We start from the raw sequence: 144,179 nt of genomic DNA, 5'->3' as shown, positions 1-144,179 counted from the left end.
CAAATTTTCATCTTTGTAATATATGTTTCTTTTCCTTTTTTTTTTTTTTTTTGAGACACAGTTTCACTCTGTTGCCCAAGCTGAAGTGCAGTGGCGTGATCTCGGCTCACTGCAACCTCCGTCCCCTGGGTTTAAGTGATTCTCATGACTCAGCCTCCCGAGTAAGTAGCTGGGATTACAGGCGCCCTCCACCACTCCCAGCTAATTTTTGTATTTTTAGTAGAGACGGAGTTTTGCCATGTTGGCCAGGCTGGTCTCGATCTCCTGATCTCAAATGATCTGCCTGCCTGGGCCTCCCAAAGTGCTGGGATTACAGGTGTGAGCCACTGTGCCTGGTCTGCAATATTTGTTTCTTAGGGAATAAACTCTTATCTAAATAACTGTGAAAAGCAGATAATGAGTATGTTAGCAATAACTGAAACAAGATTCTTTTCATTGAAAGAAAATACTTTTACGTTCTAATTTTTTACCAGACTTTTAACACTTTTTCTGGATAAATAGAATCAATTTCTAATTATAAGCCTGAGGTTGGTGTGGTGGCTCACACCTGTAATCCCAGTACTTTGGAAGACCAAGGTGGGAGGATTGCTTGAGACCAGGAGTTCTAGACCAGCCTGGGCAATATGGTGAGACCCATTTCTATAAAAAGTAAAATAAACTAAAAAAGTAGCTGGACATGGTCATGCATGCCTATAATCCTTAGCTACTCGGGAGGCAGAGATGGGAGGACTGCTTGAGCCCAGGCGTTCAAGGTTATAGCAAGACTCTGGCTCAAAAAGAGAGACAGAGAGAGAGAGAGAGAGAGAGAGAGAGATAGAGATGGGGGAGAGAGAGAGAGAGATGGGGGAGAGAGAGAGAGAGGGAGAGAGAGAGATGCATGCATGCTTATTATAAGATATTCAGAAAATATAGTTCAAAATAATATAAAAAGAATACAAATATCACCCATAATCCTTACAGCCAGAGTTAAAAGTTGTTAACCTTCTGGTGTGATACTACCCAAACGTTTGAAAATACATATATAAATGCATATGTATGCATTCAAAAACAAAATTATATAGAATTGTGTGTGTTGCTTTTGAAAATTATTTAAGGCCGGGCGCGGTGGCTCAAGCCTGTAATCCCAGCACTTTGGGAGGCCGAGACGGGCGGATCACGAGGTCAGGAGATCGAGACCATCCTGGCTAACACGGTGAAACCCCGTCTCTACTAAAAAATACAAAAAAAAAAACTAGCCGGGCGAGGTGGCGGGCACCTGTAGTCCCAGCTACTCGGGAGGCTGAGGCAGGAGAATGGCGTGAACCCGGGAGGCGGAGCTTGCAGTGAGCTGAGATCCGGCCACTGCACTCCAGCCCGGGCGACAGCGCGAGACTCCGTCTCAAAAAAAAAAAAAAAAAAAAAAGAAAATTATTTAATTATATAAGTGATGAATACAGTCCCACTATAAACTGCTTCCTAGCCGGTACTTCCCGCCCTGTGCCCTCCTCCTGAGTGCCCGTTTCCAGATTGCCGAATGCTGTCTGACTTTTCTGTGCATTCACAGTGTGAAAGAAGATGGTATGTCCGGCTTCCTATTAAACCTTCCAGTAGAGGGAACTGTTTGACTGTTTTCTCTTTTGATGTGTAAGTTCTATTTCTTTTTTCTTTATGAAAGTCTAAGCATCTTGTATGTAATTTCCACAATGCAGAATGGTGTATCAGATTATAAAGTTAGCTCTGCTGAGCAGTTTCTAACCTAAATAACATTTTTACATCTTACATTCCCTCTTCCACTTTTTAACTGGTTTGTTTTTGTTTTCTTTGACCTTGAGATGACATGGTTTTTAAAGGATATTATATAGTCACAGGGAAAAAAATCATGACTGATGGCAGAAATATAATTTTCTTTTTCCTTTGAGAAAAGGTAAATCAGATAAAAGGAAATAAGAGGTGAAGACGAAACTTAATTTATCTGGCAGTAATTCAATTTAAAATTCTAAACAGATTAAAACCATACTGAAACAAACAAAACGAGCATTTTTTTCTGAGATGGAGTTTTGCTTTTGTTGCCCAGGCTGGAGTGCAGTGGCACCATCTCAGCTCACCACAACCTCCACTTCCCAGGTTCGAATGATTCTCCTGCCTCCGCCTCCCAAGTAGCTGGGATTACAGGTGCCCACCACCACATCTGGCTAATTTTTGTATTTTTAGTAGAGACGGGGTTTCACCATGTTGGCCAGGCTGGTCTCGAACTCCTGACCTCAGGTGATCCACCTACCTTGAACCCCCCTGAAGTGCTATGATTACAGGCGTGAGCCACCGCGCCCAGCCGACAATTTTTTTAAAGTTTCTTTGAATGGAGATGCTCTGTATTTAGATGCTCTGAAAATATTTGTTTTTCCAACATAATAAATTATGTGAATATAAGTATTTTCAACAATATTTTATGTAAATTTTATATATGTATATATAATCTTTTTTTTTTTAATTCCACAGCAGTTCTTAATTAGAGAGCTCAGCAAAACCGGGTCTATTGTGATAATGCAGTGGTGGGTTTGTTCTCACAGCTGTTAGCAATTTGCATATTAACTAAAATACCCTGAAATGGTGTAGTTAGGCAATGAAATATCCTAGTTAGGAGAACTTTCCAAATAACTGACACTCATTTAAATGCCAACACTTTTAATTTTTAACCACTGGAAGGAAATCTCTCTCCTGAGATTCAGCTTCTAAAGTAGGGGATATTGAAACCTATGTTTTGGCATTGTTGACTGTGTTGTATTTTAATCCCTATGGGGATCGTGTGTGTGCTCTTCAATCAGTTTTTCTCTCCCTAGCTGGCCAGCTGTGTTTGCACAGTGCCTGTATGTATCACTTACTTAATGAATATTTGATGAATACATGAATGACGATGACCAGACTGCTGCTCTCCAACTGTCGTTTTGCATGTAGCACCAGGCCCTGCCCACTTGGCCATTCAGGCCTCATATTCTCCCAGCTCCCCTCCCCTCCTGAGTCCCCCACCTCTTAGTTTGTCAAATATAATCTGCTATGTAGAAAACCAAAATAGCCAAGTGTATTTATTAAAATTGTATTAAGAGTTAATGAAGAGTGGAGCTCAAAATGGGGGCCTAAGAAACCTGGCCTTAGGAGCCTCTGTCAGCCATGGCTGTTTCTAAAATAGATTCATCCTTCTGAAGCAGACAGCCTGAGACCGGTCATTGCTTTTTGAAAAGTGTGTGTAACTTACAATATCCTTACAAGGATATTGTAAGCAAGGCATTAGGCTGGGTGTGATGGCTCACACCTGTAATCCCACCACTTTGAGAGCCCAAGGTAGGAGGGTCATTTGAGCCCAGGAGTTCAAGGCCAGCCTGGGCAACATGACGAGACCCTGTCTCTACAAAAAATACAAAATATTCACAAAGTGTGGTGGTGGACAACTGTAGTCCCAGCTACCTGGGAGGCTGAGGTGGGAGAATCACCTGAGCCTGATGCCACTTCCAAGCATCTCCTGAATATGACCCTGTCTCATCATTGTCATTGTCGCCTGGTCCAAGCCACCATCATCTCTTATCAGAATTGTCTCCTGGCCCTGGCTCCCCTCTGGTCTCCCGTGGGGGACCTCAAAGGCTAGAGGTGCCTGGAAAGGAGAGGGCGACGGAGCCTGCAAACCTGGTCCCTGCAGGGCAGTCACTGGGCAGACACAGGGTGAGGGCAGGTGGAGAGAGACCCAGGGCCGCCAGCAGACACTAGGGGCTGGGCCCTGCATTGCACGCCTGAATGTGGTCACTTGCTTCATAATGTGGGATTTTTCAATGGATAAAGTGTCATCCTCAGTCAGACTGTCATTGCTTTAATTTCTTATAAAACTTGTGCTATGCATTTGAAGTGCACAAGACCATTTCCCACTTAATACTGGGAAGATTGGGCTGGGTGGGGTGGCTCACGCCTGTAATCCCAGCACTTTGGGAGGCCGAGGTGGGCAGACTGCTTGAGGCCAGGAGTTTGAGACCATCCTTGCTAACACGGTGAAACCACATCTCTACTAAAAATACGAAAAATTAGCCGGGCGAGGTGGCTCAAGCCTGTAGTCCCAGCTACTCGGGAGGCTGAGGCAGGAGAATGGCGGGAACCCAGGGGGCGGGGAGTGCAGTGAGCCAAGATCGCACCACTGCACTCCAGCCTGGGCGACAGAGCGAGGCTCCGTCTCCAAAAAAAAAAAAAAAAAAAAACCACTGGGAAGATTGTTACTTAACAGGACACACCCGGCATTCCTATGTGTGGTGGGAAGGGAGAAGCTGTGAATCAACTGAGGTCAGGGGTTTGAGACCAGCCTGGCCAACATGGTGAAACCCAGTCTCTACTAAAGATACTAAAATTAGCCTGGTATGGTGGTAGGCACCTGTAATCCCAGCTACTTGGGAGGCTGAGGCAGGAGAATTGTTTGAACCTGGGAAGTGGACGTTACAGTGAGCCAAGACAGTGCCACTGCACTCCAGCCTGGGCAACAGAGCGAAACTCTGTCTCAAAAACAAATAAAGTCAGTGCCAGTGGCACATGTCACACAATATAAATGTGCACACACACACTGCCTCAGAGTTTAAATGTAAGAGGAGGTCAAGTGCGGTAGAGCACGCCTATAATCCCGGGACCGTGGGAGGCCGAGGTGGGCAGATCGCTTGAGCCCAGGAGTTTGAGACCAGCCTGGGCAACATAGCAAGACCCCATCTCTACAAAAAATACAAAAATCAGTCAGGGGTGGTGGTGCACTGGTAGTCCCAGATACTCAGGAGGCTGAGGTGGGAGGATCGCTTGAGCCCAGGAGGTCCTAGCTGCAGTGAGCTGAGATTGCGCCACTGCACTCCAGACTGGGCAAAACAGTGAGACCCTCTCAAAAAAACAAAAAAAATAAAAAATCAGTAAATAAATTTAAGATGATACACTGAGTTTCCAGTAGGTAGGCATCTTTGAAGGCTGTTTTGTTCTGTGCTGAATGACCAGCGTTTGAAACTAAATTCAACATGCTGAGTGGCCATTCTTCACAGAGCTTTTATTTGGGGAAAAAATAATTAGTGGTTCCTGAATAGAGGCCAGCACTGCGGTTTCTTCCAGCACCCCAGGGAACTTTCACTCCCACCCCAGGATGGTTTCCCACTTCCCTTCAACTGCAAAGTGACTCCTCCTGGTGCAGCTGTGGCCAGGATCTCCCTAGCCAGACCACCCTTCCCACTGTCAGGACTTTTTAAAAAATAGATAAATTCAGGCAGATGAGTTTCAATAGAGAGAAACTCACTCTTACTTTTCAGTATCTCCCTTTTCAGTATTTGGCATTTTTAACATTTTTTGGTCTTGAGAGAAGTGTGGAGAGAGCCATTATTCAGCACATGTTGACTCAGCACCTACGACATGACAGACATGGTTCTAGGCACGGCAGGCCCCTGCCCTCCCGGGAGCTTACATTTTAGACAGGTGATAAACAAGGATGGGGAAAGTGTGCTCTGGTGGCCGTAGCTAATAACAGTGGATAGTATAATTGAAAATTGCTAAGAGTAGGTTGGGCGTGGTGGCTCACGCCTATAATCCCAGCACTTTGGGAGGCCGAGGCAGGTGGATCACCTGAGGTCAGGAGTTTGAGACTAGCCTGGCCAACATGGTAAAACCCCACCTCTACTAAAAATAGAGAAAAATTAGCCAGGCATGGTGAGGGGCACCTGTAATCCCAACTACTCGGGAGGCTGAGGCAGGAGAATCGCTTGATCCCAAGAGGCGGAGATTGCAGTGAGCCAAGAATGCACCACTGTACTCCAACCTGGGCGACAAGAGTGAGACTCTGTCTCAAAAAACAAAACCAAAAAAAGCCAAAAAGAAAGAAAATTGCTAAGAGTAGTGTTGAAGTATTCTCACCACACAAAAATGGTAAGTATGTGAGGCTGTGCATATGTTATTAGCTTGATTTCATAATTCAACAATGAATACATATTTTAAAACATGTTATGTACCATAAATATATATAATATTTATTTATCAAAAAAAAGGACTCTGCCTACCATGTTGAAAAGTAACCTGGAAGAAGCAGATTCGTTTGGGATAGTCACCATCGCCAGATTGTTTTTCTTTTTTTGGTCACTTTCTTGCTCAACAATCTCTGATGCTTCCTTCAGTTTGTCCATCAGCCTTTGTGTCTGCACCCAGCCTCCCCTCCAAGCTCCACTGGGATCAGCTGTTTGCCTAAGCTCCCCCGGCAGGCCTGGCTCTCCTGGCTTCCACCCTCCCTTCCAGCCCCAGCCCTTGCTCCTGTTTCTGCACCCTGGGAATCTCTCTCACCTCTCGGGCGTGATGGCTGCTTCCTGAAGTTTCTGGAGACATGCAGCGGCGCACACGCTGGCCTTCTGGACTCGCTGGTATCGGTTGCCTGCCCTGTGACCACGCCTCCTTGGATGCCGCTTCAAGGGTCTCTGAGCTGCGTATGGACTATTTCCCCATCCACGTCATCTCCCAGGGGGACAGTCACCTCCAGGATTTAATTCAGCTGCTTTCCATGGACATGACAGGCTCTCAGAAAAAGTTCTTCTGTTGACGAAATGGAAGAGAAACCATTAAGTAGACGCATTCATGCACAGCTTCTAACTAGATCTACCAGACCTCGTCCCCTACTCTTCGAAAAGATAAATAAACATGAATGCTTGTCATTCTGTCTACCAGACATCAGTTTTTTGTTTTTGGGGTTTTTGTTTTTGTTTTTGTTTTTTGAGACAGAGCTGTGCTCGGTCACCTAGACTGGAGTGCATTGGTGTTATCTCGGCTCACTGCAGCCTCCACCTCCCGGGTGCAGGTGATTGTCCTGCCTCGGCCTCCCAAGTAGCTGGGATTATAGGCACCCACTACCACACCTGGCTAATTTTTTGTATTTTTAGTAGAGATAGGGTTTCGCCGTGTTGGCCAGGCTGGTCTCGAACTCCTGGCCTCAAGTGATCCGCCCGTCTCGGCCTCCCAAAGTGCTGGGATTACAGGCGTGAGCCACCGTGCCCAGACTCACTCAAATCTCTATCATGATAAACAACATCGCTGGCTGTCAGACAAGCTCGTGACTTTGCACAGCCATCCCAAGGCCGTGGCAAGGACTCGGATGTGGTCAAGACAGTGGAGATCCTAGGCCGGGCGCGGTGGCTCAAGCCTGTAATCCCAGCACTTTGGGAGGCCGAGGCGGGCAGATCACAAGGTCAGGAGATCGAGACCACGGTGAAACCCTGTCTCTACTAAAAAAAAATACAAAAAATTAGCCGGGCGCGGTGGCGGGCGCCTGTAGTCCCAGCTACTCAGGAGGCTGAGGCAGGAGAATGGCGTGAACCCGGGAGGCGGAGCTTGCAGTGAGCCGAGATCGCGCCACTGCACTCCAGCCTGGGCGACAGAGCGAGACTCCGTCTCAAAAAAAAAAAAAAACAAAAAAGACAGTGGAGATCCAGAGAAGCTCTTCTTTTCCAAGAGGCAGTGAATGTGAACAGACATGTTTAAGAACCGTTCCCCCAGGGGTTGCTTTTTCAGTGACTGCGCCCTCAAATGCCACAGAGGAGAAACCGCAAAAGGCACAGGTGTCTTGGCAGAGTCAACAGCCTGCTCTGGGAACCCGGGGCTTTGCTTGAGGGAGGGCAGCCACGGGGGCCATCTGTTGTGAACGCCACTCACTAGACACTGCTCTGAACTTGAACACACAAGCTGAATACAACCAAAGCACCAACCAACAAGGTTGGGTATTTTTTTGTTTAATTTTTTTTTATTATTTGTATTTATTTTTTTTAAGAAGTTAAAAATGATCATTTGGAAGCCTGCTGGAGCCAAGAGGACAAAGAATGATGTCAGATGCCAAGGTCAACAGAGCAGTGCCGTGATCAGTCCGACACCCTGAGTCAGGCACAGCTGAAGCTTCTGCAGGCGACACATGAAATCCCTGAGACTGTGTCAGTTTAACCCATATTCAAGGCCATGCCCGTGCGAAATCTTGAAGAGACAAAGCAGCCCCGGCGGCTGCAGTGTCCACATCTGCCTGTCATCCTCCTGGTTCCCAGAACCTTCCGTCTTCTTTACCTTCTGAGTCTCAGGAAAACACGTGATACCAACAGTGGATGTAAGTCGAGTTATGGCTTAGTTCAGGCGGATCTGGAGCTGGGAATTGGGAGTAAAACACAAAGCCTTGGGCTTGGGAGTTCAGGGAAAGGTCTCACGACAAAGGACTTAGACTTGGCACCAGGTGGAGGATGTGTCACGTTGGGCACGGGACAGAGACGTGTGCACCTCAGCTGCTCCCAGGGATTCTCCCTCTGTCTCTACTTGGGTCCTTCGTCCTCTTTCCGAGTCAGTGCTGGCCTTGGGCCTCCCACCTCGGCGGTGCTTCCTGCTGCCTGCATGGTGGGTGGCTGGAGAAGAGAATGAGAGCCCACACTCACCCAGATATGCCCGGGGGAGGGGGGGTGCCAGTGCCATGGGCACCCGATTAGGATAAATAACTGAAAATGGTTCGCCAACCTTGCAGCAGCTTGCGCTGGAAGAAGCAAAGCCCGGGACGGCGCCTTTGCTCTGCCCTGAGAGAATGTGCTTGACCCAGCACTCGGGAGCGTGTGGACAAGGCTGTGCTCCCGGAGCGCAGACCGGGATCCACCCGCACTGCTCCAGCGCCAGCGGCCAGAGACCACCAGCAAGTGCACACAGAGGGGTCTTCAGCCTGGGGGCGAATACATGCAACACGCATGGGTGAAGCATGGCTGACTCCAAACTCCAGAAGCTACCGTCACACTCCTCCAGTGTGCTGTGCTGTAACTGTGTGTGTGCGCGCATGCGTGCACACATGTATGTATGGTACAGCATGGTATAGCCTTGTATACAGTCAGTTGACTCCTTGGTTGCAAATGACAGTTGATCTCCAAATGACTTAAGATAACACAAGAAAAACTGACCAATAACACTACAGGGATGCAATTTAGCTTCAGACACAACTGGATCTGCGGTTCTAATGATGCCCTCAGGGCCTGGACCCTCTCCAGTGGTTAGTGCTCCTGCCCTTTCCATGATGAAGAGACCCAATATAATCAACCTGCCACCAGGTAGCTGGCTGGTCACCCCCGAGGATGGTGCCATATCGAAGGCTCACTATTGGTCTCTGCTGCTGGCAAGTGGGGCACTCAGCAGCGACCATAGCCAGGTCAGTCTTGGTGCATGGAAGTCCACGTTGCTAGCCCATGTTTAACCTCCATCCCTGCCACCATGGCCCCTTTCTTCATGGGCCCATTGGGCGATGACAGGTGTGGTTGGGGAAAGAGGCTGAGTGGTGTCCACAGAACGGGTCATCCTATCCACTTGATTATTATTGAGATGAAGTATTGCTCTTACCACCCAGGCTGGAGTGCAATGGCAACGTTGGCTCACTGCCAAGTTTGCTAAGGGATCACCACCTCCCAGGTTCAAACAATTCTCCTGCCTCAGCCTCCCAAGTAGCTGGGATTACAGGCATGCACCACCACACCTGGCTAATTTTTGTATTTTTACTCGAGTCAGGTTTTCACCATGTTGGTCAGGCTGGTCTCGAACTCCTGATCTCAGGTGACCCACTTGCCTCGGCCTCCCAAAGTGCTGGGATGCCAGGCGTAAGCCACCACGCCTGGCCCACTTGATTATTAAAATCCTCCTCTGCTGGCTGGGTGCGGTGGCTCACGCCTGTAATCCCAGCACTTTGGGAGGCCAAGGTGGGTGGATCACAAGGTCAAGAGATTGAGACCATCCTGGCTAATGTGGTGAAACCCCGTCTCTATTTAAAAATGGAAAAAGTTAGACGGGCGTGGTGGTGGGTGTCTGTAGTCCCTGCTACTCAGGAGGCTGAGGTAGGAGAATGGTGTGAACCCAGCAGGTGGAGCTTGCAGGGAACCGAGATGGTGCCGCTGTGCTCCAGCCTGGGTGACAGAGCGAGACTCCGTCTCAAAAAAAAAAAAAATTCCTCCTCCGCTGAGGTCACCCGGTGGTGAGCACTCACATGGGATACAAATATCTTCACAGTTTTTGATCACTCAGAGAGGTCTATCCGCGTACCTCTTCCCCAGATTTCTTTGTCACCAATTTTCCAATCACGCTTCTTCCAAGTCCCTGACCATCCAGCCAAACCACTGTCTACAGCCCGTGAATCAGTACATAATCACACATCTGGCCATTTCCCCTTCCATGCAACATGCACAGCCAGGGGCACGGCTTGGAGTTCTGCCCACTGGGAAGATTTCCCTTCACCGCTGTCCTTCAGGGATGTCCTAGAAAGGGGCTGGAGGGCTGCAGCTGTCCATTTTCACACGGTGCCTGCATATCGTGCAGAACCGTCTGTGAACCAGGCCCTTGTCTTCTCTTCCTCTGTCAGCTGATCACAGGGAACTCCCCACGAGGCCTCGGTGCAGGCTGGGGAGAGGAGAGAAGGCAGGTGGCAGGAGTGGAGACCATGGGCATTTGAGCCACTTCCTCCTGTAACTTACTTGTGCCTTCAGGACCTGCTCGAGCCCAGTCATGTACATACCACTTCCATTTGATGATGGATGCTGCTCTGCATGACCCACTTTATGGCTAGATGGGTCAGAAAGCACCCAGTTCATGACAGGCAGTTCAGGTCCCATGGTGACCTGATGACCGATAATCAAATGTTCAGTTTCCACCAAACTCCAGTAACAGGTCAACAGCTGTCTCTCCAAAGGGGAGTAGTTATCTGCATAAGATGTCAGAGCCTTGCTCCAAAATCCTAGAAGCCTTTGCTGTGATTCACCTATGGGGGCCTGCCAAAGGCTCCAAACAGCATCCCTATCTGCCACGGATGCCTCAAGCACCATTGGACCTGCTGGGTCACGTGGCTCAAGTGTCAGAGCAGCTTGCACAGCAGCCTGGACCTGTTGCAGAACCTTCTGTTCTGGACCCAACTCAAAATGGCAGCCTTTCGGGTCACTCGATAAATGGACTGGAGTAACACACCCAAATGAGGAATGCATTGCCTCCAAAGTCTAAATAGGCCCACTAGGCGTTGTGCCTCTTTCTTGGTTGTAGGAGGGGCCAAATGCAGCAACTTATCCTTCAACTTTGAAGGAATAACTTGACAAGTCCCATACTACTAGACCCCTAGAAATCTGACTGAGGCAGAAGGTCTCTGAATTTTAGTTGGATTTATTTCCTGTCCCCTGGCATGCAAATGCCTCACCAGTAAGTCCAGTGTGTTTGCTACTCCTTGCTCACTGGATCCAATCAGCATAATGTCATCAGAGTGACGCACCAGTGTGATATCTTGCAGAAGCGAAAAGCGATCAAGTTCTCTCCAAATAAGATTATGACACAAAGCCAGAGAGTTGATACATCCCTGAGGTAGGACAGGAAAGGTATATTGCTGGCCTTGCCAGCTGAAAGCAAATTGCTTCTGGTGGGCTAATGGACAGGAATGGAGACAAAGGCATTTGCCAAGTCAAGGGCTGCATACCAGGTACCAGGAGATGGGTTAATTTGTTCAATCAATTAAACCGTATCTGGTATGGCAGCTGCAATTGGAGTCACCACTTGGTTAGGCTTCAGATAATCCACTGTCATCCTCCACGATCCACCTGTCTTCTGCACAGGCCACGTGGGAGAGTTGAGCCGGAATGTGGTGGGAATCACCACCTCTGCATCTTTCAGGTCCTTGATGGCGGCACTAATCTCCGCAGTCCCTCCAGGGATTTGATGTCGTTTTTGAGTGACTAGTTTTCTAGGTAGAGGCAGCTCTAATGGCTTCCGTTTGGCCTTCCCCACCATAGTAGCCCTCGCCCTACTAGTCAGGGAGCCAGTGTGGGGGTTCTGCCAGCCGCTGAGTATGTCTGTGCCAATTCTGCATTCTGGCATTGGGGAAGAGACCACAGGATGAGGCTGGGGACCCACTGGACCCACTGTAAGTCGGCCCTGAGCTAAAACTCCATTAATTACCGACCTCCATAACCTCTACTTTAACTGGAGCACCACGATGACATTTTGGGTCCACTGGATCCACCGTCGGCTCAGAGCCATGCCAGTAGTCCCTGAAATGTCTGATCATTTCTCTTTCCTCAATGCACAGTTACCCTGGTGAAAGCCGGAGGTCTCCTTGGGGAAGGATGGGGGAAAGATTCGCTGTATAAATTGTAGGTGATGTAGTGGGGTTCTTCCTCAAGGGGACCCAGCCTCCCCTTCATTCAAAGGGTTCTGGGTCTTTAAACTGGCTCAAATCTCGGAATTGATTGAGAGGCCATGATTCTCTGTTTTTATAATTCAAATTAGTCCTTTGTCCATTCGACCTAGAAGGTTTCTGTTTGTATAAATTAAGTAGGAATGCGTAGGCTTCCTATCAGTTTCACTTCTAGGAACACCGTGATTAACCAATACCAGAGCTCTATACAAGTGAGACTATTCTGACTGCCGCTTTGCCTCTGCTGCCCATTATGGCAGCTACGCCCACCTTGCCTCTGATGACTGGGTGCTGCCACCTGGCCCTTGCCACCTCAGGATCCAATTATTCTCATTGTATTTAAATTTTGTAGTTGAGTGACCACAGTTCCCACCGCTAGACCTGATATACAGAGAAGAGCAATTACAGGGCTCTTCAAAGATGCAGGTGCTGCCTTCACAAATCTATTTTGCAAGGCATTGGTCAAGGGTATTGTATGTTCTGGATCCTCCCAGCTGGAATGAGTAGGTCTAAAGTGACTAATCCACTCCACCACTCCACTCTCCCTCAGCCTTTGGATCCTTCCTCTACATTAACCCAAGGGAGATCAGGCACTTCCAGCTCGTTCACAGTGCGCCATCTTTTCATCCATATTTCAGCCAAGCAAGTAAATAAACTATTAGAACATTTTTAACTCCTTGAGCTGCAACATTAAAAGCAGAGTCCCTACTTAGTAGGCCCAAATCAATAAATTCAGCCGGATCTAGCTCTATGTTCCTTCGACCATTATCCCATGCCCTTAATATCCATTCCCACGTCTGTTCTCCAGATTTCTGTTGATACAAATTAGAGAACTCAAACGGTTCTTTTCGAGCCTGTAGTGCACCTCCTCATGGGCCACACTCAGCCTCAGCTCCATGGGCCCACCGGGACTTTACAGGTCTAGAAGCGAACAGGGGTGTTGGGGGTGGCTTCCAAGGAGAATCAACATGATCCTGCCTGGCGACTGCCTCAGGGGAGCCGTCACTGCTGCCTCAGGGTTGGGCAGGGGATGTTGCCGCTATGTACACATTTCTACATATATAAAGGGGAGTTTGTTAAGTATTAACTCACATGATCACAAGGTCCCACAATAGCTGTCTGCAAGCTGAGGAGCAAGGAGAGTCCCCAAACTGAAGAACTTGGAGTGCAATGTTCGAGGGGAGGAAGCACCCAGCACAGGAGAACGATGTAGGCTGGGAGGCTGGGCCAGTGTCTCATTTTCACGTTTTTCTGCCTGCTGGAAGCTGATTAGATTGTGCCCACCAGATTAAGGGTGGATCTGCCTCTCCCAGCCCACTGACTCAAATGCCAATCTCTTTTGGCAACACCCACACAGACACACCCAGGATCAATACTTTGTCTCCTTCAATCCAGTCAAGTTGACACTCAGTATTAACCATATACCTCCCTAAAGGCCCTATCTCCAAATCCAGTCACAATGAGAGGTTAGGGCTTCAAGACATGAATTCTGGGAAGATACAATTCAGTTCACAACAATAAGTCTCTTCAATAAGTCAATGATATTTCATGAAGGTGACGGGAAGACTAAAAGATGCCTAAGAGACGGAACACCCAAATGCGATGTGTGATCCTTATTTGGATCCCAGTTTTAACAAACCAGTTATAAAAGATATTTTGGGAACAACTGAAGAAATTTTAACATAGATTGGGTGTTAGATGGTATTAAGGAACTTTTGTTCTTGTTAGATCTTATAATAGTATTGTGGTTATGTAGAATTTTTTGTATTTTTTTAGAGCCACACACTGAAGTATTTAGGAGTATATATGTGATGTATGGAATTTATTTTCACAGTAGTTTATAAAAACAGATACAGCAAATATGGGAAAGTAATAATTCATGAATCTAGTTGATGGGTGTATATTTGTAAAATATTCTCTATACTAAAATTATTCATATGTTAAGAAAATTAAGGCCAGGCACCGTGGGTCACACCTGTAATCCTGGAACTTTGGGAGGCAGAGGCAGGTGAACTGCTTAAGCCCAGGAGTTCCACCAGCCTGGGAAACATAGTGAGACCTCATCTCTATAAAAAATAAATAGAATTAGCTGGGTGTGGTGGCGTGCACCTATGCCTCCTTTTCTCTCCTCCTCTTTTCACAAGGATACCAGTCATATTGGATGAAGCACCCACCTTATTCCAGTGTGACCTCATCTTAACTACATCCACAGTGACCCTATTTCTAAGTAAGTTTCCATTCTAAGGTACTGGGAAGGACGTGAATTTTGGGGGGAGGCACTCTTTCACCCAGTACACATGGTCTTAAGAGCTTTGCACAGCTTACACTGATACCTTAGGCCAGGCATTTCCCAGCAGGCAATTCTCTGGTTGTCTTGCAGAGTTTCTGAAGGGCTAAATTGTCCTTGGAAATGTTGAAATAAGATTTAAACAGAATGGCTCAATATCAGACCACAGATGCAAATTCCAGGTTTGTATCAGATCTACCAAGAAGATATTCCCTGGACTATTACTTTTTTCCTTCTTCTTCATATCAGTGTTTCAAGTCAAGAAAGTCTAGAGGGTTTTATAACTTTTCAAATACAAAGCATTTTTGGTTTTAGAATGTATTTGCTGAACTGTCTGGAAAGAAGTCAGAATTGAGCCATCCTTGGGACCAGCTAAGATAGAACAGATCAGACATTGCACATGCATTTGGTTTTAAGACTGAGAAAAAAATGTATCCATTTATGAAACTGAGTAGTTAATGGTTTGCTTTCTTTTTTTTTTTTCCTTTTTTTAAAGATGAGTCTTGCCATGTTGCCCAGACTGGTCTCAAACTCCTGGGCTCAAACAATCCTCCTGTCTCAGCCTCCCAACGTGTTGGAATTACCGGCGTGAGTCACTGTGCCTGGCCAGGTCATGCTGTTCTTAAGAAACACTTAAGTTGTCTTCAGTTTTGGAAAGCTTCATTTTATCAGAGAGTTCTCAGCTGTCAATACTCTTTTATTAGCAGTAGTTTTGATACAAGTTCATTAATTGAATTTGGGGAAAAAAAGGTTGGAATGCAGAAACAAACCAGTTAGTTAAAGGAATATGCAGATTTTCTAGCTTTTTTTTTTTCTTTAGTTTTATCACTGACACTAAAATCAACAAAATATTAGAGAGGAAAACCAAAGGGAACTTCTGGTTTCTGGCCTTGCATGTAAGAAGCCTGGAAATCATCCTAACAACGGAAAAGCTGAATAAATGGAAAAAGCAACAACTCCTCTTAGATCCATCGAACAAGTGAGGTCGCAGGGCAAACTGCTGCCCCCAGAATTGGAGAGACAGATGGGCGGATGCAAAGAACCACAACTCGCCAGAGCAGAAGCCCCCACAGGAACCGGGCCTGGAACAGGAAGGCCTGCAGTTAAAGAGGTCTGAGGATTAAAAGTACAGAGGGGCCCAGTCATAGGGAGGGCCCCACACTTTTATAAGTTTTACCCCCACAAGCTTGATCAGCTTCCTACAGTAAATATTGGAGAAAAACCCTCTCATGCTTCTAGCAGAGAGAAGGGAAAAGAAACCATTTTGAAACACACCAGAGCATTCTGTTCTTAACAAGGTCTGTTCTCAGGAGAAACTAATTAACCAGAACCTAACCCTATCTCCAACAAAAAAAAAAAAAAAAAAAGAAAAGACAATTTAAGGTCCAGTTTTCAACAAAAAAATCACAAAGCATACAAAGAAATAAGAAAATGTGGCCCATCCAAATGAAAAAATGAGCCAGTAGAAATTGCTATAGACTGAATGTTTGTGTCCCCCAAAATTTATATCTTGAAATCTAATGCCCAGTGTGGTGGAATTTGGAGGTGAAATCTTGGGGGGTGACTAGGTCATGAGGATGGAGCCCTCATGAATGGGATTAGTGCCCTTAAAAGGGACCCCAGGGAGCCCCCTCATTCCTTTTATCCAGCGAGAACAATAGAAGGTAGAAGACAGCTGTTTATGAACCAGGAGGCAAAGCTCTCACCAGACAGTGAATCTTCCAGTGCTTTGATCTTGGACTTCCTGTCTCTAGAAATGAAAAACAAATTTCTGTTGTTTATAAGCCACTTAATTTATAGTATTTTGTTACAACATCTCAAACAGACTAAGACACGGTCTCTGAGAAGAACCCAATGGCACATCCACTAGACAAAGACTTTAAAACAACAGTTTCAAAGATGCTTAAAGAACTAACATAAGATATGGAGAAAGTTGAGAAACAATGTATGAAGAAAATGGAAATATCAGTAACAAGATAGAAAACCTAAAGAGAAACCAAAAAGAAATTCTGGAGCTGAAAAGTACAATAAGTGAAATGAAAAATTAACTAGATGGATTCAAAGGCAAATTTGAGCAGGCAGAAGAATCTTTTTTTTTTTTTTTTTTTTGAGACCGTTTCACTCAGTTGCTCAGGCTGGAGTGAAGTGGTGCAATCTCGGCTCACTGCAACCTCCGCCTTCTGGGTTCAAGTGATTCTTGTGCCTCAGCCTCTTGAGTAGCTGGGATTACAGGTATGTGCCACCACACCTGGCTAATTTTTTGTGTTATGAGTAAAGGTAGGGTTTCGTCATGTTGGCCAGGCTGGTCTTGAACTCCTGACCTCAAGTGACCCATCCACCTTGGCCTCCCAAAGTGCTGGGATTACAGGCATGAGCCACTACACCTGGCCTGAATCAGTGATCTTAAAGATAGCTATAGACAAAAAAAAACTAAAGAAAAGTAGGCTGGGCGTGGTGGCTCATGCCTGTAATTCCAGCACTTTTGGAGGCTGAGGTGCACAAATTGCTTGAGTCCAGGAGTTCAAGACCATCCAGGACAACACAGTGAAAAAATGGCAAAAACTCATCTCTGTTCAAAAAAAATAATAAAAAAGAGGCTGGACACTGTGGCTCGTGTGCATGCCTGTAATCTCAGCACTTTGGGAGGCTGAGGCAGGTGGATCACTTGAGCCTAGGGATGACATAGTGAAACTCCATCTCTACAAAATACAAAAAATTAGCTGGATGTGCAGCACGCACCTGTAGTCACAGCTACTTGGGAGGCTGAGGTGGGAGGATTTCTTGGTAGACGATGCAGTGAGCCAAGATTATACCACTGCACTCCAGCCTGGGTGACAGAGTGAAACTCTCTCTCAAAATAATAATAATAATTATAATACAGAAAAGTAAACAGAAACTAAACGAACAGGTGAGACACAATCAAGTGGACCAGCATATGCATTGTGAGAGTCCTAGAAGGAGAAGAAAGAAAAGGGCAGGGAGAATATTTGAAGAACTAATGGCAAAAAATTTCCCAAATTTGATGAAAGTCAAATTTGAACACCCAAGAAGCTCAAAAAACTCCAAATAAGACTAATGCAAGTAGATCTATAATTAATCTCATTATAATCAAATTGTCAAAAGCCAAAGACAGGTCAGGTGCAATGATTCACAGTTACAATCCAGGCACTTTTGGAGGCCAAGGCAGGAGGACTGCTTGAGCTCAGGAGTTTGAGACCAACCTGGACAACACAGTAAGACCTTGTCTTGACTAAAAAAAAAAAAATTATCTGGATGTGGTGGTGTGTGCCTGTAGTTCCAGCTACTTGGGAGGCTGGAGGTGGGAACAGAATTGCTTGAGCCAAGGAGATTGAGGCTGCAGTGAGCTATACTCCTACCACTGCACTCCGGCCTGGGCAACAGAGTGAGACCATCTCAAAAAAAAAAAAAAAAAAAAAAAACTGAGATATTTGAAATCAGCAAGAGAAAAATGACTCATCACACACAGGAGATCATCCAAAAGATGATCTGCAGATTTTTCATTAGGTACTTACGAGGCTAGAAGGCAGTGACTGATGTATTTAAAGTGCTAAAAGAAAACAACCTTCAACCAAGTATTCTGTATCTAGGTAAACTGTCCTTCAAAAATGAGGAGAAATTAAAACACTCCCAGATAAACAAAAGCTGAGAGAGGCTCATTACCACTAGACTTCGTCTGCAAGAAATGTTAACGGGAGTACAGCAGGTTGAAAGGAAAAATAGACAGTAACTCAAAGCCAACAGAAGAAATCAAGATCACAGTAAAAGTTAATACATGGGCATTTGTAGAAGCTTTGGTTTGTAACTACACTTTTTGTTTTCTACATAATTTAAGAGACTAATGCATTCGAAAATGATTATTTGTTTATGCTGTACATATTATACACAATTTCTGAACATGTTTTTGTGACATCAACAACTGAAAGAGATGAGGACAGAGCTATAAAGGAAGTTTCTTCTTTTAATACGTTATTAAAGCTAAGGAGGTATACTCTCAAGTTACAGTGGTAACTTTAGGTTGTTAAATTAGTTAAACCCACACTTATCCCCATGGTAACCACAAAGAATAGAGCTATAGGATATACACAAAAGGAAATGAGGAGGGAATTTAAACATTCCACTATAAAAAATCAACTAATTACAAAAGAAGACAGTAATGTAGAATGTGAAGAACAAAAAGGTTATAGGGCATATAGAAAAAAAAACCCACAATTGACAGAAATAAATCCATCTTTAACAAGACTTACTTTAAATATAAACGGAATAAACTCTTCAATCAAAAGTCAGAGATTGGCAGAATACATGAAAAAAAAAATCTTGATCCAACCATATGCTATCTAGAAGAGACTCTTATTTATTTCTTTTTTAAGAGACAGCGGCCACCCAAGCTGGAATGCAGGGGTGTGACCATAGCTTACTGCCACCTCAAACTGCTGGGCTCAAGAGATCCTTCTGAATGGGCGTGATGGCTCATGCCTGTAATCCCAGTGCTTTGGGAGGCTGAGGTGGGTGGATCACAAGGTCAGGAGATAGAGACCAGGCTGGCCAACACGGTGAAACCCCGTCTCTACTAAAAATATAAAAATTAGCCGGGCATGGTGGCAGGCACCTGTAGTCCCAGCTACTTGGGAGGCTGAGGCAGGAGAATCACTTGAACCCAGGAGGCAGAAGTTGCAGTGAGCTGAGATTATGCCACTGTACTCCAGCCTGGTGACAGTGAGACTCTGTCTCAAAAAAAAAAAAGAGAGAGAGATCTTCTTGCCTCAGCCTCCTGAGTAGCTGGGACTCCAGGCATGCACCACTATGCCTGGCTAATTTTAAAAAATCCTTCGTAGACCACAGTGTCTCATTATGTTTCCCCAGCTGGTCTCGAACACCTGGCCCCAAGCAATCCTCCCACCTCAGTTTCCCAAAGTACTGGGATTATAGATGTGAGCCACAGTGCCTAGCACTAAGAGACTCATTTTAGGTCCAAAGACACAAATAGGTTGAAAGTGAAGGATGGAAAAAGATATTCCTCATGAACAGTAACCAAAAGAATGCAGGAGTGGCTATACTAACAGAAAAATAGACTTTAAGTAAAAAACTGTCACAAGAGACAAAGAAGGACCTTATATATTAATAAAAGTTTCACTACAACAAGAAGATATAACAATTATAAACATTTATGTACCTAATAACAGACAATATATATAAAGCAAAAATGCACAGAATTGAAGGGATAAATAGGCAGTTCTACAAAAATAGTTGGAGATTTCAGTACTCTGTTTTCATAATGGATTGAACAATCCAAAAGGAGATAAGGAAAAAGAGGATTTGAAAAACATAATAAGCCAACTAGATATAACAAACATATACAGGACACTCTATCCAATAACAACAGCATACACGTTATTCCCAAGTATGCCTGAAGCATTTTCCAAGATAGACCATACATTAGACCACAAAGTAAGTCTCAAAAGATTTTTTTTTTTTTTCCGAGGCAAGGTCTCACTCTGTCGCCCTGGCAGAAGTGCAATGGCATGATCTCAGCTCACTGCAACCTCTGCCTCCCAGGTTCAAGTGATTCTCCCGCTTCAGCCTCCCGAGTAGCTGGGATTATGGGCACTCACCATCATGCCTGGCTAATTTTTTTATTTTTGTAGAGATGGGGTTTAACCACATTGGCCAGGCTGGTCTTGAACTCCTGACCTCAGGTGACCTGCTCACCTTGACCTCCCAAAGTGCTGGGATTACAGGCATGAGCCACCGCACCCGGCCTCAGTAGATTTTGATAGATATCATAAAAGCGTCTTATTTGATCATAATGGTGTAAAATTTGTAATCAGAAAAGATAATAAAAAATTAAAAAGAACTAGAAAAAAATAAGTAATAACAGAAAGAAAACTGGAAAATATACAAATCAATAAAAACTAAACAATACTTTTTTTTTTTTTTGAGATCTCACTTCGTCACTTAGGCTGGAGTGCAGTGGTGAGACCTCAGCTCAATGCAGTTTCAGCCTCCTGGGCTCAAGTGATCCTCCCACCTCAGCCTCCCAAAGTGCTAAGATTACAAGTATGAGCCACCACACTCAGCTTAAACAATGCACTTCTGAACAACCAATAGGATCAAAGGAGAAATCACATACCCAAAATAACGGGACACAGAGAAGCAATGCTGAGGGGGAAACTTATAGCTATAAACAATTATGTCAAACAATAAGAAATATCTCAAATCAATAACCTATCTTTAAAATTTAAGAAACTAGGAAAAGAACAAACTAAAATTCCAAGCTAACAAAAGGGAGGAAATAAGAAGATTAGAGCTGAGACAAACAAAACTGAAACATTAAAAAAAAAAAACAGAGAAAATCAATGAAATCAAAAGTTGGTTCTTCAAAAATATCAACAAAAAATTGACAAACCTTCAACTAGATTAAGAAAAAAGGGAGAAGACTTAAATTACTAAATTGCTAAAATCAGAAAGGAAAATGGGAAAATTACTACCAATTGTACTAAAATAAAAATGACTAGGCTGGGCACAGTGGCTCACACCTGTAATCCCAGCACTTTGGGAGGCCGCGGTGGGTGGATCACGCGGTCAGGAGTTCAAGACCAGCCTAGCCAACACGGTAAAACCCTGTCTCTACTAAAATTACAAAAATTAGCTGGGTTGGTGGCACGTGCCTGTAATCCCAGCTACTCGGGAGGCTGAGGCAGGATAATTGCTTGAACCAGGACCTGGGAGGCGGAGGTTACAGTGAGCCAAGATTGCACCATTGCACTCCAGCCTGGGCTACAGGACAAGACTCCATCTCAAAAAAAAAAAAAAAAAAAAAAGAAAAAGAAAAGAGAGTACTATGAACAATTGTATGACAAGAGATTGGATAATCCAAATGAGATTAACAAATTCTTAGAAACACAAAACCTACCAAGACTAAATCCTGAAGAAATAGAAAATCTGATTAAATGTATAACTAGTAAGGAAACTGAATCACTAATGAAAATCTTCTGACGAGGAAGAGCCCTGGACCTGATGACTTCCCTGGTGAATAATTCTACCAAACACCCAAAGAAAAATTAACAACAATCCTTCTCAAATGTTTCAAAGAAATTTAAGAGAAGCTAACACTTTCTAACTCATTCTATAAGGCCAGCATTACTGATACCAATCCAGATAGATACTATTAGGAAACAAAACAAAACAAAACAAAAGAAAACAGACCAATATTCCTTATGAATACTGACTCAAAAATCCTTGACAAAATACTAGCAAAATGAATTCAGCAGCACATTATAAGGATTATACACCAAAACCAAGTGGGATTTTTTTTTTAACCCTGGATTGCAAGGATGGTTCAACATATAAACTAATGTAATACATCATATTAAAAGAATGAAGAAAAAAAAGTGATGCAGAAAAAGCGTTTGACAAAATTCAACACATTTCACAATAAAAACACTCAACACACTAGAAATAGAAGAAATTACTTCAATATAATAAAAGCCATAATGACACACCCACGATGAACATTATTCTCATGGAAGACTGAAAGCTTTTCCTCTAAAAATGGGAACAAGGCAAGGATGCCCACTCTTGCCACTTCTATTTAACACAGTACTGGAAGCTCTGACCAGAGCAAGAAAAAGAAATAAAAGGCATACAAATTGGAAAAAAAGATGTAAAATGATCTCTGTTCATAGACCATATGGTGTTATATGTAGAAAACCCTAAAGATTTAACAAAAAAGTTAAAATTAATAAAAAAATTCACCAAACTAGAAAGATACAAAGTCAATAAATAAACACAGTTGCATTTCTATTAAATAACAATACATACGCCGAGCGCAGTGGCTCACACCTATAATCCCAGCACTTTGGGAAGCTCAGGAGGGAAGATTCCTTGAGGCCAGGAGTTTGAAACCAGCCTGGTCAAGAGCAAGACCCCATCTCTACAAAAGAAAAAAATTGTTTTTTAAATTAGCCAGGCATGGTGGCACATGCCTGTAGTCTTAACCACTGGGGAGGCTGAGGTAGGAGGATCTCTTGAGCCCAAGGATTCAAGACCAGCCTGGGCAACATAGCAAGACCCCATCTCTACAAACAAAACAAAACAATAAATAATCCAAAAAGAGAAATTAAGAAAACAATTCCATTTACAATAGTATCAAAAATAAAATAACCAGGGATAACAAGAAGGTAAAAGACTTACACAAAAAGACTACAAAACATTGTTGAAGGAAATGTAAAAAGACACAAACAAATTTAAAGACATCTCATGTTCATGAATTGGAATACTTAATATTGTTGGGATGTCAACACTGCTGAAAGCAACCTACAGATTAATGCACTCTCTATCAAAATCCCAATGACATTTTTTGTAGAAATAGAAAAGTCAATTCTAAAATGTATATGGATTGTCAAGAGACCTCAAATAACCAAAACCATTTTGGAAAAGAAGAACAGAGCTGGAGGACTCACATTCTGATTTCAAAATATCCTACGAAGCTAGAGTAACCAAAACAGTATTGTCATAAAGACAGACATATAGACCAATGAAATAGAATTTAGAGCCCAGAAATCACGTGTGGTCATGTGACTTTCGACAAGTGGGGCCAACATGATTCAATGTGGGGAAAAACAGTCTTTTCAACCACTGACATTGGGAAAATTGGATACCCACAAGGGAAAAAAATAAAGTTGGATTCTTACGTCACACCATATATAAAATTAACTGAAAATGGATCATAGACTGGGCACGGTGGCTCACAGCCATAATACCAGCACTTTGGGAGGCCAAGGCAGGTAGATCACCTGAGGTCAGGAGTTCAAGATCAGCCTGGCCAACATATAGTGAAACCCCATCTCTACTAAAAACACAAAAATTAGCTGGGTGTGGTGGTGCACGCCTGTAATCTCAGCTACTTGGGAGGCTGAGGCAGGAGAATCGTTTGAACCTGGGAGGCAGAGGTTGCAGTCCAGCCTGGGCAACAGAGAAAGACTCCGTGTCAAGAAAAAAAAAATGGATCATAGGCCTAAACCTAAGACCCCAAATGGTACAATTTTACAAGAGAACATAGGACAAGAGCTTCATGACATTTGATTTGGCAATTATTTCTTGAATATGGCACCAAAAGCATAGCCAACAAAAGAAAAAAATAAATTGGACTTCATAAAAATTTAAAAATTTTGTACATCAAAGACACTATCAACAGAGTAGAAAGATAATGTGCAAAATGGGAGAAAATATTTGTAAATCTTGTATCTGATAAGGAATTACTTTTCAGAACATGAACTCCAAAAACTAAAAAAAAACCCAAAATTTTAAAACAGGCAAAAGACTTGAATAGATATTACTCCAAAGAAGATATATATATTAATGGCCAATAAGCACATGAAAAATGCTGAACTTCACTAATCATTAGGGAAATGCAAATAAACTACAAGATATTCCCTCAAACCCATTAGGATGACTACTGTAAAACACACACACACACACACACACACCCACACCCCAGAAAGAAAAGCAAAACTAAAAACAGAATATGAAGTGTTGGTAAGGATGGGGGGAAATTGGAAGCCTTGCACATTGTTGGTGGGAATGCAAAACACTATAACCACTGTGGAAAAAGTATAGCAATTCCTTAAAAAATTAAAAATAGAGGCCGGGTGCGGTGGCTCACCCCTGTAATCCTAGCACTTTGGGAGGCAGAGGTGGGCGGATCACCTGAGGTTGGGAGTTCAAGACCAGCCTAACCAACATAGACAAACCCCGTCTCTTACTAAAACTACAAAATTAGCCGGGCGTGGTGGCACAGGCCTGTAATCCCAGCTACTAGGGAGGCTGAGGCAGGAGAATCATTTGAACCCAGGAGGCAGAGGTTGCAGTGACCCAAGATTGCGCCATTGCACTCCAGCCTGGGCAACAAGAGCGAAACTCTGCCTCAAAAAAAAAAAAATTAAAAATAGAATTACCATATGATCCAGCAATCCCAATTCTGGGTATATCCAAAATAATGGAAGACAGGATCTCAATAAGATATTTGTACACCAATGTTTATTGCAGCATTATTCACGATAACTAAAATGTGGTTGCAAGCCAAGTGTCCTTTGATGAACGAACGGATAAACAAAATGTCATCTATGCATACAATGGAATATTATTCAGCCTTAAAAAGGAAAAAGGAAAGAAATTCTGGCCGGGTGTGGTGGCTCACACCTGTAATCCCAGCACTTTGGGAGGCCAAGGTGGGTGGATCACTTGAGGCCAGGAATTCAAGACCTGCCTGGCCAACATGGCGAGACTCCATCTTTACTAAACATACAAAAAGTTAGCCAGGCGTGGTGGCACATGCCTGTAATCCCAGCTACTCAGGAGGCTGAGATGGGAGAATCGCTTGAACCCAGGAGATGGAGGTTGCAGTGAGCTGAGATCATGCCACTACACTCCAGCCTGGCTGACAGACTCAACTCTGTCTCAAAAAAAAAAAAAAAAAAAAGTATGTGTATACACACACACACACACAAAAGAAAAAGAAATTCTGAGATGTGCTACAACATAGATGAAGCTTGAGGACATTATGCTAAATGAAATAAGCCAGTCACAATAAGTCGAATACTGTTTCATTCCATGTATATGAGTGATACGGTGTGAATCTTGTCCCTGTCCAAATCTCATGTCGAATTGTAATCTCCAGTGTCGGAGGTGGGTCCTGATGGGAGGTGATTAGATTGGGAGGCCATTTCTCATGAATGGTTCAGTGCCATCCCCTTGAAGCTGTTCTCAAAATAGTGAGTGAGTTCCCGTGAGATCTGGTTGTTTAAAAGTGTGTAGTACCTCCCTTTCCCCTCCTGCCCTGCCCTGTGTAAGATGCCTGCTCCCACTTTGCCTTCACCATCATTGTAAGTTTTCTGAGGCCTCTTCAGAAGCTAAGCAGATGCCAGCACTGTGCTTCCTGTACAGACTGCAGAACCGTGAGCCAATTAAACCTCTTTTCTTTATAAATTGCCCAGTCTCAGGTATTTCTTTATAGCAATGTGAGAAAGGACTAATACAATGAGGTACCTTGAATAGTGAAAATTACAGAGGCAAAAGTAGAATGGTGGTTGGCACTGGCTGGGGAGAAGGGGGAATGGGGAATTATTTAAGGGGTACAGAGCTTAGTAAGAGAGTTCTGGGGATGGATGGTGGTGGTGATAGTTGCACGACAATATGAATGTACTTGACACCACTGAACTCTACACTTAAAATGCTGAAGATGGTAAATTTTATGTTGTGTATATTTTACTAGAACAAAAAATAGAAAAACTGAAAGCAGAAACAAGACTTTCTTAGACAAATGAAATTTGTGGGAAATTGTTGCCAGTAGGCCTGCCTTGTAGGAAATGTTAAAAGAAGTTTTTGAGAGAGGCCAGGTGCGGTGGCTCAGGCCCGTAATCCCAGCACTTTAGGAGGCTGAGGGGGCGGATCATTTGAGGTCAGGAGTTCAAGACCATCCTGGCCGACATTCGAAACCACATGGCTACTAGAAAGACAAAAATTAGCTGGGCATAACAGGCATGATGGCATACACCTGTAGTCTCAGCTACTTGGGAGGCTGAGGCATGAGAATTGCTTGAACCCGGGAGACAGAGGCTGCAGTGAGCCAAGATTGTGTCACTGCACTCCAGCCTGGGCAACAGAGTGACTCTGCCTCCAAAAAAACAAGTAAATAAATAAAAAGAAGTTATTATTTTTTTTTTTTTTTGAGACAGAGTCTCACTCTGTCACCTCAGGCTGGAGTGCAGTGGCACAATCTCGGCTCACTGCAAGCTCCGCCTCCCGGGTTCACGCCGTTCTCCTGCCTCAGCCTCCTGAGTGGCTGGGACTACAGGCGCCCACCACCACACCCGGCTAATTTTTTGTATTTTTAGTAGAGACGGGGTTTCACCTTGGTCTTGATCTCCTGACCTCGTGATCCGCCTGCCTTCGCCTCCGAAAGTGCTGGGATTACAGGCATGAGCCACCGCGCCTGGCCTCTCTCAAGAACTCCTTTCTTCCTCGGCATGCAGGTTTCCTCTATGTTTTAGGTGGGCCTAGAGATGTAAGTCATGGCCTTTTTTAATAGCTACAAGCTGAGCCGAGCACAGTGACTCATGAATGTAATTCCAGCACTTTTGGAGGCTGAAGCGAGTGGATCGCCTGAGTTTGGGAGTTCCAGACCAGCCTAGGAAACATAGTGAAATCTTGTCTCTGCAAGAAATTTTTTTTAAAAATTAGCCAGGGATGGCGGTGCACACCTGTGGTCCCAGCTACTTGGGAGGCTGAGGTGGGAGGATTGTTTAAGCCCAAGAGGTCGAGGCTGCAGTGAACCGGGATCGCACCTCTGCAATCTCGCCTGGGTGATGGAGTAAGACCCTGTCTCAAAATGAATAAATAAAAATAAATAAAACATAAATACATAAAAAGCCGCAGGCTTGCCCGAGTGCAGTGGGGTTTACAATTAATTGATGACAAGTAACAGATACTTTTGTTCTTTCTCCATTCCCATTGCTTCACTTGACTAGTTAAAACCACTTTTTTTAAAAAAAGAAAAGCTACCAAAAATTGTATGAAGAAAGAACAGAAGACAACAGATGAGCCATGTATTTTTCTTTCCAGTAACACAGTGCACTGAGCACGTACGTGCATGGGTGTGACCCGCACATGTCCCCGGCGCGCCCTGTGAGGACAGGACAGGCTGTGGTGTGTGGCTGCTTCTCTGTGATCTAACGTCGACTCCCTAAGCAGACGCAGAGGAACCACACCTTGGTCACAGCCCCAAGGTCACACCACCCAATTAACAGAATATTAGCATAATGTACTAAGCTGAGCTTCAGAACGCACAAATACAGATAGAGACGCTGAAGAAGAATGAAAAAACGAGAAACTATGAGATGTCAGGAAACAGCCTCAGTGTCAATTCTAAGGCAATGCATCAGAATACAGAACGTCTTTTCCTTTCAAATCTGCTGGACATCGTTTAAACATTTCATTAGCTTTCCTTTAAAATGCCTATGTCTGTCTCCACAGCTAGTATCTGGCACAAAGTGATTTCTCTGAAACGATGTCTTTCTGTGAAATGATATTTTATCATTATGAGTTACTGCCATTCTCCCTTTCTCCCATTAATGAGACTCCCTAGCTGAGTCTAATCTGCTCTAAACATCTACAGCTTGAATTTTCCTGAAAGTGAAGAAGAACCCCATACATGTTCTTAAAGGAATAAATCTGAACTGCAGCTCCATTCCACATCCCGACCTCAGTGACACGTGTTCTCTTTTGTGCCCGTGTGTAGGATTCTTTAATACACCCCCATGTGTGGCTTCACTGTTGCAATTTCCTTGACTCTAAAAGGGTTTGGATGACCTATGAAATTGAGCTTAAAATTATGAGTGAAATGTAGCATGGCAGAAAAAGTTCAGAACCCAGAATCACTATGCTGGCAAAATATTTTTGCTAGGTAGGGTTTGTAATTATAAAAGTGTAAAAGGAAAATAAATCTTGGGACCCCAAAGTCACTAAGCCAAAAGGTAAAGTCAAGCCGGGAACTGCTTGGGGCAAACCTGCCTCCCATTCCATTCCCACACCAAGATAGCTACTAAGATAAAAAAGCTACATGCCTCCCTCACAAGGAATTTCTTTGTGGACAAAGGACAGACAGAACTCAAAGTCACCGCTCTGCCCACTGAGATAAATGCATATCTGATTGTCTCCTTCGGAAACGGCTAATCAGAAATTCAAAAGAATGCAACTGTTTGTCTCTTAACCACCTGGAAGCCTCCTCCCCGTTTTGGGTTGTCCCACTTTGTGGACCAAACCACTGTACTTTTTATTTCATTTTATTTCATTTTTTTTGAGACAGAGTCTCGCTCTGTTGCCAGGCTGGAGTGCAGTGGTAATCTTGGCTCACTGCAACCTCTGATTCCCGGGTTCAAGCGATTCTCCTGCCTCAGCCTCCCAAGTAGCTGGGATTACAGGCACATGCCACCACGCCCGGCTAATTTTTGTACTTTTAGTAGACACGGGGTTTCATCGCGTTGGCCAGGATGGTCTTGATCTCCTGACCTCGTGATCCACCCGCCTCGGCCTCCCAACCAACGTACTTCTTACATATATTGATTGATGTCTCTTGTCTCCCTAACATGTATAAAAAGCAAGCTGTGCCCCGACTACCTTGAGTACATGTCATCAGGACTCCTGAGGCTGCGTCACCCGCACACGTCCTTATCTTTGGCAAAATAAATTTCCTAAATTAACTGAGATCTGTCCTAGATATTTGGGGTTTACAAAAGTAACACATGCTAGTTGCAAAAATTTCAAACAGTAAACCTGTGTAAAAACAAAAGGATAAAGCCCTGAAAACCCCTACTAATTTCCATCCCAGTCCCCAGGGTAATATTTTGGAGTGATTCTTTCCAGTTGTTTGCATGTGTGCATGTGTGTGCACGTAATTTGTTCATCATACTACACTCACGGTTACTAAACTCTCTCTCTCTTTTTTTTTTTCTTTTTTTTTGAGATGGAGTTTCACTGTCACCCAGGCTGGAGTGCAGTGGCGTGATCTCGGCTCACTGCCACCTCCACCTCCCAGGTTCATGTGATTCTCTTGCCTCAGCCTCCTAAGTAGTTGGGACTACAGGCGTGTGCCACCACGCCTGGCTAATTTTTGTATTTTTAGTAGAGACGGGGTTTCACCGTGTTGGCCAGGCTGATCTTGAACTCCTGAACTCAAGAGTTCTGCCTGCCTCAGTCTCCCAAAGTGCTGGGATTGCAGGTGTGAGCTACTGTGCCTGGCCCAGTAAATTCTTTTTAATTAACAATATATCAAACATCAAACACAACTTTCATGTAATTTATTTATTTATGTATTTTTTGCAACAAGATCTTGCTCTGTCACCCAAGCTGGAGAACAACGGTATAGTCATAGCTCACTGCAACCTCGAACTCCTGGACTCAAGAGATCCTCATGCTTTGGCTTCCCAAAGTGCTAAGATTACAGACTTGAGGCACTGCACCTGGCTCATGTAGCTTTAAATATATCTTTTGAAGAATTATTTAATTCTGCAGATTTTATTTTTAAATTAATACATGTTCATGGTAAAAAAAAAAAAAAAAAAAAAAAAAAAATTGGCCAGGCGCGGTGGCTCACGCCCGTAATCCCAGCATTGTGGAAGGCCGAGACAGGCGGATCACGAGGTCTGGAGATCGAGACCATCCTGGCTAACACGGTGAAACCCTGTCTCTACTAAAAATACAAAAAATTATCTGGGCGTGGTGGCAGGTGCCTGTAGTCCCAGCTACCCAGGAGGCTGAGGCAGGAGAATGGCGTGAACCCGGGAGGTGGAGCTTGCAGTGAACCGAGATTGCGCCACTGTACTCCAGCCTGGGAGACAGCAAGACTCCGTCTAAAAAAAAAAAAAAAAAAACAGCCAGGTGCGGTGGCTCACGCCTGTAATCCCAGCACTTTGGGAGGCCGAGGCGGGCGGATCATGAGGTCAGGAGATCAAGACCATCCTGGTCAACACAGTGAGACCCCATCTCTACTAAAAATAATTAGCCAGGCGAGGTGGTGGGCGTCTGTAGTCCCAGCTACTCAGGAGGCTGAGGCAGGAGGATGGCGTGAACCCAGGAGGTGGAGGTTGCAGTGAGCTGTGATCGTGCCACTGCATTCCAGCCTGGGCGACAGAGCAAGACTCTGTCTCAAAAACAAACAAACAAACAAAAAACTATACGTTATTGAGTAGTAACATATAGGGATAGTGAAGTGCAAAAATCTTCAATCTGTAGCTTGATTAATGTTTACATATGTGAACATTCATATAACCCCTACCCACATTGAAGTATGAAACATTTCCAGACATCTGGAAAGAAGGTAAGCTTTTGAGAAAGAAACAAGGTTTTGAGTTCCAACAGGCTAAGAATCCAAAAGGATTAAAGCATAACATTTATAGATTAAAATGTTTCTCAAGGAGACAAAATTTTTTTCTGGGAGAAAAAAAGTTCTCTCAGAAGACACACTGCACCCACCCTGCACCCTGCTTCCAAGAAGGGGACGGGCAGGCATTGTGGAGTGTGCTGGCCCCTGGACCCGTGTGCCAGTGTACCAGAGCCTCTAGAGAGGTGATTAAAGTTAAATGAAAGCCGAAGGCCAGGGCCCTTACCTGATAGAGCTGGTGACCTCATCAGAAGAGGGGGGGACAGGGGAGCTCTCTCTCCAGGTGCGCACAGAGCAGAGGCCATGTGAGGACACAGGGAGGAGACGTCGTCTGCGAGTCAGGAAACCACCCTCTCCAGATGTGGAGTTTGGCAGTGCCTTCATCTTGGACATCCAGCCTCCAGAACTGTGAGAAATAAACTTCTGTTATAAGCCATCCCATCTGTGGCATTTTATTATAGCAGCCTGAACAGACTAAGACCAGGGTCTGAGGGCAAGAGGCCCGTGCCTTCTCTCTAGATTACCGAGCGGGAGAGTTTAAGCCTCCCAGAGACGCCCTAGCACCACACAGCAGGCACGAGGAGGGCGGTGCAAGGAGCCCCCGGGGTTCCCACCGCACGCTGACTTTTCCCAGGCTCCTAGAGGCTGAGGGAAAACTGCAGGGGCCTCAGAGCAGGGGGTTTGATTCTATGCACCGCAGGCCAAACAGGGCACCAGGCAGGACCACGGACTCCCGTGGGAGACGCAGCAGAAGAGGGTCGCCTGGAGTTCGGGCCGCCCCACAGCACCTCCTGTGCCGAGACACAGGTGCAAATGCAGAGGCCGCTTTGGAGAGGAGGAGGTTCACATCCTCCAGCACTGCAGAACCTTCACTTCTCAGCCTTAAATGTCCCCGACGAGCCACATTTACCAGAAAAAGGCTATCTGGTGTTTCCCACTTGTCAGGCAGGCCGAATGCTCAAGGCAAAATTTCACCACAATATTGGAAAACATGTAACAGTTATTTATTTATTTATTTTAGATGGAGTTTCACTCTTGTTGCCCATCCTGGAGTGCAATGACATGATCTTGGCTCACCGCAACCTCCACCGCCCGGGTTCAAGCGATTCTCCTGCCTCAGCCTCCTGAGCAGCTGGGATGACAGGCATGCATCACCACACCTGGCTAACTTTTTGTATTTTTAGTAGAGACGGGGTTTCTCTATGTTGGTCAGGCTGGTCTTGAACTCCCAAGCTCAGGTGATCCTCCCGCCTCAGCCTCCCAAAGTGCTGGGATTACAGGCGTGAGCCACCGCACCCGGCCCATGTAGCAATTTTCTATGCCCAAGCTGTGATCTGTGAAATCTGCAGTGACAATAAAACCACAGATGGGGCTCTGTGTGTGCGCATATGTGTGTGTGCCCACACCTGAACATATCTTCCCACCTATCTGCAGTTTTTCTACTTTACAAACCGTTTAGATTTGGATTCTGGAAAACCCAAGAAAGATTATTTTCCTCTGAAAGGGGCTAGCGAGCAGACCATCAAAAGCTGAAGTCCTTCCCTTCCCCTGTAGATCAGAGGATCATCAGAGCAAGCACGTTTCAGCAGGAGGCCACCCGACACACCACGCAGCACCTGCAGTCCTGCGCCTTCCCGAATCTGACGAGTTTCAGCTGAAGGCAGTCCTGGAGGCTCACAGCCCAGTCTGCACCACCTGTGAAGCGGCCTGACCAGCTAGATACGCTCGCTTACAGGGATACCCCTGCAAGGAGGGACTCCGAGGAAATAAGTCATTTCCACTCTCTCCAGACACTGGTCTATTTTCTTAGGGTTTTGTTGATCTGGCTCCCAAAAGTCCTTTGTGATATCTAATCCTAGTATGTAAATAAAGGCGTGGTGGTGGCTTTGGAATATGTGGTCTAGGCAAAGCTGAACGACATTTCCTGGCTTTGCTTTCTTGTATGTTTCCATTAGGGTGGTCATAAGGGCAAACTTGTGGGAGATCTGAGGGCAGAAGTGAAGCAGGAGGTGTCATGTGTGTCATACACACTGCCACCTGCCAGTGGGCTCTCCTCGGGAGTACCGGAAGGCAGCGGCCGCAGGGCTCCACCTTCCCTGAGCCAAGCCCTGGGCCAGGTGTAAAGGTCAGCTCAGTGACAAACAGCGCCAGCTCCTCCTGCAGGACACTTGGCCCAGTGGTGCCGCGAGAGCTGCCGCCTCAGTCTATCCCTGCGGCCCTGCCCCCTCACCTCTGCCTGCCCTTGGAGACAGCCTTGGAGAGGTGGCTTACCCAGCTCCCACAGCTGCAGAAGGTCAAGTCCCTGCGACAAATAACATCACGTGCACCAGTCCATACCCCCACCTCCAAGGGGCTCTGCTTCTCTGATTCATTCCTGACTGACAGCAGAATTTGGTACTGGAAGCGGGCTGGTCCTAGAGAAACGGAATCTTAAAGATGAATTCTCTGAATTGATTCTGGGTTTTCAGGAATTGGTTGTCTGATCTGATTAGGCTTACAATCTAATGATTCTGGCTGGATGCCGTGGCTTATGCCTATAATCTCAGCACTTGGGGAAGCTGAGCCGAGTGGATCGATTGAGCTCAGGAGTTCAAGACCAGCCTGGGCAACATGGCATAACCCCGTCTCTACAAAAAAATGTAAAAATTAGCTGGAGGTGGTGGGCGCCAGTAGTCCTAGCTACTCTGGAGGCAGAGGTGGAGGATCACCTTAGCCCGGGAGGCCAAGGCTGCAGTGAGCCATGATCATGCCACTGCACTCCAGCTTGGGCAACAGAGAGAGACCCTGTCTCTGTTGGTCTTTATCTCAGCCTTCCCTAAAGGGGACTGCACCCATTTTCTAGTGTGACTGTGCGCTGGAGAAGGCAAAAGAATCAGATGTGAAAGGACTAGAAGCTGGCTCAGAATTGGCACCAGTTCCTGGAGATGCAAAACACCACCGATGTTCCCCAGTCAGAGTAGGAGCTTGTGGAGGGCAGGTGACCAATGGCATTTTGGCTCATGTTCTTCTCACAGTGGTGTCCCAGTTTCGGAATGCATAATATCTGGAAGAGATGTGCTCAGGAACTTGGAGAACCCACACGTTAGTTCCCTGACCTGTGGTACAAGGCAATTATGGCAGGAGAGGCCCAGAGGAAGCCACTGACTGCCTCTACCTAAAAAAAAAAAAATCTTAAAACCAAAAGCAGTATCACATTTCTGGAAGGACTGCAGAAAGTGTGCCACCATCAAAGTAGTCAAAGATGCAAGCGTGGTGATTCCTACCATATCCTCATCCAAGTCACTTACTTGGCCTGCACATAGACTGATGTATCTTTGGGGATGACAATGGATTGTCCCTCAGTCAGGTGGTGACTCCACTTGCAGCTGATATTCCAGATGTAGTTTCATTACTGGAGCAATTAACATATTCCTTGGCATCTATATGGAGCTATTGATTTGACAGATGCCTCTTTATACCTTTAATAAATATCATCAGAAGCAGTTTCCTTTCACCTGGTAAGGCCAATAATATACCTTCACTGCCCCAAGTCTGGCTATACCAGCTTTCTAGCCCTGTGCCATAATGTAGTCACCAGGAACCCTGATCACCTTTCCCTTCCACTAGTACATTATATCGAGCAAAACATGCAGTTGGGAAATCTGAGCAGGACGTAACAACTACTTGATACATGGAGTAGCCGCTACTTGTGCCAGACATTGAGAAATCAGCCCTCCAAAAATGTTAAAGGGTCCAGTCGTCTGGGGCATGTCAATATATCTCTTCCAAGTGAAGGACGAGTTTCGGCAACTGGTCCCTCCTACTGCCAAGGAAGAGTAACAGCACTGAGTGGGCCTCACGGGATCTTGGAGGCAATATGTGACTCATCTAGGCCTGCTACTCCAGCCCACTGACCCAGCGGCCGTTCCAGCCGCCAGTTTTGAGTAGGGCTCAGAGTGAGAGATGTCTCTGCAATAGGTCAGCTGTACCAGCTGCTTTGCATTTGGCCTGGGTGACCCTGCAGAACTGATGGGGCTTAAACTGCCAGTGATGTTATGATAAGGAAGCAGCATGGAGCCTTTGGCAGGCCTCCACGGGTGAAGACAGTGCAAACCCTCAGATTGTTAGAATATGCTATCCTCAGTGAACACTCTCCTTTCGAGAAACAGTTTTTGGCTTGCTACCAGGCTCTAGTAGAGATTGAACGACCATGGGCCACCATGTCCTCCTGTGGCCTGAGCTGCCCATCATGAATGGGTGCTGTCTGACTCACGAGCTATCCACTGGATATGCACAGCCACACTCCATCTTCAGTGGAATACACGGGATCGGGCTCGAGCAGGTCAAGAAGGAACAAGTTGCATGAGGAAGTAGCCCAGATGCTTGGGCCCGTGCTCCTACCACGTGGCCATCTCGCTGTCCCTCCCATGCCTGTGGCCTTATGGGGATTCCCTATGACCTTGAATTTCATTCATATTTTAAACTCACTTTGGCTGGTGGTCACCTAACGTAGTAGGAATTAATTTTCAGTCTTGCTTTCTAAAACTGGGGTCTGTTGATGCCTGCCCTGACGTTAGTGTGTCCTACAGGATCTGTCGATCTCTCACTTGGGGCACTCTCAGGTGACTCTACTGCACTCCCGCGAGGAGGTCCAGGAGCCGTATCTGTCTCCATCTGCAGCCTCCATCATGCCCCTCAGGCTAGCAATGAGTTCCTCTAAAACACCTAGCAACACGGTCCTGACTTAATTGTGCTTCCACTTGGATTTGGATTTCACATGGGGACTCCTAGACACTAATCCTCTTAACCCACAACAATGGTGAGAATTTTAGGCATAATAGGAGCAATAAGGAAATTAAATTCCAGTCCTTTTTTTGGTCATGTCACAAATATCAACAGCAAATCGGGCTCTGATTCAAATAATACAGACATTAGTTAGGCAAACTCTGACTATAAATTAAGTAGTGTTTGGAGACTGGGTGCTAGGGTTTGTTTCACTAAAACTGGGCTAGAAGCTTCTTTTTATTTTTTGAGAGGGAGTCTCGCTCTGTCGCCCAGGCTGGAGTGTAGTAGTGCGATCTGGCTCACTGCAATCTCTGCCTCCCAGGTTCAAGTGATTCTCCTGCCTCAGCCTCCCGAGTAGCTGGGACTACAGGTGCCCGTCACCACTTTCGGCTAACTTTTTATATTTTTAGTAGACACGGGGGTTTCACCATGTTAGTCAGGCTGGTTTCGAACTCCTGACCTCGTGATCTGCCCGCCTTGGCCTCCCAAAGTGCTGGGATTACAGGCGTGAGCCACCTCGCCTGGCCTAGAAGCTTCTAAGAAGCACAGTGAGGTAGGGTTTCTGCAGGGGAAGGCTGCGCACAGACTGCTGAAGGCCCCACAGAACGTCACTTAAGGGAGTCACCTTGGCTCTAGGTCTGTGTCTTTGCCATCCCAGAAATGTCCCCTTGACCTTGACTTGTGATTGATGTAACTCAGGGTTACTGACATGTGATAACTAAATTCACAAAATGCCAAGCCATGTAGTCAACTGGGCCAATTTGCTTGTTGAAAAAAATGACTGTGCATTCTTCTTAACCTGGCCCGTGAATGTTATATGCCAGGAGGCAGAAAGCTTATCTGGAAGTTGGCTAGTGGGCATGGAATCAAAGCAAGTGGGGCTGTCATTGGACTCAAATGTTTCATTGCCTTGGGTCCTTGCTCTGGCTGGCTGGCTGGCTGGCTGGATGTCCAAGATAGGAATATTCCGCCATGCCAAATAGAGACTTCCTTCTGTGCTTCGCCACCACGCTCCCTTCATTACTAAACTCCTCCTGACAGACATTATTTCTTTAGGCATGTTACTGCAGACAGCTAGACTTTGGTTTGGGAGCCATTTTGTCTTTTTAAGCGACATTCAGTAGGTCTGACCTCATCCTTAAGTGACCTTATCCATTTTCACAGAGAGGCAGTGTTCAGTGTTTTCCCCCAAGCTCCTGGAAGGGGCCTCCTGTCGCTGCCACACGTTATTGACATGTCCTGTGCTGAACCTGGCCAGCACCACCCGCTGAGTCTCTTTCCTCACCTTTCTAGTATTTGCTTTTGCCTGTCACAAAAGGATTGGTACACCTGCTATGTACCAAAAATGTATCATTTGAAAGAATCAAAAATAACAATTGTTACATGCATTTAAGTGCATAAAAATATATGAAGTCCAAATAATATCTTAAAAAATGAAAAACTGGCCAGGCGTGGTGGCTCACACCTGTAATCCCAGCAATTTGGGAAGCCGAGGGGGCAGATCACTTGAGGTCGGGAGTTGAAGACCAGCCTGACCAACGTGGTGAACCCCATCTCTACTAAAAATACAAAATTAGCCGGGTGTGGTGGCACATGCTAGTAATCCCAGCTACTCAGGAGGCTGAGGCAGGAGAATCGCTTGAACCTGAGAGGTGGAGGTTGTGGTGAGCCGAGATTGTGCAATTGCACTCCAGCCTGGTGACAGAGCGAGACTCCATCTCAAAAAAAAAATTAAAAATTATAAATAAATAAATAAATAAATAACTGGTTGCCACTGGTGCTTTCTAGGACACTAACTAGTCTGAAAATTGATAAATAAAAGGAAAAAATCAAGCATTATCTATCCTGTTTCGACAGTATAAACCATATTTCAGAACACCTTAGTAGTTGATGAAGGAAAGTACGTTTTGATTTTTACACATAGGGTCTCTCTGTTGCCCAGGCTGGCGTGCAGTGGTCTGATCATAGCTCACTACAGTCTCAACTTTTGGGGTCAAGAAATCCTCCTGCCTCAGCCTCCCAAGTAGCTGGGATCACAGTGCCCGCCACCACCATGCCTTGCTAATTTTTTAGTTTTTGTAGAGAAAGTCTCTCTGTGTTGCCCAGGCTGGTTTCAAACTCCTGGCCTCAAGTGATTCTCTCACCTTTGACCTCCCAAAGTGTTGGGATTACAGGTGTGAGCTACCATGCCTGGCTCAAGACAGATTGTTTGTAGAAAGAGAAACCATGGCTAGTAAATGCAGGGGGAAATGGAATTAGAAAGTTCCTATGTTGCTTTCTCTAATGAAGTAAAGATTGAGGCAATGATCACCAATGGCTACTGAAGCCCACCAGGTGAGAGGGTGAAGTGGCGCTTCGTGAGGCTGGGTCAGACACCAACTGCGTCCACCAATCAATCTTAGTTTTATGAAAAGTGGGACAACTAGACATGAAGTGTCTCCGGATGTGACACCAAAGTGCACAGCACCAGTCATGGAGGGTTCCTGCCACAAACGTCACACTGAAATCTAACGGGCACCTGGACATAGTGATCCATTTCTGGGAATAGATGACAGAGGGACCGACAAATGTCACCACAAAGATACCATCACCACACCCAAATTGTGGGAGATTTTATAGGACAAATGACCGATGTTTTTCCTCAGGAATAAGCAGCATGGGGGCCAAAAGGGAAAGGGCACTGTTACAGAGGATCAGACACTCAGCTGCCATTTCCAGAAAATGTACTAGGTGGACAAAACTTGGATCCTTATCCAAGCAAATCAACAGCAAAGACACATTTTTTAGATAACTGTGGAAAACTGAAGACAGACCCGGTGTTAGAAGATGTTAATGCATAAATACGGATCTTGCTGAATGGGATAATGATATTGCCACCAGGCCAAAGTTGTAAAGAGCCCTTATCGGACTAATGTGTAGGACATTACATGACACCTGGAGGTAAGTTTGCAAGAAGAACAGTGTTGAAAACGCTTGAGGCTGGGGTAACCCACGGGGTTCATGACACGATTCTCCACACCGTTGTGTATATTGGAAACATTCCACAGTAAGTTTAACAAATTAAATTACATTTGAGGCCAGGCGCAGTGGCTCACATCTGTAATCCCAGCACTTTCGGAGGCCAAAGTAGGCGGATCACCTGAGATCAGGAGTTCAAGACCAGCCCGGCCAACATGGCAAAACTCCGTTACTAAAAATGCAAAAATTAGCTGGGTGTGGTGGTGGGCGCCTGTAGTCCCAGCTACTCGGGAGGCTGAGGTAGGAGAATGACTTGAACCCGGGAGATGAAGGTTGCAGTGAGCCGAGATCACACCACTGCACTCCAGCCTAGGAGACAGAGCGAGACTCCATCTAAAATAAATAAAATAATAAATAAATAAACAAACAAACAAAAATAAATTACATTTGAAAAAAAAAGAAATACTACTTCTGCCAGCACCAAGTGCCTGTGAGATGCCTGGGAGCCAGGCTCAGGGAGCAGCTTGGAAGGGGCCACTGTACTCCAGCCTGGGCAAGAGAGCGAGACCCCGTCTCTTAAAAATACATAAATATATATAAAGTTTCTCAGCATGTAGTTTCAAATTACTTTATTTCAGGAAACTTTTCTTGATTTACAAATTTCAGTTTTCCGTTCACTTTGGATTTCTTCTTCAGGGACTCCTATTATCTGTATGTCACAGTTTCTTCCCTGTCTTCAACATTATCACTTCCTCTTGAATCGTTTTTTCAGTCTTCCTTCCTTTCTTTCTAGTAACTGTTAAATTTTAGATTAGTTGTAGATTTACAGAACAATTGCAAACATAGAGGAACTAACAGAGTTCCTCTATGCCCCACACCCGGTTTCTCCTCTTGTTAACATCTTACATTAGAATGGCAAATTTGTCACAATTAATGAACTAATGCTGATCCACTGGTATAACTAAAACCCGCCATTGATTCAGCTTCCCTTAGTTTTTCTGTTTGTTTTGTTTTTGAGATGGAGTCTCGCGCTGTGTCGCCCAGGCTGGAGTGCAGAGGTGCGATCTCGGCTCACTGCAAGCTCCGCCTCCCAGGTTCCCGCCATTCTCCTGCCTCAGCCTCCCGAGTAGCTGCGACTACAGGCGCCGCCACCACCCCCACCTAATTTTTTGTATTTTTAGTAGAGACGGGGTTTCACCGTGTTGGCCAGGATGGTTTCGATCTCCTGACCTCGTGATCCGCCCGCCTCGGCCTCCCAAAGTGCTGGGATTACAGGCGTGAGCCACCGCGTCAGGCCTTAGTTTTTAACCTGATGTCATTTTCTGGGCTGGAGCTCACCGAGGACGCCCGTTGCAGTTGGTGGTTGCATTTCCTCCGTAGGCTCCTCCCGAGCTGAGACTCCTCACACTTTCCTTGTTGCTGACCAGCCTGTCAGTTTTGAGGAGGCCTGGCCCGCTATCCTCTCAGCGGGGATGTGTCCGGTGTTTTTCTCACGGCTAGATGGGGTTTTGTGTTCCGGGAGGGAGACCATAGAGGTAAGGCGTTCTTTTCACGCCCATGCGAAAGCACACACCACCGACATGGCTCACTGCCTGGGTGCTAAGTTTGGCCGCCTGGCTGAGGGACGGCCTCATGTAGTTTTTGTTTTAATAGAAATAGCACATTCTTCACGTGCTCACTGTATTACTATTCCTGCGTATTCAGGCGCTAGATGCTGTGATAAGCACTTGAGATCTTATTTCTTCCTCTGAACAACCCTGCGAACTATAGGTACCAATATTATTCCCATTGTACAGATAAACAACTTTTACACACACACACACACACAAAATTGTGGTAAAATATACATAAAACTTACTGTCACCCATTTTTACTCGCACCGCCCAGTGGCTTCAGTACATTCCCATCCGCGACCACACCCACCGTCTCCAGCGCCTTCTCATCCTCCCCACGTGTTCGACGTCTCGCCCCTGGTCCCAGCGACACCCCGGCTTTCGGACTTCGGGAGATGGAGCTGGTTTCAGGGCAGCAGGCCCACCCCGAATAGTCCTGGAGCCAGAAGGGAGCGAGCCTCTTCCTTCGGGTGGGGAACCCTTCACGGCGCCGCTTCCAAGGTTTCTTCCTCCTCGCCGTCTCCTGGGACTTTTCTAAAGCGGGGACCACGGCGCGGCGTGGTGTGCGCGGGCGGCGTGCGGTGTGCGCGGGCGGCGTGGTGTGCGCGGGCGGCGTGCGGTGTGCGCGGGCGGCGTGCGGTGCGCGCGGGCGGCGTCGGGGCCCCTGGGCGGGCTGAGGGCCGTGTCCTGGGGCTGCGTCACCCCGCTCCGAGGCGTCCCCTTTCCTGTAACCCGCTTCCCTGCGCCGTTCCCGACCGGAGGCTGCGGACGGCAGCAGCCCCCGCGGCGTTTTGAGTGGGGAAGTGAGCCGGGGCCTGTGCCTCTAGGGGAGCCGTGGGCGGATGCGTGGCCGCGGACTGGGCTCTCGGAGCTTCCCGTAAAACACCGGAGACCCACTCGACACGGCTGCGGGCCCAGACCCGCCGGTGCGGGCGCCTCTCGGGCAGGACGACTCCACAGCCAGCAGGAGAACTTTCTCGATCGCCCTGCGCAGATGCTCCCCTCGCATGAAATCACCGCTAGGCGTTAGCCGCGGGCGAAGCCCCGGCCCGGCCTCAGGGAATACTGAGGGGACCGCAGGTGCAGGCCGTGGGGGCGGCCGGGTTCGGGCCGGCTCTGCAGACCCAGCCCCACGCGGAGGGCGATGCTGGGGACTCGCAGAGCTCAGAGACCGCTGAGCTTCCCTCACTCCTGTTCGGCTAAAATGATTCATGTCGAACTCCAGCTTAGCAGATTGTTGCTCAAACACAGATATGCATTACCTGTCATTTTTATTCAAACTTCCTCAAAGTCCATTAAGACTATCAGAAACACAAGCAAATTAATATTGATTATTCAGGTGCTTTAGTCACTTCATCCAAAGACACTCCGGCGGCGTGGTTTCTTTGCATTCATGTAATTTTCTTCGTATTGCCTGCGTTCCACGAGCATCGGTTCATGAGACACTGCACTGAGACGGTAACGCCCGTAGGCTGCAATGCGATGCCCACCTTGCGCCTGCTCACCAGCGCCCACCTCCAATCCTGGCTAGAAAAGAGCCGTTCTTTTCGCTGTTGGAGAAAGGGCAGGACAGTCATGGAAAACTCAGCGCAGAAATCTGGATCCTTACATGGATAAACTGCTTCGTCCATTTTTCCGCGTTTGCAACCTGTGATCATTGCTCGAGTTCCACAGGGTGGGAAAAGACGCTTTTCCTTGTGCTTCTTGGTACACTGAACCGAAAACGATACTGAGTGACTCCCCCAACCCTGTATTTATTTATTTAATTTTTATTTTTGAGGTGGAGTCTTGCTCTGTCGCTTGGGCTGGAATGCAGTGGTGCGATCTCGGTTCACTGCAACCTCCGCCTCCCAGGTTCAAGTGATTCTCGTGCTTCCGTGTCCCAAGTAGTTGGAATTACAGGCGCCCCCGCGCCCCGTTAACTTCTGTATTTTTAGTAGAGACCTGCAGGGTTTCACCATATTGGCCAGGCTGGTCTCGAACTCCTGACGGCAAGTGATCTGCCCACCTCGGCCTCCCAAAGTGCTGGGATTATAGGCATGAGCCACCGTGTCTGGCCTATACTATGCTTTTTATTTGTATTACTTTTTATTGTGGTATTATGTTTTCTTTTGATCTGTCGTGGGTTGAACCCACAAATGTCAAATGGGGAACCCACGAATACGGAGAACCACCTGTATCTGGAGAGGAGTAAATGTCTCTACCACTTGCTCCACACAAAGTTAGACTGAAGCAGATTTGTTGGCTTTAAAATCAAGTCATCCTGGGGGCATTGGAATTAAGAATTTTTTTTTTTTTTTTTTTAGATGGAGTCTCATTCTTGTTGCCCAGGCTGGAGTGCAATGGCGCAATCTCAGCTTACTGCAACTGCTAGCTCCCAGGTTCCAGCGATTCTCCTGCCTCAGCCTCCTGAGTAGCTGGGATTATAGGCGTGCACCACTATGTCCGGCTAATTTTTGTATTTTTTAGTAGAGATGGGGTTTCACCATGTCAGCCAGGCTGGTCTCAAACTTCTGACCTCAGGTAAACCCGCCCGCCTCTGCCTCCCAAAGTGCTGGGATTACAGGCATGAGCCACTGTGTCCGGCCTGAATTAAGAATTTTTAGTTTTCTACTTAGATGCCATTATTTTCCAAGCAGAATATAAGTTTCTGATTCTATTGGTTAAGATACTGGTTTTTCATCAAAAATAAGTGACCGCACAGGGCAGTGGCAGACACGGCTTATTTCAGAGATGCTTCTCGTGGCTTCCAGAGCTGCCTTGGGCATACATGCCTGCCTGTCCTGCAGACCACAGGGTAGAGTCGCATCCGATCCGGAAAGCTCGAGTCTTGTCTTGCCACTGCCCTTTCCAAACTGAGGGCTTACGTGGCCATCCCAAAAGAACATTCAGTGCCAACTACTCCTGGTCTCTCACTTATTTACAGGTTTGTTGTTTTAACTCTCCCATAAGACCACAGTAGACTACAGTCGTTTTCCCCCATCACTGAACATCCACTGTCTCCTATAGTGCCAAGCACGTAAGTGTGTTCACTACATATTCACTGAGCAAATGAGCAATATTTCACTAATTCCAAATCGTTTGGGATGGCTGCAGCTTAGGGTGCCTTATCAGGGCAGGCGGGTGCTGAGGCTTTGTGATTTAAAATGAAGATGAAATTGTCTAAGGTGCCATAAGCGATTTTTTTGTGTTTTTTTTTTTTTTTTCCTTTTTGTGGAGAACGGGGTCTCGCTATATTACCCAGGCAGGTCTCAAACTCCTGGGCTCAAGCTATCCTCCTGCCTCTGCCTCCCTGAGAGCTGGGATTACAGGCGTGAGCCACCGCGCCCGGCCATAAGCGAATTTTAAGGAGGGTAACAGATCTTAAATTAGTTGGGAGCTGTGCTAAGTGGATTGGCACAAACAGGCATGTCTAGGCAGGAACCTGCTGCTGTGACCTGCACACACAAGGAAGGTTTAAGTCAGGGGTGTCCAATCTTTTGACTTCCGTGGGCCACACTGGAAGAATTGTCTTGGGCCACATATAAAATGCACTAGTAATAGCTGGTGAGCTAAGGCCGGGCGCGGTGGCTCAAGCCTGTAATCCCAGCACTTTGGGAGGCCGAGACGGGCGGATCACGAGGTCAGGAGATCGAGACCATCCTGGCTAACACGGTGAAACCCCGTCTCTACTAAAAATACAAAAAACTAGCCGGGCGAGGTGGCGGGCGCCTGTAGTCCCAGCTACTCGGGAGGCTGAGGCAGGAGAATGGCGTGAACCCGGGAGGCGGAGCTTGTAGTGAGCCGAGATCCGGACACTGCACTCCAGCCTGGGCGACAGAGCGAGACTCCGTCTCAAAAAAAAAAAAAAAAATAGCTGGTGAGCTAAAACAAAACAAAACAAACAAAAAAATTGCAAAAAAATCCCTCACGTTTTAAGGAGGTTTACAAATTCGTGTTGGGTCGCATTAAAGCCATCCTGGGTGGCTTGCAGCCCGTGGGCCATGGGTTGGACAAGCATGGAACTTTAAACCAAGGCAGGGGCAGTGGGAGCGGGAGTCACTGTGCAGAACTGACAGGACTTTGTAACCAAACTGGACACGAAGTCTAAGTGGAGGAACTAAAGATGAATTTCAGGTTTCCAGGGGGTGCCACCAGATAAATGGAATACAGTAGGAAGAGACGAAAGGAGGGAAATCATGTTAAATTTTAGAGGGTAAGGAGCTTATGCAATGACCACTTAGGGAACTGGATATATGGTTTATAACTCTGAAGTGACATCTGGCCTGGAGTTGAAGAAGTTGCATGTAATCAGCTTACAGTTATTAAAGACTTGCGGAAACATCAGATCACCCAAGGTTAAGTGTGTTAAAATAAAAGGCCCAAAAATGGAGTCCTCGGAAACCCCAATAATCCAGAGTCAGGCAGAAGAACTGAGACGAAGAAAACCCAGAGACAAGTCTTTCGGAGTCGAAGGAGAGATTTTCAAAGACAGAGTTCTTAATGATGCTGCCAAGAAGTCATAGAAGGGAAACCTGAAGAGCAGTAGCTTTATTAAGCTACAGTACAAGCTAAAATGGCGTTTCTGGGTCATTTCGGGAGTGGGGTAGCGTGTGCAGGAAGAGCAGACGTTTCTGGGTCATTTCGGGAGTGGGGTAGCGTGTGCAGGAAGGGCAGACAGAGGTCGCGGAGTGTAGATTCTTGCCAGCAGCTTTGCTGACACCACGGAAAGATCATCTTCCCATACGACTTTGTAGTATAATAAACTTTTCATGCATCCTTCGGGAAATATCTAGCAGGAATAGTTTACGTACTCCTAAAATAGACCCAGAAAACCTGGCATATAAGGCAAAAAGGAACCTAAGTCATTTAAAGATATGAAATAGATGTATTTATGAATATTTTATGAATTTCAAAGTTGGCAAAATAAAAAAAATTTGTTACACATATATTTTTGAGACAGAGTCTGGCTCTGTTGCCAGGCTGGAATGCAGTGGCACAACCTTGGCTCACTGCACCTCCTGGGTTCAAGCGATCCCCCTGCCTCAGCCTCCCGAGTAGCTGGGACTACAAGCGCGCACCACTGTGCCTGGCTAATTTTTTGTATTTTGGTAGAGAGGGGGTTTCCCCATGTTGGCCAGGATGGTCTCGATCTCCTGACCTTGTGATCTGCCCGCCTTAGCCTCCCAAAGTGCTGGGAATTGTTTGGGGAAAGCACAACATCCAACACAGGAATGATGCTGTGATTCTAAAAACTGCACTGAACTGCTGTACTTGGTTTGAAATTAATGTCGATCTTAAGGCAACACCATTATCCATATTAATACTCTCCCAAGTAACAAAGGAATATCGTAACTCTTCTATTATTGCTTTCACCTAACCTGTACGATTAAGAATAGAAAGACTATTGAAGGGCAACTAAAAAACCTTTTTTTTTGAGACAGAGTTTTCACTCATTGCCCAGGCTAGAATGTAGTGGTGAGATCTTCGCTCACTGCAACCTCTGCCTCCTGGGTTCAAGTGATTCTCCTGCCTCAGCCTCCCGAGTAGCTGGGATTACAGGTGCCTGCCACCAGGTCTAATTTTTTTTACTATTTTTAGTAGATACGGGGTTTCACTATGTTGGCCAGGCTGGTCTCAAATCCTCATCTCAAGTGATCCGCCCGCCTCAGCAATATGTCAGTTACTTGTTACAGAAATTATAAACCCACAGGAAAATATTCATTATTAGAAGCAGAGCTGTCCTAAGATAATGCACACAAACCAACATAAGACTATTTAACAAAAATATTTAATGCTGCCAAAAAGTATAAAAATACAGTAGGAATGGCAGTACAATACAAAGTAATCTCTCCTAATTTATTTCTTGTACATCTTTCTACATTTCATACACGCATTAAAAACACTTAACACATCCAATTAAAGGTTCTGCAAAGTCTTCTGCTGGTGGGTGCTCTTCATCCCCTGGATGTAAAGTTTACTTTGTAAACAAACAACTGTGAGGCAATCTAGAGGGTTAGCGAGCCTCACTTCAGTTTCCGGAGTGGGCTTCAGGTCTTGCTTTGCACATCAATGGTTCAAAATTTATAGCTGCAGAATATTCTCAAGTCATGAATATTAGGTGTCTGTCAATCTTGGCCTAAAACATAAAATAAGAAGTCATCTATTCAATTCATATTTACCAAACACAGACGAACACAGATGCACACAAACATAAAAGGACTAACAGTGAACTGAAAAGGCCACCAAAAATCATCCCCACATGCCGCATCCAACCACACTAAGTGCCCCACTGTTATCTTGGTAAAATGGCTGAGGTGTCGGATATCACACGGGGGTGGGGTGGTGCGGCCTCATGTGGAGGCGTCGTGACTTATATTCTTTTTCAAGAATTATGTGAATTTTTAAGGTCATGTTGTTTTACTCAAGAAGTGACCTCTATGTGATACTGACAGACAGACAGGTTTTAAAAATAATGTACCCACAAGAATTTAGCAAGACTTTATAGTATGTGCTAGACTTACCAATACTTTGGAATTCAATGCAAAAGTCTAATCCAATTTGGACCTCCACTGTGTAATACTGCTAAAAATATTATCAACATAATGTTTGAACATAAAGTCGGCCTATATTTTTAAATCACAGGTTGTTAGCAGATGCTTTTTGCCCTGAAGGATAATACTAACAATTATATCTACTGAAATGAAGTGACCCAATCTTAAGCTACTATTAATATAAAAGACATAAAATAATTGACAGATTTATTGCATTTTAATGCCAAAAAGTAAAAATAAATGAGAGTTCAAATAAGCAACAGATGGAATGGCTATTGTAAGGGCAGTTGAGTTTTTGATGTCACTTCACAAACTTTGCAAGAAACTGAACTTTTTAGGAGGTCAATGGTATTTCCATTCTTCCCCCAACTCCCCTCAGTACCACAAAACCTCCAAATCTAAATACTTGTCAGTATTATATCTTCACATATATATTAACAAATAGGAAATATAAATCGTACCCACACATTTAGTCAAGAACTCCCAAATGCTGAGAATTAGGCTACTCCCTTTAAAGACAGGGTATCTGGCATAACTGTATCAAGCACCTGTTCTGAACAGTCATTTTTTCCTTTGATTATCCAACACTGACAGAGAAATGTCAAGTCATCAAGAAAACATTCTCATTAGATATCTGTGAGTTCAAAACTACTATGGATGTTTATTACATGAATCTTCAGAACCTGAACCAAATGGCTGAAGGTACTTTTTATTGATTCTAAGTGCTGCAAAATATATGTTTTCCATGCATCCATGTTTTTTAAAAATAAACAACTTAATTCGACCAATCAACGTGAATGAAATAATGATCTGGTTTAGAGAATACTCTGATGTTCTAGTATTTCTCTGTTGCAGTGGTACTTCAAACTGGTGCACAAAGTTTTTTAAATGTGCTCCATTTAAAAAACAGAATTACTGTGGATTTTAACAGGTAACAGTGGTTGTCTATTACTTTCCCACTTAAATATTCCATTAAAAACAGAGTCAGGCCGGGCGCGGTGGCTCAAGCCTGTAATCCCAGCACTTTGGGAGGCCGAGGCGGGCGGATCACGAGGTCAGGAGATCGAGACCATCCTGGCTAACATGGTGAAACCCCGTCTCTACTAAAAAATACAAAAAACTAGCCGGGCGTGGTGGCGGGCGCCTGTAGTCCCAGCTACTCGGAGGCTGAGGCAGGAGAATGGCCTGAACCTGGGAGGCGGAGCTTGCAGTGAGCAGAGATCGCGCCACTGCACTCCAGCCTGGGTGACACAGCGCGAGACTCCGTCTCAAAAAAACAAACAAACAAACAAACAAAAAAAACAAAAAAAAAACCAGAGTCGATCGGGCACAGTGGCTCAAGCCTGTAATCCCAGCACTTTGGGAGGCCGAGGCATGCGGATCACGGAGATCGAGACCATTCTGGCTAACACAGTGAAACCCCGTCTCTACTAAAAAAAAAATACAAAAAAATTAGCCAGGCATGGTGGCGGGTGCCTGTGGTCCCAGCTACTTGGGAGGCTGAGGCAGGAGAATGGCGTGAACCTGGGAGACAGAGCTTGCAGTGAGACTGCGCCACTGCACTCCAGCCTGGGTGACAGAGCCAAACTCCGTCTCCAAAAAAACAACAAAAACAACAACAGAGTCAGTGTAACACAATAGAAAAAGTATGAGGTTGGGAGTTACTGGAAGTCTACAGATTGGAGAGTGAGTCTCAGTTCTGTTATGTACTAGCTGTGCAATCGGGCAAGTTACTTATTCTTTGACTCAGTTTTCTCATCTGAAAATAGGGAGAATGCTGTCTACCTAGAAGAGGTGTTACGTGGGTAAAATATAGATTATGTATTTAAGCTGGTTGGCAGAACTGTAGGTGTTCACCATACCTCATGTCCTTCCCCAGTATTTTGTTACAGATATACTTACCAAGAATAAACTATCATTTATAACAACTAAAGGACAGTGTTTTTAAAAATTCACATTATTTATTTGTAAATATTATTCAGGGAGGGGGGTAAGAAAATACAGTTAAATCATTGGGAGGGTTAATTGTTTTAAAGACTTTACCTGCAAGACTGAAAAGTAAAATGGGCTCCACTTTAAAAAATTCTTATAGATTCACTTGAATCAATTTTTGCTATTTTTATTTAAAAAGGCAAAGACAAGAGAAATGGGTTCAAACAAGTCAAATGAAACAAACGTGGTGCTTTCTGTGGAGACGGTGGCTCTCACACACCGCTTTATGCTGGAAGGCGCAAGGGTCGGGTGGGTGTGGACAGAGGGTCCACTCCCAAGTCAGCTCTACGCCTGAGGCCACGGAAAGCCAAACTGCACCAAGAATAGGTTGTGCCACCAGATATCCACACTAATATTCTACTAAACTGAATTGAGGCTAATCAGAAACTTCTCTTAAGGTGCAAAGATGCCCTACAGATGACTTACCTAGGTTCCCACTCCTGAATTCACCAAACTCAAAATAACTGAAGTTTTTAATAGCAGAAATTTGATATATCAAGAGCAACCTGTCTCTGAAAAATCTGCCAAATTAGAGCCACAATAAAGAACTTGATGTGTCTTTAAAAAATGGTCTGTATAAAGAAAAAAATTCCTGTGCAGTTCTTGGAGCTCCTCAAAACATACTGTCTAACGCAAAACCAGAAAGGCCTGAAGCAGTTTCTGTAACATCCTCACCAAATTGCATAATTCCCACCTTCCATCCAAAATTAAAAAAAATAAAGTAGGAAGAGTTCAAAAGTCTGAACTTTTCATTCTCCCAATGCCCAGAGAGGGTCAGGGCTTTTTTTTTTCAAATAGAGATGGGGTTTTACCGTGTTGCCCAGGCTGGTCTCGAACTCCTGGGCTCAAATGATTCTCCAGCCTCTGTCTCCCGAAGTACTGGGATTACAGGAGTGAGTTACCAAGCCAGGCCCGGTCAGGGCTCTTTGAAATGTTTTCCTTGTCAGATTGTTACCCATTAGAGACAAGGCCTCGCAAACCAAGTAAACACTTCTATCCATCACTGCTTACAGTCAGCGATGGCTCTATCCTGGGCTAAACCGTACACAGCAGGAGAAAAGGCTCAGCAATGGCAGTGAGGAAAAACGCTCCGCTCCCTGAAGGACAATGAGTCTTTCCAGAACCCAGGCGCCAGGGGAGACAGCCTTAGGAGAAAGCACATGTGCAGCATTGCTCAATACTGTTCTTGGAGCAACTGAATGTGCTAAATATTCAGAAAATTCCTGCTGCTGAGGGAGAAATAACCAAACTCATACTATTTTCCTAGAAGTTCTTACTTAAATACTACTACCCAAAGAGGAGTGAAAAGCTTAAATTCTTAATTCTGGATGAACAACACAATGGCTGTATTAGGACCAGGCACACAGAACAGAGCCACTGAGTGTCCAGTACTGGAACTGGGGAGCTCTCGGTAGAGCAGGGATTGAGGAGGCCACACAATCTGAGCTGCTTCCCACCAAGACATGTTACCCCTTATACATACTCACTGGAACAAAGACAGCTGTAATTTCTAGTGTAGCTGCACTTCTAGGGGGAGGTGGGATTACAGGAGTGAGTTCCAAGCCAGGCCCAGTCAGGGCTCTTGGTAACGCTGTCCCATAGACACTGCTTTGAAGATAGGTATAAGGGAAAGTGGAACTGAAACCAAACAAATGAACTGGGGAGAAGGATGAGTGGAACAGGTCAACTCCAGGGTAAACCACACAGGTGGCTTTTAAATCGTGAAAAAATACATTTCTATTTTTCAAAATTTCATTAATAAGATTCTAGGCCCCTACCATCTAAATAAGTCAAAGTCAAATAAGGGCCTCTTAAAAGTAAAAGAGACTTTATTAGCTGTTGATGTATAAATGGGAATGCAGAACAGGCATTTCTGCTATGCACTGTGCGTCAAGCACAGCCAGGTGAGGGAGGGCCTCAGACACCTCTCCCTGCGGGGTACAACAGACCGAGAGGAATCTATGCCCTGGCTACACATCACGGAGAACCCATGTGTGCACCTGCTAGAAAAAAAGATAAACCAATGTTTACAGAACTGGAACTCCTGCTTGAACACAGAAAATGGACTACATGCCTGATGACATTTGGCTTATAATAGAATATATATTTTTAAAATATATATATATATATCTTTAAAATGTTTATATCTATTTTATATACATCTCTCTGTATGTGCGTGCGTGTATATCTATAGAGCGAGCGAGCGCGCATGCACGCGCAAGAGAGAGACACAAATATATAGAGACAGACAAGTCTCCTCTATTGCCCAGGCTGGAGTGCAATGGCTCCATCATAGTTCACTGCAGCCTCAAACTTCTGTGCTTATGCGATCCTCCTGCCTCAGCCTCTTGAGTAGCTGGGACTACAGGCATATGCCAACATACTCAGCTAAAATTTTTCTTTTTTTTTTTTTTTTAAGTAGAGACCCAGGCTGATCTTGATCGAACTCCTGGGCTTAAGCAATTCTCCCACCTTGGCCTCCCAAAGTTCAGGGAATACAGGTGTGAGCTACTGTGCCCAGCAAAAATCTGTTTAAACATCTGTATCTGAAAAGTAAAAATCAAGGCAGACTAGATTTTTAAGTCTGTACAATAACCAGGCAGGCAATTTGGGAATGTAGGTACTCATTATGGTATAGAACAGTCAACCAAAACACTTTTAATACCACCAGGTTCTGGTCTGGAACTGGATATGTAATCTAGTCAGTGGTATTTTTTCTCAGAGGGAAATGAGTTGCAGTTGCAGTCTTTCTTTGAGAATTATCTAATTCTAGTACATGTTACACATCTGAGACTTTTCAATGACAGCACCATAAAAGGATGGAGAAATGCCAGTTTCAGGTCGATTAACAATACCTACTTCATAAAATTGTGTTGAGGATTAAGTAGAGTAATAAGTAACGAAAAAATACAGTGTCTGGAATACAATAAACGATCAATAAATGGTGCTTTGAACTGACTGTTGAAAGCAAAAGAGTTGATATAAAAATTGGAAGACCGTTTCATATCATAAACTGCTTTTTAAACCAATAAACACTTTTTGATTCATACCACCAACTTTAGTTTAAGACAAAGAGGACAGGCACAACAAGTGCACATTAGCTTAGAGTCAGAACCCCTTCCACTGACATACCATTAAAAGAAAACAATTAACACATTTTTTTTCCTTCCTTTCTCTTTTCTTGTTCATTCCTTGGTAAAAACATTAGAACAACAATGAAATGGACTAAGAACATAAAAGGACCAAAAGGCCGAAAACCTGACAAATGTATAAAGTCTCCTCCAACACAAGAAATGGCCTTTATATTGCTCTAAAGTCCTCCATGTACTTATTACATGTTACTTTTTAAAACTCTTTAAGAATGCAGAAAATGAGTATTTTCATTTTTATATGGATACATTAAACATGGAGAATTATATTTTTACATTCTATATATGTGCAAGCACAGATAAAAGTCAGTCATAGGCTAACATAAAATAAATACTTGGCTAACATTGGAAAGGAATATATAACTTCTTGGTGTAGTTAGAGAACACGGCATTAAACCAAAGGTTGCTGTCAATCTATTAGCAGAAATAGATATGAGTGGAAATGAGCTAGATACGAATTAAAAACTCCTGAAAATAAAAAAAAAACCCTGTTTTTAAAAATTTTTTCTTCCTTAACCTATTCAAAAAGCAACACTACCTCATTCAAGTCAAAGTATAATATCTGACTCTTAAAATCTGTTAAAATTAGAAAATATTTAATATCATGAGGACCTAAGGATACAACCAGTTTTTTTAAAGCTGTAGAGCCCATCTAGAATTGCTAACTTTTTCCTCTGGCTGTTACCAGAGAAGGCAGCCACGTCTGTCTCTTTGACCAGCACACCTCACCAAATAAAAAGTCAGGATAACGATCATGGGCACAACACGATGTCATGTGTTTTCACGACATCCACCAAAAAATATGATTACTGGTAAACACTGAACACTATTTAACGCATCCACTGTCAATGCCCTTCTCAAGGATCTGCGTGGAGAAGGAAAGATGACTAACCTTAGAAGTGTACCAACAAGTGTTCATCACACTGAATGTGGTTTTAAAAATATACACGACACCACCCAGAAGGACAGAAAGCATACAGAAAGCAAAGCATAAGCGGATGAAGCGCATTCAGCCAGCAGAGGGGTGAGGCACGTCCTCCCTGGCACTGGCTTCCTCAAGTCTTCACCTGTGTACCGAAAACAAGCCTAGTTTCAACTGGAAATGTCATAAGGTCTACTTATATGTGACTTGCAGAGTAACATACTGTATTTAGCAAAGACAAACCAATACAAACCGGAAAGAGGTTTTAAACCAATAAAAACCTGAAATGTGAAGGGTCTTGGATGCCTCAACACATGTTTAATGCAGACAGACATAAAAAAATGTCCCTCTTACCTCCTCTCCATTTCAAGGTTACAGGACACAGTAATACTGAATCAGGACACAGGCACATGTTATATAAATCTTATTTAATATATAGTACCACCTACATCCTGCTTTCATACTTTCAACATAATTTAACACATTCAAGGAGACTATGCAAATCAATTCAAAATATCTATCTATACCAATGGTTTTCAAACTTTTTTTTTTTTTTTTTGAGACAAAGTCTTGCTCTGTCACCAGGCTGGAGTGCAGTGGCAATCTCGGCTCACTGCCACCTCTGCCTCCCGCGTTCAAGCGATTCTCCTGCCTTAACCTCCCAAGGAGCTGGGACTACAGGCATGTGCCACCACGCCCAACTAATTTTTCTGTTTTCAGTAGAGACACGGTTTCACCATGTTGGCCAGGATGGTCTCAATCTCCTGACCTCGTGATCCACCCGCCTTGGCCTCCCGAAGTGCTGGGATTACAGGCGTGAGCCACGCGCCTGGCCACAAACTGTTTTTTGTTTGTTTCTTTTGAGATGGAGTATCACTCTGTCGCCCAGGCTGGAGGGCAGTGGCGCGATCTCGGCTCACTGCAACCTCCGTCTCCTGGGTTCAAGCAATTCTAATACCTCAGCCTCCTGAGTAGCTGGGACTACCGGTGCCCACCACCACGCCCAGCTAATTTTTGCATTTTTAGTAGAGACGGCGTTTCACCCTGTTAGCCAGGCTGGTCTCGAATTCCTGACCTCAGGTGATCCACCCGCCTCGGCCTCCCAAAGTGCTGGGATTACAGGCAAGAGCCACCGCGCCCGACCAAACTGTTTTTAAATGATAACTGCCCCCTTTAAAATACTTAAGCCTTATGCAGACACCTTAAGTGGCACATAAAGAGACAAGGCAGAGAGGCTGTGGTTGAAAGTAACTTGATGACCCACCTGGACATCCAATGAGCATAGTTTGAAAACCACTGAAATAAGGTATGCTATTCATAATAATGTTTGCTATCCATGCCTCCTAGCAATTAAATTTACAAAACAATTTCAAGTTTAAGACAAAAAAGTTAAACACTGAATGGAATGTTGAAATCTGAAGAAAGCTAGCACTCAAATGAGCAGTTAAATTCATTAAACAGTATGCTTTAAAAAAATATTACGAAGTTAAAATGACAATGTAAGATTTGCATATCATCATACTATTTATTGAAGTAGAAAGAACCTGAAAAATGTTTACTTCAAAACTTCAGTCTAGTAAACTGAAATCATGAATCATAAAATGCTGCTTCTTACTTTTGCTTCCTAAATCATAATTTACCCCAACTACATTGAAATTTTCATGAAAAATGAACATATTAATAATGGGATTTACAGAAACCAACTTCTTTACAAAAGTCTTGACCAATTGTTACCTGACTATCCCAGTAAGGAGAATTTTCCTTCAAAGATATTTTTAGGAAAAACTTTTGTTTCTTTGTTTGCTTTTCTTTTTAAAATGGGGGAAACTGTAAAACATAAAAGAAATGCAATGTATAGTAGAAATTGCTTATTCCGACTTCTAACTCCTCATATCAAACTCCTCTTTAGAAAAATGGAAAATGTATCCAGTACAATTGAATCAACACACAATTTATTTTTTTATGTAACAGATTTTTCAAATTGAGCTCTTAAAAAGTACAGTTAACTACAAAAGATTAAATATTTATAAAATATATTTACCCTGAAATGTTTAAGAATATAAAGTGTTGCTGCCCATGTCAACAGTACATTATACATCACACACATTATTTAAATGTCATTTTCTTTCCATTAATAACGTAGATAAAACCACAATATTTATTGCTTGTATCAAGTGCAGGTTAAAATCCAGATAGCCTCCAAAAGCAAATCCTGTGATAAAGGATTTCTCAATGTTGGTCAGGTGAAATACTGCGTTTGACATGTATGAATACAGTTGCAAAATTTACCAGTTTTTAACAAACATGAATGTCTTTATTTTAGACAGCCATTTACAGTTTGGGTTTCAGAGGGACCTGCAGTGAAGAGTCCTGAGATGTTGGGCTTGTGACTGTAAATATCACTTATCTGGTTGATGTCTATTCTACTGCACCGTTTCTGGGATATGAGGCGTTTGCTGCAGACAAACCCCTATGATTAATGTAGCACTGTCAGCTACTAGTGCAGAAGCTTGCTGGGCAAAATTAATTGTTTATTTATAGGGCATTTTGCTGAAAAAACAGTGTCCAGCCAACAAAAGCGCCAACCAAAATGACTGACACAAACCCCATCTTAGTGAGAATAGGTTGCCAATATAACCACCTTTTTCTTTTTCGTTCATTCTCATTTAGCCTCTGTTTCATCTGCTGCACCTTCTGAGCTGTGGTGGCCTTTCTGTCCTCTCGGATACGTTTCCGTAGAGCACTATGAAGAAATAAAAACAAGTAAAAGGAAGTGCACACAGGGCAGGACTTGAGTACTCTAACACAGAGGACCTAGGCGCAAATAAAACCATTCGTATCCACATAGTTTTCACCCTACTTGAACACAGGAATAATGAGGGGAAAAGCTTCAATTTTTTTTTTTTTTTTTTGAGATAGCGTCTTGCTCTGTCACCCAGCCTGGAGTGCAGTGGTGCAATCTTGGTTCACTGCAACCTCCGCCTCCCACGCTCAAGTGATTCTCGTGCCTCAGCCTCCCGAGTAACTGGGATTGCAAGCGTGCACCACCATGCCCAGCTAATTTTTTGTATTTTTAGTAGAGATAGGGTTTTGCCATGTTGGCCAGGCTGATCGAACTCCTGACCTCAAGCAATTCAGCCGCCTTGGCCTCCCAAAGTGCTGAGATGAGTGAGCCACAGTGCCCGGCCAAGAAAAGCCTCAATATTCTTAAATGATTCAGAGATGTATCTTGACAACCATTCCTGGTACAGTTTTATATTGATAACTGCTTTTAGTGGGACCTGAAAATAAGCAAGGAACTTTCTGGAAATGTGAAATGATGACTGTCAGTTTTCTTTCCTTCTTTGTTAACTAGTCAGCAGAAGCAGGAGTGGGAACACAAGGGGGTACTGCCTGCATCTGATCCCCTTTCCTGGTCATGTTTGACGGTTAAGGCTCTTATAAAAGCTATCTATTTAATATTTCCATGAATGTTCTGTTCTGTTGTGGGAGCACCTATTCTTTTCTTTGACCATACACATTTCTAGCTCCCATTTTCGTAGTCGATACAGAATTTTTTTTTGGGGGGGTGGGGGGATTGGGTGGGGGATGGAGTCTTGCTCTGTTGCCCAGGCTGGAGTGCAGTGACATGATCTTGGCTCACTGAAACCTCCGCCTTCCGGGTTCAAGCAATTCTCCTGCCTCAGCCTCCAAAGTAATTGGGATTACAGACGTGCACCACCACGCCTTGCTAATTTTTTTTTTGTATTTTTAGTAGAGATGAGGGTTCACCATGTTGGCCAGGCTGGTCTCGAACTCCTGATCTCAAGTGATCCGCCCACCTCAGCCTCCCAAAGTGCTGGGATTACAGGCATGAGCCACTGCGTCTGGTCTCAGAAATTTTGTTTCAATGGAAAGTCTCTTGACTCCCAAGATACTTAGTCCTGTTCTATATAAATAATAATGCCACCCAGCTACTCAGGAAGATGGCTTAAGCCCAGGAATTCAAGTCCAGCTTGTGCAATACAGCAAGATCTTGCCTCTCTATAAAAAACACACACAAGGCCGGGCGCGTTGGCTCATGCCTGTAATCCCAGCACTTTGGGAGGCTGAGACGGGCGGATCACGAGGTCAGGAGATCGAGACCATCCTGGCTAACACGGTGAAACCCTGTCTCCACTAAAAAAATACAAAAAACTAGCCAGGCGAGGTGGCGGGCGCCTGTAGTCCCAGCTACTCGGGAGGCTGAGATCTGGCCACTGCACTCCAGCCTGGGCAACAGAGCGAGACTCCGTCTCAAAAAAACAAACAAACAAACAAACAAACAAAACACACACACACACACACACAAAAACAAAAAAATGGCCAATGGCAACATGTAGGTTACTATTTCTTCCATCCCCCTTTTTCACTTTTCTGTATTACAGCAAAGGCCTAACTAGCTTCCCTACTCTCAAATTAAATATTATTGCCATGGTAATTTTTCTAGAGCATACTCCTAGACATGCAGCTTGATTTAAAACTTTTTTTTTTTGGTTACAGGGCCTAGTGCACAATAGTGCTTAAAAATCTCAAATCCCTCTTCAATGTCTCCTACATTGAGACTACTTTTTTCCTGGTCAAGATGTTTAACCTGAATTTAACTACGATAAATAAAGATTAAAGAAATGCATTGCGTGAGGTATTCTAAAAGATAACTGGTCTAGAAGCTTCAAAAATACAAATGTCAAGGAAGGAAGAAAAAGGTAGAGATTAAAGGAGACCAAAGACTCACATCAACTAAATACAGTATGAATCTTTGATTAATCTTGAAATATTTTTTAAACAGCTACAGAAGCTGCGATCAGGAAAATGTTCTCAAATTAGATCGTGGTGCCAGCTACACAATTTGGTAAATGTATTAAAATTCATTGAATCGTATACTTTAAAGGAGTAAACTTTATGGTATATAAATTATCTTTCCATAAAACTTTATTAAAAAAGCTATATGATGAACCTTTCAGACAAGAGAAATCTGAATTGAATTATGTATTAGAATACTTTAATCAATGTTACACTTCTTTGGTGTACTGGAACCTTCTCTCCCCAAGAGATTGTTAGTGGGAATATAAAATGGTTCAGCTGCCATAGAAAACAGCTTTTGACAGCCCCTCAAAAAGTTAAACATAGAGTTACCATATGACCCAGCAATTCCACTCCTAGATACGTACCGAAGAGAACTGAGAACACATGTCCACACAAGTGCTTGCCAATATTCTCCTGCTATGCAGAACTTTGTTCTTGCCATTTTTTGCTGTTCTCCAAATTTGTTCCCCACTAAGATAGAAACCTTCCCTTCTCTCCTGTCCTCTCATTTCAATTATACTCAATTATCCTCGCTCCACCCCCTCCAGCCCTTCTATTCTACGGCATTTAATTGGAAGTAATTTATAATTTACTAATAATGTGCTAACTTGGGTACTTGTTTTATCTTCATAACATATTCCGCAACTTGAGGACGGACTGTGTTTTGCTATTTTTGTTCATCTTATGGTGCTTTCTCATGTCTTTTTCACTTTTTGTTATCATATACCTAGGTATCCCTGGCTGTCTGAACTCCATCTGAATATTTGCTATAATGACTTGCAAAAATTCTTACTCAGAATTCACTCTCTGAATTGAAAATTCACTATCACAAATATGCATGTACCTGCTAGTGAAAAACATTTGTGTTCAAGCGTAGGCAAAATATGTATAAAACCAGAGGGGGGGTTAGCCTCCCACGGACCCTTTCTCAGCTTTTGCCAGGAGCCTGGGGGTATCGGTAACAAGCTTCCAATTTAGATATAATCTTTAACATATTATTTCATTTTTTATTTTCATTGCAGTATAAAAGGCAATTATAATTTGTATCTAGTATTTTGTCATTTACCATATAAGCCCAATAATGAGTCCATTAAGTGTTGTATGATTACATAATTAGTGCTTTAAATGCTATATAGGAGTTTAAAAGGTTTTGTACTATATTTGGGGGAACTGATTATGCTCTCTGGTTGGGCTGAGAACATACTATTTTTCTCATTTAAAAGAATGGAATGGAGGTTTTTGCTTTCCAAAAGTGCACTACATGATTCAGGAATGGACTAGAGACAAATACCAAGGCATGCCTTTATCTAATTTAAGAACACAATTCCAGAGAATGACAGACTACTCTCGATTTGTGATAAAATCTTTTCTTCCTAGTGGGGCCTAAAGAAATTAGTCTGTGTAATCACTTGCCAAGTGGGACCTGCCCAGGTTTTCCCATATATTTATATTTATGCAACTTAGGCCATTAATCAACGGGAATGCCTCCCGTGGACCCTTGCCCACAGAAGATCATGTGGTGTGATCATGGCTCCCTGCAGCCTCAACCTCTTGGGCTCAAGCAATCCTCCCACCTCAGCCTCCCTTGAGACTACAGGCATGTACCACCACATTTGGCTAATTTTTGTATTTTCTGTAGAGACAGGGTTTGCCATGTTGCGCAGGCTGGTCTTGAACTGCTAGGCTCGAGTGATCCACCCGCCTCAGCCTCCCCGAGTGCTGGGATTACGGGCATGATTTCTGGGTTGGACTGTAATTGAGAATACTGGCTTTCAAACTCAGACTGTAACCTACAGTGAGAAACAGCCTCACAACAGAGTACCCTCACACACACACTTACATATGTACACAATGTATATGTAAATAGACGGAATTTATACATCACACATACATGTATAAAAACAGGTTAAAATTCTTTTTTAAGTTCAGGGGTACGTACACATGCAGGCTTGTTATGTAAGCTTGAAACTTGTGTCGTGGAGGTTTGTTGTACAGATTATTTCATCCCCCAGGTATTAAGCCTAGTACCCATTAGTCACTTTTCCTGACTGTCCCCCTCCTCCCACCCTCCACCTTCCGAAAGGCCCCAGTGTGCGTTGTTCCCCTCTACGTGTCCATGTGTTCTCATCATTTAGCTCTCACTTGTAAGAACATGTGGTATTTGGTTTTCTGTTCCTGCATTAGTTTGCTAAGGATAATGGCCTCCAGCTCCATCCAAGCCCCTACAAAGGACATGATCTCGTTCTTTATTATGGCTGCACAGCATTCCATGCTGTGTATGTACCACATTTTCTTGATGCAGTCTATCATTGATGGGCATTTAGATTGATTCCATGTCTTTGCTACGGTGAACAGTGCTGCAATCAACATACACGTGCATGTGTCTTTATAGTACAATGACTTATATTCTTTTGGGTGTAGACCAGTAATGGGATTGCTGGGTTGAACGGTATTTCTGTTTTTAGGTCTTTGAGGAATCACCACACTGTCTTCCACAATAGTTGAACTAATTGACACTCCCACCAACAGCGTTTAAACTTTCCTTTTTCTCCACAACTTCGCCAGCACCTGTTAAATTCATGTTATTATTTTTGATATGCTGATAATGTTTTAAAATGTTTATAATCCAATAAACTTCACAACTATGTGATTTGACCTTCAATTTGAAAACCACTGCTTTGGAGGATATTCAACAATGAAAATGAATACAAGAAAGTACTGTGTTCTATTTCTTTTGAAAGTTGAAATTCTGGCCAGGCATGGTGCTCCCGTCTGTAATCCCAGCACTTTGGGAGGCTGAGGTGGGAGGATCACAAGGTCAGGAGGTTTCACCTGGCCAACACAGTGAAACCCTGTCTCTACTAAAAATACAAAAATTAGCTGGGTGTGGTGGCGGGGGCCTGTAATCCCAGCTACTTGGGAGGCTAAGGCAGGAGAATTGCTAGAACCCAGGAGGCGGAGGTTGCAGTGAGCCAAGATTGTGCCACTGTACTCCAACAACCTGGGTGACAGAGCGAGACTCCATCTTGGAGGGGAAAAAAAAAGTTGAAATTCTTTCGATAAGACTTATTAGGATCTTTAATGCAAAGCTATCTGTAGGTATTAAAAATTACTGGGACTGATTAAAAAATAAAACTGTTCAGAGTAACCTTTATTTCACACCCCTCATCCTATGCTCTTCTTTTACATTTCTTTTTATCTTTTTTTGAGATAGAGTCTTGCTCTGTTGCCCAGTCTGGAGTATAGTGGTATGATCTTGGCTCACTGTAACCTCCTGGGTTCAAGCAATTCTTCCACCTCAGCCTCCCAAGTAGCTGGGACAACAGGTGTGTGCCAGCATGCCTGGCTAATTTTTGTATTTTCAGCAGAGACGGGGTTTCACCATGTTGGCCAGGCTGGTCTCGAACTCCTGACCTCAAGTGATCTGCCTGCCTTGGCCTCCCAAAGCACTGAGATTACAGGCGTGAGCCACCATGCCCAGCCTCCTCTTTTTTATTTCTGTAACCTTGTTTTTGCAATCAGCCTTCTCCACTTACTTTTCTGTTGGGACTCTCTCTCTGCTTTCAAACATGCACCAGTCTCATTTATCAGACACGAAAGGAAAAAAGGGAAAGAAGAAAACAACGCCACCACATGTGAAAACATGTACAGGCACATACACACACAGACCCCATAAAACAGCCTTTGGCAATCACTCTGTAACTCCGGAGTGGTTCTTCTAGTCTCCTCTGTATTCGCAGCCTTGGATGAGTGATTTAACTCACTGGGATTAACATGGCTGGTCTGAATCTTTGTAGATTAAAACTCAACACTTCTGAAATACTAAGAACGCCATTTCAGTCATCAACCCTGTTTTTCATTTAATTCTGCAGATAGTACTAGATAAAAGGGGGAAAAAAGCAATAACACTAGGAATCTGAAAGCCTTACTATTGAAAAAGCTAAGGTAATTTAAAACTATTACTTCCTGATTTAAAGGTATTCTATTTAAGATGAAAAAAGGAACCAAAAAACATCATGCTTTCTTTTGCAGTCTAAAACTACTGAAGTCAAAAATTAGGAATAACATTGCTAAACCATAATAAACTCTTCCACTGTAATCTATAATAATACATGTATTATGTATTGGAATATGTTATTAGCACTGATAAAATTTCACGTTTAACTTTTATATTAGGAAAATAGAGCAGTGAAGCTATGATGTATGACAGACCTTGACTATTTTCATTCCAATCTAACAAATACAACCACAAGATAAAATCCCCACAATAAGAAGTATGTTTGGCAAAAAGTGAAGAAGAAAAGGTATTCAGACATGCAGGACAGAGCAAATAAAAAGCTCATTCACTTTGCTATGTGACTTATACCAGGTTACCAGCTTCCTAATCTGTGACAGACAGTCTTAGAAATGTAGTTGTAATTTAAAATTCTGAATAGATGCCACAGTCATACGGATTTTTTTTAAAAACGCCTTTTTCTTCCTCCAGTAATGGAATTAAGCTTACATGTTTAAATGTTTTATTAAAGGCATATTATCAGTTACGTTATAACTATAGTACAAATGGCAGATATTCGTATTACTTTCTGTACCATACCATATATTTTAGCACCTAATTATATTAACTTTTACACTCAATCATGATTGTTTTAAAGGATTTTTGAATTGGTTTCTATTTATAAGTATTGGCTGAAAGCTCCTTGAGAACATCTTTGTCATCAAATACCCTCAGGTAAGAAACAAAGGTTGTATTAATTTGGCCGGGCACAGTGGCTCATGCCTGTAATCCCAGCACCTTGGGAGGCTGAGGCGGGTGGATCACCCGAGGTCAGGAGTTCAAGACCAGCCTTGTTAACATGGCGAAACCGTCTCTCTACTAAAAATACAAAAATTAGCTAGGCGTGGTGGTGGGTGCCTGTAATCCCAGCTACACAAGAGGCTGAGGCAGGAGAATCGCTTGAACCCAGGAGGTGGAGCAGTGAGCTGAGGTTGTGCCACTGCACTCCAGCCTGGGTGACAGAGAAAAAAAAAAGGTTATATTAATTCAATAAAAAAAGGGCCTATATTATTTCATATCATATATCATATCCACATAATTATTTATTATTATTTATAAGACAGGGTCTTGCTTTGTCACCCAGGTGGGAGTGCAGTGGTGGTTATCTCAGCTCATTGCGGCCTCGACCTCCCCGGCTCAACCAATCCTCCCACTTCAGTCTCCAGAGTGGCTGGGACCACAGGCTCGCATCACCACACCTGGCTAATTTTATTTTCTGTAGAGATAAGGTCTCACTATGTTGCCCAGGTGGTCTCAAACTCCTAGACTCAAGTGATCTTCCCGCCTCAGCCTCCCAAAGTGTTGGGATTACAGGCGTGATTGTATTTTCCTAATATAAAAATTACATACCTGAAATCCTATGGCACCTGATCCCATAAAATTTATTTCTAAAATAAAAAAGCCTCATCTTTCAGCATGTAGTTATAGAAAGCTTACCTCTCACTGTTCTCCTCCATTGTGTCTTGCATTTTAGAGGGAAGTCCTGTACATCGGTCACCTGTCAGTTTTTCTTCTTCTAGACCTATTCTGTTCCCATTGTATTTTTCAGTCATTATTTTGTTTGGTGAATGATCAAAGGCAGGAGATAAGTCTTCCTTAGAAAGTTCTTTCCATCGTTTCTAGGTAGGGAAGAGAAATAAAAAACACTAAAAATTTATTTTCCTTAAATAAAAAAAATTTATGAATTAAAATCATATATTCAAGTTAAGAAAACCCAATGATGCTAAAAGATGAGTGAAAAAGAAAAAGGCATTTTGCCATACTGTAGCTTGTAACTATGCTTATTTTCATTTCAAAATTTTATAACAATAAAGCATTTAATATTTATGTACATCAGTATATAGTTGAATATAATAATCTTAATAAAATCTCGTAGACTTCTACCTATTTGAGGGCAAACTATACTAGGACCACACTCAACTATTAGTCATAGTTACATAATTTTAATATTGGTATCCAGATCCATGAAACTCACAGCAAGCTAAATCCATTCAATGCAAAGAGGTGCTCTCTCCAAGGTACATTATAATAAAGCCATCAGAAGTTAGACATAGAGAATTCTAAAAGCAGCAAGAGAAAAGGATCAAGTCACGTGTAAGGGAATCCGGCAGGTTCCCATCAACAGATTTCTCAGAAAACCTGTTCATGCCAAGAAAGAACGGCTTGTAGAGAATCGGATAATATATTCAAAGTGCTGAAAGATACAACTACTAGCAAAGTTATCTTTCAGAAATGAAAGAAAAATGGAGTCTTTCCCAGACAAGCAAAAGCTGCAAGAATTTATTACCAATAGACTAACCTTACAAGAAATGCTTAAGGGAGTTGCTTCGACTGGAAGCAAAAGTATAATTACTATCATGAAAACATATGATAATCTAATCTCACCGACAGAGGTAAATTAATTACCAAATTCAGAAAACTCCATTGCTATCACCGTGGAATATAATCTTTCAAATCCTCATTATGAAGGTTAAAAGTAAAAAATGGTTAATGGTAACTACAGCTACAAGTTGTTAAGGATCACACAATATAAAAAGATGTAAATTAAGCAACAAAAGTGTAAGTTTGAGGGGAGGGTAAAAGTCAAAAATATTTTATGAGACAAACGTTAAGTTGTTATCAGCTTAAAACACTCTATTGTAACTATAAGATGTTTAATGTAAGCCTCATAGTAACCACGAAGAAAAAAAGTAACTACAGCAGACACACAAATAAGAGAAATAAATCAAAGCTTCTCACTATAGAAAATCACCAAACCACAAAGGTAAACAATAAGAGAGAAAGAAAGGAATAAAGAATATGCAAAGCAAACAGAAAATAATTAACAAAATGGCAGGTGTAAGTCCTTATCTATCAATAATACCCTTGAATGTAAATAGATTAAATACTTCATTGAAAAGACATAGTGGCTGAATGGATGAAAAAACAAAAAACAAAATCCAACTCTATGTTACCTACAAGACACTCACTTCACCTGTAAGGACACACTAAGCCTGAAAGTGAAGGCATGAGAAATGATATTCCATGCAAATTAAAACCAAAAAGAGAAGAGGAGTAGCTATATTTTGATAAAGTAGACTTCAGGCCAAAAACTGTAAAAAGAAACAAAGGTCAAAGCGGTCAATTCAGCAGGAGGATGTAATGATTTCAGGTATCTATGCACCCAACACTGGTGCACACAATATAAAGCAGATATTATCAGACCTAAAGGGAGACACAGACTGAATACAGTAACCGCAGAGAACGCTACATCCCACTTCCAGCAATGGACAGATCATCCACACAGAAAATCAACAAAGAAACACAGGATTTAAACTGCACTCTAGGCCAAATGGACCTAACACACATTTACAGAACATTCCCTCCAACAGCCACAGAATACACATTTTTCTCATCAGCACATGGAACATTCTCCATAATGGGCCATATATTAGGCCACGAAACAAGTCTCAACAAATTAAAAAAAGAAAAAAATCACAGTCAGGCCAGGCGGGTGGCTCACGCCCAAGAACTTTCGGAGGTGGAGGCGGGAGGATCACCTGAGGTGAGGAGGTGAGGCCAACACAGTGAAACCCCGTCTCTACCACAAATTAGCCGGGCGTGGTGGTGGGCACCTGTAATCCCAGGTATTTGGGAGGCTGAGGCATAAAAATCACTTGAACCCGGGAGGCGGAGGTTGCAGTGAGTCAAGATCGTGCCACTGCACTCCAGTCTGGGGGTCAGAGTGAAGCTCTGCCTCAAAAAAAAAAAAAAAAAAAAGTAGAAAGATCTCAAATAAACAACCTGATGTAAAGGAACTAGAAAATAATAAACTAAACCCAAAATTAGCAGAACACAGAAAATAATAAAGACCAGAAGAATGGAAATAAAGTGACTAAAAAAGATACAAAAGATCAACAAAACCAAAGATTGTTTTTTAGAAAAGGTAAACAAAATCAGCAAACCTATAGTAGACTAAAAAAAAAAAAGACTCAAATCAGAGATGAAAAAGGAGACATTACAACTAATACCATAAACAAAGTATTGTAAGAGACTATTATAAACAACTGTATGCCAACAAATTGGAAAGCCTAGAGGAAATGGCTAAATTCCTAGACACACAAGCTATCAAAACTGAACCATGAAGACACAGAAAACCTGAACTGACCAATAAAGAGTGAGATTGAATCAGTAATAAAAAGTCTCCCATCAAAGAAAAGCCCAGGACTTGATGGCTTCATGGCTGAATTCTACCAAACATTTAAATAATACTAATTCTTTTCACACTATTCAAAAAATTGAAGAGAGAAATCTTACAGAATCATTCTATAAGGCCAGCATTACCCTGATACCAAAACCAGACAAGGATACAACAAAAAAGAAAACTACAGGCCAATATCCTTGATGAACATGGACGCAAAAATCCTGAATGAAATAATAGGAAACTGAATTCAACAATATATTAAAAACATCATTTACCATGACCAAGTGGGATTCATCCAAGGGATGAAAGGATGGTTCAACATATGCAAATCAATAAACATGATCTATCAAATCAACAGAATCAAGGACAAGAACCATATGATCATTTCAATAGATGCAGAAAAACCATTTGATAAAATTCAACATACCAGCTGGGCACAGTGGTTCATACCTGTAATCCCAGCACTTTGGGAGGCTGAGGCAGGTGAATCACTTGAGGTCAGGCGTTTGGGACCAGTCTGGCCAACATGGTGAAACCTCATCTCTACTAAAAATACAAAAAACAGCTGGATGTGGTGGTACAGGCCTGTAATTCCAGCCACTTGGGTGGCTGAGGCACAAGAATCGCTTGAACCCAAGAGGCGAAGGCAGCAGTGAGCCGAGACTGCGCCACTGCACTCCAGCCTGGGCAACGGAGCAAGACTCTGCCTCAAAAAAAAAAAAAAAAGGGCCGGGCGCGGTGGCTCAAGCCTGTAATCCCAGCACTTTGGGAGGCCGAGATGGGCGGATCACGAGGTCAGGAGATCGAGACCATCCTGGCTAACACGGTGAAACCCCGTCTCTACTAAAAATACAAAAAAAAAACTAGCCGGGCGAGGTGGCGGCGCCTGTAGTCCCAGCTACTCGGGAGGCTGAGGCAGGAGAATGGCGTGAACCCGGGAGGTGGAGCTTGCAGTGAGCTGAGATCCGGCCACTGTACTCCAGCCTGGGCGGCAGAGCAAGACTCCGTCTCAAAAAAAAAAAAAAAAAAAAAAAAAAAATTCAACATACCTTCGTGATAAAAACTCTCAACAAATTAGGTATGGAGGAAACTGTGCCTCAACACAAAGCCACGTATGACAAACCCATAGTTAGTATTATACTGAACATGAAAAAGTTGAAAGCTTTTCCTCTTAAGATCTGGAACAAGACAGAGATGCCCTTTTTTTTTTTTTTTTTTTTTTTTTTTTTTTTTTGAGATGGAGTCTTGCTCTGTCACCAGGCTGGAGTGCAGTGGTGTGATCTACAACCTCCGCCTCTCGGGTTCAAGCAATTCTCCTGTTTCAGCCTCCTGAGTAGCTGGGACTACAGGCGCGTGTCACCATACCCGGCTAATTTTTGTATTTTTAGTAGAGACAGAGTTTCACCATGTTGGCCAGGGTGGTCTCAATCTCTTGACCTCGTGATCTGCCCATCTCAGCCTCCCAAACTGCTGGGATTCCAGGTGTGGCACCAGGCTAGAATGCCTACTTTCAACACTTTTATTCAGCATAATTCTGTAAGCCCTAGCCAGAGCAATTAACCAAAAGAAAGAGAAAGGGCATTCAAACTGGAAAGGAGGAAGTCGAATTGTCTCTGTTTGCAGAAGACATAATCTTATATATAGAAAACCCTATAGACTCTACAAAAAAACTGTTATAATAAACAAATTCAGTAAAGTTGCAGGATACAAAATCAACAAATAAAAATCAGTAGAATTTTATACATCACTAGCAAACTACCTGAAAAAAAGAAATCAAGAAAGCAATTCCATTTTCAAAAAAATTACCTGGGAATAAATTTAACCAAGGAGGTGAAAGATCTCTATAATGAAAATTATAAAACATTAATGGAAAAAGTTGAAGAGGACATAAATGGAAAGATAGCCTATGTTCATGGATTAAAATTAATACTGTTAAAATGTCCATGCTAGGCCGGGCGCGGTGGCTCAAGCCTGTAATCCCAGCACTTTGGGAGGCCGAGGCGGGCGGATCACGAGGTCAGGAGATCGAGACCATCCTGGCTAACATGGTGAAACCCCGTCTCTACTAAAAAAATACAAAAAAACTAGCCGGGCGTGGTGGCGGGCGCCTGTAGTCCCAGCTACTCGGAGGCTGAGGCAGGAGAATGGCCTGAACCTGGGAGGCGGAGCTTGCAGTGAGCCGAGATCGCGCCACTGCACTCCAGCCTGGGTGACACAGCGCGAGACTCCGTCTCAAAAAAAAAAAAAAAAATGTCCATGCTACAAAGTGATCTACAGATTCAATGCAATCCAGTGAAAACACCAATGACATTCTTCTTAGAAACAGAATAAATAATCCTAAAATTTGTATGGAATCATAAAAGACACCAAAAGCCAAAGCAATTTTTAGCAAAAAGAACAAAGCTGGGGGCATCACACTCTCTGACCTCAAAATATACTACAAAGCTACAGTAACCAAAATAGCCTGCTACTACCATAAAAATGGATGTAAAGACCAATAAAACAGGAGAGCATGGAAATAAATCCACGTATTTACAGCCAATTTATTTTTGACAAAGACGCCAAGAATACACACTGGTGAAGGACAGCCTCTTTGATAAATGGCGTTGGGAACACTGGATATCTACATGTCCAGGAATGAAACTAGACCCCTATCTCTCACCATATTAAAAAAATCAACTCAAAATGGGCTAAAGACTTAATATAAGACCCCAAATATAAATACTAGAAGAAAAGATAGGGGAAACATTTCAGGACATTGGTCTGGGCAAGGGAAGGGTCTTTTGTATAAGACCCCAAAAGCAAAAATAGACAAATGGGATTACATCAAACTAAAAAGTTTCTGTACAGCAAAGAAAGCAATCAACAGACTGAAGAGACAATCTACAGAATGGAAGAAAATATCTGCAAACTACACATCTGACAGGGATGAATATCCAGAATATATAAGAAACTCAAACAAAATTCAATAGCAGAGCAGAAAACACAAATAATCCAATTAAAAACAGGTAAAAGACCTGAACAGTCATTTCTTAAAAGACATCCAAAGAGCCAATAGCTACATGAGAAAATGGTCAATATCACTAATCAGAATAATGCAAATCAATACCACACTGAGATATTACCACACCCCAATTAGAATGACTATTATCAAAAAGACAAAAAATAAATGCTGGCATGAATGTGGAGAAAGGGGAACTCCTGTACATGGCTGGTGGAATGTAAATTAGTACAGCCATTTTGGAAAACAGTATAAAGGTTCCTTAAAAGATTAAAAATAGAACTATCATAAGATCCAGCAATCCCACTACTGGGTATTTATCCAAAGGAAATGAAATTAGGATTTCAAAGGCATATTGGCACTCTTGTGCTTATTGTAGCACTATTCACAATAGTCAAGATACGGAATCAACCTAAATGTCCATCAATGAATGGAGGGAGAAGGAAAATGTGGAATGTATATACACATACACACGTATATACGTATACGTGTATATATAACATATATACATATACATGTTATAGATACACATATATATGCGTATGTTATATATACACGTATACGTATATACGTAATATATACATATATACACACATACACACATACACACACACACACACACACATATATAGTAATACTGTTTGGCCATAAAAAAAAAAAAGAAATCCTGTCTTTTGTGGCAAAATGGATGAAACTGGAGGACATTAGGTCAAGTACAGAAAGACAAATAGTGCACTTTCTCATATGTGGAATCTAAAAAAGTTAACCTCATAGAAGCAGAGAGTAGAACAGTACCTGCTGGAGGCTTTGGAGAGTAGGGAAGAGTGGGCATGGGGAGAAATTGAACAATAGTTCAATAGGGGAATGAGTTCTGGTGTTTTACTGCACAGTTGAATGACTATGGTTAATAATATTTAATATTTCAGACAGGGTGTGGTGGCTCATGTCTGCAATTCTAGCAGTTTGGGAGGCTGGGGCGGGAGATCACTTGAGCCCAGGAGTTTGAGACCAACCTGGGCAACATGGTGAGATCCAGTCTCTACAAATATTTAAAAATGAGCCACATGTGGTGGCATGCGCCTGCAGTCCCAACTACTTAAGAGACTAGGGCAGGAGGATCCCATGAGCCCAGGTGGTTGAGGCTGCAATGAGCGAGCCATGATCGTGCCACTGCACACCAGCCTGAACAAGAGAATGAGACCCTATCTCAAAAAAAATGTATATACATACACATTTTATATATACATAAAATCCTCTCTTCTAGCTATTTTGAAATATTTACATATACATATATATTTCAAGTACTATGAAATATATTAGCATATAATAATATATAATGAAATATACATTTCAAAATAGCTGGAAGAGAGGATTTTGAATGTTTTCACCACAAAGATAAATGTATGAGGTGACAGATGTGCTAAATAGTCTAATTTGATCATTACATAATGTGTAAATGTATCAAAATATCTCACTGAACCCCATAAATAGGTACAATTACTAAGTGTCAATCAAAAACAAAGGCCGGGGCACGTGGTGGCTCACGCCTGTAATCCCAACACTTTGGGAGGCCAAGGCAGGTGGATCAAGAGGTCAGGAGATCGAGACCATCCTAGCTAACATGGTGAAACCCCATGTCTACTAAAAATACAAAAGATTAGCTGGGTGTGGTGGCGGGCACCTGTAGTCCCAGTTACTTGGGAGGCTGAGGTAGGAGAATCACTTGAACCCGGGAGGTAGAGGTTGCAGTGAGCCGAGATCATACCACTGCACTCCAGCCTGGGCGAGAGAGCAAGACTCCGTCTCAATAAAACAAACAAAACAAAAAAACAAAAAAATAAAAAAATACAGTGGCACTGCACAAAAACCACAAATTTTTTAAAAAAGATTTCAGCCAAGGTAGATTTTGCTTGAATCTTAATCCATTTCTAATCCACAGTATGTAACACTGGAGTGCCGACCACAGTGGTGCTTGAATGTGATCTGGAACCTTCTTGCTCCTTGCCACTGTTCAGTCTAGGGCGGAACCAACAGTGAGATTTCCAAGTAGGTCCTTATGACGCTAAAGGACTTTAACTGTCAGGGTTGTGATATCAGGTACACTAGCAGCCCCAGGCAGCTGGCTAGCCCACCACTGGGCTAGGGAAACACCCTCCAGCATGCCTCTAGCATGGACTTCAGGAGTATACGGCAACCCAAACCAGGATTCGGACCAAAATGAAGAGAAATTTCCGTTTCTTCTATGAAAGAGGACGTCATCATCTACCCTGGGAGACAGTTGTAATTAATGAGATGGCATGTGAAGAGCCCAGCATCATGTCTAGAAAATACTACGTTTCCTCACTTGTCACCATTCCTAGGGACGAAGGTAGAGGAAGAAGAGTGCATCTGGGCCCTGCAGATGAAAGCAGTGACAACTTACATGCCAGAGAAGAAAAAGGCATATATAACCTACACACTGCGACTACAGTCTCTCGAGTCCTTGAAAGGATGAGGACATGACCACCATCTACGTATCTGCCAGTGGCAGGTGGTACAGGTAGAAGCAGTGGGAGCCAATGGTTTTGATTAACTATGACTACACTGGCCCAAATGACTCAGTATGGACAGGGATGGCCTTCTTTGAAGATCTTATCCAGGAAGCAAGGAGTCTTGGATCTAATTAATAAGGAATACTTGGCCGGGCGCGGTGGCTCATGCCTGTAATCCCAGCACTTTGGGAGGCCGAGGTGGGCGGATCACGAGGTCAGGAAACCGAGACCATCCTGGCTAACACGGTGAACCCCGTCTCTACTAAAAATACAAAAAAAAAAATTAGCCGGGCGTGGTGATGGGCACCTGTAGTCCCAGCTACTCGGGAGGCTGAGGCAGGAGAATGGTGTGAACCCAGGAGGAGGAGCTTGCAGTGAGCCGAGATCGCACCACTGCACTCCAGCCTGGGCGACAGAGCAAGACTCCGACTCAACAACAACAAAAAAATAATAAGGAATACTCTACTTATTGCCCGAGGAGTTTAATGATTTTAAACAGAGATGTAATATTGCAACTTACAGTTTTTTGGAACTTATGGAACATTCATTCCCTGGAGTTACTCTTGTGCAATATGGTACTGTTAAAAGCAATGCTTGTATTTAGATCTTTAAAAAGTCTCTGGGAAATCCATTCATAGAATGGATAAACTAGTTTCTAATTTGTCTCACTGTCATCATGTACCAGAGGTATTAAACAGCAAAAAGCATGCCTGGCACACTGGCTCATGCCTGTAATCCCAGCACTTTGGGAGGCCGAGGTGGGCGGATCACTTGAGATCAGGAGTTTGAGACCAGTCTGGGCAACATGGTGAAACCCCTTCTCTACCAAAAATACAAAAATTAGCCGGGCGTGGTGGCGCGTGCCTGTAGTAAATCAGTAGCTGGGATTACAGGCACCACCACACCTGGCTAATTTTGTATTTTCAGTAGAAACAGGGTTTCTCCATGAGACCAAGTCTCGTCTTTCACTCAGGCTAGAGTATAGTGGCACAATCTCAGCTCACTACAACCTCGGCCTCTAGAAGATACTACATTTCCTGAGCCCTCACTCGTTATCTCCTGTGCTCAAGCAATTCTTCTACCTCAGCCTCCCAAGTAACTGGGATTACAGGCATGTGTCACCACGCCCAGCTAATTTTTTGTAGCTCTTACAACATTAGTTCTGAATTGCCAAACTAGATATTTACTCTGGGAGGTTTACTGTCATCAATACTGGGAATTTGCTAATCAATATGTGGTAATACCAGCAACCAGCTTAAGTATTTATGCCTGACCTTGTGCTGAAAGGCAATTACAAATAGCCTATATATCTACAGGAATGTCAAGGTCCTTGAAAGTTTTCTGTAAATGAATACATACTTTAAGATTATAATTATACATATTTACGGACTTAAGATACAATCGCTTTGGGCTGGGTGTGTTGGCTCACGCCTGTAATCTCAGCACTTTGGGAAGCTAAGGCAGGCAGATCACCTGAGGTCAGGAGTTGGAGACCAGCCTGGCCAACACAGTGAAACCCCATCTCTACTAAAAATGCAAAATTAGTCCAGGAGTGGTGACAGGCACCTGTAATCCCAGCTACTCGGGAGGCTGAGTAGGGGGAATTACTTGAACCTGGGAGGCGGAGGCTGCAGTGAGCCGAGACTATGCCATTGCACTCCAGTCTGGGCAAAAAGAGCGAAACTGTGTTTCAAAAAAAGAAAAAAAAACAGTAGCACGTGTGGTATGTATGTATTAATCCAACTTTATCAGTAATCACTTCATATGCCAATGGTCTAAATGCACCAATTAAAAGACAGAGATTCTCAGAATGCCAAGACCATTTCCGCAGAAATTAACCCCTTGGAATGGGTAGCAGGCTTTTCTGATCCTGAGTACCTGAAAGACAAAGATGTTTCCAATGTCCTGTCTGGAACAGGGGCAGAAAATGCTGTAGAATTGAGAGTCTGAGGACTCTACCATACCAGATTAACAGAAAAAAATCCTTCCTAGCCACAAACTGCATTGTCAAAGACTCCACAAAAAAGTGTCCAGAAAAACTGATCTCTGTGATAAAAAAGGATCCATCCTCAGATAAAGCATGTATTCTAAAACTAAAGATACAAAACTTAAAAAAAAGCAGTGGTAGGAAAGACACAATCCAAAGGACCATACACTTCCCTCCCAGTGACCCACCTCACCACAGCCAGGAAGCAGGCTGTGAAGGCATGGGGAAATCTGACTGAACTACTTGATTTTCTTTTTGACCTCCAGATTTAAGTTGGTGAAAGCTCACTGCGATTAGAAAGGGAAATTTTCCTAATCTTAAACATCTGAAATAACTTTTACTTCACCTAAATCACTGATCACTGCCAAAGTAATCCCAGGAAAGCCAGTGTTCCCAAAGTCTAGTGTCTGAAGCAGGACATGTTCTGTGGGCTGAGTTTTCCACACATTGAGTATTTTGGCTCTGAGTACCCTAAGGTTTATGTTCATTAAGAATATTTTAATGCTATTTAAAGATTTGGAAAAAATCTTTTAAAATAAACCTTTATTCTGACACCAAGGGTCTAAGTTATATTCCTGTATTGGCTAGTAATCACAGAAATGAAAGTGCTAGTAAATATGTTCACATAAGAGAAATAGAATGAAAAGTCAGTCTATCTTATATTACGCATCAATTTACAGTATCTGCTTACGTCCAATACGATGTGATTAAACCATACAAAAAATGGAGTCTGTGGTTGTTTCTATTTTACATTTTAACTTAGTGCATAACACAAACTTCTGATCAGTCTTTGAATTTAGGTTCTACAAATATGCAGTAAAAATAGCTTCATGAGAATAAAGCCATCAACCAGAAGAATGTAACATTTTGCTGGAATTTCATTATATCTGCCATAAATATTCAAGTTGCTTGTTATAAAGTCAAATATTATATAAACCAAGTATTAGTGTGTAATGAGGGCAAAAGTATCTGAAGTTTCCAGCTACTTTAATAATTAAAAGCTTAACCACCCCCAAAATGAAAAATTCAGTTTCTTTAATGAAATCTTGTTTCTACAAGGGCTTTTAAGTAACAGACAGGATTTAACCTGAGGCTGAGTATATATGAGGAAGCTAGCTAAAATTTTACAATTTTAAGACAGCCAATTGGATTTACCACAAAAATTCAAACATACTTTTTGAAACAAAGACAAGGGCTCAAGTGGAGTGCAGTTATTTGATGCTATGTGTATTTAACAAATAGATATGATTTTAAACGTGTATAAAGTTTACCTGTATACTAGAATCTCCCTTTATACATTTTGCTCCTTCTATTATAGCCATGTATGAGAATCTCAGTTGATCTGGGGTCTGAATAAGACCCATTCGGTATTTTCTCATGTTCAGTAACACTTGTTTAATGTTAATATCATCTCCTTTTTCCATCTGCAAGAAAGGCAAATATCAGACAAATTTTTTGTTATTGGAACCCAGGAAACAGAATCAATGCAGGATCATTGCTAAGATTTTTGCTCTGCATTTTCTCCTCTGAAAGAACAACGATAATTTAACCCTGCAGCTATAACTGTTACATACACAGCAACTATCCCAGCCTACTCATCCCTCCCCACATCTCAACCACTCAAGTAGATGGAGGACTCTGATTCTTCAGCTGATTCACAATTGATTCCAAACCAATCACAGTAATCTCATTCCTTCTGGTCAGTCACTGGTTAAAGGAAGGATTTATAATCAGTTCTGACTAGTATAAGGACTTTTTTTTTTTTTTAAGTCATGGCAGGAGTCAACCTTTCTGCTCACTGCCCTTCCGCCTCCTTCATGTCTGCACTACAGACACGATGTCTGGATACACAGCACCCATCTAAAGATGGTGGGAAAGAGGCCAGTAAGGAAAAAATAAAGGTCCTAAAAACAGAAAAAAAGATTTAGGCTGTATACAGGCTGGGACTGGGATTGACTGGTGCAGAAAGAATTAGCCCTTGGGGGCACAGACAGGAACCTCAGGCGAGTAACAGTAATACTGACATTTATGGAATGCTCAGGAAACACCAGGGACTCTTCTAAGTGTCCCTTAATGTATTAATTCATTGAATTCTCACAGCAACCCTGTGAAATATGTCTATCATTATCCCTAGTTTTTAAATTTAAAAAAATGAGATAAAGTATTTGTCTGAGGAGGAAGTCAGTATTACATATGAATTTATATTTGAAAAAATGAGGGGAAGAGACCTATTATTTCTGTAATATAAAGCTACCAGGAAGAAAAACATCTTCTTAGGAATCTCTAAAATCATCTTGGATACATTTCTACCAGTCATGAATAAGACGCAGTTGCAAACATGGAAATGAGATTTTTAGGTTTTTCCAAAAGTAGAAGTTAAAAGTTGAAAAACCTCAGTTCTATGATACAACATCAGTGCTTATTCCTTGCCAGTGGAAGCAGTTTAAAAAAAAAATCAATGAGATTAAAATGAGATCACAAGAAGCACTTACCAAAACAAGACAAGTGTCTACCAGAGAGAAGGTGCCAGAGCGCCCAATGCCTGCACTACAGTGGATCACCGCAGGCCCATGGTCAGGGTTCAAGGAGCCAGATTCTCTCACTTTAAACAAGAAATTGAGAAATGAAGCTGGTGATTCAGGGACTCCAAAATCTGGCCAGGTAGTATAATGAAAGTGAGATATTGTTCTGGTTTCACCACTCTAAAAAGTGAAAATCAAGGGAGGAGAAGTTAGTTCTATTTTTTTTTCTTTTAAAAAAACTACTTCAGAAAGATCATGTGTTTTGTGTAATCCTTTACAGCCATATAAGCTGTTTATACTATGATTTTTCCATTTGTTTTCTGACAATCCCATATACAAATTAGGGAAGATTTTCTTTAGTGGAAATTTGGGATGTATTAATAATAGCTAACACATACAACACTTACTATTTTGGAAGCCTGTTCTAAACACTTTCCTTATTAACTAAATCCACACAACAATCCTATTAAAACCCATTTTCCTGGTGAAAAAACTGAAACAAAGGGTAAGTAGTTTGCTCAAGGTCACACAGCTGGAACATGGCAGAACCAGGATTCGAAGCAACCTGGGGCAGCCTTTGGGTTCTCAGTTACTAATCTGTTACCATACACGTTACCAATATTTTCTTTAATTCATGCATCATGAATGGACTATTTTTTTCTATTTTAAAAAATGTCTGCCAGGCGCAATTGGCTCATGCCCGTAATCCCAGCACTTTGGGAGGCCGAGGTGGGCAGATCAACTGAGGTCAGGAGTTCGAGACCAGCCTGGTCAACATGGTGAAACCCCATTTCTACTAAAAACACAAAAAATTAGCCAGGCGTAGTGGCGCGTGCCTGTAATCCCACCTACTTGGGAGGCTGAGGCAGGAGAACTGCTTGAACCCAGGAGGTGGAAGTTGCAGTGAGCAGAGATCATACCAGTGCACACCAGCTTGGGCACCAAAAGTGAAACTCCATTTTCAAAAAAAAAAAAAAAAAAATTCTACCAGTGTAATTTTACATTCTTTAACATTTTCCTTTTTATGAATTTCAGAGTTTCTTTTTAAAATATAATTTCCTGTTTAACATGATTATCTGTTAGATTCTGCTACACAGGCATAGTGGAGCAACTCAAGAATTAATCTAAAGAACCAATCTTTACATTTTTAATTGGAATTGTTCCTCTAATTGTTGCCTTTCCCCATGGCAATAATTTCCAGTCCTAAAGCTGTTTATATGCTTTTGCTGATGTGCTAAAATGGTTTACCAACATGCTAAATGTTTCCTGTCTCTTAGGCCTGCCTGGCAATCACTAACGCTTCCTGGATATTCCTGATGGTCTGTATTTCTAACTCATTATGAAAATGTTCCTCAGCTTTCTGCCAATTGCCTTTTGCCCCAAGGAGCACTTCTCTGCTTTATATTCTTCATTGGTGTAAATTAAGCAGTGGTCTTCCACTAATACATCTTTGCGCAATTTTTCAGTTTTATTGTAGGAGGTTTTTTTTGAGGGAGGAGGCATAGAAACAACGTAAAAAACCTTGATGTTTAATGGTGTAAGAACTAAAGACTATTATTATAATATCCTGCTCCCAATAAAAACTTCCAAAATTAGAAGTTAGCTTTCACTTTAAAAATATAAATTTTTGGCTGGGCGTGGTGGCTCACATCTGTAATCCCAGCACTTTGGGAGGCCGAGGTGGGTGGATCACCTGAGGTCAGGAGTTTGAGACCAGCCTGACCAACACAGAGAAACTCCATCTCTACTAAAAATACAAACTTATCTGGGCGTGGTGGGGCATGTCTGTAATCCCAGGTACTTGGGAGGTTGAGGCAGTAGAATCGCTTGAACTTGGGAGGCAGTGGTTGCAGTAAGCCCAGATCGCACCATTGCACTCCAGCCTGGGCAACAAGAGCAAAACTCCATCTCAAAAACAAACAAACAAACAAAAAACCCCTATATTTTGCAGCAGAAATTGACTTCTACATCCCAGACTCAGTATATAAGGTATAATACTAATAAAGTACAGTGAAATAAATTTTTTTAAAAGTACATACTTTTAGTGACCTTTTAACATCCAGCATTAATAATTTCAAATACAGTGTGATCCACAAGTTCTCAATATACTAAAAGCAATAAAAAATTTCTCCATTACGAATTAAAATGATCACGGTTTCTACGTTTTAAGACATTTCTTTTTAAATTAATTATGGTAAGTGAATAAAGCCAGACTGAAGGCTACATACTATACTATTCCGTTTATACGACATTCTGGAAAAGGCAGAATCTCACAGAAACAGAAACCAGATCACTGGCTGCCAGAGGCTGGGGGCAGAGAACATGACTGTACACAAGCAACACAAGAACATCTGGGGCAGGGGAGCGGTGACAGAACCGATCTACGTTTCTGCTGTGGGCAGTGGCTACATGACTGAATGCACTGTCAAAAGTCACATAACTGTACACCAAAAGGAGTCAATCTTACTGTAGGTAAAAAAAAAAAAAAAAAAAAAAAAAGGTAAATTTATTGCATTAAAAAAGAGAATGCAAAACATTCTAAAATAAGAAGGGTAAACTCTCGTGTCCTTTTACAGAACAGCAGGTGGGCAGTTAACAAGGCAACACCGACAGGAATGGGCTAGAGGCAGGTTCTCGACAGCGCGGGACACAGTTAACTCCAAGTTTTCCTGTAAACGAGGTTAAGATTCTAGTGACATTAATAACCCACTTTGTTTCTTACTTGCTGTGGCCATCGGCAGGACCAGACTCAGTCTGTGTGGGCCTTTCTGTGGTCCGCTCTGAGCGGGAGCCTGCAGTGCTCTGTGGTTTCTGGCCCAGAGCTCCTATGGGGTCCTGCGTGTAATTACTTCATCATGTCCTGGCTCAAACATATGGTCGCCCTACAATCTTGGGCAACGGCTTGCTTTCTCTTTGCTTGTATGATTTTGGCTCAAGACTAGTGGTCTCAATTTTTTTCAAATTCAGGTCACACTGTCTGGGATACTGGAAGCCAGTTCCCAGAAATGCTCATGACTGTTTGTATAATAAAGTCTTCCCCACTAATAGATTTTTGAAAATCAGTTGTTGTTTTTTCTCCCCCTACAGAACCAGGACTTTTTGAGAGGTTAACTTTGATTAATTTATCCTTACAGAAACAAGATTCAAAAAACACAGCTTTCCAAAATCATGTAATTCACAGTTACAAAGGACCACATGAAGGCATAAGATTCATATATTTACTACTCTGGTAATAGAAACATTCATATGCATGAATGGATGGACCCCTTTCCCTCTTTTTCATGCAGGAAAAAAAAAAAAATGAGAGGGGAAAAAAAAAGGGTTGCCAAAGGATACAAAGCTAAAACAAAACTCATCTTTATTCCAAACAAGGTCTGCATTTAGACTTTACAATTTTTGGCAAACTCCTTATTTTCAAAACTGCAGAAGCACCCTTTTCTTCTCCTTGGTCACCAAGTCATACTACTTCCCCTCTGATCCCCAGCCGCTGCCCCCCAGCCCACCAAGTCACACTACTTCCCCTCTGATCCCCAGCCGCTGCCCCCCAGCTTCTCGCTGCTTCACCCCACTCCCTACACACACCCGGGCTGCACCCACAATTATAGGCTGTCCCTGTCTGCAGCTGCTCCACACAAGCCTGCCAAACTTTCTGTCTAAAACTTTGCATTATGTATACTACATTCTGCACAAAATGTCAGCGGCTTGCTGTTCTAAGGCAAAATCCCATTTACATTTTTAAAAGAGAATTCTAAATTTAAAGTCTTTTTATAGGGATGTCAAACTTGCATATATGAAACCAGGAAAATAACCTGTGAGTTGAGCAGGTGTAACAACAGGAATTGTTAGGCCACAGCAATTTAAGTGTATGCCCTGTTCACAGCCTTCAAATGCAAGTTAATAATCATCATAAATACATAATAAGATTATACATTTTCCAATTATAAAAAATCTATACAGCTCTATGACCCCAGGCCCAATTACTTTCACACTTTAGGTATATATGGAGGGTACCAAGATTTTGTTTCTAAAAGACTTTCACTAAGCCCCAGTTCTGTCATCTGTGAATAGGGTTAATAATACTACTTACCTTACAAAACTGTTTTAACGAACAAATGAAACAATTAATGTGAAGTGCCTGCCATATCCCTGCACATGGTAAATGCTTAACAGATACTGGGTATTTTTAAAACAACTATACTCACCAATTGCCTTTACTGTGGCCCCTAGAAAGCTCCAGTCAATTGTAAAACTCAACACATTTTCAACCTCTTCATTGGGTATTTCCTCTACACCTAAAGAGTGACAAAGTTTGTCAACCCTATGTCCTAACCAGATGTCCAATCTGTACCTTCACTATCACTGCCTTAGTTGGGTCTCTCATCAATTTTTGCCAGGGTCAGTATGTCAGTGATAAATATTTACTGACTGCAATTCATTGTGAAAGACAGATCAAACTCACTAGATGAGGAGGAGCGGCAGAAGCGGCTAGGGACAGGCTCGCATTCTAAGCAGAGAGAAAGCAATATGCAAAGGTATGCCACCCACCCCCACCAAGGAACTAACCTATTAGACAAGCCTGTCTGTTAGCATGGACTAATCCTGGATACCCGAAGGAGAGGGAGTTAGACAAGGAGGCAAGGACCAGGCTGGGCTGGGTCACGGTCTTGTGCACTGGACAGACACTTTTTTTAGTAACCAACGGGAGCTACAGAAGAATTCTTAGAGGCCGGTGGAAAGACTGTATCTGTGTTTTACAACAATCACTCAGGTGCAATGTGGTTAAAATGTACTCCGTGCAATGGCCGGGGAGTGCCAAGGCAGCAGATAACTCCCAGCCCCTTGGAAGTTAAAAACCTCATTATGGAGTCAAGATTTAGACAGAGAGAAGTACTGAACAAGCAGTAGAATGATAATATTTAAATTACTGAAAAAGTATAAGAATCACAGCTGTTAGGGATAAATGTGTCACAGATATATGTCAGGAGAGACCTAAGAAAGAAGTGGGCCACAGGGGTTACTAAGGACGTGTAGGATACAAAGGCAGAGAAGAGAGAGGACATTCTAGGTAGAATAAACTGTTTAAACGATTTTGAATCAAATCCCAGCTAAGCATCATAATAATTAGACTCTCATCTTGCTTAATCTATAGGGACAGGGAAATAGAAGACAGTCAGCATTATAACAGTATTCCTGGAACTCACTAAACATAAAGCTGGCCAACAACATTACAAAAATAGTGAAGGGCAACTAAAAAGAAAAAACTAAAAGACAAGTACTCTAGATGACCTTGTATTTTTAAAACCCCTCAAAATTATCTCCATAGCTTAAGCCACAGGCCACACTGCAGAGATGCAATCTCTTCGTTCAGGGGCAAGGGTCCAAACTTTTAGCTTTAAGTAAGTCACTGTAAAGGGCTCCTCGTATGTCACTGTGCTGCTCCATTAGACTGGAGGCGGCGCAGGGCTTGCTTAGACAACAGCTTTATCTTCGGACCTGTTAATAGACATAGGTCAGACTCCCTTAGATGCACACTGGATCTCTGCACCGCAGAGACCTCAATAAAGACAGAGATCTGCGGGTTGAGGTTGGCTATCAGCCCCCTACTTCATCATCACTTTTTCTCACTCCCTTGGTTCGTTCTTTCTCTCTAAACTTATCCTTTTCAACTACTCCCCGTTTCTGTTGTCCCTTCCAATTCATTACTATTACAGAAAGGAAACTGATAAACTAAAAAGGTAATTGCGGCTCCTGCATTATGTCTTAGACGCTGTCATGATATTAACTCACTTGATCTTTAGAGCAATCCTATGTAGTAGGTACATCAACACCCTCATTTCACAGATGATAAAGCAGGTACTGTTTATCATCCATAGTGAAGTAATGTGACCCAAGTCACTCAGCAAGAGTGGCAGAGTCAGGATTTAAAGTCAGGCTATCTGATTCTACAGTTTATCTACTTAGGCAAATGTAATTCTGCCTTTCATACTGAAAAGCCACTTTATCCTTCTAAAGAATAAAGAATCCCTAGTTCTAATGAAACATTATAAAGTAGAACACAAACAAATGCTTGCTATTACATTATGGTATGTTCTAAACCCAGGCCAATAAAAAATCCAGTGATCATGTCATTGTACCACACAGTTGCTAGCAACTAAAACACGGTGGCTGGCCAAGTCACATGACGGCCTCAACTCCAGAAAGATGCTTCAGAATCAGTATTTCTCTTTACAACAGTTAGCATCTTTTCAAAAGGACTTATCCCCATGTCAAAAGTTAGGAGATGGCCGGGCACAGTGGCTCACACCTGTAATCCCAGCACTTTGAGAGGCTGAGGCGGGCAGATCACCTGAAGTGAGGAGTTCGAGATCAGTCTGGCCAACATGGCGAAACCCCATCTCTACTAAAAATACAAAAAATTAGCCAGGCATGGCGGTGCACACCTGTAGTCCCAGCTACTCGGGAGGCGGAGACAGGAGAATCACTTGAACCCAGGAGGTGGAGGCTGCAATGAGCCAAGATCATGCCACTGCACTCCAGCCTGGGCAACAGAACGAGATTCTGTCTTAAAAACTAGGGGACCAGGAGAACTAATGAGTTCAGTCTGTCACTTATTAGCTAAGTAATCAGTAGAAAAAGTCCTATAACCGAATGGATTTTAACGTAACTATTCATTTTTATAATGTAAAATATGGGGATAATAAGAATATTTACACTGTCCACACTAACTGAAGACTATTGGTCAAATGATATACATGTGAAAGCATTTTGGAATCTGATAAACAAAACACAAAAATCATTTCATTTTATTATTACTTCAGTTACCATCAATTCTCAATAAGGACTGTTCCAGAAATAGGGAAACACATCGATGCCCTTCATCTAAATCAATTTTAATGCCATAAGCAAATGAGTAATTACCTGGGATAAATACCAAGAGAAGATGATTCAGAGAACTTTGAGAACCTTGTGGAAATATAGTTCTGTTTCTGGGAATGAATAATGTACAGCTCAGTCCAGTATCAAACAGTTATTGATGTATCTCAATGCAGTTTAAGACACATGTAAATGGAAAGAGTTGGGACAAAATAAATATACTAATGGGAATTTATAAATAAATCTAAGCATTATCATTCCTAATTTTGAGCCTTTTTAGGTGACTGAAGAGACTGCATAATAAGCTTAGTTATGGATGTCATGGGAAGCTGGACAGAAGGAAAACCAGAACCTAGGCGTCACGCACACAGCATGCACCTGTGCTTACTCAATGCAGCAAAAAAAACAAGTGTTTCAAGGGATCCACCATAAAAGGGATTGCCACACATCTAAAAAGCACGTGTGTATACGTGTGTGTGTGTGTGTGTGTGTATATATATCCCTTCTTTTTAAGGCTTTGTGTTGTTAGTGATCACTTAATTTACCTAATGGTTAACTAAAACAGTATTTCACTTAAAGACTACATACATTCCTAAAGTCATATGAGGCTAAACATTTTCCTATTTTCAAGCTATCACAGTTTCTATTAGCATCTCAGAATTACTCTCATTTCATTATTTTCTAGTTTATTCTAATTATAACACAAAGAAGGCAAAAGAGGTAAATGGCAAAAGGGGGAGAAATGCCCCAATCATCACCCCGGCAACAGCAGGTTCATAACCCACTACGTGTATGTATCTCAGCCAAGGCCCAAGGAACACTTCGTATGTTTCTGGGGAAGAAAAAATGCAAGTAAGGCCTGGCATGGTGGCTCATGACTGTAATCTCAACACTTTGGGAGGCCAAGGTGGGAGGATCGCTTGAGCCCAGGAGTTTGAAACCAGCCTGGATAACAAGGCAAGACCCCGTCTCTACAAAAAAAAAAAAAAAGAAAATTAGGTATGGTGGCTCATGCCTGTAATCCCAGATACTCAGGAGGCTGAAGTGGGAGGATTTCTTGAGGCCAGGAGTTGGAGGCCGCAGTGAGAGCTATGATCATGCCACTGTACTCCAGCCTGGGTGGCAATGCAAGACTCTCTCAAAAAACCAACCAACCAACCCACCAAACACCCAAGTAAATGTTCTTGAGACCACATGCTACATTTATACATGTATATGTATGTATGGATATATGTATGTGTGTTACATATATATAAAAAACACCATTTTTTCACAACTCAGGACAAATTTTTGTGTTGTGAATCACTTAACAATAGCTTTGTAAGTTATTTTCTTTTTTTTTTTTTTTTTTTTTTGAGACGGAGTCTCGTTGTGCTCCCAGGCTGGAGTGCAGTGGCGTGATCTCGGCTCACTGCAAGCTCCGCCTCCCGGGTTCACGCCATTCTCCCGCCTCAGCCTCCCAAGTAGCTGAGACTACAGGCGCCCGCCACCACGCCCGGCTAGTTTTTTGTATTTTTAGTAGAGACGGGGTTTCACCATGTCAGCCAGGATAGTCTCGATCTCCTGACCTCGTGATCCACCCGCCTCGGCCTCCCAAAGTGCTAGGATTACAGGCTTGAGCCACCGCGCCCGGCCTGTAAGTTATTTTCTTGACGATTTTGCTATTCTTGGCTGTCACAGGTCTTGGGAGCTATTGTTTCCTGGGCATCTACTGAGGTCAGGTGCTCTGCATACACACCTTCATCTGACCTTCAGGACAGCCCTGGAGGGGAGGCGCGGTAATCTCCATTTTACAGATGAGGAAGGGCTCAGGGAGGGTGGGCAACAAGTCTAAATTATACCTCTACTAAGTAGCAGAGCTGGATCTGAATCCAGGTTTGCCTGACTCTAAAGGCCTCTCTATTAATCCCCATGTATTTCTATTAATCAATTTTCAATCCCCAAATAACAACCTGAACTTTGAAATTCGTAGTTTCTACTGTTTCTTTAGAGTCCTCAGAAAGTTACTACGTGCAGGCACACAAAGTGATTATGACTAGATACTATAGGTATTATCCAAATGCATGTGCTTATCAAACTTCAAATCTAATAATAGAGAATAATTCTTTAAACCACCATATAAAGTCCAGACTTTTGGGCAAGAAAGGTCTTACATTGATATTTTCTAATTGTAGTAGATGTACTGTATAATACGACTTCACATCTTCTGACAAGAGCTTCACACTGAATCCTGTTTCTTTAAACAGCATCTCTTGGTCATCTGTTGGCCAGTACTGTGCACATTTAACCTAAATTTAGAAATATGTATATGTTTTTTTTAGTTTATAGACATCATGAAACCATAAAGTTAAAAAATGAAAACAAACCACACATGTACATGTTATATTTTTTCAAGTACCCAAAACTAAGAAGCCACTACTATATTCTGCGCTTAATGTATTTTAGTAAGATTGAAATTTTACAGCCGGGTGTGGCTCGCGCCTGTAATCCCAACACTTTGGCAGGCTGAGGCGGGAGGATCACCTGAGGTCAGGAGTTCGAGACCAACCTGGCTAACACGGTGAAACCCCATCTCTACTAAAAATACAAAAATTAGCTGGGCACTGTGGCGGGTGCCTGTAATCCCAGCTAGTCGTGAGACTCACCTCCTAAGCAGCTGGGATTACAGGCACCTGCCACTACACCCAGCTAATTTTTGTATTTTTAGTAGAGACAGGGTTTTGCCATGTTGGCCAGGCTGGTCTTGAACTACTGACCTCAAGTGAGCCACCCACCTCAGCCTCCCAAAGCGCTAGGATTACAGGCATGAGCCACCGCGCCCGGTCTTATAAGGCATTTTTAAAGTGTTTCTGTAACGTATAAACTAAAAAAGCCACAGATATCATATTCATAAAATAAAAATTATCATTTTTAAAGCATGATTACCTATATTTTAATGTCAGGACATTCACTTTATGTTTCTAAAATTATCAAACCCTTCCAATAATTTTATCTTCAAAATAAATGTTGCTGGCCGGGCATGGTGGCTCATGCCTGTGATCCCAGCACTTTGGGAGGCTGAGGCGGGCAGATCATGAGGTCACGAGATTGAGACCATCCTGGCTAACACGGTGAAACTCCGTCTCTACTAAAAATGCAAAAAATTAGCCAAGTGTGGTGGTGGGCGCCTGTAGTCCCAGCTACTAGGGAGGCTGAGGCAGGAGAATGGCGTGAACCCGGGGGGCGGAGCTTGCAGTGAGCAGAGATCGCACCGCTGCACTCCAGCCTGGGCAACACAGCAAGACTCCGTCTCAAAAAAAAAAAATATGTTGCTGAAGAGGCTTTATTTTACAAGTATTTTCCACAAATGCCTATGAATCTACTACTCAATATTCCATCTAAGGCCAGGCACACGTGACTCACGCCTGTAATCCTAGCACTTTGGGAAGCTGAGGTGGGTGGATCACTTGAGCCCAGGAGTTTGGCCTGGGCAACAGCGTGAAATTCAGCCTGGACAACATGGCGAATTCCTGTCTCTACAAAAAATACAAAAAATGAGCTGGGTGTGGTGGCGCACCCCTATAGTCCCAGCTGCTCGGGAGTATGAAGTGGGAACATGACCTGAGCATGGGCAGTTGAGGCTGCACTGAGGCTGTGCCACTGCCCTCCAGCTTGGATGACAAAAGTGAGACCCAGTCTCAAAACAAACAAACAAAAAAAATGACATTTAGAAATTAACGTTGTATATTTGCTTACTAAAATTAAACTGGGGGAGAGAATGAGAAGATAAACCCCTTTTACCTAGAGTTTGGCAGAACTACTGATATGAAATTCAAATCCGTGACAATAAACATATCTTCCCAAATGCCAAAGTATGAAGCCAGCAGACTGAAGCAAGGCAAAACAGTCATTTCGGTAGGACAAAAATACCAGAAAAAAATATTTTTAAAAAATGGCCATTTCTCCTTTTCCAAATAACAGCTACAAACAATAAAAACATCTCCCAAACCAATAAACACTATGAATTAATTCTTTAAAAGGTGTTAAAAGACAAACAAAAAATGATATAAGAAGTAAAAGACTAAAAATTAGAACAACTCAGAAACAAGATAGAAGATAGAAAAGTTCAAATAATAGAACACATCATTTCAGAAATGAGGATTAAACCGGAAGGAAGAGAGAACTAAACACAATAGATAATAATGCCTTAAGAGGAAAACAATTTTTTTTTTTAAGAGACAGGGTCTTAAGAGCTCTGTAGCCCAGGTTGGAGTGCACTGGGGTGAACCTGGCTCACTTCAGCCTCAATCTTCTGGGCTCAAGTGATCTCCCAACCCCAGCTGGCACTCCAGGTGCATGTCACCGCACCTGGCTACTTTTTGTATTTTTTGTAGAGGTAGGGTCTCACTTTGTTGTCGAGGCTGGTTTTGAATTCCTGGGCTCAAGGGACCCTCCTGCCTCAGCCTCCCAAAGTGCTGGGATTATAGCTGTGAGCCCTCAAACCTGGCCAGAAAAAACAAATCTTTTTTAAGTAAAACAGAAATAGATAAACAGGATAAGAGAATGTGATGAACAAAAAAGATAGGCAAAGAAAATCCAACATATGTATAATAGGAAGACCCAAAGAGGAACATTAAAGCAAGCAAGGGAGCAGAACAAATACTAAGGACTGTAACTCAACAAATATTTCTTTAACAAAAAGTATTTAAAAACTAAGAAAAAAGTACTCGAAGTCAAACACTCAATAAGACATCGTGTACCTGTAAAAACTGACCAAGAATGGCCAATCACTAAGACATATTTTTGGTAAAACGAATAATACCTGAGGAAAAAGAAAAAAGGAATTTATTGGGTAGTGTAGATAAAAAGAACAAGAGACTTATAAAGGAAATAAGATGTCCATTAGACTTTGGTGGAAGACCAGAAGGAAACGGAAAAATGTTTAAGCTGTTCAAAGAATAGCACGTGAGTCAAGGATTTTATATCCCGCCAAACTGACTTTCAGATATTAAGACAGCAGATGAACCATCAGTGACATGTAAAAAAATCGGAGACTATAATGCTCACAAGTCCCTCCTTAGGATCCACTAGAGAATGAGCTGTAGTCAGAGTGACTGGGGAGACATCAAGAAAGACTGTTGATGAATATTAACTAATGCTTGCTTATAGAACTAAGAGTCTACAAGGGATATAAGGGAGAGACTTACATTTGTAAACTACAACTCAGAAACCTCAGGAAGAGAAAAAAATATTAAAAATTGTAAACCATTTTCAGTAATTATTTTGGTAGTAGATGATATCATGATTATGGCTATGTTTTGTATGTGATATGGGAAGAAGGAAATGATCATTACAAGATAGCTTGTATCTCTCATCTCTTTGAGAACCAGGATTATTGGTATGAAAAAGGAAATAGCAGATATAAGATGGAAGGGGCTAAGCAGCCCTTATAGCTCCAAATTTAAATTGGAAATATTATGAACTCTTAAAGTAGGTTATCTTAACATATACATATTGTTCCTTAGCTTTTGTCCACTGAAAAGCCCTAAAAACAATGACCAGTCCAGTAGCAACACATATCCTTATTTTTGCTATGATCTTGAAATACTACCGCCCATTAAAAGAAACCAAAGCTCCGCAGAGAAATGGCTGGCTCCAGGTCTGGGCAGCAAGTGTTCGAGATGAGCCTGCAATATGCAGATATTACAGATAGCAAGAAAAAAAAAATTTTTTTTTTGAGACAGGGTCTCTCTCTGTCACCCAGGCTGGAGTGCAGTGGCAGGATCACAGCTAACTGCGCCGTCTTCCTGGCCTCAAGCAATCCTCCTGCTTCAGTCCCCCAGGTAGCTGGGACTACAGGCATGCGCCACCACGCCCAGTTAATTTTTGTATTTTTTGCAGAGACAGAGTTTCACCATTTGCCCAGGCTGGTCTCAAATTCCTGGGCTCAAGCAATCCACCTAACTCTCCCCAAAGTGCTGGGATTACAGGTGTGACCCACTGCACCCAGCCAAGGAAACTATTAAAAGGTTTGTTAAAAAGGACTCAGGGCTGGGTGAGGTGACTCATGCTTGTAATCCCACCACTTTGGGAGGCTGAGATGGGCAGATCACTTGAGGTCAGGAGCTTGAGACCAGCCTGGCCAATATGGTAAAACAGTCTCTACAAAAATTAGCCACATGGTGGTGGGTGCTTGTAATTCCAGTTACTCGGGAGGCTCAGGCGGGAGAATCGCTTGAACCCAGGAAGTGGAGGTTGAAGTGGGCCGAAATCATGCCACTGTACTCCTGCCTGGGCAACAGAGCGAGACTCCATCTCAAAAACAAAAAGGACTCAGGACCCAACCTAAAGAGATTGCTGCTAGCCAACGACAGGATAATTTGATCAAAAATAAGGAAAATAACTGCAAAGGAGTAAAATGAACCCAATATGTCTAAACCCATAATAATTCATCCTCTCCTGCCACTCTCCACCAGAAAAACTCCTAATTGGTCATCTGTTGAGGACAGATGACCTCAACAGGGAATCCACTTTTTTTGGAAAACTGCTTTTAAAAGAAGTAATGACAGAACTGGATTATCACCATCTGTAACCCATAATGAATTAAGAAGCTGAGCACTGACCAATAATGGCTATTAATAAAAATAAAAAGAACAATAATCAGACATTATGGGTCTCTTGATGAATAGCACATTACCCACCACCTCTGAAGTAATCTTCCCCAAAATAATTAAACCTGACACTGGTTAACCATCCAGGTCCGACCACCATAAACATGATTTCTAAATTCTGGTGGCAGTGTTATCTTATTAATACAGTAATTATACTCCAAAATGAGAAAAATGAAATTTGCAAATCATTTAGTCTACAATGCTGCTCAAACTGACAATGTCATAATCCTTAATTTTTTTTTTTTTTTTTTTTGAGATGGAGTCTCACTCTATCGCCCAGGCTGAAGTGCAGTGGTTTGGAGATAGAGTCTCACTCGACCATCCAGGCTGGGGTGCAGTGGCACAATCTCGGCTCACTGCAACCTACACCTCCTAGGTTGAAGCGGTTGTCCTGCCTCAGCCTCCCAAGTAGCTGGGACTACACCCGGCTAATTTTTGTATTTTTGGTAGAGACGAGGTTTCACCATGTTGGCCAGGCTGGTCTCAAACTCTTGCCCTCAAGTGATCTGCCTGCCTCAGCCTCCCAAAGTGCTGGGATTACAGATTTGAGTCACTGTGCCTGGCCTAATCCCTAATTTTTAAATGATACTGAAGATCAGGAAAAATCACTGTAAACGACTATGCTGACACTGCCGGAAATTCTGGCATGTCATTGCCACATCTGATTAGAAGTGGATGAGGAAATTTTCATCATCAGTAAAAACCAGCAATTATGAAATGTAGAATAAAGTAAGAAATCTGAAGTAGAACAGTACAAGATCTTAAAGCTGGAAGAGGGCTTACTGACAATAGGTCAATAAGGATTCCTAGGGATCCCAAAGATCTATATATCACTGCTGGTCAGTACTTATTCCATTATATTTCTATCTTGGAGATGAAAGGTCTGCAATTGTTATATAAATACTTAAAATAAGAAAGGAAAAGGATAAATGAGTTTTTCTGGACAGAAACACTTTGACCACTAGCCTTTAGCAATTAAAGGCCAAAACTAAGGAATGAATATTGGCCCCAAAATGAAAATCTTTATATGCTAATGATCACATGCAGTATACTAAGCTGTAAATATTAAATATTACTCACCGATTCTTTCTCCACAATGCGGTTCAGCATGACAACTGCTTTGGTCTTCTGCTGCCAAACCATAAGCCAGAAATGGCAGCATGTGTTAGGAAGTGGACCCTGTGAGGAGAGAGGAGAAAGAGCAGATGAGGGAAGCAGATAGAAAGAGCAAGGCTCCAGGAAGGCCTCGTCAAGTCTGCTCCTGGGATGTTACAAGACAGACAGTGGATGGGCTTATAAGAAGTAAACCAAGACTTCCAATCCACCTGATTTCAAAACCAGGTCTGTGCTACTTAGGATTTTTGGTTGTAAATTATCAAAATTGACTTTTATTTTCTTAGGCAAAAAAGGAATTAAGATATCAGGTGGCTTTCAGAGTTGAGGACTAGAGAGCCAAGCTTGGGGAGGAACCAAGGGTTGAGGCACAAGCAAGGTCCTGCCACAAAGAAAGTCAACCTGGGATGCTGCTCTTGATACTGTCACTACTATCCCCTTGCTTTTGCTGGCACTGCCATATGAAGGTGGCTGTAGTATTCATAAACAATCTATAGGCAAACCAGATACAAAATCACAAGTAGGAGTGTCTGACAGATCATGTTCCAGCTGCAAAGAAGGTAGACAAAGGAAATTTCTGTCCTCTTCATCTTCCACAGTCAAATGACAGGACCTGCCTCCCACACATCATAGAAGATCCACGAGAAAAAGTCCACTATCACTGGCCAGTCAATCAACTCAAGTCAACTACAAAAAGATTTCTAGAAAAAGTAGGAATCATTCAAGTACCTGAACCACAATGAAACTGTTCATCTACAAATGCACAGTATGTATGGCCTCAATGGAAGAGTATTGGGCAGAGTCAAAAAGGGGCAACAGTCCATGTTACAACAATGCCACGGGGACAAAAGCAAAATATTTCATGTATTTCCAATTGCTTTCACATTTTAATGATAGCATAGGGTAAAAGAAAGGACTAATAAGAGATGAAAAGCCTATGTACAAATTTTAACTAGTTTTAAACGAGAAGGTTAAAATGAGATGTAGTTTTGCTACACCTAAAGTAACTCTGAACATGCGTTCAACTCACGTGGAATGTAGCAGAGTGGGAAGAGTTAGGGGCAGAGTCAGGAGTGGGGGCTAGGGCTGCCCAGAGCTTCAGACCCACGTGCAACAAGGGGGTCAAAGTGGTTCTAGACTAAAAGCATTTTTTATTTTTTGAGATGGCGTCTCTTGTCACCCGGGCTAGAGAGAAGCGTTGCGATCTCAGCTCACCGTAACCTCCGCCTCCCAGGTTCAAGAGATTCTCCTGCCTAAGCCTCCCAAGTGGCTGGGGATTACAGGCGCCCAACACCACACCTGGCTACATTTTGTATTTTTAGTAGAGACAGGGTTTCATTATGTTGGCCAGTTTGGTCTCGAACTCCTGACCTCAAGTGATCCACCTGCCTCGGCCTCCCAAAGTGCTGGGATTATAGGTGTGAGCCATGGTGCCTGGCCGACTAAAAGCATCTTTAGGCCCGGTGTACTCCTTAGTATGTAGCAGATACTCAATAAATATTACTTAAATGAATAAACCTAGGTTAAGTTGTAAAAATGCTAGAAGTCTAGTGAGGATCCCGACAAACTACAACCTAGTATTTGAGAATAGAGTTTTCTTCACTCAACTTGTTTTTCTATTACTTGATCTACTTCCAAAACAAAACACAGTCTAGAGGTAAAAACAGCAATGAGGAAATCCCCAGTAAAATGAATGCCTTTTTCTTTATTTAAAAAAAAAAAAAATGGATGTAGCAATTTGCCAGTGAGGTCACTCCTTGGTGTATACACACAATCACATCCCATGCCATTCCACTGGTGATCCTAAAGACTAAATAATAAACAGGAACATAGCTGCTATAGTATAAAGAACACTGGTTTTTCTTTTTTCGAGATGGGAGTCTTGCTCTGTTGCCCAGGATGGAGTGCAATGGCATCATCTCAGCTCACTGCAACCTCTGCCTCCTGGATGCAAGCAAATCTCCCTGCCTCAGCCTCCTGAGTAGCTGGGATGACAGGCGTGCACCACCATGCCCGGCTAATTTTTGTAGTTTTAGTAGAGACGGGGTTTTACCATGTTGGCCAGGCTGGTCTCAAACTCCTGACCTCAGGTGATGATCGCCTGCCTCAGCCTCCCAAAGTGCTGGGATTACAGGCGTGAGCCACTACACCCAGCCACAGGTTTTTAAATCAGAGGGACAGAGATTCACCTCTCAGCTCTTCTATTTACTAGCAATGCTACCAATTTTCTTCTTCTGCAAAACAGACATAATACACCAAGGAGGTGATTTAAAAAAAAATACTAATTCATAAAACTCAGACGAAAAAGATGACTGAAACAATAATCTACAAAGGACAATCAGAAGAGCTGGGGTAATAAGCATTTTGCATCTCTAGTTTTCTGTATCCTCCATTCTAAACAACTTGCTAGGTGCAAGGTCAAGAGCTAGACTGAGATGCAGTCTTGGCTCTTGAAGAGCTTGCACAGGTGGCAAGGAGAAATACTTGTATGACTAATGGACACAGTTAAGTACCACAAGAATATGAGTAAATTAAACCCAGGTTTTAGGGAGCAGGAAAGGCTGAGAAGGAAACTACAGAAGAGCCTCAAAAAAGGTCCTAATACAGAGAGGGAATGCAGAAGAATGGGAGGCAGTTAGGGTCCATTCCAGGCCCTCTAAGCATAAGGCAAAGTGCATGAAAGTTTAGGGCATATTTGGGAAAGACAAATAGATCAGTGAAGTGGAAGTGGAGGGATGCAGTCGGCAATTACACCAGTAGAGTGACAAGGATGGTGGCAAGGGGAGACCTTAAAAAGCTGCTGCAATAGGACAGGTGTAACTGAAGAGAGCTCTGAAAAAAGGGAGGGGCAACAGAAGATCAGAAAGAACTTGGCAGACAATGAGGACAGTTTCAATCCCAATGAGAAAAATAGGAAGGCAGCTGCCTTGGTAAAAAAGATAGAAAACGTGCAGATTTTGAAATCCAGTAAAAATATCCAATAGAGACCTGACAAATATAGAGAGGAACTCAGGAGAGAACAAAAAGCCAGACACAGGCATCTGAGTTCTCGCATTAAATGTGCAGGGCTCCTTCAGGACACACACAGCGACAAGAAGTTCAAAAACAATCACTAGGAGGCTGGGCGCGGTGGCTCACACCTGTAATCCCAGCACTTTGGGAGGCCAAGGCAGGTGGATCATCTGAGGCCAGGAGTTTGAGACCAGCCTGAGCAACACGGTGAAACCCCGTCCCTACTAAAAATACAGAAAGTAGCTGGGAGTGGTGGTGAGCACCTGTAATCCCAGCTACTTGGGAGGCTGAAGCACGAGAATCACTTGAATCTGGGAGGCAGAGGTTGTGGTGAGCTGAGATCACATCACTGCACTCCAGGCTGGGCAACAGAGTGAGACTCCATCTCAAAAAAAAAAAAAAAAGTTATTTAATATCTCTGGATCTCCTTAGATTCCTTGTGTATAAAGTAAAGGTAATACTATTTACCACAGAGAGTTGTCTTAAGGTTTAAATTATACAAAGCATGTAAAAACACTATTACAAAATTATTAACTGTTATTCATTTTATTTCCCACTAGAATGTAAAATTCATAACAGTAGGGTTTTAACAAGTCTGTTTTATTGAAACAATGCCTGCCAGAGTAGGTCTCAGTAAGTCTTTGCTGGGTCAGTGAATACCCAATGAAATGCTGGCACCAAGATTCAAGCACGGGTACCATGACAGTAGTCTACCCTATCTTAGGTTACAAAGGTTAAAACCATGGTCTTAAAGGGCTGTAGTGCAGACTGGAGGGAAGAAAAAAAAAAAAGGCTAATTTAGAATCTTGAGAAAGACTTGTGTTTTTAAGAACTGAGAACAAAAAACAAAAAACACAAGAAAAGGAGAAAAAGGGTACAGAGGGAGAGAGTGTTGTGATAAGGGATCTAGGGTGGTAATTCTTCTCTATTTTGTAATGTTATTAGTTGTTCCTGGAGATACACAGGGGACTGGTTCTAGGACCCAATCCGCCCCCACCCACTGCAGGATACCAAAATCCACACATGTCCAAACCCCACTGGTGGCCCTGCAGAACCTGCAGATACACAGAGTCAGCCCTCTGTATGCATGGATCTCACATCTCATGAATACCGTATTTCCAACCCGTTTTTGGTTGAAAAAAATTTGCCTGTAAGTGGACTAGTACAGTTCAACCCTGTGTGGTTCAAGGGTCAACTGTAGTTATTTCAAACAGAAAATAAAATTTTTAACTCTAAACAGTAGTTTAAAATACGAATGCACATTTAAAAAAACTTCTAATATTACAGAAAGGAAGAAAATGGAAAATTAAAGTCTCTATTCCCCAGCTCCAAAAATAACCACTAATGGTGTATGTATGATTAATTTCTTTAGCCAGTCCCTTACAGACTGCTTGAGTCTGATGCGTTAAAATAAGACTGCAATGAACATGATCACGTATGTCTTTTTTTTTTTTTTGGACAGACTTTTGCTCTTTTGCCCGGGCTGGAGTACAGTGGTGCTATCCTGCCTCACTGCCACCTCCAACCCCCAGGTTCAAGCGATTCTCCTGCCTCAGACTCCTGGGTAGCTGGGATTATAGGTGGCCGCCACCACACCCAGCTAATTTTTGTATTTTTAGTAAAGATGGGGTTTCACCATGTTGGCCAGTCTGGTCTCAAACTCCTGATCTCAGGTGATCCATGTGCCTCAGCCTCCTAAAGTGCTGGGATTACAGGCGTGAGCCACCACGCCTGGCCTATCATGTATGTCTTTATGTCTGACTGTATTTCTCTAAGTAGACTTTCTTGGTCAGTCAGAGTATTTGAAGACTGAGTACTACACACTTCGAAATCTCTCCTGTTCTGACAGGGGAAAGGCCTATTCCCTGGTTGCTGAATGAAGGGAGCATCTCTTCAAGCGCAAGGTGTCCACCTTTGTTTCGTTCTTTGAACTAGGAGTTTATGTCCTATGCCAGTTTTTTCCATGGGCTGTTTTTCTATTTTTGACTTGCAGAAGCTGTATTACCTCAAGTAAAATAATGCATTTTAGTTTCCTTTGAACTGATGTAGTCTAATAGCTCATAGTTACATTAATCTGCCTATCTTTTTACTTATCAAACATTTTTCTCTTTCAAGTAAATCATTCTGATTCGAGTTACGTTTTCAAAAATATCAAATATTATGGTGTATCTCTTGAATATTTAAAAATCTTTAGGGGGAAGTGACAGCACCATTAATCAAGTCTTTATTACTTAATGAATAAAGAGTAGCTGTGGATACACAAAAATCTCTCCCATTATCTCAGAATGGAAGGAAAATCATGCTTGCACACAGGTGTGGCTGATGCGCTCAGAGGCAACTGGACAGAAGGCCAAAGGGAGCACAAGGCCTTGCAGCTGGGCCTCTGGAACACCTGGTCTCAGCACCTGCACAGGTCCTCAACGATGACCATACACCATCCAGGGCTTGGCGTACTCTCTGAAGATATATGCGAGGCAGGGGGAGCTACAGAAGAGGCGTCTAGGGCCTCTGGTTTTGCCACAGGGTATGGGAAGAGAAACAGAAGATGCTAAGAAGCATTTGCAGAGCTCTGTGTCAGATATAATGTAAGGAACAACCTGCCCAAAGAACTGGCCTAAGCCATTTCATAACAATTTTCCTTCACAGAATGTGTAATATTAAAAATAACTTGCCTTTTATCTTAAATACTCAAAGCTTCAAAACTTTATAACGTCCAAAATTCATTACATCGTCAGAAAAAACTGAAATACCATTTCATTTCCAAAAGAAGTCAAGATATACTTTTCCCTATGATTTAAAGCAGAACAACCACAAACATATCATTTTCAGACATTTGCTTGGTATCGTACTACTTGCCTGTGTTAAGATGTAACTCCTTTGTGCCTCTTCTATGTCAACTAAACTGGCATTAATATAATCATTCTCAGCATTCTGCAGTTTAACACGGCTGTGATCATCTGAAAACAGAGAATGATAAACCACAACTGTCATTTCAAACTTACTGTTTTCTTATCTTCATATTAATGTTCTAGGTATTTACAAAAGGATAGAAGAAATAAGAAAAATGGATTAGCATCATAAGAGAGTTGAGACAAATCCTAAACTATTCTCTACTTTTGTTTAAGAACTATAAAATGTAATCTTGTTTGTTACTATAGTGCTGGAAGGAAGTGCTTCTGTTTGTAGCACATTAGCCATTGTGACTTGAAAAATCGAACAGAAGTAAACATAGTTAAATGAATAAAGTACTTACCTTCCTAAAAGTAAAAGGATCATTCAGATTCTTGGTACCTAAGAATTGATTGGTCTACCTACAAAACGGTAACTGGTCTCAAATAGATGAGACTACATTTCCGAGGTTACTATATTTCACCCTCTTCGTTGCTCAATAGATAAGAATTCCACTATAAATACATTTTAGCACTGAACTGTGTTTAGGTTAAATGCTGAAAATATTTACAGACAGTTGGAATATTCCAATTGAATTTTTTAAAAGGCCACTGAAGATACTTCACTACTTAGACTCTGTTAACAGTTTAGAGATATTTCTAGTTTTTAAAAGTAAAAATCTCATAGATTGAGAATTTATGCTAATTTAAATATGTGAAATAACAAAATGTGACCTTATACATTTAGATGGAAAAGGAAGACAAGCATGACACCAGGAGAAAAAGCCCATGAATTAACTCAGAATCCTCAACACACAACTGCCGGATGCATATCACTGAATTATAAAACTAAAAACATGGTGTTTGATGTTTAACTCTAGAGAATGCATACTATTGCAAGTTGTCCCCTCAAAGAAATCCATACTAAATAGCCAGTCTCTCTTTACTTTTAAACGAAAACACTGTTTATATTATCCCCATATGAAAGGAAATGTAAAATGCCTTTAGTTTCACACATCAATTTATCTGAGATGTTTCTGCTGGACTAAACCCAAGACCTCTGTAAATATTACATGTCATTTGCCAACAGGAAAAACTAAGGTCTTGTTATAGTAAATCACATACACTAGTGTTCTCGGAAAGATGATGTCAACAAGCACTTTTTTAAAAATCACTTTTTTTTTTAACAGTTTAATCACCCTTTAACTGTTATATTATGTAAAACAGTAAAAAGGTCAGCAACCTAATTAAAATAAAGAGCACGTATCTCCTAGACAACATATCAAAAAACTAATGCCTGGTTTTAGAATGCTACATGATTTTAAAATTACAGTTCCACTAAAATATCACACCAGAGGAATGTATTTCCTCATGTTGTAATCACAGAAAGAACACAAACCAAAGGCTACTCATATCTATTGCACAACTGAAAACAGCCATTTGGCTAACATGCGGTAGGAATCCATAAAACCCAGGAAGGTCTACCTCACAGGGTGCTGGGAATCTGGTTACCCCACATGGCACCACCCCACACCCTTGCCCAGCTATGGAGGAAGTAAACCTAGAGAAAGACCTTCAGCCAGAGTTATCTGACACCCTCAGGACTCTGAACTAAAATTCACTGTTACTTTCCTTCAATCTGTAAAATATGCACCAGGGGTTACCTCAATGCTCTATAAGCACAGTAACCACAAACCAGAAAGGCCCAGATGCAGTCCTGGGGGGCAGTATGGAGGAGGGCACTACCTGCAGGGCACTGGGTCTACAGGGCTCAGCCCCTGGCAGCAGCCTCGCTTCCTATTTCACATTAATTTATAGAGTCAACAAAAGCAAAGGAACAGTGAATTTTCGCAGGATTTTTTTTTTTAATTTTGTTATCAGATAATACTAAGAAAGGTAATCCTTGGGAAAACTCTATAGCTATTTACAACTACAAATGTTATTTGAGCCTGCATTTTCTTCTCAAGGCTGATTAAAAACAAAACTCAAATACCTACATCACTAGATATTATTTTAATTCTTCTGTTCTATTAAGAAAAATACATATGAAGGAAAAATGAAAAACAATTTAAAAAGAAAAATCTTAAAGCAAAAGAGAAATAAAACTTTAAAATAAATTAAAAATATATTAAAATTACAAAAAACAAAAATTTAAAAAGATTAATACAAAATTAAAAGCATATATAACTTTTTGATTTAGAAGAGGCTGTAGAGACAAAAATTAACTAAAACACATCACCTTAAAATAACTATTGCAAAAGATTGTGAATATACACATTTCAGGAAGTGAAACTATGAAAGCCTTTTTATGAGAAACTGTGACTTTATAATTCATATTCTTTAGTGAAGATAACAAAGAAGGGCACTGCCTCTTCTCCAGTTAAGGATCATAACACATAGTTCCGAGTTTGTGAGCGCACACACAGGTTCCCTGACAACCTGAGTCACAGGTCTCTTTACCCTGCCCAGATACTATCAGTCGGCTAGCTCCAAATCTGTAAACGAATCATTAAAAACCATTAAAAATCATTAAAAACTTTTGACTTCTGAATGAGAACACACAGAAAGGTACATCCTTTCTCCTCTTCCACAGGAACCTCTGAAATGAGATTATCGTGACAGCAGCATCCCATAACCTTTGGGCTACAGGAGTCCCAAAGCCCACAGTACTCTACCATCATTGTAAGTCTGGTTATCTCACCCTTTCCTATCTTTTAAAGGATCCAATAAACGGAGAAAAATGAACATAGTTCAAACTCTTTTGCATGAGATACCACAAAAACAACCAAACCACACTTCACAGGAAATCTTATTTCTCAACCTCTACTAGCACCAGTAGCAGAACTATCAAGAATACACACTTTTTTTCCTGCAAGCATCATCTGCCTTAATTCTTGTCACTGAGTGAATGAAGAAATGCAATACCCAAACAGAACTGTGGTTTATAACTTGGATAAAAATTAAGCCAATTTCTGACAAGGAGTCCCTTCACCTCCTACCCTTAAACAGCGTGTTTTCTGAGAAACAGCTCCACCTCTCAAGAAATGACTAGTGCTAGCTGTGGCTATGCTGACAATACAGATTAGTTTCCTCTTTCAATACTGTCATCAGAAGCTCTTAAAAAAAAAAAACCCACAGGTTTCACCAAATATATCATTATTGTAAAGACATCTCCTTTTGGAAAGTTTTCCAGGTCAAACAGAAAGGAGAATTTGTATTCATTGTAACTGGTTACAATTCATCCTCAACAAGTTACATCACAGCAAAGATCAAGCATCCTTAACTTACAAGTCAGGCAAGAAGATGACCAATTCTAATAGTACAGCGTGAACCAGTGACTTTTCCCCTTTAGATTTTCCCATTCTCAACTAAGGGTAATCAGTACGTTTTCAAATAGTGATGTCCAAGAACTCAAAGCATTTTCTAGATATGTCAACTCTCTTCAATCCTGCAAGTAAAATGGTCGAACAACAAATATTATGCGTTCTCTCTCATAAACTGAGCAATGAGCCAAAAACATAGCTAGCACTAAACACCAGGTTACCATATACTCCCCCATATTAACGGAGAATACAAACCTTAGTACATGTAGAATATTAACTTTTCAATTGTTTGCTCTGCAAAGAAAGTTTCACTTGATGAAAGGTTTCTAATTGACCACAAAACCAACCAGAACCACTGTCTAGAATCATTTGGTGCCTACGACATGTCACGTTTGTGTGACACTAGTCATTGGGTCACCTCTCTCAGTCCTCACAGCCCTACGAAGTGCACATGAATATGGACCACACCCATCTCACGGTCACTCAGGGAAGTAAAGTCATCGCCAGTGTAACACACTAGAACACAAAAAGGAAACCTAGGCTTGTGCAAGTTAAGAGATTACACATTTCCTGGGTTCTGCATTCCCTGTCTCCCTGATCCATCCAGCTGGTGTCTTTACCATCCTTTCTATACAACCTAAATTCTTGCTGACATCACCTTTCACGCTGCTCTCCACTCAGGTGTGATTTCCAACTCCTCTCTCACACAAACCCCACTTCTGTGACGACGCAGTCCATGACATATCTTCTCTAACTAGACTCTCTGATGAAATGCCTCCATGATGAACTGGTGTGTTCCCGGCATTGAACACTTTCAGTAATCATACACAATTTTTAGTCAACAAATATATTTTAACCTATAGGGATCTAAAGGTAAGACATTATTTGTTTGAAGCTTTTAAAAAGGAAAAAAGAAATTCTATCAGGCGGTGACTCTGAGTACTGATACTTTATTGCATAAAATACCATGGGAAGCAGCTTGAGCAGCTGCTACCTGAATAGGCCTAGTGAGATCAGCAGGAAGCGGAAATTCCAGCAGAGGACACATCATAAGGAGGAATGACAGGGAACGGTGTAGTGTGCAGGACTGGCAAATTCAGAAAGGCTGACGAGCTAGCTAGAAAGAGGGGTCCCCAAACACATTAAGGGCAGACCCTGAAGGGCATGTGGGCTGTGCTACAGGCACAGGCTCTGGACAGGGCCCCAGTGAAGTTATTATTTTTTTTTTTTGAGACGGAGTCTCACTCTGTTGCCAGGCTGGAGTGCAGTGGCGTGGTCTCGGCTCACTGAAACCTCCGCCTCCTGGGTTCAAGAGATTCTCCTGCCCCAGGCTCCTGAGTAGCTGGGACTACAGGCGCCCGCCACCTCGCCCGGCTACTTTTTGTATTTTTAGTAGAGATGGGGTTTCACCATGTTAGCCAGGCTGGTCTTGAACTCCTGACCTCGTGATCCGCCCGCCTCGGCCTCCCATAGTGCTGGGATTACAGGCGTGAGCCAATGAAGTTCTTTAAAGGACTGGTGTAAACACATTTGATTTTCACGAAAATAACTCTCAGCAGCATATAAGATGGACTGAACGAGGAGGAAGGCAACTTCATACACCAATACACTGAAAGCTTAATCAAGAGGTGATGAGGCCTGAATCAGGTAGCGGCAGTGGGAATGGAAAGAGTATTTCCAAGGAAGCACCATCACAACCTTGCTAATAAAGTATACGTTGTTTAGGAAACATTTTTAAGTTCAACCTTTTCCAAACAATAGTTTACTGTCCTTGAAATTGTCAGTGTCTTTCAATCCATCATGATTTCAAGATCCTAAAGTTGCCAGGACAATGTCACTAAATTCTGATTCCACAAATCTCCCAATTGAAAAAGTCCTCTTTAATCTGTCCCCAAGAGTCTGCAATGAAAAGAATACCTGAGAAGTGTCTTTACAAAATAGGTAAAATTCATTAGTTTGGAAAACGGACATTTTTCCTCTTTGGTAGCTTGTATAAAATAAGACATACTAATCTTCACTTTAAAATAATCAGTAAGTATCCTCACATTTTTTCTTCTTTCTTTTTTTTTTTTTTTTTTGAGACGGAGTTTTGCTCTCGTTGTCCAGGCTGGAGTGCGGTGGCGCGATCTCGGCTCACTGCAACTTCCGCCTCCTAGGTTCAAGCGATTCTCCTGCCTCAGCCTCCCGAGTAGCTGGGATTACAATTCTGTGCCACCACACCTGGCTAATTTTGTATTTTTAGCAGAGACGGGGTTTCTCCATGTTGGTCAGGCTGGTCTTGAACTCCTGACCTCAGGTGATCTACCTGCCTCGGCTTCCCAAAGTGTTGGGATTACAGGAGTGAGCCACAGCGCCCAGCAGTATTGCACCATTTTCTTTGAAACTCAGACTCTCTGCTTCTAGGAGAGATAGAACCTAAACAAATTGAGGGTAGAGGGACTTAGGGGAAAGGATTTTACTTTCATCACATCCAAAGGCCCATGAGACACCATGCAAACAATGTGGACCAAATATCTATAATCGGTGATATAGCATTAAGCATAAAGTACATGAGTAATAAATGCTACAAAAAAAGGTAGAGTAACGGGATTCACAGCACTGGGGAGAGGGGCAGACTGCAATTCTAAACAGGGTGGTCAGGATCGGCCTTGTGACTGACCACCCAGGTGGGTCACATGTAAGCACAGATGTGGAAGGGGTCAGTCTCACGGATATTTTAGTTAACAGTCTTCCAAGCACAGAGAGCGGCCAATGCCTTAAGGTGGTACCTACCTAACATGTCAGAGGGACATGAAGAATGTGGCTTGAGCCACGGGGACAAAGGGGAGAGGAGCAGTCTGCAGTTAGGTTTGGAGAGTCGAGAAATCCTGTACTGATTCATTTCTCTCACCTCCTAAATTTGACTATCAGGGAAAAAGGGCTGCTACTTCCATTTTCTCAGAGTGCCTACCTGGTAGAGTGTCATAACAATTTAAGTCAGCAAGTATTTGCACTGTTTATATGATGAATTCCTGAAGATTTTCACATACTCAAATTCCCACAGCTGCTAGAATTTTGTTAGAATGACAAATCACTATCAACCCATTCTGAAGCATAAGCAGGAAATGAATTGACGTTCACTGACTTTCTTAAGCGTAAACTAATTCAGCGCAGAAACCTTCAGGACTTTTTAGTACAGGTATCTGGAATTTTGCGGTGCAGATGAAGAACACGGGTGAGGGGAGTTCGAGGGATCTAAAGATGTGGATTCTGATCTCTGCTTTGGCTCTACCAGCCTACATGATCTCAGACAGAGCCACGATTTCCCAGAAAAGGGTGACTACTACTTGAGAAACATTATCAGCATCCCAGTCGCTGACAGTCCTCTGATAAGGGGCACTCTGGGGTCTGTTCTCTTGTCTGTCAAAATCAGTGGTCCGATTGGACCAGTCCTTCTTGATTATTTTCACTGACAAACCCTCCTTAATACCCTAAGAGGGTATTAAAGAACAAAATTCCTTGGTAATTACTATTTTACCTTAAAAATTTACAGGAATTTCAAAATTCTACTTGATCATGTATCTGCATTTTAATCTAGAAACAACCACCCCCTCGCCCCAATCCCGCGTACAGCTGACTGTCCTGGACTCCAGCACTCCCCCTGCACGCTTCTGCAGCTCCCTCAGCCCAGCGTTAAGTGCTCTAGGGCAGGCCAGCCCACCCAAGGTGCTGTGGCTTTTAAGAGGGGCCTCTTAGGGCAAGATTCTGATCAGCTCCGCTGGGGGAGGGCAGCAGGAGCAGCCAAGCCTGACCAGTAGCAGCCTTCTTGCCAGAGTTAAGCTCTTTGCAGCCAGGGACACCGTCGGGCTCACCACAGAGCCCCACTCCTAAATTCAGAAGCGTGAAAATACACTGCTACAATCAACAGACCTTATTCTGATTTCTCCAGTTCTACAGGCACTCATTTGTGTGTGTACAGTTCCATGCCATTTTACCACAAACAAATTCACATGACCACCACAAGACACACCTATTCCATCAGCACAAAGGTTCTGCGTGCTCCTTGGCAGGCACACTCTTCCCCATTCCACCCCAAGCACCAATCTGCCCTCCCTCTGAGAAGTCTCATCATTTCAAGAATGTTACATAAATGGAATCATGTGCTATGTCATCACTGGGAACTGGATTGTTTTCACCCAGCGTAAGTCCTCTGAGAGCTATCTACGTTGTTACAAGTTTCTTCCTTTTTATTGCTGAGTAGTATTCTGTGTTATGAATGCACCATAGTTAATCACTTACCCACTGAAGGACACGTGGGTTGTTTCGAATCTGGGGCTACTACAAATAGAGCTGCTGTGAATATTCACGCACACACTTCCGTGTGGACAGACGACTGCGTTTCTCTGGGATAAACGCCCAGGAGTGCAAGCGCTGGGTCATACAGGCGAAGCATACGTTCAGCTTTTTAAGAAATGGCCAAATTACTTTCCAGAGTGGCTGGACCAGTTTACGTTCCCACTAGCCATATATGAGATCCAGCTTCTCTGCATTTTTAGGGTTTTGTGATCTCTTTATTTTAGCTGTTTTAGCAGATGTCTAGTGACATCCCACCACCATGATTTGAATTTGCATTTTCCTAATGGCTAATGAGGTTTTTTATATGTTCATAGGCTTATCTGCCATCTGTGTCATATCTTTTGCCCATTTCCTAACTGGGGTTTTTGTTTCTTTTTACTGTTACATTTTGAGAGTTCTATATATAGTCTAGATCTAAGTTGTCAGATATGTGGTTTACATTTTCTCCCAGTCTGTACTCATCTTTTCATCTTCTTAATAGGGTGCTTTGAGGAGCAAAGGTTTTTTATTTTGATTTAGTATAAATTACTGATATTTTACATGAATTGCGCTCTAGGTATCATAGCTAAGAACTCTTCATCCAGCCTCACATCCTGAATTTTCTCCCATTTTCTTATGAAAGCTTTTACATTATGATCCATCTATGATCCATCTTCAGTTAACTTTTGTGTAAGGTGTGAGATTTCATTTTAAATTGCTTTGCACCTCTGTCAAAACATCAGTTCACCATACTTTTACAAGTCCATTTCTAGATTCTGTTCCACTGACTTACGTATTCATCCCTCTGCCACTACCACACTGTTTTGATTACTGTAGCTACGCATTAAGTTTTAAAATTAGGTAGACTGCTGCTTCTAGTTTTTATTTTTCAAGATCATTTTAGCCATTTTATTTTAGTTCCTTTGCCTTTCCACATAAAAGAATAAGCTTTTTATCTACAAAAAAATCTTCCTGAAATTCTGACAGAAACTGTGTTATACCTTTAGGAACAATTTGACACCATGAGTCACTACAGATCTACAGAATAATCTGGGGAGGACTGACTCACTATGCTAAGTCTTCCAATCCATGAACATGGTAGGCCTTTTCCATTTATTTAGGTCATCTTTTGATTCCTTTTATCAGTGTGTTTGGTGCTTTCCAACATACAGGTCCTATACATATTTTGTTAGATATATTCCAACATATTCCATTTTCTTAGAGCAGTTGTAAACAACAATGTGTTTTTAGTCTTGGTTTCCATGTGTTTGTTGCTAATATACAGGAATACAATTGGCTTCTATATGCTGACCTTGTATCCCACAACCTGGTTTAACTCACTCACTAATTCCAGGACACTGCTGGGTAGATTCTTTGGGATCTTCTACATGTCATCTGCAAATAAGGTCATTTTTATCTCTTCCCTTCCAACGTGTATGCCTTTTATTTCCTTTTCTTGACTTCATGTATTGGCTAGGATTCAGTACCCCAAGTTTATATATATTTTTAATTTGTATTTTTGAATGATTTTAAAACTTACAGAACAATTCCAAGTAAAGTACAAAGAATTTTCTTCCCAAGTCATGACAGCAAGTTGCAAACATAACTGATTATTCCATTTTTTAATCTTCTACAATGACATAATCCTACTTACAGTATAGTCATCAAAATTATAAAATTAACAGTAATACTTTACTAATCCAGACACCATTCAAGTTCCACCAAGTGTCCCAATAATGTCCTTTAAACAAAAGGATACAATCTGTTCTTTCCTGGTATTTTTTAACCTTTTGAAAACTCTAAGTTGTTTTACAGTGTTCCTCCACTTGAGTTGTCAGATCTCTCTCTCCCTACAGAAGAGTTCAGTTTGTATATGTCTGGCATGTTCATCTCAGAGGGATGCTATGTGCTCACTGCATCTTATCGGGTGGTTCAGGATTCTGACGTGATAGGTCTCATTACTGGTCATGATCACATATTTAAGGCTGGTGTTGGCCAGACTTCTCCAGTGTAGAGTTACTATTCCTCTTTTTATATTTAATAAGTATTTTATAAAGGGATACTTCAAGATTATGTGAATATCTTGTCCTTCACCAAATTTTCACCCACTTAAGTTTAGCATCCATTTCAATATTTATTAGTTGGCAACCTATACAAAGGTAGAACTTTCCCTATCCCTCATTTATGTATTCATTTGTTTCTTTACATCAGTATAGGCTCATTAATTCCTATTTTATTCAATAGGTTGTAATCTTATTTATTTTCATGCTTAGATTATCCAGATTTGGCCAGTGGACTCAAGTTGGCTTCTACATCCTTCTGATATGTCGTCGTCATTTTTTGAGCATGTCTTTACGTTCTGTCACTACAAGACATTCCAGGCTATTCTTACACTTCCCCTGTCCGTGACCTGAAACCAGTCATTTCTCCAAAGCTCTATTTTCCTCCCAGTGGAGAATAAAATTTGGATATCAAAAGCTAAGCATACCCAATGCTAATCAGCTATCACTGCTCTCAAAATTTCTCCGTGGACAGGGATAAGACATACATGTATATACACCTATGTTCGTACCTATCTGTGTATCTATACTCACTGAAACCATGCATTCATTCGTACCTGGATTCACTAATGCCAACCCAACATCACAGGCTTCATCTTCAAGGACATTACCACCTTTACTTACATGCCTTCCACATGTGGGCCCAACCCCAAGTGCTTTTAATTATTCAGGGAGAGAGAAGGAGAAGCTTAATGATATCTTTAATACCCCCTTTACTACCCTCTAACAAAACTATGTATAAAATTTTTGTTATCAGTCAAAAAAAAAAGCTGCACCTGTTAAGGAATTAACAACATAATAGGACAAAAAGGTGAATGCAGGAAGAAGGTGAGAAAGAGATGAATAGGGGCAAGAAATGAAGCACACAAGAAACAGATCAAAGTAATCTAATACAACCCTCTATAATTCATTCACAAATATTCTCTAGAAGATCTGACAGTGAGAAGATCCACCCTCTGCATGAATACCTCCAATAACAAGTATACCAGTTCAGAGGGTTCATTCATAGGTTTAGAACAGCTTTTAAGAGCTAATGCTAACCTGATATTCACCAATGCTATTATTTGCTCATGAACCCTAGTTCTATATTTTGGGCTTAACACAGGATAAAGAACTCCTTTTTCCATATAAAAGTTCAGGTATCTGAAGTCAGCTATCGTGCTGTTCTGTTTAGGTTTTCTCTTTCCCTGTCTAATCAATGCTAGCTTCTTCTCTAAGAGTTCTAGTTCTTCTTCCTTGGAACCACTCCAGTGCATCAATGGCTCACAGGAATAAATTATTAACATCATAAATAGCTTTGATTTGGCTTTGATTAAAATTGAAGTTTTAAAATTTTTTTTGGAGATGAAGTTTTTTTTGTTTTGCTCTTGTTGCCCAGGCTGGGGTGGAATGGAGCAATCTCGGCTCACTGCCACCTCGACCTTCCAGGTTCAAACGATTCTCCTGCCTCAGCCTCCCGAGTAGCTGTGATTACAGGTGCCAGCCACCACGCCCAGCTAATTTTGTATTTTCAGTAGAGACGGGGTTTCACCATGTTGACCTCAGTTAAGACTGACCAACTCTGTCAAGACTGAGCATGAACAATCAAACAAGAAAGAAAGAAGTTGCATATAAACAATATAAGGAGAAAGAGTGGGCACATAAATACAGGTATACAAGGAATTGAAGCGTGAATTGAATACTGCCAACCATTTTATGGCAATAAATATGATTATTAGAAAAAATCGAAGAGATTCCTAGAAAAATATAACTTACCAAACTGACTCAAGCAGAAGCAGAGTCTGAAGAGTCCACTTACAGTTAAAGACATTAATAAACAAAAACCCACAAAGAAAACACCGGACCACGTGATTTTACAGGCATGTTTCATAATAATGCAAATGAATGCAAGTGAATATAGATGTAGAAATTCTAACAAAAGTTTAGCAAACTGAATATAGCAATGTATTAAAAAGATAATACATCATGTTCACATTAAGTTTATTGCAGGAATGTAAGGGTAGCTAACATTAGAATATCTTTTGTAATCCTAGCACTTTGGGAGGCTAAGGCAGGCAGATCGCTCAAGGTCAGGAGATTGAGACCAGCCTGGCCAACATAGCGAAACCCTGTCTCTACTAAAAAATACAAAAATTAGCCAGGCCTGGTGGCAGGAGAACTGCTTGAACCCGGGAGGTGGAGGTTGCAGTGAGCCGAAATCGTGCCATTGCACTCCAGTCTGGGCGAGAGGGAGACTCTATAAAAAAAAAAAAAAAAAAAAAATGAGGCTGGGTGCGGTGGCTCACGCCTGTAATCCCAGCACTCTGGGAGGCTGAGGTGGGTGGCTCACGAGTTCAGGAGTTCAAGACCAGCCTGGCCAAGATGGTGAAACCTCGTCTCTACTGAAACTACAAAAACTAGCTGGGCACGGTGGCAGGCACCTTGAGAGGCAGAGCAGTGAGCCGAGATCACACCACTGTGCTCCAGCCTAGGTGACAGAGCAAGACTCCATCTAAAAATTAACAATAAATACAATATAATATAAATATTTAAGACAATATATTTTCTTTGCAGTACTGTTTTAGCTGCTTTATACAAGTTTGATAAGCAGTATTTTATATATTGTTTATTTTTAAGTATTTTTAAGTTTCTATTGTAATTTTGTCTTGACTCATGATTTAGAAATGTTAAAATTTCCAAATTTATGGAAATGTTTATCTTTTTATTAATAACCTATATTTTAATTGCATTAAGATAAAAAATTATGAGCTATAAGATAGGAATTCTTTTTTTTTTTTGGAGACCGAGTTTCATTCTTGTTGCCCAGGCTGGAGTGCAGTGGCGTGATCTCGGATCACCGCAATCTCCGCCTCCCGGGTTCAAGCAATTCTCCTTATTCAGCCTCCCGAGTAGCTGGGATTACAGGCATGCACCACTACGCCCGGCTAATTTTTGTATTTTTAGTAGGGATGGGGTTTCTCCATGTTGGTCAGGCTGGTCTCAAACTCCCGACCTCAGGTGATCCATCTGCCTCAGCCTCCCAAAGTGCTGGGATTACAGGCATGAGCCATGGCGCCCGGCCAGGAATTCTTAAATTTTAAGATATACTTAATAGCCTAGTCAATGGTCTATTTTTTACAAATAGTCCATGTAACTCCTAGAAAAATGTGCATTTTCCAATTGATGGATATAGGGTTCTATGTATTTTTCTTCTTATATTAACGTTAACAATATTACATAAATCTATTTATTTACAAATATCTTGTCTCATTAAGAAGCCCATGAACATGGATTTGTCAATTTCTCTCCACAACTCTATTCATTTTTGCTTAATACATCTTGAGGCTACTTTACTAGCTGCATGCAAATCTCAGAGCTGATACTGACATCTGCATTCAAAGTAGCTATGCCACTTGCTAAGATCACAGGGGGAGCAGGCAGGAAGCATAGAAGTTTTCCCTTCCTTCTTCCCCCTCCAGTAACTCATTTAAAAAATATGTTTATTTGAGAATCTTTTTGTTTTGTAGCAGCAAGAAACCATGGACTATGTAACCTGACACCACCAGAATCATGAGTCTGTTAATTTCCTTTAAAGTCTGACTGTTTCACAAGGATGAACCTTGAGGACAGTATGTCAAATGAAACAAACCAGTCACAGAGAGACAAATACTGCATGATTACACATATATTCAGTGTCTAAAGTAATCAAACTCATAGAAACAGAAAGCAGAATGCTGGCTGCCAGGGGCTGGGGCAAGAGGAAAATACGGAGTTGTTCAATGGATTTAGTTTCAGTTACACAAGATGGAAAAGTTCCAGAAATCTATTGTACAACAATGTTCATACAGTTAACAATATTGTTAATACACACCCACAAGAAATTTATGTTATGGGTTTTTAACACACACACACACACACACACACACACACACACTTTCATGGCCAGTGAAAAGACATGACAGTTGACTCAATTGCTGGCACTCCCTTTTAGACCAAATAGTAAACTGGGATTTCTACCTGTACTGCAAATAGGAAGGTTTCAAAAATTTGGCGGTAGTCTCTAACAGCATAAAGACATTTCCCAAAGTAACCATCACAAGCTACTCTCTTTTCAAACAACCAAGTTCTTGTCCATCTCTTCTATACTGTCTCACAGTTAACTGAGACAACTAAGGCATCTCTAGATTGTAGCAATTAAATGAAGACTGTGGACCTCTTCAAATCCTTTCAGTTTTCTTCATTTTTTGAGACAGGGTCTCACACTGCTCAAGCTGGAGTGCAGTGGCACAATCATAGCTCACTGTAGCCTCAAATTCCTGGGCTCAAGCAATCCTCCCTCCTCGGCCTCCCAAAGCGCTGGGACTACAAGCATGTGCTGCTACCCAACCTAATTCTATTTTAAAATATCCTTTTTTCTTTATGTTTCTCATATTCAGAACTCCAAATGTAGTTTCCATATGTCAGTCTGAGGAATGGTGCCATGGTGAGTGTAAAAGAATCATGTAAGATTGTTTAAAAATAAACATTTCCAGACCGGCTGAATCCACATCTAGAAAAGAAAGATCTGGGACTCTGAATTTTTAAAAAATTCTTTTTCCATTCCCCTTTATTTACCCAGCTGGGGCTACCATTCTTTTTCTTAAAAGCCATCCCTGCCTCCTTGGGCAGAGCCTCTTCTCAGCTCCATCGATGCACTGTCATATCTTAAAATATCTGTAACATGCTCATGTGTTAATCTCCTCAAGTATACCGTAAATTATTCAAGGGCAGACCACATATATTCATCATTGCATGCTCAATACATAGCACAGTATCAGACATGTAGCTGGTTTTCAACAAATGTTTTCTGAACCAAATCAACAACTGTCAAGTACTATGTATAGAAACGCATTTAAAAAATTTTTAGAGACAGTCTTGCTCTGTCACCCAAGCTGGAATGCAGTGGTGCCATTGCAATTCACTGCAGCTTCAAACTAACGATCTCAAGTGATCCCCCTGCCCCAGCCTTCCGAATAGCTGGGACTACAGGCATGCATCACCACGCCCCAGCTAATTAAAAAAATTTTTTTGTGTAGAGATGGGATCTATGTTGCCCAGGCTGGTCTCAAACTCCCGGCCTTAAGCAATATTCCTACCTCAGCCTTCCAAAGTGTTGGGATTATAAGCATGAGCCACAGCACCCAGCCAGAAACACATTTTTTTTTTTAGACGGAGTCTCGCTCTGTCGCCCAGGCTGGAGTGCAGTGATGCGATCTCGGCTCACTGCAAGCTCTGACTCCTGGGTTCACGCCATTCTCCTGCCTCAGCCTCCCGAGTAGCTGGGACTACAAGCGCCCACCACCTCGCCCAGCTAATTTTTTTGTATTTTTTTTTAGTAGAGACGGGGTCTCACCTTGTTAGCCAGGATGGTCTCGATCTCCTGACCTCATGATCCGCCCGCCTCGGCCCCCCAAAGTGCTGGGATTTTAGGCATGAGCCACCGCGCCCAGCCCAGAAACACATTTTTAAATGACATAATGACTATCAGCAGTTAGAAAAGGCACATCAACACCATCCCAGTTTTCTAAAAATACACATTCCTGAGCCCCCCTGGACTTAGTGAATGAGAACCACCACCTCCACTGGATGAGAACGCCACTCACGGGAAAGAGGGTGTGAGCTGGTATTTGCAGAAGGAGAACTTTGATTGAGGTGGGTCAGAGACAGGAGGGGAAGGATATTTCAAAAAGGAAATGACATATTTGAAGACACTGAGGTATTAAAAACCAGTCACACTGGAAGAACTCCAAGTGATTCAGTTTTACTGAAATGAATAATTTCTAGGAAAATGGCTAGAAAAGATTCAGAGAGGTGTGTAAAGGGTCGATCCCCAGAAAGCCCAGCATCGTAACGCTAAAGAAGTTTAACTTCTTCATAAACATTGTGCAGCACTACTAGAGAGGGGAGTGGAAAACGCACTTGCATTATACAAAAATCACTCCAGATACCATGAAAACGGACTGAAGTGGGGACAGGAGGGAAACAAGGAGACTGGTTTGGAGGCTTAACGTAATGATGAGGAGAAGCATAGCAGGGCCTGAACCAAGTCAACGTGAACGGAGAAGAAAACGGATTGGAAATATATTGTGGGCCGGGCGCGGTCGCTCACGCCTGTAATCCCAGCACTTTGGGAGGCCGAGCGGGCAGATCATGAGGTCAGGAGATCAAGACCATCCTGGCTAACACAGTGAAACCCCATCTCTACTAAAAATACAAAAAATTATTTGGGCGTAGTGGCGGCGCCTGTGGTCCCAGCTACTCGGGAGGCTGAGGCAGGAGAATGGCGGGAACCCGGGAGGCGGAGCTTGCAGTGAGCCGAGATCGCGCCACTCACTCCAGCCTGGGCGACAGAGGGAGTCTTCGTCTCAAAAAAAAAAGAAAGAAAGAAAATTCATTATGGAGGCTGAGCGCGGTGCCTCACACCTGTAATCCCAAACACATCAGGAGGTTGGGGCAGGCGGACTGCATTAGTCCAGGAGTTTGGGACCAGCCTGGGCAACATGACGAAACCCCATCTCTACAAAATATCTAAAAAACTAGCTCAGCATGGCGGCATGCACCTGTAGTCCCAGCTACTCAGGAGGCCGAGGCGGGAGGATCACCTGAACCTGGGAAGCGGAGGTTGCAGTGAGCCGAGACTGTGCAGAGCCAGACCCTGTCTCAAAAAAAAAAAAAAAGAAAAAAGAAAAAGAAAACAAAAAAGAATACATCATGGAAATGGAAATTAGTATTACTTAGTGACGTGGGAGCTGAATGAGGGAAGAATCTGTTTCCGGCTTCAGAAAACGTGTAAATAACGGCACCACTTATGAACATGGGGAAAAGGAGAAAAGGCAGCTGTGGGGCTAAGGCCAGTGAACTGTGTCAGGGAGGAACACTCACTCAGTGTGCAGACATACTGAGTCTGAGGTGGCTACAGGACACCCAGACAGAGATGATGACTTGGATACACAGACCTGTAGACAGAAAAGTCCACGACTACAGATGAGATTTGGGGTTATAAGCAGAGATGGAAACTAGACTCACAGCAGACGAGATCATTCATCCAAGTGTTACAGTGAGAAGGAGAGAGAAACAGACTCCTGAAGAAATAAAGGCAAAGTAAGGAGGAGACACCCTGAAAATAGGGGAACGGCCAAAGAGGAAAATCGGAAAAATTACGGGGTTAGGAGAAAAGGCACGGTCGGCTGGGCGTGGTGGTTCACACCTGTAATCCTAGCACTTTGAGAGGCCGAGGTGGGCCAATCACTCGAGGTAGGAGTTCGAGACCAGCCTGGCCAACATGGTGAAACTCTGTTTCTACTAAAATTACAAAAACTAGCCGGGCGTGGTGGCGTGTGCCTGTAACCCCAGCTACTTGGGAGGCTGAGGCAGGAGAATAATGTCAAAAGTCACAGAGAAGGAAAGCAGTGGAAAGTCTCTCGCTGCATTTGACAACTGGAGCTACAGTGCTTTCAGAGTAAGTTTCAGTGGGGACGCTGGGGAAGAAGCACAGGCTGAAGCATGCATGGTGGGGAGGGTGGAGAGACAAATGGCACAGTGATTCTTTTAAGCCTGTGTGTGCCTGTGCACAGGTAAGAAATGTCCATCCATGCAGGCAAGAAAGGACGTGGGGGCTGGGGTGGGATATAAGGGTTGAGACAAAAGAGAGCGAACCACATTTATACAAAAGGGAAGAAGTTATGAGACAGAAAGAGGCTGAAAACACACAAAACGCAGTGATGAGGAGGAGCAGTGCCCATGAGGAGGATGGGAACGAAGGATTCGGCTAGGACAGAGGGAGGGGAGGTTTCTCTCCTGGGACTTTAGGGAAGGATAGGGGCAAAAGAAAGTGAGTTTCCAGGTGCTAGAACATGAAGCTGAGGTGGTGTTTCCTGATTTTTACAACTTTCATCTGTAGCACTGAAAGCAGGACGATATTCTGAGTGTGGTGAGCGGCTCTGAGAGATGATTCACTCGGTGCAGAGCTGGAGCAGAGTGGCAGTGGAGCTGAAGAGGGCATGAGGACAGCAAGGCAACCCCGAGCCCACCTGACACCGGAGTCCACCCAAGGCACACGCTCATTTGCCCAAAGGGCAGAGAGGACGAACGACTGACTCTTCCCAAGCTGGAGCTTCACAAAATGGTGAAATTTAAAAATCCACAGAGTTATTTTTTAAATATAAAAACCGCAAGACAGTTATTAATAGTTAGGTTAGAGGACGACGTAGTATGCCACACTACATTTTTTTTTTTTTTTTTTTTTGAGACGGAGTCTCGCTCTGTCGCCCAGGCTGGAGTGCAGTGGCGCGATCTCGGCTCACTGCAAGCTCCGCCTCCCGGGCTTACGCCATTCTCCTGCCTCAGCCTCCCGAGTAGCTGGGACCACAGGCGCCCGCCACCTCGCCCGGCTAGTTTTTTGTATTTTTTAGTAGAGACGGGGTTTCACCGTGTTCACCAGGATGGTCTCGATCTCCTGACCTCGTGATCCACCCGTCTCGGCCTCCCAAAGTGCTGGGATTACAGGCTTGATACACTACATTTTTTAATCGAAATTTCAATTCAGTACATTTCCAACTTCACAACACATGAAAAAGTCAACTAAGGATCCTGCTGAAGTCAAAGAGCAGGTGCAGTGGGAGTAAGCAAGTGAAAGCTGGAATGACAGAAAGTAGCCTCAAGGCAGCAGAGTTTCAGATTTCAGAGGGGAACATGACTAAAGGTCAGTGTCACTGGAGCTGAACAGGCCTAGGAACTCCAGAGCAATGAGCCGTAGTTCTTTCCCAGAGACATGAAGTCACCCAGACTGAGGAAGGTGGGAAGGAGAGGGTAAGGAGAAAGACAGTGAACGACTGAAGTCAGGAGAGGAGAGGCGCCAGGGTGGTGTGGGGATGTGCTGGCCCCACAAGCCTTGGAAGAGATCATTTCCAATTGCAGGCTGAAGCGTATTGGCTCAGACTAGAAAATCCTGTGGCCACATGAGCAGCAAGAATGAGCAGTCTCCATGTGAGAGCTCAGGAGAACATGGCTTACTAGGGAGGCGTGTGTGGGGAGGGAGGGGGCAAAGAAGAAGAAGATTAGAGAGAACATGCACTGGGGGCTGTTTCCAGCAGAGCACAGCTCCAGTGGACAACCACTGTGTGGCCCACAGGAGGGAAGCTCGGTTCTCTTAAGGCTAAGTGCTTTTCAATGAGAAGGCATACAGGAAGAGCCTGGTAGCAACGACGATGGAGGGAGGCCTGACACGCACATTTTAAACAGAGTCTCCCTGCAGCCTTCAACTGCAGGTATACAACGTTAAGTCTAAAAGCTAAGGAGACAAATCATAAGAGTTTTATTGATGTATATACTTGAGGATAACTTAAGTTACAAATGTTTTTACTTTAAAATAAAATGTTGGCCGGGCGCGGTGGCTCAAGCCTGTAATCCCAGCACTTTGCGAGGCCGAAATGGGCGGATCACGAGGTCAGGAGATCGAGACCATCCTGGCTAACCTGGCGAAACCCCGTCTCTACTAAAAAATACAAAAAACTAGCCGGGCGAGGTGGCGGGCACCTGTAGTTCCAGCTACTCGGGAGGCTGAGGCAGGAGAATGGCGTAAACCTGGGAGGCGGACTTTGCAGTGAGCTGAGATCCGGCCACTGCACTCCAGCCTGGGCGACAGAGCGAGACTGTCTCAAAAAAAAAAAAAGAAAAAAAAAAAAGTAAAAAAAAAAAAGTCTCCATTCCAGTTGAAAAACAAATTATCAGCAGGGCGTGGTGGCTCAAGATTGTAATCCCAGCACTTTGGGAGACTGAAGCAGGTGGATTACTTGAGGTCAGGAATTCAAGACCAGCCTGGCCAACATGGTGAAACCTCATCTCTACTAAAAATACAAAAATAAGCCAGGCGTGGTGGTGCACACCTGTAATCCCAGCTACTCGGGAGGCTGAGGCAGGAGAATCGCTTGAATCCAGGAGGCAGGGGTTTGCAGTGAGCCAAGATCACGCCCCTGCACTCCAGCCTGGGTAACAGAGTGAGACGCCCTCTCAAACAAACAAACAAACAAACAAAAATCCCATTTAGATCAATTTGATAAAACTAATTACAGGACTCAAATGTAGTGTAGTACATCCAATAACTGCAATTACAAAAAATATATATAAATTAAAGGCAATACCACGTTGGGGAAGGAGGATGCAAGCAAGGAGACGGTGGCCCCAGAAAGGCAGTGCAAGTGACCTTGTGACGGGAATGCTCCACTGGTCTGCATCCAGACTGTGGTGGTGATCCCAGGAATCTACACGTGATAAAACTGCACGGAACTTACACACACACAAATGAGTGCATGTAAAACTGGTGAAACCTGGACGGACTGTATTGTTTCAGGTTTCCAGATGTAATATTGGACTGTAGCTATGCAAGATGGTACCACTGGGGGAAACTAGGTAAGGGGTATACTCGATCTTTCTGTATTATTTCTTACAACTGCATCCAAATCTACAATTTTCAAAATAAAGAGTTTTTTAAAAAATTAAAAGCATCAAAGCAAGGTGTAAAACTGGAAAATACTGTCTTCAAAACTCATGGTAACATTAGAGAATTATTCTCTCTAGCTCAGTGATTCTCAGAGATTTGGAGGCAGGGGAAGGGCACCTAAGTATTAGAATTACTGCCCACACCCGCTATTCCCTGAACACACATCCACACCAGAACTGCCACCGCCATGAGCCACGTTTCAGAGGAAGTGGGTCATATCTTCAAGTGTGCTGCAACTAAAGAAAATGGAAAACCACTCTTCCAGCTACTTATCTTGAAGAACACTTCTAACTGGTAGTAAAGAAAAAAGCATGTAAGAGAAACATAGTATTTAATAGTAATTTATAACAAACATGAACTATTTTGAGAGACTGCTTCTCATTTGATTTGCCCAAAATCAGCCAATACACCCTTCTTGGAAATGTACTTGGTCAACATAAGAAAAACATTCTATTCGTGTAAGAATAAAAATAAGGACTTTTTTTTCCAGTAATTGATGGATTTTTCAGTGGTACATCCAGACCCTAAATATCTTACCTATAACCAATGACTACGAAGTATATAAAAGTATACAGTCTGTCCTTGAACAGAGTGAAATCGTTCAACTTACATAGGAGATCTTAACAGGCAGCACCATACCCTAGTCAACAGGGGAACAACCAGAAACAAGCAAAAACCAGAACATGATCAATCTGATACTGTTTTTCAAGTCCCTACTAACAAGGAGCCCTAAAGAGAAAACCTACATTTAGCCCACTAAAATCAAACATAGGGAAACATGCTGAAGCAGGAAGGAGGCCCAATTTAGTATCTGAATAAGCTGCATGAATCAGAACAAAAAATAAAATCACTGCATGACGAATACACCAAAACTCTAGTATTATCATTGTTCACACAATTGTGTGTGTATGTGTATACATCATAATCTAAATGTCCAACAGGGGAACTTATGCAAGAGTGGTATATCCAAAGCCACTGTCAAAGCAATTAAAAATTGTGTTTAAAATTAAAAAAAGTTTACAATGTACTGCTAAGAAGAGCTACAAATAAGTATGTGCAAGATTCTAATTTTCCATTTAAAATGTTTATTTTTAAAAACTCCGAAGAATATAAACCTGTTATTATTTATTTTTAAATAAGTTTGTTCCTTATACTTTTCTCTGTTTTCTAAGTTTTCTACAGTGAGTACATACTACTCTTATAACTTGGGCAAGGAAAGAAACCAAACTACACCAATAACTATTTTAAGTAAAACTTACAAAGGCCATGGAATAATATGAAAAGGAAATATATATGGATATTATATAGACATCTATAATTACAATTATTTTAAAGAAAGAAAAATTGTGTATAAGAAAAACAGGTTGGTGGGAAATACACCAAAATAATGGTGCCTATGTTTGAAGGATGAAATAATTATGGGTAATTATTTTTCCTTCTACTATTCTACGCCTTTAAATTCTTCTTTAAAAAATGTGTCTTACGTAAACAGGAAAAAAAATATATTGTATTTATCAACACTGACCCCAAGCCCTCCTTTTCACTACATCCTGCGTCCTAAAACAAACCAAAAAATACACATGCACACAAACCCACAAGTACTTACATGGGCTTACATCTCTGTATCTGTTTCGATTTCTGTTTTCTGGAAACTTGGCCACTCTATGAGGATAGTCATGGGACTCATTTCGAATTTCCTTAAAATAACAAAAATATATTTTAATATCCCTCTTAAATTTTCCACAGCAAAACATCATCTTCCCAGCCAGTGTAAAATAACATTAAGCACTTATGATATGCCAAGTACTAGGCAAAGCACGTTGTCTACATCACCTCAGTTAATCCTCACAATACTAATGGAAACGATTTCTTTCCCATTTTATCTGAGGGATGAAAGGTTTACAAAGGTTAAAAATCCACCAAAGGTCCCATAGCTAGTAAGTGCCAGCCCCAGGACTGAACCAAGGTCCTCCAGATGCCAAAGTCTGTGCTCTAGATCTGTTTACTTACTGCTAATGAGGCTCTATTCAATACCTACAAGCAAGCATCAAACTCTCTATGAAGCAGAATTAATGCAACGGAGGTATCTATGGTCAGCCACATCACAGTCAAATTCTGACGAAAACTCATACCATCTACCTAAATTTTGGAGTTTCTACCTGAAAATATTTATTTCTTCATCTTCATGCTATTTAACTGTTACTTTATTTTGAACCCAGAAATATCCTCAAATTTTATTTCTATCATGTTTGTCATTACTTCTCCTTAAAAAAAAAAAAATTATTTCTAAAGCCATAAATGTTCAGCAACAGGCCTTGCACGGTGGCTCACGCCTATAATCCTAACACTTTGGGAGGCCAAGGTAGGCGGATCACCTGAGGTCAGGAGTTCAAGACCAGCCTGGTCAACATTGTGAAACCCCAGCTCTATGAAAAATACAAAAATTTGCCCGGGTGCGGTGGCTCACACCTGTAATCCCAACACTTTAGGAGGCTAGGGCAGGGGATCACCTTCAGGTGTTCGAGACCAACCTGGCCAACATAGAGAAACCCTGTCTCTACTAAATATACAAAAAATCAGCTAGGTGTGGTGATGGGCACCTGTAATCCCAGCCACATGGAGGGCTGAGGCAGGAGAATTGCTTGAACCCGGGAGGTGGAGGTTGCAATGAGATGAGATCATACCATTGCACTCCAGCCTGGGTGATAGAGCAAGATTCTATCAAAAATAACATAACATAACATAAAATACAAAAATACAAAAATTAGGCTGGACACAGTGGCTCACACCTGTAATCCCAGCACTTTGGGAGGCCAAGGTGGGTGGTTCACAAGGTCAGGAGTTCAAGACCAGCCTGGCCTAGATGGTGAAACCTCATCTCTACTGAAACTACAAAAATTAGCCAGGCACGGTGGCAGGCACCCATAATCCCAGCTACTTAGGAGGCTGAGGCAGGCAAATTGCTTGAACCTGGGTGGCAGAGGTTGCAGTGAGCCGAGGTCGTATCACTGTACTCTAGCCTGGGTGACAGAGTGAGACGGCAAAAACAAAACAAAACAAAAATTAGCCAGGCATGGTGGTGAGCACCTGTAATCCCAGCTACGCAGGAGGCTGAGGCATGAGAATCACTAAACTCGGGAGGCGGAGATCGCAGTGAGCTGAGATTGCACCACTGCAACAACCAGCAGGCCTGAGGCTCATCCGAGGTGCCTTCGGGTTCTCTGCACTTCAACGTGGAAGACATTCTGTAAGGCTATATCTGCACTAAGCTCTCACTACTGATGTATCCAGAATGGTCAGGTTTGATCTTCCAGGAAACAGTATTCCAAGAATTAAAGGAAATACAGAAGTGTAACAGAAACCAAAAAAAAGCATGCTTTAATGGCAAAAACTAAATTGTGCTTTGCTCACACTATCACATGTAAGAAGAAGCATTTTAAAAGTTAGGTGCCATTTTGTTTATTTGTTTTTATAGAAACAGGGTCTCACTTTTTGCCCAGGCTGGTCTAGAACACCTGGGCTCAAGTGAGCTGCCTGCCTCAGCCTCCCAAAGTGCTGGGATTACAGGTTTAAGCCATCACTGCCAGCCAAGTATCTGAAGTTTTTATTTAGGGAACATGATGCACAAATTTCTAATATATACATTTTTCTGGAGGTGAATGGACTGGTAACAGTACTTTTGCAAGATACAAGACACTGTTATTAGCCTGCAATGTGGAAAAGAAATTTAATTGTATCCCTTTCAAATGGAAAGTTAATTGACTTAATACCATTTACTGGTTTCTGCATTTATCAGTAACACCTGTTCTATCATAAACCAAGTTTCAGCATAGCAGGGGTCTGTTTCTGGATCCTCATTCTACTTCACAGAACCATTTGCTTGCCCTTGAGACAGTATCAAATTTTAGTTACTACAGCTTTGTAATCAATGTATCTGGAACGCAAGTTGACCCCTATTTATTCTCCCCATTTGCATTGCAGTTCATGATATTTTAATTAATTTTGTAGTTTTCTTCATAAAGGTATGCTAAAGGTTAGCATAAATGTATGATAAAGGTTTATTCTCAGAAACCTGATAGGCTTTGTCGCTACTGTAAATGGGATTAAAACAAAATAGAAACCTATTGGCCATTACTAGTGTATAGGAAAGATACTGATTTGCGGGGAAAGGAGGTTTAAAACAACAAGCAGCACAGGACTCCCTCCACTTCTTCTACTTCTGTGATAGACACCCATTTTCCACACTTAAGGCCATCTGTCAGGTGCAGATTTCTATTTTTAGCTCAGAGAAACACACTTCTTTGTGTGCACTATACAAAAGACGGTAGGGCGCCCAGTATAGTGGTAGGGAGATTTAAAATTTACAAAACGCAACACAACAGCCAATGGCCGGGCGCGGTGGCTCAAGCCTGTAATCCCAGCACTTTGGGAGGCCGAGACGGGCGGATCACGAGGTCGGGAGATCGAGACCATCCTGGCTAACACGGTGAAACCTCGTCTCTACTAAAAAATACAAAAAAAAACTAGCCGGGCGAGGTGGCGGGCGCCTGTAGTCCCAGCTACTCCGGAGGCTGAGGCAGGAGAATGGCGTGAACCCGGGAGGCGGAGCTTGCAGTGAGCTGAGATTCGGCCACAGCACTCCAGCCTGGGCGACAGAGCGAGACTCCGTCTCAAAAAAAAAAAAAAAAAAAAAAGAAATATATTCATAACATAAATACATTTTATTTTCTCAGCTAGTAAGATCTCTTGCATTGAGTCCATTCTTTCAAATCTCCAACATTAATCATTTGTTCTTACTTTATAAAAAAATTTCAGTGAACTTAAAAGAACCAGTATTTCAAAAAGCAGCTCCCAGAGATGCATAATAGCTGTTTATTCCAATATGCTCTTTCTCTTTCTTTCTTTCTTTTTTTTGAGGCAAAGTCTCACTCGGTTGCCCAGGCTGGAGTGCAGTGGTACAATCTTGGCTCACTGCAACCTCTGCTTCCCGGGTTCAAGAGGTTCTCCTGCCTCAGCCTCTTGAGTAGCTGGGATTACAGGCATGCGCCACCGTGCCTGGCTAATTTTTGTATTTCTAGTAGGGACGGAGTTTCACTACGTTGGCCATGCTGGTCTCGAACTCTTGACCTTAAATGATTTGGCTGTCTCAACCTCCCAAAGTGCTGAAATTACAGGTGTGAGCCACCGCGCACAGCCCCTATATCCTTTCTTTCTTACTAAAGGTATCTGCTTTTGCTTTCGGACCACAATGAGCCCAGCTGAAAACTATCTGTCCCAGCCTCTAAGGTCCTGTGACAGTCTGGCCAATGGGAATAAGCAGAAACCACTGGGCTGGGCTGCAGGAAAACGCTGACAAAGAGGACTGGCTCCAGGTACCTTTGTCCTCACTGCTGCCTGCCTGGAACACAGGTTTTGCTGTCGGGGTGAGGGGTGGGAACAGGCAGGAGCCATCCTGTGACAAGGTAAAATGTACATTCCTAAGAAAGCTAAGCAGAAATATCAGCATTGGGTCATGGGTGACATCAAGAAGCCACAGTAAGAGCCCTGAATTCTCTCTCCAGAATTCGTATCACATGAGAAACCTAAACTCCTATTTGTTAAATCAGTTACTGATGAATTTTCTTTCCAATGTAGCTAAATTAGGTCTGTAACTAATACACACAGCAAAACCAAATCTCAACAACTAGATCTGTCACTGATGAGGCATTTTCAGGAATACCCAAGACACAAAACTAAATAATTTTATAAGCACACTGGCCGGGCGCGGTGGCTCCCGCCTGTAATCCCAGCACTTTGGGAGGCCGAGGTGGGCGGATCACGAGGTCGGGAGATTGAGACCATCCTGGCTAACATGGTGAAACCCCGTCTCTACTAAAAATACAAAAAAATTAGCCGGGCGTTGTCGCAGGCGCCTGTAGCCCCAGCTACTCGGGAGGCTGAGGCAGGAGAATGGCGTGAACCTGGGAGGCGGAGTTTGCAGTGAGCCGAGATCGCGCCACTGCACTTCAGCCTGGACGACACAGCGAGACTCCCTTTCAAAATAAAAAAAAAAAATGTATTAAGTTCATTGCATAAGCTATAAAATATATTGTGTCTGTCTAACTGGCACTGGGAAAGCAGACAGCTGAGCTGTTCGCTGGGTCTATCACGTAAGGCAAAGCCAGCTCTACTTGTCTTCTGGTGCTAAAACTTTCCCCTTCGATCACAGAGACATTCCGACTGTTTCCTTCCGGGCACAGCAGCTCCCATCTGTAATCCTGGTGTTTTGGGAGGCCCAGGTGGAAGGATCACTTGAGGGTAGGAGTTTGAGACCAGCCTGGGCAACACAGTGAGACAGCAGCTCGGCCAAAAAAAAATGTTAATTAACCAGAGATGGCGGTGTACGTGCGGAGTTCCAGCTTCTCGGGAGGCGGAGGCAGGAGGACTGCTTGAACCCAGGAGTTCAAGACTGCAGTGAGCTAGGATCCCGCCACTGCACGCTAGCCTGGGCAACAAAGTAAGGCCCTGTCAAAAAAAAAAAAAAAAAAAGAGAATGTTTCCCATCAGCAGTGAAGCCTGTTAATCCAAGGTTTCTAAGCCTCAGCACTACTGACATTTTAGGCTGGCTAATTTTGGCTGGGGGGGGAGCCAGTGGGGGCTGTCTTGTGTATTGCAGGATGTTAGGAAGCAGCATCCACGGCCTCTACCCATTAGATGTCAGCGGCACCCCTCCCCGCATCTGTAACAACCAAAAATCTCTCCAGACATTGCCAAATGTCCTTCGACAGCAAAATCCATCACGAACATACCTCCCACCAACACGCAGCTGAAAACCACGGTTCTCATTTAATACCAAACCACACCTTTAATCAAAACCAGATCTAAATGGCAGGAATCTTTGCTTTAAAGTATAATTTAACCAAAAGTTTTAAACCTAATTCTTTTTAATATGATTTCTGCTCAGAAAAAGCAAGGAAGAATTGAGTCACTAGTTAATTTCTTTCTTAGTGGCGATGATCCAAAACGTAGGCAACTCACAGAACAAAGATATCTTTCACAATTATTTATAATGTTGAAAGGCTTTAAATAAACTAAATGTCTAATGACAAAGAAAAGACTGGTTGAACAAATCGTGGTATATCCAACTGAACAGCATGCAGCTCTTTTAAAAACAGGCCTCATACCACACTGGTAGTAGCATAAACTCACAGTCTCATGGAAAGATAACATATGACATAAACAAAGGAAAAACAAATCAGTAAATGGAACTGAGCTATTATTGATACATGCTATTTGGTTAAAAAAAAAAATCCATTTAGCTCCTTAGCTGTATCTGAAATTTATACACATGTGCATTGCCTACATTAAGACCACCCACCACCTCTTTTTCCAAAGTCGTCTAACTTTTGGGACATTATGAAATGGTCCATTCTAATCAATCGCCTTACAGCTTATCTCTAGGCCCAAAGATTTTAAATTCTAAACACACCTACTTTTTTTTTTTTTTTTTTTGAGACAGTGTTGCTCTGTTGCCAGGTGGGGTACAGTGGTGCGATCTCAGCTCACTGCAACCTCCACCTCCTGGGTTAAATGGATTCTCCCACCTCAGCCTCCCGAGTAGCTGGGACTACAGGCGCCTGCCACCACACCCGGCTAATTTTTTGTGTGTTTTTAGTAGAGACAGGGTTTCACTGTGTTAGCCAGGATGGTCTCGATCTCCTGACCTCATGATCTGCCCGCCTCTGCCTCCCAAAGTGCTGGGATTACGGGTGTGAGCCACCGCGCCCAGTCTGAACATACCTACTTTCAATGTGTTTACTTTCTCCTATTATTTCACCTCCTAATATTTTCACATAATACCGTTTAATCCCTCTTGAAATTTTATATATATATATATCTATATATATAGATAGACAGATATATCTTGATACATATGTATGGCTTAAAATAAGGAACTAAACTGATTCTACTATAGAAGCAATTTTGCTGGGCTCAAATAATGCTGGGTTGAAATGTAAGAGTAAGACTTTCTCTATTCATCCAGGTCCTCTTCATTTCATAAGCAGTAACTGTGCCTAAATGGTACTATTTAAATTTAGGGACTCCAAAGTTTCAGGATTTCTGCTTAAGAAATTCCAACAGCAAACTTCACACAAAGTCATCACTACACTTTGTTCTTCACCGCAACAAGCTTTTCAAGAGGGTCAGAGAATTCAGAAGGTTGTCTTTAAGCAGACATTCGTAGAATCCTCAAACTAACTTGGTGTTATAGGATGGTCTTTAAAGACACTGAGGCCAGACACTGTGAGTCACGCCTGTAATCCCAATATTTGGGAGGCTGAGGCAGGAGAATCACTTGAGACCAGTCTGGGCAACAGAGAGAGACCCCCATCTCTATTAAAAAATTTTAAAATTAGCAAGGCATGGTGGTACACATCTGTGGTTCCAGCTACTTGGGAGGCAGAGGTGGGAGGATCACTTGAGCCCAGGATTTCAAGACCAGCCTGGCCAACACGGTGAAAAACTCCCACCTCTACAAAAAAATACAAAAACTAACCAGGCGTGGTGGTGTACACCTGTAGTCCTAGCTACCTGGGAGGATGGGGTAGGAGGACCACTTGAGCCTGGGAAGTTGAGGCTGCAGTGAGCTGTGATCACTCCACTGCACTCTAGTCTGGGTGACAGAGTGAGACCCTATCTTAAAAAAAAAAAAAAAAAAAGGAAATATTCTAAATAACTGATATTTTTAAAAGTGTAAAATATTTACATTTTCACAGAACTATTTCTTTCCTTTTTTTTTTTTGAGACGGAGTCTTGCTCTGTAGCCCAGGCTGGAGTGCAGCGGCTGGATCTCAGCTCACTGCAAGCTCCGCCTCCCGGGTTTACACCATTCTCCTGCCTCAGCCTCCCGAGTAGCTGGGACTACAGGCGCCCGCCACCACGCCCAGCTAGTTTTTTGTATTTTTTAGTAGAGACGGGGTTTCACCCTGTTAGCCAGGATGATCTCGATCTCCTGACCTCGTGATCCACCCGTCTCGGCCTCCCAAAGTGCTGGGATTACAGGCTTGAGCCACCGCACCCGGCCCACAGAACTATTTCTAAAACCCATCAGTCTCCTAAAACAAAAATATAAGAAGTATCATTTAACCTTTTCATCACAAATTAATTTCAGCCTCAGGGGACTGTTAAGTAAATACAACTCTTTATCTCTATGTGGCCACAAAGTGCTTTTAGTTTCCGTGTGACTTCCTTGGAGAGAAACGAGGATCTTTACCTTTTTTTTTTTCTTTTTTTTCCTGGAAGCCCACTGAATTTCTGATACCTTCACCCCTCACCTTTTTTTAAACTGTATGAGATCTTCTGCAGTATCTTTACCTTTTAATAAATTAATATATATTCACTGTTAGACCTGAGGACTCCACTGATGAGCCAAAAGGAAAACTGGTCAAGTCTACTACCACGAGATTCAGAGATAATCTAAACTTCCCGGATTTTTCACTTTATGGTTGAATCAATATACCTTTCATTTTTTTAATAAACATGGGACTATGTAAGCATATTATTTATATACCCGCTTTAATCTCTTAAAACAATAAAGATCTCTTTTCCTGTCAATACAGTTTCATCATCATTTTTAAAGACTACTGTCTTAGTCCATTTGGACTACTGTAACAAAATATTAATACCTTAGGCTGGGTAATTTATAAACAACAGAAAATCATTTCTCTCAGTTCTGTGGCTGAGAAGCCCAAGATCAAGCTGGCCACACACTGGGTGTCTGGGGAGGGCTTGCTCTTTGCCTCAAAGATGGTGCCTTCTTGCTATATCTTTACATGGTAGAAGGGGAAGCAGGCTCCTTCACGCCTCTTTAATCCCATTCATGAGGGCTCTGCACTCAAGACCTATCATCTCCCAAAGACCCCACCACTTAATACTACTGCATTGAGGATTTAGGTTCCAATATATGAATTTTTGGAGGGATACACATTCAGAGCATAGCAACTACAAAATGCAAAATCTTTTGTTATAGAATACGCTATCATTTTACCCAATTCCATCGGCAATTAAATTTCAAAAACTTCACGATTACTAGAAACAATATGATGAATATCCTTAGACATTATTATACATACTTCTTCAACTTCCTGGCACTTCTTTTTTTAACAAATAGAGATGAGGTATCACCATGTTGCCCAGCCTGATGTCAAATTGCTCAACTCAAATGATCCTCTCACCTTGGCCTCGTGAAATGATCAAAGGCATGAGCCACCACATCCATTCCCTCTTGGTAACCCTTTAAAAATGGAAGTCTGGGGGCCAGTGGCTCACGTCTGTAATCCCAGCATTTCAGGAAGCTGAAGCAGGAGGGTTGTTTGAGGTCAGGAGTTCTAGACCAGTCGGAGCAACATGGCAAAACCCTGTAGCTAAAAAATAAAAATTAGCCAGGCAATGGTGGTGTGCACCTGTACTCCCAGCTACTCCGGAGGCTGAGGTGGGAGCCCAGGGAGATTGCAGCTGCAATGAGCCAAGATTCTGCCACTGCACTCCAGTCTGGATGAGAGAGTTAGACCCTGTCTCTAAATAAATAAATAAAGCAATTTTGAGGCTGGGCATAGTGGCTCATGTCTGTCATACTACCATTTTGGGAGGCCGAGGCGGGTGAACTGCTTGAGGCCAGGAGTTTGAGACCAGCCTGTCCAACACGGTAAAACCTCATCTCTACTAAAAATACAAAAATTAGCCAGGTGTGGTGGTGGGCACCTGTAATCCCAGCTACTCGGGAGGCTGAGACAGGAGAAATGCTTGAACCCAGAAGGCGGAGGTTGCAGTGAGCCAAGATTGCGCCACTGCACTCCAGCCTGGGCGACAGAGCAAGACTGTCTCCAAAAAACAAAACACAAACAAAAACTCTGGGCCAAGGCAGGAGGATTGTTTGAGGCCAGGAGATCAAGACCAGCCTGGGAAACATGGTGAAACCACACATCTACAAAAAATACAAAAAAACCCACTAAAAACAAATAAAGCCAAGCATGGTGGTGTATGCCTGCAGTCCCAGCTACTTGGGAGGCAAAGCTGGGAAGATCACTCGAACCCAGGTCAGGGCTGCAGTGAGCAGTGATTGCACCACTGCACTTTAGCCTGGGTGACAGAGTGAGACCCTGTCTCAAAAAATAAAATACATAAATAATAAAATGAAATAAAAATGGAACTCCTGAATCAAGGGCATATTTTGCCAATATTTTTCAAGAAAGACTGAAAGTGAGGTTTTTGCCTCACACTCAACAATATCGGTATTTTTTTTTTTTTTGTCCTCAGCTGCTGTCAAGATTTTTCTGTATTGCTTACTCTTTCAGACTTAAATTTACCTTAAATTTAAATTTTCTTTCGGCAGACTTAAAAAAAAATACATTATAGGTATGTGCCAAGTCTTCATCGGAACTGGGTTAGTTTCTCCATTTGAGTCTTGTCACTTAACAGAGTTTCGCTTCAGTCTCCTCTGCTCCCTTTCCGGAACGTCCGTCAGACTCAGGGAAGTGCTCGCGCCTCACGCTCATTTCTCACACCTTTTTCCGGAGTTCTGAGAGATTTTTCTCAAGCCACCTCAGTATTCTGCATTATCTGCTCTGCTAGCTTGGTACGGAACATTCCATTTTAACAAATGTGTGTTGTAACTTTAAAAACTCTTTACAGGTCGGGTGCAGTGGCTCACACCTGTAATCCCAGCACTTTGGGAGGCCGAGGCGGGTGGATCACGAGGTCAGGAGATCGAGACCATCCTGGTTAACACAGTAAAACCTCATCTCTACTAAAAATACAAAAAAATTAGTCAGGCATGGTGGTTGGCGCCTGTAGTCCCAGCTACTCAGGAGGCTGAGGCAGGAGAATGGCGTCAACCTGGGAGGCGGAGCTTGCAGTGAGCCGAGATAGCACCTCTGCACTCCAGCCTGGGCGACAGAGCCAGACTCCGTCTCAAAAAAAAAAAAACACTCTTTACTGTTCGCAGTTTCTTTTCTTTTCTCCACCTGCTCTTGTATTTGGACACCTGAACTACAGCTTCCTCTATCTCACACTATTTTGCAGGCCCTCAATGATCTTGGGGTGAATTTTTCATTTGTCTAACAACGTGTGTTTGGTCATCTTTACAGAAAGTGCATACATACATCAGTTCTTAACCCACACCTGTGTGGCTCCTTACACTGTTCACTATCAATTCCTTAAGTCTCAAATATGTGGGAAAGCCCCTTCTCTAGTGTCAAGTAATCACAAAGGTTTCTTCTTACCACTGTGCTTTGGTCACTTCAATGATAAATCAGAAAACAACAACAACAAAAGCTCCCAGCGTATGGGATTACAAGACCTTAATGGTCCTGGAAAATTATACTCATTTGTCATAGTTTTTTTTTTGTTTCATTTTTGTTTTTTTCAGATTGAGTCTCGCTCTGTCTAGATTGACTGGAGAGACTGGAGTGAAGTGGCGCCATCTCAGCTCACTGCAACCTCCGCCTCCCGGGTTCAAGCGAATTCTCCTGCCTCAGCCTCCCAAGTGGCTGCGATTACAGGTGCGCACCACCACGCCTGGCTAATTTTTGTATTTTTAGTAGAGACAGGGTTTCACCATGTTAGCCAGGCTGGTCTTGAACTCCGGATCTCAGGTGATCCGCCCGCCTTGGCCTCCCAAAGTCTGGGATTACAGGCGTGAGCCATCATCTTCATTTGTCATAGTTTTCTATCGCCTTTCTTGCTGTCAATTTTTACCACTATTTACACAATTATGCCTAACAACTCTCCCTTTCTTTTTAAAAAATCAAACTTCAGGCCAGGCGTGGTGGCTCACGTTTGTAATCCCAGCATTTTGGGAGGCCGAGGTGGGCGGATCACGAGATCAGGAGATTGAGACTAGGTGATCTGCCCACTTCAGCCTCCCCAAGTGTGGGGATTACAGGCATGAGTCACCACGCCTGGCCCCTGATTTATGTTTTAACAAGTGAAGCTATAAAACAAAGGCTCATATTCTGAATTTTACAGTTTTAAGGCTGGGCGCGGTGGCTGACACCTGTAATCCCAGCACTTTGGGAGGCCAAGCCAGGCGGATCACTTGAAGTTAGGAGTTTGAGACCAGCCTTGCCAACAGGCAAAATCCATCTCTACTAAAAGTACAAAAATCAGCTGGGTGCAGTGGCATGTACCTGTAATCCCAGCTACTCAGGAGGCTGAGGCAGGAGAATCGCTTGAACTCAGGAGGCAGAGGTTGCGGGGAGCCGAGAACACGCCACTGCACTCCAGCCCGGGCGACAGAGAGACTCCGTCTCAAAAAAATAAGTTTTTTTTTTTTTTTTTTTAAACGGAGTCTCGCTCTGTTGCCCGGGCTGGAGTGCAGAGGCCGGATCTCAGCCCACTGCAAGCTCCGCCTCCCGGGTTTACGCCATTCTCCTGCCTCAGCCTCCCGAGTAGCTGGGACTACAGGCGCCCACCACCTCGCCCGGCTAGATTTTTGTATTTTTTTTATAGAGACGGGGTTGCACCGTGTTAGCCAGGATGGTCTCGATCTCCTGACCTTGTGATCCGCCCGTCTCGGCCTCCCAAAGTGCTGGGATTACAGGCTTGAGCCACCGCGCCCGGCCAAAAAAATAAGTAAAGTTTTAATTTTATTTTACTTATATTTTTGAGACAAAGTCTTGCCTTGTCGCTCAGGCTGGAATGCAGTGGTGATCACGGCTCACTGCAGCTTTGACTTCAGGGGCTCAAGTGATCCCCCAACCTCAGCCTGCCAAGTGGGTGGGACTGCAGGCACACCACCACGCCTGGCTAATTTTTTATATTTATTTGCTACGCTGCTTAGACTGGTTTCAAACTCCTGGTCTCAAGCAATCTGCCTGTCTCGGCCTTCCAAAGTGCTGTTATTATAGGCGTGAGCCATGGCGCTTGGTTTTGAAGTTTTTATCATAAAATCTGTATTATTGCAACTTAATTTCCATCATTATCGGGGTAAAATAGTTATAGTATTTTATTAAATAATGTCAAATCATATTTTTAGTATTTCGTACACTGCTTTCTTCTACGTATGGCATACAGAAAACATTACATTCTTAGACCACATTCTCCGTTGAACCGCTACAATGTAGAAGCAAATAAGAAACTGGAAAAGAATAATCTTGTTAATTTTACAATTTATAAGGTAGGACCTTAAAATAATCCCAAATTGATAATGAGTTTCCACTTATGGGATAACATATCTAAGTTTCTTTCTTTAGGTCTCTGAGTGAATCCTAAATTGTATGATGAAAAATGTTCCCTTTTTAGTCAGACGTTTGTGCATATACTCTCTATAAAGATGCTCAGAAAAGAACACAGTGAAGAATCTTGCATCCTTTGAAACACCATTACTTCAGGATGGTAAAATAACCACTTACTTCTAGCCCTAAATATGCCTGCCACTGGCTGGGGAGAGAAGATCTCCGGTGGAGTAAGTTCTTTTCTTCATCACATTTGTTGTCTTTGAGAAGAGAGTTTAGAGAACAGAATAGCTCATTGTCACTGAAGCCTACCGTGTGTCAGGCGTGTGCTCTGTGCTTTCTGTATGTTATCTAAGAGGTGTTACAAATAAAAAAACAGACTTCCAAGACTATACTGCAGTGAGGCAGTAGATACAGATAGCAATTCAGGACTTAACTTTAGCACATTTTTTTACTTATATTTACATATATTTATATACATATGCTCCCTATGTATATATGGATTACATGGACATGGCAAAAATTAAACTGTACAAAAGGATATATAGTGAAAAAGTTAAGTCACTTTCTCCTTTCCCTCAATCCTTTGCCTTAGGTGATAACTGTAACCGGTGTCTTTTATATTTTCCGAAAGATACTCTATCCTTATAGAAGCCAGACTGCTTGCCTGTCTTCCTCCATCCATATATCCATCCCACCCTCGCAAAACAGATATTAGCATACTGTTCTGCACTTTGCTTTTTCACTTGGTATATATTAAAAATACTTCCATATGCCGAGCACGGTGGCTCACGCCTGTAATCCCAGCACTTTGGGAGGGCGAGGCAGGCGAATCACGAAGTCAGGAGATTGAGACCATCCTGGCTAACACGGTGAAACTCCGTCTCTACTAAAAATATTAAAAAAATAAAATTAGCTGGGCGTGGTGGCGGGCGCCTGTAGTCCCAACTACTCGGGAGGCTGAGGCAGGAGAATGGCGTGAACAAGGGAGGCGGAGCTTGCAGTGAGCTGAGATCGCGCCACTGCACTCCAGCCTGGGCGACAGAGGGAGACTGTCTCCAAAAAAAAAAAAAACCAAAGTACTTCCATATAGATGATAAGTTATTTTTAACAACTGAATAGTATTCATTACTTAGCCAGTCATCTACAATGGACATATAGGTTATTTCTAGGTTTTAGCTATTACAAATAATGTTGCTATGAATAACCTCTCAAAGAAGCTGTATCAATGCATAGTCACCAATACTGTAAGAAAGTGCCTGAGCTTCACCTACCCAATTACATTAACAAACTTTTCGATCTTTGATAGGTGAAAAATGGTATTATAGTTATAATTTGCAATTATGTTATTATTGTGAAGGTGAACAGCTTTTCTTGTTTTTAAAAGCCATTTGTATTTCTGCTCTCTTTTTGATATGTAGTTCTTTACGTATTAAGAAAGTTCAGTTCTTGTCATATATTGCAAATATTCAAAAATTTTTATCTTTTGATCTTTATGTTATTTTTTCATGTCAAAAATTTAAATTTTTATGAAATAAAACTTAAACCTTTTTTCTCTAGGTTTCTGTGACATGGCATAAAAAATCCTTTTTCATTCTGTTGATTACAAAAAATTTTCTCCATTGTTTTCTTATATAATTTTATGGTTTCATTTATTTTATGTTTAGATTATTGCCCAACCGGGACTTTATTACAGTACAAAGAATGAGGTAGGCCAGGCGCGTTGCTTCACACCTATAATTCCAGCACTTTGGGAGGGAAGCAGGCAGATCACTTGAAGTCAGGAGTTCAAGACCAGCCTGGCCAACATGGGAAAACCCCATCTCTACTAAAAATACAACAACTAGCTGGGTGTGGTGGTGCACACCTGTAATCCCAACTACTGAGGAGGCTGAGGCAGGAGAATCGCTTGAACTCAAGAGGCAGGGGTTGCAGTTAGCCAAGATCATGCCATAGCATCCCAGCCTGGGCACAGAGCAAGACTCTGTCTCAAAACAAACAAACAAAAACAAACAAACAAAAAACCACACACACACACAAAAATAGAACAGAAGCAGTTCCCACTGTTACGAAGTCACTCCAAATTTCTAGGGCTACCCTGACGTACCAGGTCCTTTACTGGGACTAGAGGCGTACAAACTCTAGGAATCCTGTAGCCTTAGCTCAAACCACAGGAACAATTCCTGTGTACTATAAAGCAAACTGTAATGAGAAATTGATAGCTTTCAGAGTATAAAACTGTTCAAATATAGTGAAAGAAGAAATAAAATAATTCAGTATCAGATTTTCCTTAGGGGAATTAAAGCAGTTTGAAATAAGGTTATAAATGATCAGTGACATGAACCAAATGAAACTGATAGAGCAAATGGCATATTAAATCAGATGTCCTGGATTTGAAAAGTTATTCATTGCATTCCCTTCCTCCATTCCTTTCGTTTGAAAAGTATCCAACCTTGAACCAGTTTGTTTGTTTGTTTTGAGACAAACAGTGCTGGGATTACAGGTGTGACCCACCAGCCTGGCCCCTGGAATCGGTTTCTTGACCACAATTTCTTATCCTGGGGATCACCAGGTGGGCCTATGAACCTACTAACATCACATTCTGAGTCTGGGGGGACTGTATTTGTGTGGACATTTCCTCTCATGAACATGTTTCATTTTAAATGTGTCTAAAGGCATCTATGATCTTTAAAAGCAAGGATTTCACTGTTAAGTCAAAACAACTTCTTGAACCATTAGTACTACTGTACCATATATAGACCATTAAATCGGCACTATGTTTAAATACATTTAAAATGGCATTACATTCATTTTTAAAAGCTATTTCACACAATGGCACTGTAAGGCAATGTTATTCCAGTTAAGAATATAACAGGCTGGGCCGGGCGCGGTGGCTCACGCCTGTAATCCCAGTACTTTGGGAAGCCAAGGTGGGCAGACGACGAAGTCGGGAGATTAAGACCATCCTGGCTAACACGGTGAAACTCTGTCTCTACTAAAAATACAAAAATGTTAGCCGGGCGTGGTGGCGGGTCCCTGTAGTCCCAGCTACTCAGGAGGCTGAGGCAGGAGAATGGTGGGAACCCGGGAGGTGGAGCTTGCAGTGAGGCAAGATCGCGCCACTGCACTCCAGCCTGGGGGACAGAGGGAGACTCTGTCTCAAAAAAAAAAAAAAAAAAAAGAAGAATATAGCAGGCTGGATGCCATGGCTCACGCCTGTAATCCCAGCACTCTGGGAGGCCACGGTGGGTGGACTACCTGAGGTCAGGAGTTCAAGACTGGCCCAGCCAATACAGTGAAACCCCATCTCTACTAAAAACACAAAAATTAGATGGGCGTGGTGGCAGATGCCTGTAGTCTCAGCTACTTGGGAGGCTGAGGCAGGAGAATGGCGTGAACCCGGGAGGCGGAACTTGCAGTGAGCTGAGATCCGGCCACTGCACTCCAGTCTGGGTGACAGAGTAAGACTGCGTGTCTCAATAAAAAAAAAAAAAAAAGAATGTAACAGAAAAGTTTAGTTTTCTTCTACTCAGGAGAGTCAGAGCTAATATTCTTTAAAGTTAGTCTGTGGAACTGTATCTCTTCCTCAGTTATCATCTGTTATGTCTTAAAGTTTATATGTTAAACTGATTTAGGATTTAGTATATGGCTAATCACTCTTATCCAAAGTAAGGTTGGTATTATTAAAAGTTCCAGTTTGTTAGTTGGTTTAAATATCCTCTGACTCTCAACAGCTTTCCATTAAGAAAAAACTACCTTAATGGGGCATTAAGTTAAGGAATAGAAAGTAGAGAATTTAGATGAGGATTTCCAAGGGAAACAAATCATACATAACGTTTATTTGAGACAGCGAAGAGCACACTTATGTTAATTTGAACTTTGCATACCCAGACCTTATCTGTCCATCTCTCTGGTTTACCCAGACTATTTTGAGGACCAAAGCAAAGAAGGGGAGAAGAGAGTGGGCAGGTAAGAGGACAAAGACAAGGCAGCTAAAAGAACATGAGGAGACTGAGAGAGCTATAATGGTTCTCCAACTGGGAATCAGGAATCCTCTGCAGAGTAACAATCTGGAAAAAGTAAAAAGGGCTTTTAAGATTCTGGTTGGCCAACCACTGTGGCTCCCCAGCACTACGGGAGGGTGAGGCGGGAGGATCGCTTTAGCCCAGGAGTTCGAGACCAGTCTGGACAACATGATGAGAACCCGTCTCTACAAAACATAAAAAATTAGCCAAGCATGGTGGCGTGCATCTGTGCAGTGAGCCATGATCTCATCACTGCATGCCAGTCTGGGTGACAGTGAGACCCCTTTTCAAAAAAAAAAAGATTCTGGTTAAAATCAAGAAATCAAAAAAGAGGCAACTAGAAAAGCGAGGGGACAAATGCAACTATCTGGATTTCTGTAATTATAGATATCGGTAATCTATAAAACACATGTCAAAGGCAAAACAATATGATTTCCAGGTATACATTCCCCATTGGGGCACCGTTCCCAAGGCTGCTTTCCCTTCAAGCAGTGGTCTTTACCTTTTGAGGGATCACAGACATAGCCACTAAGAAACTGACAAAAGCTAAGGAATCACCTAGAAACGAAATACCTGTGAACACACGTACATAAAATTTAGCAGTTTCAGGAGATTTGCAAATACCTTTCAAGTCTGATCCTGGATCCCAGACACTGTTTTAAAGGCCTCAAGTCCCAAAACGACCCTACCTATTATAACACATCCACTCCCTCCTGGCCATCAAAATTAAGATTCCCTCTGTGCCACTGATCTCAAATAGATTATACGAAGAAAGCACTATAGGTAGTCACACGGGTAAATCAGGACAGTGCTGAAATGAGAATCAGAAGGACTGGATTTGAGTACCAGTTATGTCACTAGCAGATATTGTAACATCAGGTAAGTCACAACAGTGTTAGCTCAGTATTTCCTCAGCCATAAATGAGGGGTTTGGAATAAACTAAGGTGCTGACATTTTAAAAGGAAGCAGCTTTCCTGTGTTTACTGAATATTTACCAGGAATCTAACATGTTTCAGGTCCCACAGGTAGGTGGTGGGAAAACAAAGAAGACCACCCTCAAGGAGCTACACAGAGAAGTAGACAGCTACAAAACAATGCGGTTCATATTGTAATAAAAGAATATAGTGAACTAAGAAGCGAGAGAAGGAGAAGTCTTCTCTTGCCCGAGAAGACTAGAGTCTAGTCTTGACGATGTTTCCCAAATAGATACGGTAGGCATGGAGTATATCCAACATATGAAGACTCCAAGGTGTGAGACAGCAGCCAATCTTCAAGGCAATTCAGAGTTTGTGCAACCATGTAAAAGCACTGAGATCAGACAGCAGGCAGGAGAATGTGTAACTAGTAGGCAAGGGAAGTGTTTTAGAATAAGACAGCTTTGGCCGGGCGCGGTGGCTCAAGCCTGTAATCCCAGCACTTTGGGAGGCCGAGGCGGGCGGATCACGAGGTCAGGAGATCGAGACCATCCTGGCTAACACGGTGAAACCCCGTCTCTACTAAAAATACAAAAAACTAGCCGGGCGCGGTGGCGGGCGCCTGTGGTCCCAGCTACTCGGGAGGCTGACGCGGGAGAATGGCGTGAACCCGGGAGGCGGAGCTTGCAGTGAGCTGAGATCCGGCCACCGCACTCCAGCCCGGGCGACAGAGCGAGACTCCGTCTCAAAAAAAAAAAGAATAAGACAGCTTTGATGGCCGGGCGCGGTGGCTCAAGCCTGTAATCCCAGCACTTTGGGAGGCCGAGACGGGCGGATCACGAGGTCAGGAGATCGAGACCATCCTGGTTAACATGGTGAAACCCCGTCTCTACTAAAAATACAAAAAACTAGCCGGGCGTGGTGGCGGGCGCCTGTGGTCCCAGCTACTCGGAGGCTGAGGCAGGAGAATGGCGTGAACCCGGGAGGCGGAGCTTGCAGTGAGCCGAGATCGCGCCACTGCACTCCAGCCTGGGCGACAGAGCGGGACTCCGTCTCAAAAAAAAAAAAAAAAAAAGACAGCTTTGATTCACCTGCCTAACTGGCTGCCCCACTATAAGTATGAGAAGAACAGTGCGCACTTGACATCTGACTTCTAAAAATTAGCTGACTCACAAATGGTAAAAACTGTTCTCTAACAATATTTGAACTACAAATTTCTAATAAAGAAAAATGGCGGCCGGGCGCGGTGGCTCACGCCTGTAATCCCAGCACTTTGGGAGGTGGAGGCGGGTGGATCACAAGGTCAGGAGATGGAGACCATCCTGGCTAACACGGTGAAACCCCGTCTCGACTAAAAATACAAAAAATTAGCCGGGTGAGGTGGCGGCGCCTGTGGTCCCAGCTACTCGGGAGGCCGAGGCAGGAGAATGGCGGGAACCCGGGAGGCGGAGCTTGCACTGAGCCGAGATCGCGTCACTGCACTCCAGCCTGGACAACAGAGCAAGACTCTGTCTCAAAAAAAAAAAAAGGAAAGAAAAAAGAAAAACGGCCAGGCACAGAGGCTCATGCTTGTAATCCTAAGACTTTGGAAGGCTGAGGTGCATGGATTCCTTGAACTCAGGAGCTCAAGACCAGCCTGGTCAAGATGGTTAAATCCTGTCTCTACAAAAAAATACAAAAAAAAAATTCTACTCGGAGGCTGAGGCCGGAGAATGGTGGGAACCCGGGAGGCGGAGCTTGCAGTCAGCTGAGATCCGGCCACTGCACTCCAGCCTGGGCGACAGAGCGAGACTCCGCCTCAAAAAAAAAAAAAAAAAAAAAAATTAGCCAGGCCCAGCGATGTAGGGGGCTGAGGCAGGAGGATGTCTTAAGCCCAAGAGGTTGAGACTGCAGTTAGCTGAGATCATGCCACTGCACTACAGACTGGGTGACAAAGTAAGACCCAGTCTCAAAAAGAAAAGAAAGAAAGAAAAAGAAAAATGTGGCAGGGCATGGTGGCTCACACATGTAATCCCAGCACTTTGGAAGGCCGAGGCGGGTGGCCCACCTGAGGTCAGGCGTTCAAGACCAGCCTGACAAACATGGTGGCAGGCACCTGTAATCCCAGCTACTTGCGAGGCCGAGGCAGGAGAATTGCTTGAACCTGGGGGGCGGAGGTTGCAGTGAGCCAAGATCGCGCTACTGCACTCCAGCCTGGGTGACAGAGTGAGATTCGGTTGCAAAAAAAAGAAAAATGAAGTCAGTCAGGAGTTCCACTGTTTATAAACCCCGATTAATCAACCAAATTCCAAGAGGCTGAGGTGAGAGGCTCACCTGAGCCCAGGCGTTTGAGGTTGCAGTGAGCTATGATCGCACCACTGCACTGGCACTCCAGACAGGGCAAGAGTGAGAACCCATCTTTAAAAAAGAAAGGAATTTAAAAATAAACTCTTTCTGAGTCATCACTTCTTAGAAACATCCCATAACACAGCTTTTGCGATTCCCCAGTTTTACTCTTTTCCTCAGTAGGCACATAGACTCCATTCCTTCTCTCTGCCTTTCTCAAAGGTCAGCCTGGTGCAGACACCAATCAGTAGTGACGAAAAGAAAAGCCAAAAAGGGATCATGAACATTAATCAAAAAGTCAGAATTAACCTCATACAATGAGACCAAATTAAACTTTTTCAATTGCACCCTTTGTTTTGTTGTTCTTGTTTTACAGACAGGGTCTCACTCTGTCACCTAGTCTGTAGTGCAGTGGCACAATTACGGCTCCCTGCAGCCCTAACCTCCTGACCCCAAGGGATCCTCCCACCTCAGCCTCCCAAAGCACTGGGATTACAGGGATGAGCCACTGCCTGGCCAGCACTCTTTCACGATCAATTCTTCCACCTGTTGCTCTTGGTCCCACTGACTCTTGCTTTCCAAAATTTCTGGCTCCAACTATCATCCCTTCTATTTCAACCTCCACCTCTCTCTTTAGGTTCATCCCTGCAATCACATAAATATATCAAGTTGCCCTTTCCTTGTAAAAAGTCATTCATTCAGCACATATTTTCAAGTGCTTACTAAGCATCTGGTGCTGTGCAAAGCACTGGCACTGCCTTCACGAAGCTCTGAAGAGGTAGTAAAAAATATAAACTCAGATTAACAGTCTGTTCTGCTCCAACCTAAGAATTCATTTCTAAGAAACCTCCTATTATCAAAGTCATGAAATAAAAAATACTGTTCAACAGGAGCAAAAAGGAATAAGGGACCAGAGTTTCAGACTCAAAATACTAAATTCATTTCTCCTGCAAGAATTTCAGCAAGGCATCAAGTTCCCCTATTACTAAGTCCGGCTTTTAGTTGTATCCAGTTTTTTGCTCAAAAGCAAAGCCTTTCTTTTCCCAGCTTCATTAGCATTACCAAAAAAAGCACAACTCTTCAAAAACATCATCAGAAACATCACCCACTGTTGTGCTAAACAAAGCAGAAAGCCACCTTAAACAGTTTTTTCCTACTCAAGCTGTGTTACTTTAAAGATAGTGGTTTGCTTAATGCAAATTGTGTTCCCGAAATCATTTGCTGCTGTATGACATCCAATTCCCGCTACGAAAGGGGAAGTCTTGGGATGCTACAGAAGTACGCAACCGGGGCTCATACCCAGCACGGGCAGGTCAAGAAGGCCTGCCAAGGAAGTGAGACTTCAGGGATGAGTAGGAGGTAGTTTAAGCAACAAAGGAAAGAGAAGGGGGGAAAACTGTGCCAAGGCAGAGAGAACGACATTTACAAACGCCCTAAGGGGAGAATGGACACACACACTTCCAAGAATACAGCACAGTGGAAAAGAGGGAGGAAAGCAACGGGGAAATCAAGCGAGATGCAGGCCGTGAGGTCTTGTGAGCTGGAGGAAGGGCTGAATTTACACTGTGAGCAACGGGAAGCTGTTAAAGCGTTTACGTGAGAAGTCACACCATTTTGCTTCATTTTAGCTGCCTCTCCCCACTTCTTCAAGTTGGGTTTCTAAAAAGAGCAGTGTACACTTGGTGGTTTGCATTTCTTCCTACCCTCTCTCCTGAACTCCTCGTATCTGTCTTGTGTAGTCTGCTGACACGACTTCCTTTAAGGTATCTGTTAATCTAGCTGCTTGATGTAATGGCCATCTCAGGCTGGCCCTTACCTGTCAGGCGGCCCTGCTCACCCTCAACTCCCTCCACTGCTTTCCTCCCCACTTCTGCGGCTGTTCCTCGCCAGTCTTTTTTGCAAGCTCCTCTTTCTCTACCCATCCTTTTAAATGTTGTCAAGATTCTGTCCTTGGCCTTTGGTATTTCCAAACGCTCTGTATCTTCCCTGGATGAGCTCATCAATGTCTTAAGACCTCAAATGTCACCCATGTGTTCATGATTTCCAAAATCACATTTACTCAGACCTCTCTCCCGAACTCCAAATTTATACATTCAACTAGCTTAATTTCAGTGTCTCGCAGGTACCTCAAATTGAATTAAACAGTTTCAAAACCAAACTTGCACATAACATATACCCCTTTACCATTTCATTTCAAATTTCTTATCTCCCCTCCATCCCTCCTGCCACTGCCTAAGTGCAGGAGCTCATCATTTCTGTTCAGGTTTACTCCAATCGACTACTGCCCTGTGCCGCGTGCCTACACTTTCCCCATCCAGCCCGCTAGCAGTCAGAACGATTTTGCTAACAAAGTAAATACGATCAGCTGGGAGCGGTGGCTCACACCTGTAATCCCAGCACTTTGAGAGGCCGAGGCAGTGGGATCACCTGAGGTCAGGAGTTCGAGACCAGCCTGGCCAACATGGCGAAACCCTGTCTCTACTAAAAGTACAAAAAAATCAGCCGGGCATGGTGGTGTGTGCCTGTAATCTCAACTATGCAGGAGGCTGAGGCAAGTGAATCACTTGAACCCGAGAAGCAGAGGTTGCAGTGAGCTGACATCGCACCAGCCTGGGCGACAGAGCGGGACTCTGTCAAAAAAAAAAAAAAAAAAAAAAGCCGTTAATATGATCATGGTATTTCCAGGCTTACGATTCCACAGTCAGTTCCCATTAACCAGCTCAAATTCCTTAGTCTGATCTACAAGGGCCTTCTAGGCTCTGCCTTATTCTCCAGCATCTCAACTTCACACCAGTCTCCAAGCTAAACTGTGGGTGGTTCTCTCAGCATTCCTTCAGTGCCTTTGTGCACTCCCTCCTTGCTGGAACACTAATTCCCTTTACCTCCCTTGTCCTCTTCCCCTGGCCAATGTCTTTCAAGACTTAGGTGAAGTCCTCCCTCCCCCCAGAAGCTTCACCAGAACTCCCACGTGCACCCCTTTTTCGGAAACACAGGACTCCTAGGTACACAACTCCACAACACCCTGTGCTTCAGGCTAGCTTTACATGTATCACTTGAACGTTTTCATCTGCTTACCTATTTACAGGGCTGCATCCTGAAAAACTGGGACTCTTGTCTTTTAACTAGAATTCTCTGTGTCTAACACTAGCACGTAACAAGCATGTTATGAACTAATGAACGAAAATATGGAACTAGGATGAGTCCCCAAGAGAATAAGCCCTAGAGTGTGAGCACCTCGAGGGCAGGAACCTTGTCAGGAGCATTCTCTGCTGAATCCCCACGGCCAGGAGCAAAAGCTGCAACTCCACTGGGGGTCCGGGCATATTTGTGGAATGGCTGAATAGATGTTCTAACTCTAAGGCCACAGGAAAACACACAGTCCAAACTTCCTGACTTGCTTTCCATTACTAACTTTCTTGATTTGTGACCTACTTTTACTGTAACACCAGCGTGCATGGTCATGGTTTCATGACCAAACGAATGGTCTTGTTTTCCACTAGGAAAAAATAATAATATGAGTATTGACCAACCAATTAAACTACAGGATTCCTCAGTAAGAATCTATAGAAGGATTTCCTAATCTCTTTGAAAATGGATGTGAAATACTCCAGTGGATGAGAGTAACTTTATTTTTCTGGAAAGAGGAATCACAATTCTTATTGAATTTTCAAGGATATTAATGATACTAAAGAAGATCAAATTTCTTAAACCAAAATGTTAAGCTGAATTAAGTTACATTCACTTTTCTCTTTTCAAATCTATTTCGATATATATAACCTAACCCTCAGATACAGCAGCTTCTGCTAAAACAAATGTAACTGGAGAAGATGCAGCTGGCAGGCTCTCTTTCACATTAAGATTCCTACTAGAATTAGCGTTTCAGATTGTCTATAATTGGAAGAGTCCTTAACAGCATTTCTTTAAAACTTGGAGCCCTATTCTAACAAACTCTGTATCATGGGAATCAGGATATTTATACTTCCCACTAATGTGTTCAAGAAGAAGACGTTACTTTCTGAACACATTTTTCACTGTCATCTAATTAAATGGAAAGGGGAAAAACCCAGGATCATCCACATTTACAGGAAAGCCCGTCTTTTCTTTTACTTTACACACAGAGAAGCAAACATCAGAAGCAGCATTAACTTAACCGTCACCAAATTCAATCTGGGGAATACGGCGAGGATTAAACGAAGGAGAAAGCAATTAAATCATTTTAAAAGAAAGTTTTGTTTGAATTAAAAGGTAGTCTAGTTGACACAAAAAAGCGAATCACAGGTGTTTATACTACATATTGCATCTATGTGAGCTGAACAGGCACGATGAGGCCGACAGGCGTCGGAACAGGGTGCCCCTGGGGAGGGGACAGGGCACTATCTCAGGGCAAGAAAAGGTTGTTTTGATTTGAGGGGGGCTTGCAAGGGGGGATTCATTTGTGACACTCGTTTGGGAGCACACATGAGATCTTCGTTTCACTGCAGGGAAAGCATACCTCAGTGAGGAAAACTATAAAGAGAATGACACGCTATCACTGGACGAACACAAGCAGAGCCTCTCTCGTTCCGGGAAGATTCTGCGGGGGAAGACCCCACGCGGGGCGCCGCTGGGCTACGGGGGAATGTGAAGACGGAGGGTGCCGGGAGCGCCGCCCTCGCCCGAGGCCACGAGCCACCCCCAACCACCGCGGCTCCGCCAGGAGAGCGGGCTTCGCCTCGCGGAGGGCTGCGGCGGCCGGCCCGGCGCCCACGGCAGCCTGCTCCGACAGGTCCTGCGCGAGCGCCAGCTGGACCCGGACGCCGCGGCCCCGCTCGCCCGCCCCCGCCTTCGCCGCTCCCGGGGACGCCGGCTGCCTGCCCGGCCACGAAACACCCGGCCAGAGAAGAACCACGAGCTGTCCGCGAGCAGGAACCACGCACAGCGGCGTGGGAGCGACGGCGAGGCTGCGGGGTCCGGCGCCCCCCCCAGAGTCACCAAGGACCCCGACCCCGGCCGCTCCACGCCCGTGGCGTATCCACGCGCTCCCCGAGAAGGCGCTTTGGCGCCGCCCTCCAGAACCAACTGCGCTTGCGCTAACCAAGAGGCTGCTCAACCCAAGCATGCCTTTTTTTTGCCCCAAAAGGCGCAAGAGAGCGGTCAGCGCAGGCGCGCCCCTGACGCGGCCCGCGCCGCCACTTCCGCCCCGAGCGAGAGGCGAGAGGCGAGAGGCGGGGGAGGCGGGAGGGAGCCTGCGGGCAAGGCACGAGCCCGGGTCTCGGAGGAGGTCGGCGACCGCCGCGCGGGTCCGCGACTCACCAAGTACAGCGACTGCCAGCGACGCTGAGTATCCAACTCCTCGAACTCCCGCTCGATGGTGGTGGGCATGGCGGCGGGAGCGAGCTGGCGCGAGCGGGCTGGCGCGAGCAGAGCCTGCGCCGGCGGAGAGGCTCAGGCCCCGCACGATCCGGGGAGAGCGCTGGCGCTGCGGCGCATGCGCGCTGCGCGCCGCGCCCCGCCCCCACGCCAAGCCCGGCCGGGCGTGGGGAAAGTACCTGGAGCGTCGGACGTCAGCGCGCAGACTCGGCGCCCGAGCGCCGCGCGGAGTCGGCGGCGGGGCGGGGCGGGGCGCTCGGGGGGCGGGGCTCGGGGCGCCCAGGTGGGAGGGGGCGGGGCCAGGGGACCACCCGGCGGCCGTGGTCGCGGCGCGCAGCACGAGGTGGCAGCGTCTTGGGCCGGCTTTTTCCGACACGAGGGAGGCGGTGGTGTGGGTAGCGGGGTTACTGGAACAGGACCCCCTGAGGAAGTCCCCAGAGAAGTCGCCGGCACGCTCCGCCTTCTTGCTTTCCCATTTCTCGTTTTCTTCTCAGCCTTCGTATTTTTTTAAAGTGCGGTATTTGAATTTCATTTTAAACATCTTCTAGGTCAGTTTAGCGGCCTGTGACCAACTTGGGAACAGATTCCTCATTCTTTTCTGCCCTGGTGTCAGCTCCTGTAAGCCTGCAGATTTTATGCCAAATAAACCGCTGGAGCAAAAGGAAAGGCAGCCTGTCCCGGAATCCGGGAGAATACACGTTGTTAAGAAAACGTTCTACAACTTACGAATTAGAGTTAACTGTAAAAAAGAGCACGTCCTCTTTTACCAAACAAACGCACTAGTTAGGGAAGTCATCTTGCTCCAGATTTAAGATAGTTCTTTTTTAGTGCTTGTAATATTCTCCTATATAATCTTCATAAGAAACGTGAAGGGTTAGGAGAGGTTTAGCTGTGCTATCCAGTATTGGGATTTAAATTTTAAATATTAATTCAGTTCCTCAGTGGCACCAGCCACATTTCAGGTGTGGTATAACCATGTATGGCTAGTGGCTGCTACGTGACAAAGTACATATGTAGAACGTTTCTATCATCAAAGACAGTTCTTTTGGACAGAGCCGGCTAAGAGGACTAAAATACTTGGGGCAGAAAAATGTCCTTAATCACATAAAAGAATGAAAACCCTAGCCAGAAGGTAAAAAAAGAA

General features: G+C 43.1%; 1 protein-coding gene across 5 annotated transcripts; it reads right to left on the bottom strand.

Annotated features, from left to right (window-relative positions):
- Positions 1 to 45,512: 45,512 nt before the first annotated feature.
- On the bottom strand, positions 45,513 to 143,260 carry PTPN2 (protein tyrosine phosphatase, non-receptor type 2). 5 transcript variants are annotated; one of them, XM_025365464.1, is made up of 11 exons: positions 142,979 to 143,255; positions 117,815 to 117,905; positions 95,964 to 96,064; positions 90,063 to 90,161; positions 84,486 to 84,620; positions 77,499 to 77,567; positions 75,430 to 75,639; positions 74,209 to 74,361; positions 62,673 to 62,854; positions 54,999 to 55,100; positions 45,513 to 45,879 (listed from the first exon to the last, which is right to left on the bottom strand). In XM_025365464.1, exons 1-11 carry the CDS (start codon positions 143,045 to 143,047, stop codon positions 45,858 to 45,860), a joined length of 1,233 nt encoding a protein of 410 aa, XP_025221249.1. In that variant the 5' UTR covers positions 143,048 to 143,255; the 3' UTR covers positions 45,513 to 45,857. The 5 variants fall into 5 exon arrangements, with proteins under 5 accessions (XP_025221249.1, XP_025221250.1, XP_025221251.1 ...); XM_025365465.1 differs by lacking the exon at positions 77,499 to 77,567; XM_025365466.1 differs by lacking the exons at positions 54,999 to 55,100; positions 77,499 to 77,567 and having other exon boundaries at positions 142,979 to 143,260.
- Positions 143,261 to 144,179: the final 919 nt, after the last annotated feature.

This window comes from Theropithecus gelada, chromosome 18 (genome assembly GCF_003255815.1).
Source record: "Theropithecus gelada isolate Dixy chromosome 18, Tgel_1.0, whole genome shotgun sequence".
In the NCBI taxonomy this organism is placed as follows: Eukaryota; Metazoa; Chordata; class Mammalia; order Primates; family Cercopithecidae; genus Theropithecus; species Theropithecus gelada.
The sequence above is the reverse complement of the archived record's forward strand: the minus strand, read 5'-3'. Positions and strand labels throughout refer to the sequence as shown.

What these genes read in the sequence shown, in the direction of transcription:
- PTPN2 (XM_025365463.1), bottom strand. Translation starts at nt 143,047, where the DNA reads ATGCCCACCACCATCGAGCGGGAGTTCGAGGAGTTGGATACTCAGCGT. An exon ending in GCTGGCAGTCGCTGTACTTG is followed by an intron (nt 117,906 to 142,978) that starts GTGAGTCGCGGA and finishes TGTTATTTTAAG; the next exon opens with GAAATTCGAAATGAGTCCCA. An exon ending in AGGGAGATTCTAGTATACAG is followed by an intron (nt 62,855 to 74,208) that starts GTAAACTTTATA and finishes TTCCCTACCTAG; the next exon opens with AAACGATGGAAAGAACTTTC.